The sequence below is a fragment of the Artibeus jamaicensis genome, unplaced genomic scaffold (genome assembly GCF_021234435.1).
Source record: "Artibeus jamaicensis isolate MK-2021 breed Jamaican fruit bat unplaced genomic scaffold, CSHL_Jam_final contig_482, whole genome shotgun sequence".
Classification (NCBI taxonomy): Eukaryota; Metazoa; Chordata; class Mammalia; order Chiroptera; family Phyllostomidae; genus Artibeus; species Artibeus jamaicensis.
Genome location: NW_026521857.1, coordinates 6,839,205 through 6,956,525, shown reverse-complemented (window position 1 = coordinate 6,956,525; position 117,321 = coordinate 6,839,205). Strand labels below are relative to the sequence as shown.

At 38.1% G+C, this 117,321-nt stretch overlaps 2 protein-coding genes across 5 annotated transcripts; one reads left to right on the top strand and one right to left on the bottom strand.

Annotated features, from left to right (window-relative positions):
- The first annotated feature begins 26,680 nt into the window (after positions 1-26,680).
- On the top strand, positions 26,681-100,624 carry NUP153 (nucleoporin 153). 4 transcript variants are annotated; one of them, XM_037147937.2, is made up of 22 exons: positions 26,681-26,797; positions 40,258-40,483; positions 55,121-55,369; positions 55,527-55,666; positions 55,752-55,880; positions 58,603-58,719; positions 58,811-58,855; positions 58,964-59,020; positions 61,204-61,350; positions 68,421-68,473; positions 68,715-68,841; positions 76,596-76,727; positions 77,520-77,618; positions 78,651-78,738; positions 81,177-81,299; positions 83,546-84,163; positions 87,007-87,201; positions 88,929-89,807; positions 92,312-92,671; positions 93,327-93,599; positions 98,747-98,915; positions 99,255-100,624. In XM_037147937.2, the coding sequence occupies exons 1-22, from the start codon at positions 26,681-26,683 to the stop codon at positions 99,334-99,336; spliced, it is 4,425 nt and encodes a 1,474-aa protein (XP_037003832.2). In that variant the 3' UTR covers positions 99,337-100,624. The 4 variants fall into 4 exon arrangements, with proteins under 4 accessions (XP_037003832.2, XP_037003829.2, XP_037003830.2 ...); XM_037147934.2 differs by lacking the exon at positions 26,681-26,797 and adding an exon at positions 29,569-29,763; XM_037147935.2 differs by lacking the exons at positions 26,681-26,797; positions 58,964-59,020 and adding an exon at positions 29,569-29,763.
- A 3,232-nt stretch (positions 100,625-103,856) lies between these two features.
- On the bottom strand, positions 103,857-113,298 carry FAM8A1 (family with sequence similarity 8 member A1). Its single transcript, XM_037147948.2, has 5 exons — positions 112,485-113,298; positions 111,295-111,415; positions 109,596-109,719; positions 108,706-108,845; positions 103,857-107,197 (listed from the first exon to the last, which is right to left on the bottom strand). Exons 1-5 carry the CDS (start codon positions 113,176-113,178, stop codon positions 107,053-107,055), a joined length of 1,224 nt encoding a protein of 407 aa, XP_037003843.2. The 5' UTR covers positions 113,179-113,298; the 3' UTR covers positions 103,857-107,052.
- Between the last annotated feature and the right edge of the window lie 4,023 nt (positions 113,299-117,321).

Below are 117,321 nucleotides of genomic sequence, written 5' to 3'. Positions count from 1 at the left end.
TTCTCCCCACATTTTGGCTTATAACAAAATTACCTTCAAGCTATGCTGTGAAGGTATCTGCACAAATATCTCCATTGCCTTGCTCTTTATTGGGTATAAAGGGCTCTGTATTCTTTGTCTCCCGAAATGATTTCAACAACCCTATTAGGTAGATACTAACGTTACACCCACTTTGTAATTGGGGAAACCGAGTCTTAGCGAGGTTATGGCTTTGTCAGGATCACAAAGACCAGAAAAGTAATGGGGCTGAGCTTCAAATCCAGGAGCACTGTCTAATCAGAGCCCGCAGTCTCCAGAAGAATTACACGGTGGTTGCCACTGATTATGCTGGACTCTTAGTGTTCTAGATTTGCAGCAGAAAAGGCTGTCCACCTTTGTCCTAGGTGGTGCAGGCATTCTTCTATCTGCGCCTCCCTTATTTGCTGATGTCCAGCCTTTAAGGAGGTGAAAGATAGCTCTTACTGCAGGTTGGGGTATCCCTGAAACAGATCCTGTAAAGAGGTAAGTTAGATCATTCTTTTAAAAAAGAGAACTTGAAATAGTGTGCTATTGTAGTGGTAAGTGGTGAAATGTGGTAAGAATAAGGGGCTCCCTAGGTCCCCCTCATTATGTGTGAGCTGCACGGTAACCTTGTATGAGTATGAAAATGAGGAGAAAAGAGAAACTCTAGAGGAGAGACCTGACAGGTACTGCATCCCAGCGATGGAGTAGGTCCCCTTGACACGATGTGATGAAAATGGCACTTCACTGCTGTGCCTGCCCTCCCGTCAACCCAGAACTCCAGTCCAACCATGAGAGAATCTTCAGACAAATTCCAGCACAGGGGCGCCCTGTAGTATACCTTACCACACTCCTCAAAACAGTCAGACATCAAAAATAAGATTCAGATGCTATCATAACCAAGAGGAGCCTAGGAAAATGTGACAAGCAAATGTAACAACATGGGATGTCTTGGATGTAATCCTGGGGCAGAAAAGGAAGTTAACTTAAAAATTATATGTATTATACATACACATATTCCATTTTACATGTACATTCCTATATATATATATATATATACACACACACACACATATATATATGCCATTTAGCAAGTAACTTGTGAGAGCCTACATGTCTTGGGCACTGCAGTAAGCAAGGGGAGCATAGTGTCGTGAAACATGGACACTGGTCCTGGTGGAATGAAGTAGACAGTTCAGTGGGAGAGAGAACAAACAAGTACATATTACATATATATATGTATATGTATATATATAATGTATTTATACATCCACACACAATTATTCAATTATACCACTTACAAGTGGTCCAGAGGAGAAGGACAGTAGTATATTATGATCACACACTGAGTTGGAACCCAATTTAGTCTGAGGCATTGCCACAGGCTTTCTGTAAGGAATTTGAACTAAGGCCTGATGTATATTTATTTAGGAGTTGGCTTGGTGAAGAGGGGCACATTGGACTCCAAACAGCAAGACCACTTGAGAGCTCTCAGAACAGCTAAGAAAATCATAGGATTTGAATTGGTTCAGTTGAAGGCAGAATGAAAGAAGATATACTGTTAGATGACTATTAGAATGTGGGGGTGAATACGAGCTTAAAGGGTCAGATTGAATGGCTACTGCTTTTAGTACTGAGAGGAGGAGTGCAAAGGAAAGAACACCTTTGAGGGAGAAGAGGGCCTGTGGATTGTTTCAGACAGCTGCTCCATAAAGGTGGACTTCTTCTTCTCTCAGACACTTTCCGCTTCTACATTGATTCAATGTAACTGTTCTTTTCTTCCTCCATTTCTTCCTTCTTCTTTTACTATGCAGTTAAAAAAATGTACCACTTAAATGTATTTTTATAACTTATTTTCCTTACTAGCCAACTTTATTATCATAGCCTCAAAGCTGATATCCTTAAAGAGGTAAAAGATGTGGACACTGAAAACTCGGACATTGATGAAAGAAACCGAAGCAGACACAAATCAATGGAATAGTATCTTGTGTTCATGGAAGAATTAATATTGTTAAAATGTTCATACTACTCAAAGCCATCTAAGATTCAATGCAATCTCTACCAAGATTCCAGTGGTATGTCTTATAGAAATTTTTTTTAAATCCTAAAATTCATGTAGAACCACAAAAGACACCGAATAGCCTAAGCAATTCTGAGAAAGAAGAACAAATCTGAAGGCATCACACATTTTTATCTAAAACTATATTTCATAGTTTTAGACTCAAAGTATATTTGAGTCCATATTTCAGAAACAGACTCATAGATAGAGAACAGATTGGCAAGCTGTTGGAGGGACGAGGTTGGCAGGGCTGGGTTGGAAAGATAAGCGTGTTAAGAAAAAAAAATGTCTCATAGACACAAACAATGGTATGCTGATTACCAGGAAAGAAGTGGGAGAGGTAGAAGAAATTATTGGGGGATAAGTAGTGATGGAAGGAGATTTTACTTGGGGTGGCGAACACACAATATAATACACAGATGATGTCTTTAAAATTGTGCACCTGAATCTTATGTAACTTTATTAATGTTACCCTAATAAATTCTATTAAAAAATAATTAAAACAATAAAATTACATTTCAAAGCTATAGTAGTCAAAACAGTATCATACTGGAATAAAAACAGATGCAGAAACCAATGGAACAGAATCAAGAGTCCAGAGATAAACCCAAGCATAAGCTCTCAGCTAATATTTGACTAGAGAGTCAAGAATATTGAATGCAGAAAAAAGATTCCCTTTAATAAGTGCTGCTGTTAAAATTGAATATTCACATGCAAGAATGAAAGTAGGCCCCTATTCTATACCACTCACCAAAACTGTTCTTGAAATTGATTAAACACTTTAACAAGACCTGAAAACTAAAAGAAGCTCCTAGAAGAAAACATCGGAAAAATACTTCCTGATGTTGGTCTTAGCAGTGATTTATTTTAAGTTTTGTTTTATTGAAGAGAGAGAGAGAGAGATTTGTTGTTCCAATTATTGATGCATTCATATTCATTGGCTACTTTTTGTACGCGCCCTGACTGGAGAGCTCACCTGCAACCTTGACATATGAGGACAACACTCTAACCAGGTGAGCCACCCAGCCAGGGCCAGCAATGATTTTTTTATATAACTCCTAAAGCACAAGCAACAAAAGCAAAAACAAACAAGTAAGATTACATCAAGGTAAACAGCTTCTGCACAGCAAAAGGAGTGACCATCAAAATGAAAAGGCAACCTATGGAATAAGAGGAAGTATTTGCAAAACACATATCTGATAAGAGGTTAATATCCAAAATACATAAGCAACTCCCACAACTCAATAGCAAAAATCTCCCAAACCATCTGATTTTAATATGGGCAAAAGATCTGAACTGACATTTTTTCCAAAGAAAATACTCAGGTGGCCAACAGATACAGGAAAAGGTGCTCAACATCACTAATCATCAAGGAAATGTGAACTGAAACCACAGTGAGATATCAACTCACATCTATTCAAATGGCTACTGTCAAAAAGACAAGAAATAATAAGTGCTGGGGAGGATATGGAGAAAGGAAACCACGGTATACTGCTGGTAAAATTGTAAATTGGTACAGAATTGCACTTAATAAATTTGTACTCAAAATTTACTTGAATCCATTGAAAGTTACTAAAAAAATTAAGAGAGAACTACTTGAGGAGACTGAAGACTAATGAGTTTGGATTAGCAGACAAGACTAAATTCATTCAGTTTTTGGAAGTTTAGGGTACATTGGGCTCTTTGAAATACAATGACAATGAGTGATTTTTATACATAGCAAAACCAAAAAAACTTAAAATAAAAATGGAGCTACCATATGTCTCAGCAATCTTCTAGGTACATATCTGAAAAAAAGTGAAATCACTACCAAAAAGATATTTGCACCACCATGCTCATTGCACCCTTATTTACAATAGCTAAGACTTGGAAGCAAACTAGTGTCCATTAGCAGATGAATGGATAAAGAAATTGAGGGAAATGTATACAAATACATACGGTGGGATTTTAGTATCCAGTATCTTTAATATCCATGCTGATCCATGTATCTCTAAGGCTCATTCTTTTCCATCAGTCCGAATGCTTCACCCCTTCCTGAGCTAAGATCCTCCTCATTCTTGAAGGGCTAATTCAAATTCAATGACTCAGAAAAGCTTTTTCTGATCTCCTCTTCGAGCTTCTTTGGTATTTAGGTATTCTCTCAAAAGTTTTTCATTTATTTTGCATTGTAATTGTGTTCCCATGTTTAGCTTGGCAATTAAACTTTTGGTTTCTCTTGCACACTTGCACATCACTGCCCCGCCTTTGCTCCAAATTTAGTACAGGGCTTTGTTCATGAAAAGCTTTTAGATATATGTTAAATTTTAATATTTTTAATTAAAAAATAGCTGATGTGGGTTCTACTTATATTTCAAGTAATGATATGTTCTTTAATGTCCATAGAAGGAAAGTTTTAAATATGCAATAATAGAATGCCTTCTCATTTATTCAGTCCATAAAGGCATAAAGTCAGGATAGAAATGAGTATAGGCACTCTCACGTTAATCAGACATTGTTCCAAAACAGTTATAAATCAATTGACAGAAACTGAAACAAGATCCCCCCCTAAAATGACACTCCTGGTAGCGTGAGTGTAAAGGGAAGTGTGGACGTTGTGGCATTCCAGGCACAGAGCCCAGAAAGCAGCCCGGCCCAATCCCATGCTCAGTTAGAGGCTCACTTAGATCTGTACCTGTATTCATTGTGCCGTGTTTGAGGCCTCACTGGTTCCATTTCTCCAGAGAACAAACCTCTGGACTCTAAGGAGATGTGGGTAGAGAGAGTTCCCTGGCTGCCCAGGATGGGGTAAGAGAAGTGGGGATCAATTGTGTGCACCTAGGTGAATCCACCTCCTGAGTTCAGCCACAGCCACTTTCCATCAACAGTACTGGGAACTCCCAAGAGGTTCTTTTCATGTTTTGTCAGAAATATCCTCTTTGGCACTTTGGCTATAATTTTCCCTGCCTTAAGAAAGAAATTGGTTTTTCTTTATTTTTTACATTTTAAATTTTTTATTTTATTGATTATGCCATTACATTTGCTCTATTTCCCCCCTTCATTCCCCTCCACCCTGCACACCTCCTCCCCCACCATTCCCCCCTTTAGTTTAGGACCACGTGTCTCAAGTTCTTTAGATTCTATATTTCCCCTACTATTCTTACTCTCCCCCCTATCTATTTTCTACTGTCTATGCTACTTATTTTCTGTACCTTCTCCCCCCTTCTCCTTCTTCCACTCCCCTGTTGCTAACCCTCCATGAGATCTTCATTTCTATGGTTCACTCCTTATCTAGCTGTCCTCTTAATTTGCTTTTGTTTTAGGTGTGGTTGTTAATAACTGTGAGTTTGCTGTTCTTTCACTGTTCATCTTTTTTATCTTCTTTTTATTAGGTAAGTCCCTTTAACATTTCATATAGTAAGGGCTTGGTGATGATGAACTCCTTGAATTTGATCTTATCTGAGAAGCACTTTAACTGTCCTTCCATTTTAAATGAAAGCTTTGCTGGATAGAGCAATCTTGGATGTAGGTCTTTGGTTTTCATGACTTGGAATACTTCTTTCCTGTAATGTCTCTTTTGAGAAATCTGCTGACAGTCTGATGGGAACTCCTTTGTAGGTGACTGTCTCCTTATCTCTTGTTGCTTCTAGGATTCTCTCCTTCATTTTAATCTTGGCTAATGTAATGATGATGTGCCTTGGTGTGTTTCTTCTTGGGTCCAACTTCTTTGGGACTCTCTGAGCTTCCTGGATTTCCTGGAAGTCTATTTCCTTTGCCAGATTGGGGAAGTTGTCTTTTATTATTTGTTCAAATAAGGTTTTCACTGCTGACTGTTCCTCTTCCCCTTCTGGTACCCCTATAATTCGGATGTTGGAAAGTTTAAAGATGTCCTGGAGGTTCCTAAGCCTCTCCTCCTTTTTTTGAATTCTTGTTTCTTCATCCTTTTCTGTTTGGTCATTTTTTTCCTCTTTCTGGTCCACTCCTTTGATTTGAGTCCCAGTTTCCTTTCCATCACTATTGGTTTCCTGTGCATGTCCATTCATTTCAATTAGTTTAGCCTTCATATGTTCCTCTAATTTGTGACTAAAATCAACCAGTTCTGTGAGCATCCTGATCACCAGTGTTTTGAACTGTGCATCTGAAAGTTTGGCTATTTCTTCATCGCTTAGATTTATCAGCTATGGGGCTCTGAGTTGTTCTTGAGCTATGTTTTGATCTGTTCCCACCCGTTAAGCATGAGGGGAAGAGCCTTTGGTGTTCACCAGGGCGGGGCCACCCAGGTAACTGGTTCGTGACACTGTATATGGGGGCGGGGTCAAAGAGGGAGCAATGGCGGTCCTCTCTGCTCGTCTGGTCTGCCTCACCACTTGCCTCCTCCTATTTATCTGAGCACAAATGTGCGAGCCCGCAGCCCAGTGCCGGGGCCAGTGTGGTTGTCTCAATGTACGTCTCTTCACTGGTTATCTGCGCGCAAATGCTCAACCTCTGACAGCCAGCTGTGCCGCGCCTTCCCGTAGCTACCCGGCACCTGAGATCTGGGGCCCTCGGCTGCTTGTGCACCGCTGGCCTGGGTCGGGGGATCGTTGTTGCCCAACCCGCTCCACTGCTGGCTTTGCCCCTCTTGCCGGTTTAGTTGAGCAGCTCGTTTTTTTCGGACTCCATATTTTTTTATTTTCTGTGGTTTGGTTGCATTTATTGTTGTTAAAACTTTGTTGTTTTTAGATTTGGTTGTGCCAGGAAGCAAAGTGTTTCCACCTATGCCTCCATCTTGGCGGAAGTCAGGAATTGATTTTTCCATTTGCTTTTCCTCTCGCCACACTGTGATAAACTCTTCTGTCCAAAGTTGTCTTCCTTTCCTATCTTTTTCCTTCTGGTTCAATACCTTTATTAATCATTGCTGTCACAAATGAGGGGGGACCTCCTCAGAAACAATGCAATTATCTTCTGGAGGATGGGCCTCTTGTAGCACAGGCTTCCCCGCTTAATGAGTTGTTCTAGGAACCCATCTGCATCAGTGTACCAGCTGGTGGTGTGTGAGAGGCTGTGTTCAGCTTCAGTGATTTTTTTTGAAGGCTCTTTCAATGCGTTTGCCCACTTCACGATGGGTAATTTATGAACACACCTGCCCACACTGTGTTGATGTCCAGCAGTTTTTGACCAAAAATGGCATGATCCCTGTGCCCTACCTTCCCTATTCACTGGATCTTGCCCTGAGAGACTTTATTTTTTGTTTCCTCAGATGAAAAAAGTCCTCCAAAAGAAACATGTTGCTGCTGATGAAGCAATGTAACAACAACAAAAAAGGCAGAAGCACTAAAAGGCACCAAAATTACTGAGTTCAAAAACTGTTTTGAACAGAGGAAAAAACATCTCGAATGGTATATTGCATCCAATGGAGAGTTCTTTGAAGGTGACTGAAGTTTAAACATCTAAGAATAAAAACACATTTTTAATAAATAAATTGTATGTTGGGGGGTCCCCTCTTCTACGTTGGGTTTGGGGAGGGAGAGGATACAAAAGTGTCTGATCAGTCGGCTTTGTTTAACCAGAGCCCTTGGCTCAGCCTTCTGTGCCACACTTTCATGACACACCCTCGGAGAACTCAGGAGCCAAAGCCAAATAATCTGAAGTGTTGTTAAATAGAAGGAATTTGATTTGTATGTGATTCTCAGTGCACATATCAATGAACGGAAAACTTAAATTTTGGAATGAAAAACTTTGGAAAAACTTAAATTTCCACAACAAATATTTTGAAGTAATCAGGGCTATCCCAGGAGGTCAGAGAACATTAGTATCTGTTCTCTATCACTGATTCTTAAAGCAACATAACACCTTCATTCCAGTAACTCCTCCTTTCAGTTGTCTTTGGAGCTTGATATTCTGAGTTACTTGAATGAGTAACATTTTTACATGGGATTATCAGTGACTTCTGATCATTTAAACTCAGGATCAAGAGGCAAAATAAAGGCTTTTTGTTAAAGTACATGAAAAAATCTGGGCAGAACTACCTGAAGTTAAATGGCCACTTAGACATCAAATTTATTCTGCTTTGGGCATAGGAGGCAGTATAATTTAATGGCGTCTGGAGTTAGAAAGAACTGAGTTCATAAACCTGGCTCTAGTACTTGACACCTTGTCAAGTGGTTTAGGCAAGTTATTTAATGTCTCTAAGCCTCGATTTCATTATTTGTAAAATGGGAACAATCCTTGGCTGGGAAAATTAAATTATTTGGCTGGGAAAATTAAATGGGACACCACTGGCGGGACTGGCGAACCTGGTCTGTCGATATTGTAAGATTTCAATGCGTGTTAGTGCTCTTCTGTTGTCTCTACACTGCTGTCGGCCCTTTGTTGCCACTGATGAGAGAGAAATAAGCCATGAACATTAAGAAGGAGGAGTTAGATTTTTAAAAGCTACTCAATGGAAACAAAGAAAACACACCCCACAGTGTAAAACCATGGAATTTGAGTTAGGAGATATCCATTCTATCACTAAGTCACAAAATTGTGATTTTGAGTATGTAGCCTAAGCTCTCTGAGCCTCAGTTTCCTAAAATGAAACATAATAGTAACTCAATAAAAATGTATTTGGCAAGTGAATTAATAAAATGGAAAAAGTGATTCCCGATTGGACCAACCACCACAAAGAGCAAGGTTTTGTCTCTAAAGTAAAAATACTGAAAACAAACCCAAGCATTGAGGGGAAAGTCAGACTTTCAGCCAAGAAGATACTTGGCAGGACCTGCTGATCAGGTACGTCAGGGCTGAGTCCCTGGGGCAGGGCCCACGGTTCACCAGGGAGCACCAGCAGCCAAAGGCAGGCCACGCCCTTGCTGCCCTCCTCCTTGAGCCTCCCTCTTGGAGAAAACAGCTGACCCCACCTCTGGAGGCAGGGATGCTCATTTCTGGAGACGATAAAGCCCCTATAGAAGGGGCACTTATGGGACTCAGCCCTTCCTTAGCTGTGGGGCTGGCCTAGTGGAATTTTATAGTTCCTTCCAGTCTGTGAATCTGATTTCTTCAGTCCCTAATTCCATCTCTATATCAGCCTTTCAGGAAAAAAGGGACATCCTGTGAGGGAAAACTGCTTTCCTGCTGTATTTACAGCACCTAACAGAGTGCTCTGTGGACCATTGGCCACTGTTATACTTCTGGATCAGTCAGTTTTGAAGAGCTGCGGGGGTGACTTTGCCCTCAAGTCCCCCCAACCACCACGGATGAAAGTAAACACTACCAAGACATGATCTGCTTGGGGGGGAGAAGTGGCCAGTTTTTCAGATGGAAAAGGCCAGGAGCCCCTTCCTCTAGGGCCTTTTATTGGGTTGTAATACACAGGAATACAGGCAGCAAAGATCAAACAGTAGATAACATTTCAAAGAAATCTGAGGTCTTAGTCTGAGTCAGTGTCTGTTAGGAAAGGGGGATGCAGAAACTTTGGGAGGCATACTCATTTCCTGCTTGGACCCTTATCATATGAATGAAAGCACTCTTAGCAAAGCAGGTTTCACAGGATTTTTAGGAATTCTTTCTTATCCAGACTTCTCCCTGGATACTGCTCTAGCAAGGCAAGGAGCTGAACCGCCTCCCCATCAGAGGTTTTCAGGCTTAAGTGAATTAGAGCCAGGAAGCACTTCTCCCAGAGGACATGGGGACTCGGGCTTTGTCACATAGCTGGGGGCAAGGGTCCATTGCTCCCTCTTTGTCCCAGCCCTCCGAGTCCTTCCATTATGGCCTTCCAAGTGATTGTGTCTGGCTTAGGTTGCCCCTCACTGTGAGGAGTCTTACCCGTCATGGACATGGACCAGGGACAGGGGAGTTAGCTGAGGCAGCATTCGCTACCAGAGACAAGCTCTGTCTCCTTTTTGGCTTGCATTCCGGAGGTCCCTCACTCATCCTTAGCCATGGGGGGTAGTTACAATTTCTGAAACCAGGTAGCATGGTCCCCGACAAAGAACTGCTGATGCTTAATCAACTTCAAGGGAAAAATATGTTTCTCAATTACTTTAACCTGGAGTGAGGTACATTATAAATGAACTTTCATGAAATAAAGGAATTATTGGAGGAATAAACAGTTTAGATATTCACTTCTCTATCTCCCATTTACCCTGCCCACCTCCCTCATTTTTCAGGCCTTTGCTTTGTCATGTGATAGACTAGTATTCTGATGTCATAATAACAAAACATGACTTTTTGCTGAGTCAAGTCAATAAACAGAGCTGACTTTATAAATACCAACTACCATTTCAAGGGGTGAGTCTTTCTCATCATTACTTGTGAATGATTCTCAGTTAGCATGTCCATTACACTCCCTAGGACATATTCCTTTAAGAGCTCCAATTTAGCTCAACACTCCTAACCCCATTTTGAAATAAAATAGGCCAATGATATTGCCAGCCTGACATGTCCTACCTAGCCATATTCACTTTAAAAAAAATAGGTAAACTGTTCTCTCCAAATAAATTAAGAGAGTGTTCAACAATTTCAATAAATCAATGCAAGCAATTAAAATATCTTACACTGTAATTTATCTTCTTCAGAAATATATCCTAATTGCTTAGGCTTCGCCCTGTAGAAATATCCCAGAGCCTCAAAGAAACTGAGATGCTTAAATATGCTAATGAGTCTTCATTAAGAGCTGAGCAGCATTTAGGTCTCTGGGAAATAGTTTTGCATTTGACATTGGATGGACATGTGGTGTTGGAATGGTCCTGTTTAGTAGGTTACACTCAGAGTTTCTTCTTAGAAACTGGGCAGGGCTCCAAAGGATGAGAAAAATGGGAGAGGAGCCCTTGGGGTGTGGCTCAGTTGGTTGGAATGTCATCCTACACACTAAAAGGTTGGGAGTCTGATTCTGGGTCAGGGCACACACCTAGGGTGCAGGTTTGATCCCCAATCAAGGCATGTATGAGAGGCACCCAATCTCTCTCTCTCTCTTTCTCCACCACTCTCTCTAAAATCAATAAATATTTAAAAAATAAGAGAGGAGATAAATAAGAGGAGACAAGACATGAGAACATCCTCTTAGTCTCCAGGTTCTCTTTAAGGTGGATACAGGACTCCACACTAGATTTGGTTCTATGCAAGGAATCTTTAACTGGATGTTGCCACTCCAGGAGAAAAAAAGAAGAGGAAGAAGGCAGAAGATGCAGGAAGAACAGGGAGCTATTCCCAAATGCAGGTCAGAGAATGAGTCTAAATGAGAGTACGAAAACTGTTGAGAGTTTAAAATACTTATTTCTAGGTTCAACTATAGAGAGTCCACAGGTCTGGGGTGAGGCCTGACAATCCATGTTTTAAAATGTTTCCCATCTGAGGCTTATGCAAGAATTTTGTGGACTACAGTTTGTGCTTAAACATTCGGGATCTAATGTTTACATCTGCCTTGGGTGGGGGGGCAGTGCCTGAGGATACTTAAACTTATTTGGTTGGAATACTTTCCTTTTTTTGTCTTTTTATCCTCTCTCTTGTATTCATTGCCCAGGGAAAGGATAAGCTAGGGTGAAAAAAAATAACCTGCTATTGTCTTCCAAAAGTCTAATATCCTTAGGAACTAGATACCCAGGAGAAAGGTTTGAGAGCTGGAAGGTGGGGTACTGAGGAGGGTGTTCTATCCCTAGAAAAATATGGGGACAAAAGATTGAAAAATGAAAAAAGAAGAAAGAAAAAGATTGAGAAAGATTGTCTTGGCATAGAGCATGGGGGGTGGGGTGGGCAGGGAACCAAGAGGACAGAGATAGTTTTGTGTCCTCTGGAGGAACTGTGTGTCCTTCCCTGGGGGAAGAGCCTGAGATAGTTTTTTTTAATGACAAAGAGCATCACGCTTCACTCCCCAAGGGCAGACGACCAGCAGGGTAATAAGAACCTAGAGAGGGAATGACTGTACTGTGAATCCAGGCAGGCAGAGCTTTAAAGGCCTTCAGAAAGGGTTCAGACAGAGCCTTAGAGTGTTACTGAAGTTGCAGGATACCTGTGCCTCAGTAGAACAATGAAGGAACAGAAACATCTGGACTGAAAGGACCAGAAGGTCAGGAATGAAGAGGGGACTTGGAAATGATTTGCCTAAAAAGAGGACATCAAGGAACAAATGGTCCCCCACAGCACTGTGTAAACCCTTTGACACAACTCTGGGAGACTGAGTTTACATTTCTGCTTCCTCTGAAAAGACGGGGTTTTGAACAGAAATTCTGTGCGTTTAAGAAATATAAAATTACATTTCTTGCATACTTGAGTTGTGGACAAAAGATTGGTGTCTGCTGCACTATAAACTCATAAATTGAGTTGTGGTGGCAACCCTTAATAAACCATTTAACAGATTGGAGTAGGTGGGAGGGTGATGAACTTGCAGATGAGTTTCTCACAATTCCAGTCAATAGCCATTGTATGCATGTATCTCTCGAATTCTAATCTAAGACATTTTGAGCTAGGGCAAAAGAGTAGAGTTGCCAGATTTACCTAATAAGTTATTCCATACAATATTTGTAATACTGGAGACATACTAATAATTATTGTTTATCTGAAATTCAAATTTTACTGAGCATTATCTGGCAACTTTGCAAAGAAGGGAACTCACTTTTAGATATCTGGGGTCCAATAAGGCATCCCTCAGCGGGTGCTGATTGGGTTTGCAGGGTCCCTCTGCTACCCCAGAAATCCTGCCAAGGCCCTTGCTGAGAGGCACCTGGACAAACCTTGGTGAGAGGAGGCAGGAATGTCAGTGGGCTCAGCAGTTTCTGCAGACATCTCAGGCTCCACTCCCTCTGCCCATTGGCTGTGGGAAGTTCTAGAATGCTTTCTGGTGTAACAAAAGAAGCACACGTTTTGAAATCAGTCAGACCTGAGTTCAAAACCCACCCTTGTCAACTACCAGGTATATGATTTTGAATGAACTACTTACCCGTCTCTTTTACAAGGTTAATGAACACATGTGAACACCCAGTGAGGCATATGGCACACTGTGGGTGCCACATGTTGCTATCCCTGCATGCATTTGGTTACTAAGTAAGAGTGTAGGATACTTTAAATCATATTCCTTGGTCTCTGCCCTGCATCTGGAAGATCCCACTTAGATACTGCAATTATTTGGGAACACAATTTGTCCCATTATAATCTTAGGTCTATGTATCTCTGTCCAGAGAACATATTAAAAACAATTTTATTTATTGATTTTAGACAGAGAAGAAGGGAGAGAGAGGAACATTGATTTGTTTTCCACATATTGATGTTTTCATTGGTTTATTCTTTTATGTGCTGTGATCAGGGATTGAATCTGAAATCTTGGTGTATCAGGACAATGCTCCAACAAACTGAGCCGCCCGTCCAGGTAGAATACACATTTTTATAGTCACCTCTTTGAACCTGGTCTTTCATACAGAAGAGCTTATTTACGTATAAAAAAGGAATGACCTCCTGAGCTTGTACCGATGTTCCCTAATTGAGTGTCCTGATTACAAGTTCCCTGATCTGGGGAGCAAGAACAATGCTGGTTTATGTGAAGCTTTTATTCTCTCTGCCTAATCAATTGTTTAAGTGGGAAAATGTAAACCTAAAACTATTATGCAATACTGACTTCCCAAAGGAAATTTATCTGCATAACTATTTACTCAAAATACTTAAAAATAAAGTAACACCCTGGCCGGTGTGGCTCAGTGGATTGAGTGCCAGCCTGTGAACCAAAGGTTCGATCTTTGGTTCGATTCCCAGCCAGGGCACGTGCCTGGGTTGCAGGCCAGGTCCCGAGTTGGGGGTACACGAGATGCAACCACACATTGATATTTCTCTCCCTCTCTTCCTCCTTCCCTTTCTCTGAAAATAAATAAATAAAAAAATAAAAAAAGTAACAGTACAAACCATTTCAACATATATGTCCCTAAATGGCAGGACCTATGTCATCATAATTCTGCTGCAGAACATACGGCCCAGGGTTAGTAAATATGTGTTGAATAATATTCCAAAGGTCTGGTTTTAATCCCTGAGGAAAAGCACTATCTTCCTTTGATTACATAAAAGTGATTTTTTTTCTGTTTATCTCTGACACTCCAATTAGTACATGGTCTCAGGTAAATTGAGTTTAAAAGGAATGAGGAGAATAAAGGTGTTTTAACAATAAAATATTATTTTGGCAAATTTTATTTTAAGGTAGTTTTTAAATACACAGAAAAAAATCTGTAACATAAAAGTTGTCCAGGGAAATAATGGATTGCAAAACCTTCTATGAGTACACATTCACCCACTCCATACATATTCATCCAATTTGTACTTATGCTCTGGATACAAATTGTTAGGAATCCATGAAGTGGCAATAAGGAGGGTCTTTTCTTTCTAATGTTTTATTTATTAGTCCTTCATTATTTATGACCTTAGTAAGTGATACTCTGCACTTCTGCAGCACCATTCCTGCAAAGTATCACTCATCGTCCTTGCCTTTATTTTACAGCTTTTGAATTTGAGTCAATAAGGAGCCAATCTGGACGCAGAAGATTTACTCATGGAGGGTGACTACACCAAAGGTGAGTTTCAGATAGGCCATGATTCTGGTGCAAGTTTTGAGAGTTCTCAGAAATGGCTAGTCGTGACTATTGGTCAAGATGTAAAAGTTTCTCTCTCCTTTCTCATCTCAGCCCTCCCTTCATCTCTCTTATAACGCTCCTTAAACATTTCCCCCTTTTCTATATTGCTCGCATAGTTAGGACGTTTTCAGTGAAAGTTGCTACAAAAAAAAAGTGTAACAAACGACTGACCTGTGTTATTTAGGTGTGATGTAGAAGCGACCGCCGTAGTTTTCTTTTCCTTAGACTGAAAAGGGGACAGAAACCTTCTAAGAACTGTTGCATTTTTTTCTTCCATCTCAGTTTTTAATGTTATTCAAGAGATTCTGTTCTAAAGTTAGTAATGAAGCAAATGAAAGGGAAACTCAGCTGCTTTTGCCGGCAAACCCAGCCCAAACCATGGCAGAAGGAACATGCTGGTATCTGCCAGAGAACAGCTGCAAAGGGTAGACCCATGTGGATGAGCCAAAGGGACAGGTTTATGCACAATGGCTGACAGAGAAAACAGAAAAATGGCCTTTCATTCCCAGCTGCCTACTCCCAGTGCCCTTATGTGGTTCTCTCTCCTCACCACCCCACAAGCAGCTGTCTGCTACCTGTCTGCAGAGTGACTGCAGTTTGGCATAGGACTGTCTACTCTAAGAGAGACAAGGAATTATACCTCTGTCAGCAAGCATAAAGGTAGGATCAACCACTGATCTCAGCTCTTCAGCTGAAAGAAATGGGTGTAAAAGCAGGCGCTTCTTGAAGGATGCGCTTATGACAACGCTCACAGTGGACACAAGATTTTATGACCAAGCAAATTTTTTAAAAAGCTGGTGTAACTATTACCAATTTAAAGCATCCAAGTTATGGCTTTGGTTTAATTGTGGCTGGTGGAAGTAGATTGCTTCTTGGTTAGGGCCTCTGTAGAGACTGATGCATGGTCTTCTTTGATGTGTTAATTCTATTCGTGGTGAATGTGGTGGAACCTCCCTGTGTCCGCATGGTCTTCCCTAATTGGGGGTGGTGGTGTGTTTCAGTAGGATTTGCTCAAGGTTTGCAGAGTTGCCTTTTGTTTGTGTGGCAATACTGCCTATCTAATATTGAATATCGATTAGTATAACTTCACTCATCTTTGCTTTGGAGAATTTTTAGAGTTGGTTTTGGTTTTGGTTTTGGTTTTGAAGAGCCACATTTTTGAGTGCTCACAAGGTCCTATGGTTCTTACAGAGAAGACAAGATGAGATATACTGAGGACATGAGATAATGAGATATATCTATTGAGATATATAATATATCTCAATAATGAGATATATCTATCTATGGGTTATAGATACTGGCTTAAAATAGCTTGTTAACTAATCATCATTTTTGGTTCATTGCTCTGTAAAATCAACTTGGCTACTTATGGTAATAGAGAATAAGAATATACCATATATAGAATTTCACTTTGAGTAATGGTCTAACTTTGGAAAAAGAAGCTAATGCAAATAAAAAGAAAAAAAGAAATTTCTTTTTTTTCTTAATTTTTTATTGATTATGCTGTTACAGTTGTTCTATTCCCCCCTTCATTCCCCTCCACTCTACCCCCCGTCCCCACCATTACCCCTCCTTTAGTTTATGACCATGTGTCTCAAGTCCTTTAGATTCTATATTTCCCATGCTATTCTTGCCCCCCCATCTATTTTCTATCTGCTGTCTATGCTACTTATTTTCTGTACCTTCTCCCCCCTTCTCCTCCTCCCACTCCCCTGTTGCTAACCCTCCTTGAGATCTTCATTTCTATGTTTCCACTCCTGATCTAACTGTCCTCTTAGTTTGCTTTTGTTTTTGGTGTGGTTGTTAATCACTGTGAGTTTGTTGTTCATTCACTGTTCATGTTTCTTTAACTTCTTTTTCTTAGATAAGTCCCTTTAACACTTCATATAATAAAGGCTTGGTGATGATGAACTCCTTCAATTTGATCTTATCTGAGAAGCACTTTATCTGTCCTTCCATTCTAAATGAAAGTTTTGCTGGATAGAGCAATCTTGGTTGTAGGTCTTTGGATTTCATGACTTGGAATACCTCTTTCCAGCCCCTTCTTGCCTGTAAGGTCTCTTTTGAGAAATCCGCTGACAGTCTGATGGGAACTCCTTTGTAGGTGATTGTCCCCTTAGCTCTTGCTGCTTCTAGGATTCTCTACTTCATTTTAATTTTGGCTGATGTAATGATGATGTGCCTTGGTGTGTTCCTTCTTGGGTCCAACTTCTTTGGGACTCTCTGAGCTTCCTGGATTTCCTAGAAGTCTATTTCCTGTGCCAGATTGGGGAAATTCTCCTTTATTATTTGTTCAAATAAGTTTTCCACTGGTGGCTGTGCCTTTCCCCCTTCTGGTACCCCTATAATTCGAATGTTGGAGCGTTTAAAGATGTCCTGGAGGTTCCTAAGACTCTCCTCATTTCTTTGAATTTTTGCTTCCTGACTCTTTTTTGTTTGGCCATTATTTGCTTTCTTCTGGTCCACTCCATTGATTTGAGTCCCAGTTTCCTTTTCATTGCTATTGGTGTCCTGTGCAATTCCATTCATTTCAATTAGTTTCGCCTTCATATATTTGTCTAATTTGTGGGTATATTCAACCAGTTCTGTGAGGATCCTGATCACCAGTGTTTTAAACTGTGCGTCTGAGAGTTTTGCTATTTCTTCATCGCTTAGATTTATGGGCTCTGGGGCTTTGAGATCTTCTTGAGCCATTTTTCGTTTGTTCGCGCCCGTTAAGTGGGGGCGTGGTCAGAGCGGGGAAATGGCGACCCCCTCTGCTGTTTCTCACAGCTGGGTGAGGAGCAGCGTCTTAGGTGGTTCCCCTGGGCCGGGCCACTCAGAGTCGCTGGGTTATGACGCTGCATATGGAGGTGGGGTCAGAGCAGGGAAATGGAGGCGCCCTCCCTGTCGCTTGCTGTGGGTTCCGGTCCAATCGCCCACTCCCTGGCTTGTCTATCCTCGCACAAATGCTCGACCACAGTCAACCCTCAGCCCTGCTCTCTCGCTGTTTCCCCCGTGGTCGCTCGCTCGGTCGCTCACTAGGTCCAACCCTGTGCCTGGATTTTGTGCGCCTGAGTCCATCCGACCGAGTCCTGTGCAACCCTGCTCTGCCAGCTGCTTATTTCACCCCTCTTACCGGTCAGGCTGAAGAATTTGTTGTTAACAGACTTCCGAAAAGTTCAATTATCTGTGTTCTGGCTATGTTTTCTGTTGCTAATATTTAGTTGTCTCTAAACTTGGTTGTGTGAGAAGGCACGGCACATCCACCTATGCCTCCATCTTGGCGGAAGTCCCCCAAGAAATTTCATTTCTACTCATTTTGTCTCTGGTAAAGTTGAAATGTACCAAATACTAATAAGAGAGAAAAAAGCTACATATTCTGTAAGCTGTTGGTTCATCAACTCTTACTTAAATTGTTGGTTCTTGTTGATAAATGAGGAACAGGAATTCCTAAGCTTACTCTTCATAGAAACTTTGGCTAACTCATTACCTCGATGCTTTCATCCATAAGCATTCACATAAGCAAATGTGCATCTGTAGGAAGGGAGGTGTATGTGAGCCCTTGAAAAAGACTTTTCATTTATTGGATAATGTTTTAGGCCTTCTTTGTTGCAGGAATCAATTAAAAAAACTCACTCTGAGTGTGTTGTGGAAAGAATACCTTTTATCACCAACTTCAGAGAATCTTTAGACTAAATCCATTATCGTATTTTTCCAGAAGTAATTTTGGGAAAAAATACTACATCCGAATATTATCTTGACTTCATATTACCTATTTAAAAGAGTAAGCTATTAAAAGTAGGTAACGTATTTGCTTGTTTTCATGATTTGCCAAGCAGAAAGCTGCTCTCATGCCTGTTCTTACAGTTTAGGGAAGCGAAGTCCTATAGATGTCATTCCAAGTTGCCTAACTTCTCATCTAGCATTTTAGATTCTGGATACTAACCCACTACTATGAACATTCCTTCTTAGAGTCTCTGCTTGCTTTTCTGCCTTACAAATAATTTTGTGACTGCTTTGAAAAGGGAAAAGTCATAGCAATTCTAAGGCAGTAGTCTGATACTTCTTTTCAAAATCTCTCTCTGCTCATAGCTTTTGGATTATAAGATAATTTATTTTACCTCCACGTTTTTTTCTTTGTCACGAGTTAATTCTAAAAATTTATGCAAACAAAAAAGGATATTTGGGGATTAACAGAGCATTCTTCAAATATCTTCACTTATGTATGTATTTCATAACTACTGTTTAGTTTCAGACTTTTAACATTTTTGAATATGCCTTATAAAATATGGTGGCATGGTTAATTTTTAAAACACTGCTTCTCAAATGTCATGTGCATGAGGTGGCACCTGGTGATATTGTTAAAATACACATTCTGGTTGAATAGTCTTGGGATGGGAAGAGATCCTCTATTCTAACAAACTCCCAGAGACTGTATTGCTAGTCTGTGAGAAGCAAGGGGCCAAAAGACACCATTGAAACTGGGTTAGTTGTACCTTTCTGGGGGTGTCATGGTGTGTACTTTAGTGTTGTTAACATATTAGTTAGCAGAATGCTCTTGAAGGCCTTAATAAGGTAGGGTCTGATAAATTTGAGCATTCTCTACAAATGCTTTTTAAAATTAAAAAAGCTTCATACTCAGTGTAGTGTAAGCAAATCAAATGTTTCAAATGTTATAGTTTCACATATCATTCAACCTTAATAATGAGTCTAGTTTTCTAAAATAACTAGTGAGTTATATTAAAAAACTAAACTAAGCCAATAGATTTATTATATGGAATGAATTCAATAGCATTGTAGAATAGGGGTGGTGAATTATTAGTGTTAAGTGGTTAATAGAGCAGAGCACAGTAGAGTAAGCTTCAGGTGAATTCAGTAAAATGATAAAATATACTTCTGGCCAAGATGGAGGCATAAGTGGAAATATTGTGCCTCCTCGCACAACCAAAATTAAGGACAACAAAGATTTAGAAACAAAAACACAACCAGAACAGACAGAAAATTGAATTGCACACAAGTCCGACAACCATTCATCCAGACTGGTAAGAGGGGTGGTGTCCGTGGCTGGTGGAAAGGCATTGCAGCAGGAAAAGGCAGTGGCTGTCAGACCTGGGCATGAGGAGGAAACGAACAGAGCACGAGAGGCGGTTGGCTGACTACGGTCACACATTTGGGCTCAGATAAGCCAGGCAAAAACAGGCAGCAAGACAGACCGTGCAACCCAGGGCCCCAGCGATGGGAAATAAAGCCTAAAAGCACTGATTGATAAGGTGCTGGGAGAGACTCCCAGCCTCACAGGAGAGTTTGTTGGAGAAACCCACAGGGTCCTAGAAGGTACACAAGCCCACCCATCCAGGAACCAGCACCAGAAGGGCCCAATTTGCTTGTGAGGAGCAGCAGAGAGGTTGAAATCCAAGAGAGAGCTGAACAAGCACCATTGTTCCCTCTCTGACCCTGCCCCCACATACAGCATCACAACCCAGCAACTGGATTACTCTGCCCTGGTGAACACCTAAGGCTCCACCCCTCATAAGTAACAGTCTTGAACAGACCAAAACATATGGTTCAAAGAGAAGAACAAATCAAAGCCCCAGAGCCAATACTTTTAAGTGACCAACAGATAGCCAGCCTATCAGATGCACAGGTCAAAACACTGCCAATCAGGATGCTCACAGAACTGGTTGGTTTTGGTCACAAATTAGATGAAAAATGAAGGCTACACTAAGTGAAATGAAGGAAAATGCACAAGGAACCAATAGTGATGGAAAGGAAACTGGGACTCAAATCAATGGAGTGGACCAGAAGGAAGAAAGAAACAACCAAACAGAAAAGAATGAAGAAACAAGAACTCAGAAACATAAGGAAAGGCTTAGGAACCTCCAGGACATCTTTAAACATTCCAACATCTCAGTTATAGGGGTACCAGAAGGGGAAGAGGAAGAGCAACAAGTAGAAAACTTATTCGAACAAATAATAAAGGAGGACTTCCCCAATCTGGGAAAGGAAATAGACTTCCAGGAAGTCCAGGAAGCTCAGAGAGTCCCAAAGAAGTTGGACCCAAGAAGGAACACATCAAGGCACATCATAATTATATTACCCAAGATTAAAGATAAGGACGAAATCATAAAAGCAGCAAGAGAAAAGGAGATAGTTACCTACAAAGGAGTTCCCATCAGACTGTCAGCTGATTTCTCAAAAGAGACCTTACAGGCAAGAAGGGGCTGGAAAGAAATATTCCAAGTCATGAACCTACAAGGACCTACATCCAAGATTGCTCTATCCAGCAAAGCTTTCATTTAGAACCAAAGGACAGATAAAGTGCTTCTCAGATAAGGTCAAGTTCAAGGAGTTCACTATCACCAAGCCCTTATTATATGAAATGTCAAAGGGACTTATCTAAGAAAAAGAAGATAAAAAATATGTTTTTAAGCAATCACACCTAAAACAAAAACAGAAACAAACCAAGCAAACAACTAGAACAGGGACAGAACTACAGAAATGGAGATTACATAAGAGGGTTAGCAACAGGGAAGTTGGAGGAGAAGAGAGGGGGAAAGGGTACAGAGAATAAGTAGCATAGACGGTAGGTAGAAAATAGACGGGAGGGCAAGAGTAGTATGGGAAATATAGAATCTAAAGAACTTGTGACACATGGACATGAACCAAAGGGGGGAATGTGGGTGGGAGAGGGCATGCAGGGTGGAGGGGAATGAGGGGGGAAATGGGACAACTGTAATGGCATAATCAGTAAAACATATTATTAAAATGATAAAATATAGTATGTGGACAGAGATTGTTTTATTGTGTTATACACCAACATATACTAGTATATGCTCAGATTAGAAACCAACCCGTAGTAGATTCTCAAGATTAAAAAATAATCTTTTTTAATGTTTAGATTGTGTTTACAAATTGTTTATAAATATCCATATCTTTTTTTAGCCTTGATCTCAATTGTTTGTGTTTATTCTATTTCATATTTGGCCTACAGGCCAAAATGTTTAATCCTAGTTGATTCATTAACTATCGTAATGCTAGGCTGAGTCTGGTGTTCCTGAATTTGGATATTATTTCATCCAATAAAACTGAATTTCCACTTAGAATTGATGAGTTTAAAATACAGCTTGAACTGTGGTGGAATGTACATAAACGTACATGTGCCAAGGCAAATATGCACTGATATGTATAGTCAGGAAGAGGAAACATCTTATATGGCATGTTGGAGTTATGTGATATATGTAGATGACCAAAATTTGATTACATTAGTTAATTCATTTAGCCTTAAGTATTACTCTATTCCCAAAAGACAGAGAACACAGTAAGTTAATGAGAGTATAATAATATACATCTTTAAATATCTTCCCAAAACTACGGCTCCACTTCCTCTAAAATACAGACAAAAACCCAGTAACTTTCTGGAATCCCAACCCCAATATGTGTTCCTCCAGTTAAGATTGGAATGTTATGATAATTTTTTTAAAAAAACAACAAATTTCCCCCCATTTTTAAAAAAGATTTTATTCATTCACTTTTAGAGAGAGGGGAAGGAAGGGAGAAAGAGAGGGAGAGAAACATCAGTGTGTGAGAGATACAAGGATAATTACCTCCTACTTACCCTCAACTGGGGACCCAGGCACATGCCCTGACAGGGAACTGAACTGGCCTTTCAGTTTGCAGGCTGGTGCTCAGTCCACTGAGCTCCCCTTATTTTTCTATCTAATTAAAAGCTTGGTAATAATTGTCACATGAAAGATGTGTGTGGAAGAGCATGGAAACCCTTATAAAACTACTCTCAATCAAATAATAATTTGCTTCAATAGATATCCTAGCAGATACCTCATTTTATGTTGGTAGGGTAAAATACATAATATTTGAACTTCTTGTAATTGTCATCTCTAAACACTCCTTTGGTCAGAATTGTCTTATCTTTGAAGATATACAAAAGCTGTTAGTGATTATTCCTTAATTCTTAGAGAAGGGTTAGCAGCCTCTGTATTTGCTAATTTATAATAGGCAAATGGTTAGCATATTTTATGGGAGAAAAATAAGTTTCATGGAGGTCAGGGACCCTAGCAGTTGAGATGTCTTCTGAAACCACCTGTTTTGGCTGAAAAAACAAAACAAAACTGGGTCCTGAAGAAAAGTGAGGTTGGGTCAATCTTTTTCAGGTTGGTTATCAGTAAGAATTCCTGTCCTATGTTTTGTGTCATGTTCTGCCCTTTGGTCTGAATACGAATAGCTGATTTTCCCCCTCTTTATCCTTCACAGTATTCTTTTCTTTCTATGATATACATAGAATTCTGTTAATACTGTTAGCATGGCTTCTCTCTGGGACTTGGAGGTCTAACGTACAATATCCCTTCTACCCAAACACCCCAGCTGATGTACTCTTCACTTCCCCCTGACACCATAACCTCATATTCACGCGCCGGGACGGGGGCCTTGCACTCCCGGGTGATCTGAAGGCACCTGTTTGAGTCTGGTCCTTCTAGTGGCTGTCACACCATCCAGTTGACAAGTGTTCCTTTTCACTATGCAATAAGACAGATCTGATTTGAAACATTTTAGTCAACGTGAAGGCCGTCAAAAAGACGTTTCTACAGTAAGGAGTTCTTCACTGAACTGAAAACAAACAAACAAACACATTTTCGAATAAAAAATGTTTTGAGTGGTAGGGAGGTTCCTAAATTGGCTACAAATATAACAGAATAATGACAAAGGCAAGAGTATGGGCTTTGGAGTAAGGAGGGGGGAAGTCATTTCAAATATTTAATCTTATATTATTTTAAAAATAATTCTTAATATTTATTTATTTATTTGAGAAGGGGAAGAAAGGGAGAAAGAGAGAAACATGGATTGGTTGCCTCTTGTATGTGCCTTAAGAGGGGGATCAAACCTCAACCCAGGCAGGTGCCCTGACTAGAAATCTGACCTGTGACCTTTTGCTTTGGGGGATGACACCCAACCAACTGAGCCACGCTGGAAATGGCTTAAAATAATTTTTTAAAATAACTTTTTATTTCCTTGGTGCCCTCAAATGTGGAGTTTCCATGTTTGTAGAACAAGGATAATAATTCCTCCCAGAATTGTGAGGATTATATGACAATCTCTATGCTCCTGCATATTTATGAATAAATGAATTCAGGAAATATTAATTCATTATGCAGTATAGAAAACAAATACATGCAAGGTAGGAAAGGTTATGTAAAGAAATTTAGCTGTATTCTTCTTTGTAGTATTTATCACAGTAAAATGGAAACAGTTAACATTGGTAGCAATTGAATATTGGAGGAATGAACTACAGTATATACAGAGCAACTCCTATGTGTCAACAGTGTGTTCCTATGTGTTCCAGATACAGCAGTGAGAAAAATTCCTTATCCTCTTCAAGTTTAAAAACTAGTAGGAAGGAAATGAGTTTCTCATAACATAAGATCCCAAAACATAAGATCACTTCTCAAAGCCATTTCAATTTTTTCTGGCCTGAAGACTAATGGGAATAGAAGCAAATAATGAAGAGGAAAGGATGAGTAAGAAGATAGCCAGTTCAGCCCTGGTTGATGTGGCTCAGTGGATTGAGTGCCAGCCTGGGAACCAAAGGGTCGCTGGACCAATTCCCAGTCAGGGCAACATGTCTGGGTTGCCAGGCCAGGTCCTCAGGGGCATATGAAAAGCAACCACACATTGATGTTTCCCTTCCATTCTTTGTCCCCCCAACCCTCTCTCTAAAAATAAACAAATAAAATCTTGTTTTAAACATAGCTAGTTCATAATACAAAATTTACAAGTCGTAGCTTCCAATTCTGTGAACCACAGAATCTTGCAGAGATTTTAGGGATTAAATTTCATCATTTATAGAAATCACTTAATTTTAAGTAGTAAATAATTACACCCCCCCAAAAAACCCAATTCCCTCTTAATATGGCTGGATTTCAAGAATCCTTATTATTGTTCCATGTCATTTGATATTTTTCCAATTTATATATAGTATCTCAGAGAAATGTTTAATAATTACTTGCATGTTTGACTACAGGGAGATACTTTAAGTATTATACTCATGATAATTCATTATAACCCATTCTACTGCTAGTAATTCCTCATTGAAGAATGAGTTTTGTACCAAAATATGTGTGAGGAACTCTAGGTTTGATGGTTTGTAACTCCAAATTGAATTTCAGCACAGAAACATTGTTAGTTTAGATTCCCAAACTATGCACAAGAAGTTACCTCATCTCATAGTGAGGTGAAATACTATTTAAGGGTTAAGTTAAGCAGTGGGAAGTTTTGAATGCAAATTTCTTCTTGCCTTTTGTTCCTTCTCTGCCATGAAGTCTGATAGTTTCCAATAACTTAATCACATGACAGTGGGACCTGATATATTATTGTTCCCTCAAAAATTATTTTACTTTAAAGAAATAACTGTAAAGTGGGGTAAACAACTGAGATCGAGGCTAAAGGTGAATGTAGATACTTCCACATTTCTGAAAATCCTACCAATTTTCTATTCTGAAATTTTGTTGTTTGGCCCAGCTCTTTTGCAAGTCCCTTCCATTCAAAGTTTGGATGTGAAGTCTGTCCCATATAGTCTCCAAGAAAGAGACGATTTTTTTTTCCCCAGCGCCAGCCTGTCTACTATGCTGTGCTGGAAATTCTGAGTCTGGTAAGGTGAAAGGAAAAATGGGATGTGGCTACAGTTTATTCCCCTATATGTAGCCCAGTTCAAGATTCAGGTGACGCTCAAACGGTCAACTGCTACAATCTGTTGTGTGGATTCATGATTAGAGCCTAGGTCATTCACGTTCCTATATATAATGTCTTCTATTTGTTGTTAATATATGTATACTTTTATTACGGGTAACATACCACTTACCTCTAACATGAGTTGACTGTGTAAGTAGTAATATTTTTTTACCGTTATTGCATTTTTTGTTTACCAGGAAATATACTAAGCGCGGTACACAAATAATCCCAACAGCTCCACAAAGTGGATTTTGAGTTCCCATTTCATGGAGGAGGAAGCCGAGGCTCAGGTTTTGAATTATCGAAGGTCAAGCTACAGAGTGGCAGAGCCTGAATTCCAGTCTTGTGTGTTGGACAGTAAAGCTCTTGGATGCTTAATGGAACATTAATGAAACTGTATACAGATTTTCTAATCTGGATTAGGTTTAAAGATCATGGATATTGTTTTTTCAGTTTTTATAAGATTTTATTAGTTGCTGTCTTTGATTTTATTAAGTGCTTGCTTATTTCTTTCTGCCCTCTTCACCAACGAACGGGGAGAAGCAGAGTGGGAAGGAGGTCACTGCCTTCGTTGAACGCTTTTTTCAAAGTCATTTATAGCCATTACAGCCATTTATAGCAAAAAGAACGGAGACCCTAGCTTTGTGCCTCTGAAGAGGTCTGCAGGTCTCCTTCCGCATCATTTTTTTCTGAGGTCGGTTTTTCCACTGAACTACGTTTCCCAGCATGCAGCGCGACCGAGAGCGCGGGCTGGGTCGAGCCTTCGCTCCCGCCCATCCGGTCGCAGCGTTATGATGCAAACGCGTCCGGCGCTGACGAGTGACGGCATTCTGGCTCGCGACCGCGGCGGCGTGGTTAGCCCCGGCAATAGGCGCAACGGCGGAGGGGACTGCAGGGACGACGACGCCGGGGCGGGCGCTGTGCGCAGAGGGGAGTGGTAGGCGGGCGGCGCCGGCGGCTTCAACTGCGGCAGCTACGGCTAGGGCGACGGAAGAAGGAACCCCGTCAGCCGGCGGTCGAGTTAGGCCTAAGCTGCGACTGAAGCCGCTAGCTCTGTCTTTTGCGGGGGATCTCCATAGAGACTGTGACATACACAGAGGAGGGGGTCCGCGAGTGGCTACCGGACCGGAGCCAGCTACTCGGCCTCTGTCGCCGCCGCCGCCTTCCCTGCTGCCTTCGCGCATTTTCTCTCCACTCTGTTCGCAACCTCGCGGTTCCTGTAGTGCCTGTACCCTACGGTGTGGGCAGTCGGACGGGCTTTTGGGCTGGGGGTGGGCGGCGGGTGCTCTAAGGCGCCCGCCTCTGCCTCTCCCACCCCCTTACCCGCCCAGGAGCGGGAAGAAGTGGAGGCTCGGCCATGGCCTCGGGAGCCGGAGGAATAGGAGGGGGCGGTGGCGGTGGCGGCAAGATCCGGACGCGGCGTTGCCACCAGGGGCCAATTAAGCCTTACCAGCAGGGGCGACAGAAGCACCAGGTACGCGACCCCGACTCCTTAGTGGTTTTGCGGATCGGGAACTTGGCGGGAGGGAACAAGCAGGCGGTGAGGGATCCTGGAACCCCACGTGGAGCGGACGAGAGGGCCTGAGGAGGGACCCGATCGGGGAAGGGGGAGCTCAGGCCGCTAGGGTGGCGACGGGAAGTGGGCTGAGACAGGCCGACCCTAGCCGCACACGTGTTGTTCGGGCCGCCTCTCGCCAACCCTGCGGGGCTGGGGCTTCCCCAGCCGGCGCAGCGCGGGAACAGAAATTCTAGGCCCACGGTGCGCGCGTTTCTTTCGTTTTTGGCGGGGATTCGGGGTTAGAGGGTATTACTCACGTCCTCTCCAGGGAGAATGGAAGATGTGGCAGGGTGCCCTTAACGCTTGTTGTTTTCTAGTCTCCCGCGGCTCAGTGTGTTGTGGGGAGGGGGCTGCCCTGGGAAATAATGTCTCCGGGGCCGGGCGAATTGGTGAGGGAATTTCTGAGTTACCCAGAAAAGTGAATAACCTAGTCTGAACTTAGTAGTTAGTTCTCTCTCTCTCTTGCCCACATCCCCTCCCGAATCTGACTGAGAGCGATGGCTTGGATTTTTTTTTTTTTTTCCACCCTCAACCGGCTTATAGTTAACCGAGGCATTGGGGCATTTTGAAAGTCCCTCCGAGCCCTTCGTGTCTTTTCTCTCCTGTGCTACTCTTCGCTACCACCCCCCACCGCAGGTGTCCCCCAACCCTCTTTTATTTTGAAGGTTAGAAAGGCTATTATGCACAGCTGACCAGGACGCCACTTCTGATCTCATACACAAAATATTTTAACATTATGGGGCGTATTCCAGAAGTTTAGGTACTTTTGACCCTCCAGGAATCTTGGAGGTCTTACCATTTAACCACCTTGGGTACTCATGAGCGTTTGAAATTATGAAAAGGAATTTATCCTAAGTGTAAAAGAGACATTGGTTCTGAGAAAATTACACTTTTAAATGTTACTTGTTTGTTATGAGGATTGAGTAGGAAATGTTTATTTTAATAAAAATGACATAAAACTCGATACCGAGGTGGGAAGTAAGTATGTGTCTTAAACTTATTAAAAAACAAAAATATGTCAGAACGGTCTGATAACTTGTTGCATGCTTTTAAGGTAGACTTCCTAGATTCTTTATGCTGGGTGATGATGAATATTGAACACTTTAACATGTTTGCTGGTGGTGTTAAATTGTATCATTAAAAAACTTTTTAAAGTAAAGATTTGGGCTAAATTTTTAATAGCAAGAATTGTGGTTTATAGTGTTACCTAGCTTTCTACTAGCAGGTACGTTCAGCTGCCACATGTGGCCCAGGATGGCTGTGAATGTGGCACAACACAAAACCATAAATTTACTAAAGCGTTATGAGGTTTTTTGGTGACTATGTGTCTCAGTGTATTTAATGTGTGACTCAAGACAACTCTTCTTCCAGTGTGGTGCAGAGACACCAAAAGTTTGGACACCCCTCTATGTTTAGCCGCGTTGGCATTACTATTACTCCCACCAGTTCCCCCCCCCCCCAAATATATAAAGAAAGTGCTTAGTTTTCAGCTTTCTTTGTGAGGGCCAGGGGTACTTGCAGGCAGATTTAAGATTAGAATTCAGGTCACAAGCCTGGCCATTTAACCTAATCCTTTTGTAGAATGGAAGTTAGACACATGCTTTCTGTTTCTCCTGAAGAGTAAATGTCTGAGTGCTTCCTTAGGTCTCCTTAAAACATAGTACATAAAAAATGAAATGTGTTAAATACAGATCATTGTCTGGACAGAGTTTAGAAAGGAGCCAATATATTCCAGGTGGCAAAAGATAAAATCACAGTTTATTTTTAAATGTACTTAAATAAAAATCTAAATTAAGGTAAATGATTCTTTAACAATATAACACTTATGGTCCAACCTGTGTTAGAGCTGATATAATTTTAGGCTGTGTAGTTTTGTTTTAGAGTTTGATAATTTATCATTTCCCCCATCTAAAATGCTTTCAGCTTCTTGCCTTAGCCATTTCATTGGAAAAGAAAAAAATTAGCTTTTGAATTGGTATTAAATGTGTTTGGGAGTTTCTTGATCAACACTGTAGGTGTTACTTAATATTGTCAGAAACTACCAAAAAAAAGTATCCAGGAGGATACAAAAGAATATTCTTTAATATTATAATTTTTTTAAAAAAATCTTTAAAATAAGGACTCTTCTCTATTCCTTACTGGAACTCTTGGGACTTGCTGTCACCTCTCTGTTTTGCAGCAGTTGCTGAGTCATCATGAATAGCAGGCAACCTCATGACATGGCATGTTTTATACTAATGTTATTTGATTAAGTGTCCTAGGGTTTCTGGGCAAAAATGACGTTTTGGGTTGTGTAGTAGAGGGTTGGAATAAGAATGAGAGGTCTGGCACTGTTAGTTAATGGATGTTTGCCATTGCCTGTCAGGCCAACTGGCTTGTGCAGTCACGCAGTACCTGTGACTTTTGCATGTGTTTAACTGACTTGTAATTTCCTGTTTTGACTTCTGGTTTAGCTCCGCTGAAATATATATGAAGTTTGTATTTTTACTTTTACTTTCTGATCTTTAAAATGCCATCTTGCTCGACTTTGTGGAGACAGAAATGTATTAACTGACTGAAGGGGAATAACTTAAGAATCATAGAACTATGCATGAAGAACATCATTTTCACTTGCCTTTTCTCCTTCCCCCTAATTCTTAGCTCACATGCATTTAGGAAATGGTGTCATTTTTCTAGTTGGAAGTGAGCAGGTCATTAAGAGGATGTGGTTAGTTCTTGTCACCTGTTTAGTCTCCTTTCCGATTTCCTTTTTGTGCAGATTGTCAGGCCCAGAAAGTCAGCTCTGGAAGGTCAAGCTGCTTTTCTTAATAGCCACCACAAAACACTTGAGCCCATGGGCAAACCAGAACCTTGCCTCTGGAAGAGTCTACTGCCACCTCCTGGTGAGAGGGAACTACTTATTTTTGCCCTTTTTTTGGTGGGGGGGTGTGCTTCAGAGGTTTTGTCTTCTGGTTTGGAGCTAAGGGAATCCACTCATTTTATCTTTCTAGATGTAGTTTGTCTTACAAGTCACTTCTAGCATTTAACAATTTCAGAAAGAGGGGAAATGAACCCCTTTATTCAGCAGTTTAGATAAGGTGCTGCACACTTTTTCTGTAAAGGACTAGGTAGTAAATATTTTAGGTTGTTGATGCAAGCTCTTTGTTTTGTTTTTACAACCCTTTAAGAATATAAATACCATTCTTAGCCTGAGGCCTGTATAAAAACATGCCAAGGGCTGAATTTGGTTTATAGACCTTGGTTTGCCAAACCCTGTTTTATATAATGTGGTGTTTTGTTGTTGTTGTTTGTTTTGATACATGATACGTTCTTCCCAAATAAGTATGTCCTGCTTGGTATAAAAAGCCTAAGCATGTTTTCAGTTTTGAAAAGGAGGAATATTTAGAGGTTGAATATTTAACTCATTCTTGAAGTCACTAAGTATTTTTGATTTTTATTTTATCTTTATCTTAGATATTTAATTATTTCCATGGAAATAGAAATGAAAATAGTTGATAAGAAAAAGTACTATAATGGAGTCAGAGCATTTGGGTTTGGGTTTGGGTTCTGCCAGGACTTGTAATAAACTTGTAAATGAAGGACTTACTTGAAATTGCTGTGATTAGCTGTGGCTGTAGCTGTAGCTGTGGCCAGGAAGCAGTGCAGTTAGTTGGAGTGTTGCCCCATACACCAAAAGGTTGTGGATTTGATCCTGGTTGGGGTGTGAATGGGAGGCAACCTATTGATGTTTCTTTCTCACAACAATGTCTGTCTCTCCCTCGTCTTCCTCTCTCTCTAGAATCAGTAAACATATCTTCAGGTGCAGATTAAAAAAAATGAAATTGTTGTGATTAAGTCAAACGTTTTGATTTAAATGTTTTAATTCTCTCCAAACTTTGCTGCTTTTTTGTAGAAGTTTTTTTTCCTTTATGTACCCAAACTGAACCTTTTATAGATTCATACTGGATTAAAGGACTCATTTGTTGAACAATGAGGCCAAACCTTAAACTATTATTACCCTTTTAAATACTTTTACAGTGTTTTTCTAATAGAAATGCTGGTCATTTAAGCATATAGGAAAATAAGTTTAAATAGTAAGCTATTTCAAAAAATTTAGTTTTTTTTGTTTGCAATGGGAGGCTCTTGTGTGTGATAGTTGATCAATTTACTTACTAATCTTTCTAATAAGATAAATGACAAAAATGTCCATGTGTCATCTCCATTTCCTGGAAAGTCCCCTGATGGGGTAGTTAGTTATCTATTTATTAGTTTGAAGTAAAATGAAGCCTTTGGTCTGATGTCACTAATTAAAACATTTTAGTAGCAGCAACATGTTATTGGAAAGAGGTAATGACCATGTATTTTCAAAAATGTTTTATTTGTAGCTACTTAGCTAATAGTCATGGTTGTAATACACTTGTAAAAGATTCTTCTGTTTGGGGATGTGCATATACACTTAAAGTCTCACCACCAGATACAACACAATTTACTATGTTTACTGTCAGAAACAGGATAGTACAATGGCTTTTCTGTCTAGACATAGTTCAGTTTGCTTATCAGCGTGCTTGATTTCACTCTGTTTTTCATAGTGTGACTTAGGAAATAAACTCTTACATTTAGTTTTCAGATTGTAGGAAAAGTGGGCAATATTTTATAGGTAACTTTGAGTGGGTTAAGCTCCTTTAGCTTTTTATTGGATCTCCTATTGCTAGCTTGAAGGCCCTTTTAGGGATCCTTTTTCTTGTCCTTGTTTGATTACTGCTAATTTTCAATACCACTTCTATAACATGGCTAACTAAAAATAAGATTAAGCCAGGTCCTGTGTCATCTCCCTAGTGCAGCAGTGATAGAGAGTTTCGAAGGAGTTGGAAATATGTGGCCAATTGTAGTTTTTAATTTTTTAGCCAGGATAATTTTTGTGCTCATTTTCTGGCTTGATCTCTTGAGGTTGAGAAGAGAGATGAAAAGTTTGGATTTTAGATGACCAGACGGATTTGGACTAACTGGATAGAGAAAGCTTGGCTGCTGCCTATTTGTTGGTTGTAAAATATGACAACCAATAGTTTAGATATGTAGGTTAAATTCAGATTACTGAAACTAGATCCATTATAACTGTATTAGAATTTGAACTCTTCATTACTTTTTTACCTCTTGGAGATAAATGAGTGTTAAAGTTAGACTAGAGATATGTTGTTTAAAAAATAGTGGAAATAACTGAAAGATTAGAATGGCATCTTTGTTTTTCCTTGTGTTTTAATAATTACATATTCTTTAAGTCTCATGCGAGGTCTTGATCATGTCAGGTCTTGAGTTCTAAGCTCTTATTTTCACTTAGGCTTGAAGGGAGCAAGGGGGAATACTGATTAGACAGATTATATGAAATAAAACTTTAAAAAAATTTGGAAGGGAGAGTCTGATGACATGGGAGTTGAGTGAGTAAGGAGAGTGTGCCCAGAACCCTGGAAGAGAATTAAGGGTCAGTGACAGACCTCAAAGAAATAGAGGCACCTGAAAGAGCAGATAGAAGTCAAAACTGTGTTTTCTGGTAGAATAAGGCTCCAGAACCTTAAAGTGGAACATGATTTATTTGATAGTTACAGTTAGAGAACCAGTGAAGTTACTTGAGAAAGATTTTTGTAATCTAAATAGTGCTACTTAATAGAGGATAATGTGAAGAGTTGAACAGAACTGAAGTCAAGAAAGTTAATAGGAAGAGAGAACACTATATAAGGGGAAGGAGGGCTATGTAGCATTGAATTTTTTCAACCTTTTCCATCTCATAGCACACACAAACCAATTACTAAAATTCTGTGGCATAGGAAACAACATTTTTTGCCAACCTGACAAAAAATAGGTATAATTTTTATTCGTTCATATCGGATGGCATGTGTTGGCTGTTGTCATTTTTCTATTTGGCAGTCTGAGGGAAGAGAAGTCAGTTCCCGGACTAAATAGTCAGGTATCACGTGTTTTAAAACTTCAGTGTGCTACAGCACAGCGGTTGAAAATCGCTGCTGTATGGTAATGATAAGGGGTTGCCCACATAGGAGAGATGTCTCTGGCTATTCTGACGTTAACCAATTGATTAAAAGGTATGTGGGAAAAATATCTTTTTCATTATAAATGAGTTCCAAGTTGGGATTGTAGAAGAGCCTTGTCCCACCTCTGCTGCCTTGCATTAATTTTTGAGCTCAGGTTAAATGTATTTTGGAAAGGTAATATATTCACAGTGCCTTATACACTGATGTGCTTAATATGTGTGTGGTATTGAACTGAATTCACTTCTGCCTCCAAAATTGAGTATTTATTATAAATCTCAGTGGAATTTTTGATGTGTTTTGCCAAATGCAGAATCCTTAGTCCTTGGGGAGAAAAGACCCAGTAAGTTTAGCCAATCTAAGCTTAAAGACTCACTAATTTATCCTTGAATTCAACCTCATAACTTACGATTTCCTAGAATAGACTTTGCTTTAGGATTACAAGGAGTATTTTTAAGATTGCTTTTTAATAATCACCTGAGGATATGTTTATTGATTTTTAGAGAGAGAGGAAGACCAGTGGTGGTGGTGGTGGTGGTGGTGGTGGTGGTGGAAGGAGGAAAGAGGGAATAAGAAACTTCAGTGTGAGAGAGAAACATCCATTGGTTGCCCCCTATATGTGCCCCAACTAGGAATTATATCCACAACCTAAGTCTGTTCTCTAATCTGGAATCAAACCCCCATGGCCTTTTGATTTTCAAGATGACAGTGTTGCAAACAACTGAGCCAACCAGGGCATGGCAAAATTTAAGTGCACCACTTGTTTTGTTAATTTTTTAAAAAAGACCATTAATTTTGCTTTCTTAAGCTACTTTTCTGCTTCTTTTTATTTAGTTGGCTTTGTGCTGTTTAACATTCTAGAGGATGGTTCCATTTTCCTGGGCTCTTGGATAGCTTCACGTGGTTTTTATTTGGAGGTAGGGTTGTTAGTATAGCAACAAAAACAATATTTACTTAAGGTGAAACTATTACAGCAAGCAAATATATTATTTATTTTTAAATTCTAGAATTACTGATGTTCTTTTTAGAAACATCTCATGGAATATTAATATGTGGGAATAAGAGGTTGGTTGAGCACTACAGTTGTAGATAAATTAAAACCATGCATCAACTAATCTCTGCATTGTATAGGCTGTAATTGCCATCCTGTTTGACAAAAATTGCCATCATGTAGAACGTACCAGCCACTGTTGGCACATATAAGGGAGTAAGTGTCCCAGACCCTGAAGATCAGAGTAGGTTTCCTGTAGGAAATGTACATGAAGTTATAAGTGTGTTGGTTAGTCTTATGCTGAAGCCTCTGAAAGTAGGGAGTAAGCTAATCTGGTAAAATGGGACTTGGGTATTCACTTCTTAGGAGACCTTTACTAGTATACGTCTATATTCCCCTCATGTTTATGTTTGTTTGTTTTAAATGTCATAAAGCATTCTTTGTTTAGGTTCACATAGGAAACTGATTTACCCCATTTCTGTTAAAGACCTGAAACGTCTTCTCTCAAGAACTCCTGAAAGGAACCCTGACTAGTGTAGCTCAGTGGATTGAGTGCAGGCTGCAAACCAAAGGGTCGCCAGTTCAATTTCCAGTCAGGGCATGTGCCTGGGTTATGGGCCAGGTCCTTGGTATGGGGCACGTAAGAGGCAACCACACAGTGATATTTCTCTCCCTGACTTTCTCCTTTTCTGCTTTCTCTAAAAATAATAAATAAAATCTTAAAAGAAAAAAAAAACTACTGAAAAGAGAGACCTTTTTTGGTAATAGAATCAAAGTTTTCTAATAAGAAAACTACCAGTAGTTTTCTTTCTACCATAAGAAAGCTATTTTTCCCCTTTCCTAGCTCTCATCAACTCTTCTCAGTTTTTCATTAGTGGTTGAAGTCTATCTTTAGTACTTCTGAACTCTTAAAAAATTGCCAAGCAGGGAAGCAGTTCTCCAAATTTAGTTGAGACACATGGTTCCTTTTAACTCTTTATACTCTCCTACCCCGTTCTGTGTGTGGTCAGATTTCTTTTACTTAGCAGCTTAAAAAAACTCTTACATCTGGCAGTTGGTTAGAAGTGTCAAGTCTTTAACATTAGAACCTATAGTTTCAAAGGAAGACTTTTATGTGTATGTCTGGTGTGATTTTCAGAGTTGATATTATAAAGAAGGTATTTATAAAAATTGGTGTAGTGTAATTTGATAAATAATGAGATAATCATGGAAATAGGGTGATCTGTTATATAAAACTTTGGTGTAGTTAAGCTTATATTCAGGGTTATGTTTACTATAGCCTTAATTAGAATAACAGTCACTAAGTGTTTAGAGAATTTCAGTGCATTGGTTCTTAAACTATGATTCGCAGAAGAATTGCCTCAGGAGCTTTAAACAAACTTCCATTTCCAGCATGCTCAAGGGTGACACCAAAGCTGCTGGTCCAAAGACTTCAGTTTGAAGACCACTGTTTGAGTCCTATTATAGTGACTAGATATTTAAGCTGCAGAACAAAAGATTGCACATAGATTCTCACATATATACACATAATCACATATATAATTAAAGGGGGATTTTAAAAACCTCACTTGGGATATATTCATTGATTTTAGAGAGGAGGGTGAGAGAGAGACAGAGAAACATCCATGTGAGAGAAAAACATCCATTGGTTGCCTCTCAAACACACTCCTACCAGGGGTTGAACCCTCAATGTAGGTGTGTTCCCTGACTGCAGATTGAACTGCAACCTGCTGATGCTCCTGACAATGCTCCAACCAAGTCTCTTGGCCAGGGCTGAAGGGGAATTTTGATGGACAGTTATTTAAGGTCATCATATTTTGCACGTATTAAAAGATTACCAGAAGCTTGGTCAGCATGTACCAAGGACACTGCTAATTTTGAGTCTTTGCACTTCTTATTCTTTGAGTTTATAATACTTCTCCACTGGAAATTGCATGGCTCATTCCTCACTTTTGTTTTCTGTCTTGGCTTATATAAAATACCTATTCCATTTTCCTTCCCAGCTTTATTTTTGCTTATAGCACCGAAATCATCATATTATGTGTTACGTATTATGTTTACTAGTTTTTTCATTTGTCTCCCTAATTCAGACTATAAATTCTGAGAAGGCAGGAACTTGTTCCTTGCTGTTTTCTGGTGTTTCATGCCTGACATGTAGTGTGTGACCAATAAGTATTGACAATAAGTTAAGTGAAGAAAAGCTGTGTCTGCTTTTATATCTGTGAGTTAGATAAGATTTTGAAATATTCACCAAAATAAAGCTGCTATTCTGGCCTATTTGTATACTTTTTAAACAGAGATAAAGGTTGGATGGTATAACTTTTGGGAGTGCTTCCCCGTGTGGTACATATGTTCCATTGTTGTTAGAGAAGCTGAATCTAACTGACAACATGGACTTTTTAGTTTTCATGTTAATTAGATAAAAAAAATTAACAGGTAGCCCCACTGTATCAATACCTTAGGGACCAGGCAAGAAACAATTCACTCCGGGTGGTTCAACTGAAGTATTGAATATCTTCAAGAGAGTTTGCTTACAGATATGCTGGTGATTAAAGGCATACATACAGAATAGCAAGAGACCCAAACCCAAAGACTAGCAGTAGCAGAAGCTGCTACCATCCCTAGGACTGGAAAGGATAAAGTTGTACCTGGAGTAGAGAAGGAGCCACCTGGCTGGAAACTAGTTTTAGAGAGGAAGGGAGCACAGGAAAAAAGGCTTTTTTCTTCCTATTCTCTGGTATTTGGTATTCTGTAGTATCACTTGTAGGCCCATTCTTCTAGAAGCCAGCTTTGTGGGATAGCCTATCAAGAATGCAGTAAGGACCCATAGCTCAGTTGGTCAGAGCATCGTCCCGATATGCCAAGGTTGCAGGTTTGATCCCCTGACTGGACACACATGAGAATCAACCAATGAAGTGCATGAATGACTAGAACAACAAATCAGCGTTTCTCCTCTTTCTCTCTGTCCTCCCCCTTCCTCCTATCCTCTCTCATCTCTCTCTCTCCCCCTCCCCCTTCTGTTTCTGAAATCAGTAATAAAATTTTTTTAAAAAGAATGAGGGAAGAGCAAGTAAAGACCAGCATAACATGAAATCTGTGAACTGATAGATTTTATTATGTAGGCAAAGCTAGATTTAATAAGAGAAATGAGTGGATAGAATGACAATCATTAAATAATAGTACAGGTAAAACTCATGGCCATAGTTGGGAAACACTGGGGAACTAGTTCTCTAAGCTGCATTGTACTCTGCACAGTCCATTGTACAATTGGTTTTTCTCATTCATTTTAGAATATTTTACTGTGATATACAGGGTGGAGAAAAAGGTTTACAGTTGTAAGTACACAAAACAGTTTATTGTCATATTATTGTTTATTATTGTATTATTTTCCACATGAACAAACTGTACGGCTACATTTCCCCCATCCTGTATTTTAATTGTTTCACCAGTATTTCACATTATATGTTTTTCAGATAACTGAATTTTAAGACTTTTAAGTACACATAATTTTATTAACTTCTTGTAAAGGGACTTTTCCCTTAAAAATGTGCTGTAATGTCATTAAATATATCTAATTTCCTAATCTCTTCAACTAGAATGGTGGTTCACAAACTTACAAACTTTAGCATACATCAAAATCACTTGTTTGTTAAAACAGGTGAGCCCTTCTTCCTGAGTTTTATAGGGCAGGGGTAGGACCTGGGGTGATGCCAGTATTTCTGATAAAGGGACTCCTAGTACTAGAGTGTACTGAGTTTAATTTAACTTTGTTTTACATCTTCATCTAAGGATATGTGTATTGAGTGTTTTTTTAAGAGAGAGAGAGAGAGAGATTGGGGGGGAACATGATGTGAGAGAAAAACATGGATAGGTTGCCTCCTGTACATATCCCGGCTGGGGATCAAACCCACAGCCTAGATATATGCGCTAACCTGGAATTCTGGAATCGAACTCACAACCTTTTGGTGTATGGATGACACTCCAACCAACTGGGATATCCAGCCAGGGCTTATTTAACTTTCCTTGATTACTTAGGTTCACTTACCCTACTACAGAAGTACACTGAAGTATAGGCATGTTTGTTTTCTTGTAATGGTTCCAGATTAGTTTTATTTACTGTCAAGGTTTTGTGCCATCATTCATTGTGCCATTAGTAACCTCTCTCTCTCATTGTAATTTTCTTTTTTAAAAAAAAAATTTATTTATTTATTTTTAGAGAGGGGAAGGGAAGGAGGAAGAAAGGGAGAGAAACATCAGTATTTGGTTGCCCCTTGTGTATCCCCCACTGGGGGACCTGGCCCACAACCCAGGCATGTGCTGTGACTGGGAATTGAGCTGGCAACCCTTTGGTTTGCACGCCCACACTCAGTCCAATGAGGTATACCAGCCAGGGTCACTGTTAATTTTTCTTGTACTAAGCTACTGTGGCCTGAGATAGATAAATTGGTTAGATTTTAGTTTAGAAAAAAGAAGATCTCCAAGCAAAGTTTATGAGCTTTAGTGAAGGAGTTTTATTGTATCCATTTTGACTGTCTAATTTTGATTACTGATTATTTTCCACAATATCAAATGTTGCCACAGAAGTGACCTTTGGTTAAGTATGGTATTCATTTAAGTTCTGTACATGCCACAGGTGAGTAGAGATCACAGGAATCTTTGATACTGTTAGTAGCTTAACATCTTAGAAGAAGTCCACAAAAAGCTTAATTTCCACTAAGTTCTTGCTTTAGCACTTTGGTTAATTTATCATTTCATATCAGCTATGAGTCTTATATTTTTCAAGTCTTATTTAAGCTGTATTATAGCTTGTAAGCACTTTCTTGAAATATGAGGGAAGGTAAATACTAAGTATAAGTAATAAGTAAAAGTAAATTTTTTTCATACATTTAAAGTTTGATGTATGTCTTTATAAATGTTAAATTCGGATGTAGATTTACAACATTTGTTTCCAAAGTCACTAATACTATGTAACATTAGTGTAAAAAAGGGAAATAGTGAAGTTGTGTTTTTCAGTAGTGAGTATTCTAGGGTTGTTGGCCTCATGTGTTGTGAGAGAGCTTACATTATAGATCTGTTTGGAGATACATGGAAAAATAACTATATATTTCCCAGTTGTTACCTACACCTTTTTTAACAATAAGGAAAATACTATTCAAGTTCCTGTATCAGAGGTGCTTCTGTCTTTTTGGTTGACGGATCTTTCAAGGCCTCTTTGTCTTAGGTTTGCTTTCATGGTTGATTTATATATTCTGCCTTGACTTTACTGTTCTTCTGTACCTGCCAATTCATTTTTTTCCTTTCTGTGACTTTTTCTCTGAAATTCTACTAATGCTACTTATAGAAGGTTATTGTTGCCTAAAATTGGTTGCCTCACTCCATTTTGTTTCACATGTGACCTTTTTTCCTAATTAATAAAATTATCAGTATATGTTTGTTAACTTTTTAAATTGCAAAGTACATTCACATATTTCATTGGATCTTCATTATAATAGTTACCAGGTAATAGCAGGAGGGGGTGTAATTCTAATTTTACCTAGTTACTCAAAGTACAAGGAGGTTGTACTTTGAGTAACTAGGCCCTGCCAATCCCACCTATGCTTTTACTCTATCCTAATAAATACGTTTGTATCCAGAGTGAATTATTTAATTTCATTGTGCCTCCATCCATAAAGTGGCACCATTAATACCAACTTCATAATAGTACTGTGAGGATTAAATTGAATAATATCTATAAACTGCTATGTAGAATAGTGCCTGGCACATAACAAAATTACAATACATGTTAATACTAATAGTTGTTATACTACATTTTTTTCCCATCGAAAGACAGCTTAGATTATTTCTTGAATTTATTATGCTTGATAAGTTGTCTTATTACCTGTCTTTAAAAAAAAAGTCCTCTAGTTTTATATGTCCAAAATTTTCTCTTTAAAAGAATATGCAATAAAATAATTGCTTGAGGAAGATGTTGGAAGTATTTATATTGCTTCTTTTAATATGCTGAAATAAAAATGTATGCCTTTTCTCAGATTATAACATTTTAGTGCATATTTTATTACTAAATATAAAGTTTATAGTCTTTATTTGATGCCCTGTTGGGTTTTTTTAAAGATTAGAATAATAGGGCCATTTGGGATAATGATTGATTCATGGATATATATATATATATATATATATATGTCTATATACATATATATAAAGAAAAAGAATGTATTTGTAGCATTTGTAAAATACTACTATGTCAGCATTTGCTCGAGGAACTGAATTTTAGGAAACTTTGTTGGAAACAGTTGGTATGGCTTTCTGTAAGTTGGTACTTAAAAAGATAAATTCCTAAAATTGCTTTACATGTTTTTTTCCCCCAACAGGGCATTCTTAGCAGGGTCACAGAATCAGTTAAGAATATTGTGCCAGGATGGCTACAGAGATACTTCAACAAGAATGAAGAAGTATGCAGCTGCTCCACAGACACGAGAGAGATACCACAGTGGCCAGAAAGTAGAGAAGATGATCATCTGATATATGCTGATGAGGAGAGCACTAATATTCATGATGGGAGAATCACTCCTGATCCAACAGTAAGAAATACAGAAGGTAAATGGAATGTGAATATTTTGTTACAAACTACAGGTTTTCATGCCTTAATTTGAAGTATTTTTATATTATCTGTCTGTGGTAAATCTAACTGGGTAGTACATAAAAACAAGTAGAAGGGTAATGATCAGGTTCAAATTAGGTACCTTCCTTATTTTTTAGCTTTTTGTTTATTAAGGGTGGCTTATAGACTAATCAGCTAAGAGTTTAAGCTTGGATTTTATTTTAGACTTGCCTCAGAAAGTCTAAAAATGATTTCAAGCCATCATTTATCAGATGTGTGGCTTTGGGCAAGATAATCTGTATTCTCATAAATTCTTATGAAAATAAATGTGAAGCCCTTAGAATAAGTCTTGGCACTAAGACTTATGAATTTGGATATGGTATAACTTCAGTTGACTCCTGTGCTCTTTGCAGCAGCTCAGTTGCATCATTTCATTAATCTTATAATTAATTTTATTTTAAATATTTTAAAATTTTATTGCATTGTATTTTAAATTTTTTAAAATTATATTTTCATTGTTTATGCTATTATAGTTGTCCCACTTTTTCCCCCTTTGCCCCTCTCCCCAGCACCCCACTGCTCCCTCAGGAAGTCCCCATAACTTACCCATGTCCATGGGTCATGCATATATATATATAATCTTTGGCTACTCTATTCCCTGTGCTGTATATTACATCCTGATGGCTATTCTGTAGCAACCAATTTGTACTTAATCCCCTCCCCTTTTTCACTTATCTTCCTGACCTTTCATCTGGCAACTATCAAAATGTTGTCTGTATCTATGCACCTATTTTTGTTTTGCTTGTTGTTTATTTTGGTTTTTAGAATTAATTATTGATAGATAAGAATTTATTGCCATTTTATTGTTCATATTTTTAATCTTATTTTTAAGGAAGACCCTTTAACATTTTATATAATACCGGTTTCCTGGTGATGAATTATATTAGCTTTTTCTTGTCTGTAAAGAATCAAAGCTCTTTTTCCTTTGATTCTAAATGATAGCTTTGCTGGGTAGAGTAATCTTGGTTGTAGGTCCTTCGTTTCATCACTTTGAATATTTCTTGCCAGTTTCTTCTAGCCTGCAAAGTTTATTGTGAGAAATCAGTAGACAATCTTATGGGGGTACCCTTGTAGGTAATTAACTACTTTTCTCTTGCGGCTTTTAAGATTCTGTTTTTGTCTCTAACCTTTGGCATTTTAATAATGATGTGCCTTGGTGTTGGACTCTTTGGGGTCATCTTATTTGAGACTCTCTGTGTTTCCTGGACTTGCATGTCTATTTCCGTCACCAAGCTGGGTAAGTTTTCTATCATTTCTAACATTTTCTTCTATCAAATGGGTTTCCAGTTTCTTGTTATTTATCTTCTACTTCCAGGGCACCCTTATGATGCAAATGTTGATATGCTTGAATATATTCCTGAGGCTTCTGACCCTGTCCTCATAGGTTTTGGATTCTTTTTTCTTCATGATGTTCTGGTTATTTATTTTTTCCTTCCTTATATTCCAAACTGCTGATTTGATTCTTGGTTTCACCATCTCAACTGTTGGTGCCCTGAAAACTGTCTTTATTTGAATTTGTTTATCTTTCATTTCTGACTGCATCTTTTTCAAATCTATTGAGGTGCTCACAAAGTTCCTTGAGCATCCTTGCAACCAGTGTTTTGAACTCAGCATCTAGTAGATTGCTTATCTGTATTTTGTTTAGTTATTTTTCTGGAGTTTTGTTCTGTTCTTTCATTTGGCTCATATTTCTTTGTCTACTCATTTTGGCAGCCTCCCTGTGTTTGTTTTGGTGAATTAAGTAGAGCTGCTGCGTCTCTCAGACTTGGTACAGTGACCTAATGTAGTAGGTGTCTCATAGGGTCTAGTAGCACAGCCTTCCCTGTTGTTATTCAAGCTGGGTACTCAAGGTATACCTACTTTGTGGGCTGTATACACACTCCTGTTGTTTTTGAGGCTTGATTACTGTTGACATGCCAGAGGTCAGCCACCAACTGTTTTCTGTCTGGAGTTGCATAGCATAAACTACAAGGTGATCTTCAGACGTCTAATTGCTTGAGTGGGCCTGGAGGTGCCCAAGTGAGGCCAAGCTGTGAATCATGGTTGGCTGCTGGTAGTGCCAACCACGTACAGGTAGTGCTAAGTACAGATAGTGCTGCTGTACTTAGCAAGAGATACGGGGTTCATCTGAAGTCAGATGCTGCTTGTTTCATAAAATTTAGGAAAATTGGAAGCACTGGACAAGACAAACCATTCCTATGGAAAAGTCACTGGAAATAGCTCAGGTGGGCCTGAAAGTTGCTGGGGAAGGATCTCAGGGAATCACCAGGGTGGGACAAACAGAGTGAGCCAAGTAAATAGAATAATCTCAGATATGGGCACCTGCCTGCCAGCTCTATGGCTTTGTGGGGGAAGGGTTCAGAAAAGGAACAATGTCTCTGCCAGCCCTTTCTGGAAGAAAGCTCACCCTTGCTCTTGCCCTGATGGTGGACAATTCATTTCTTCCCCATATGTCTCTGATGCTTTTCAAGCTGCTGCCCCCAGGCTGGAGTTCAGAGGGAGCAAGTCAGATTTAACTCTGTTTGAGGGTCCTTTAAGAGGAACTGCATGAGATTCCAGCAGTTTCTGTCTTCCACAGCCTTAATCCCACTGGTTTTAGTCAGAAGTTATGGGAACTTACCTTCTTGTCACTGAAACCTTGGTCTGGGGAGTGTGGTATGGGGCTGGGATCCCTTACTTCTGAGACACGCTCCTGATTTTTATCTGCCACAGGGTGTGGGACCAGTCTGTTCCATGTCTCCACACCTCCTACCAGTCTCAGTGTGGTTTCTCTTTTAATTTCATGGTTTCTTCTTTAGTTCTGTAGTTGTAGGACTTCCATTCACCTGTATTTCTGCTGGTTCTGAATGATGGTTGTTCTGTATAGCTTAGTTGTAATTTTGATGTAGTTGTGTGAGGAGGTGAGTTGTATTTACCTAGGCCGTGATCTTGACCAGAAGTCTCAAGTGACTGCATTTTAAAAATATATATATTTTGTTGATTATGCTATTACAGTTGTCCCATTTCCCCCCCTTTGCACCCCTCTGCTTGGTGACCTCCTTCCTGCCAGCATTCCCCACTTAGTTAATGTCTGTGGGTCATGCGTGTAAGATCTTTGGCTTCTCCATTTCCTGTATTATTCTTAACATCCCCCTGTCTATTTTGTTCCTACTAATTCTGCTGCCTTATTCCTGCACCATTTCCCCCCTTTCCCATCCCAGCTGATAACCCTCCAAATGATATACCTATGTTCTGGTTATTTGCTTACTTTTTTTTTTTAACAGTCACTTGTTCATACTTGTGAATTTGTAGCCTTTTTAATGTTCATGGTTTTGATCTTCTCTTAAATAAGTCCTTTTAACTTTCATATAATATCGGCTTCGTGATGATGAACTACTTTAGCTTTAAAGTCTGGGAAGCACTTTATCTGCCCTTCATTTTAAATGATAATTTTGCTGGGTAGAGTAATCTAGGCTGTAGGTCCTTGCTTTTCATCACTTTGAATATTTACTGCCACAGTCTCTTCCTGCCTGCAGAGTTTCTTTTGAGAAATCAGCCAATAGTCTTATGGGAACTCCTTTGTAGGTAACTCTTTACTTTTCTTGTACTGCTTTTAAAATCCTCTCTTTATCTTTAACCTTTGGCATTTTAATTCTGATGTGTCTTGGTGTGGTCCTCTTTGGGTCCACCTTGTTTGGGACTCTCTCTTCTTGGATTTGTATATCTCTTTTGCTAAATTGGGGAAGTTTTCTTTCATTATTTTTTCAAGTTTTCAATTTCTTGGTCTTCCTCTTCTTCTGGTACCCCTATGATTTGGATGTTCAAATATTTAAAGTTGTCCCAGAGGTTCATAAGCCTATCCTCGTTTTTAAAAATTCATTTTTCTTCCTACTGTTCTAATTGAATGCTTTTTTCTTCCTTGTGTTTTAAGTCTTTGATTTGACTCCAGGCTTCATTCTTTCTACTGTTGGTTCCCTATAGATTTTTTTTTTTTTTGCCACTTAGTGTAACCTTCATTTCTGCTCAGATTTTTTTGCCATACTCAATCAGTTCTTTGAGCATCCTTATCACCAGTGTTTTGAACTCTGCATCTGACAGGTTGGTTATCTCTGTTTCATTTAGTTCTTTTTCTGGAGTTTTGTTCTGTTATTTCATTTGGGTCATATTTCTTTGTCTTCTCAATTTAGCAGCCTCCCTGTGTTTGTTTCTGTGTGTTAGGTAGAGCTGCTTTTACTCCCTGTTTTAGTAGCATGGCCTATGTAGAAAAGGCACCTGTAAATTGTGTGGGGTGGAGACTTAGGTAATTACCAGGGCAGGGCTGCCCACTCACTGCTGTGTGGTTCTGTGTGGGCAAGGGCTCAGAGAGGGGATAGTGCCACTGCCTGGCTTCTGGAGGTTTGTCTGGTTCCTGCCCTGGTGGTGAAACCCAGAGTGGGTGGGTTTGTGTACATTCTGAGTCTATGCGGACCCTGTAAGGTATGGAAATATGGCGGTTTTTTCTGCTGCCCTGACCCCCACTGGTTTTTCAGCCAGGGATAATGGGGATTTATCTTCCTGATGTTGGAACCCTGGGTTGGGCCATCGGCCTGAGGCTGGGACTGCTTGTTCCCAAAGTATCCCTGTTGATTTTTATCCACCACATGTAAATATGGTACCATCTGTTCCACCTCTGCTGCTTCTCTGTGCCACATCGCCTCTCCGCCCTTCTCTGCAACTCTGCCCCTCCTACCCATCTGGATGACTGTAGCCACAGCTTTAAATCCTTGGTTGTCGGACTTCCATATATCTCTATTTTCTGATGGTTCTGGGTACTAATTTCTTTTGAGATCTGGTTGTACTTCTTTCTATGGTTGCACGAGGAGGCAAAGCTTGTCTACCTATGCCTCCATCTTGACCAGAAGTCCCTCAAGTGACTGCATTTTAAAGCCTTAAACTTTTTTCCCTCCACTTACATTATTATGATGGGGTTTACAAGTATCAAATACCAATATAGATTTAAAATAACCCATGAATATGGCATATTTGGAAATAATATGCTGTCATTTCTCTTTAGCTATTTTTTACAGGTTTATTGACATATATGTCCCTTATAAATTTAAACCATACAGTTCTGTGGTTTTTATATATTCAGTCATCACTTTAGTCAGAGAATATCTATGATGGTGAGCTGTTGGGTATCTAGATTTTTTCCTGTTAGATGAGTGGATGGATTGATGAGAAATCGTACAGCATTTTTCCTTTTGTGACTGGCTTATTTCATTTACCTTAATGTTTGTTTTTAAGGTTCATCCATGTTGTAGCACATACCAGAATTTCTTTCTTTTTAAAGGCTAATTAATACTCATTGTATGTCTGTGCCACATTTGTTCATCAGTCACTGACACTTGGGTTATTTCTGTCTTTTGGCTGTTGTGAATAATGCTGTTAGGAACATGGTTGAACAAATCTCTTTGAGATCCTGCTGTCAGTTCTTTAAGTAAGTGTTTATCCAGAAGTAGAATTGCTAGGTCCTATGATAATTCTGTTCTTAAATTTTTGCACTGCCATATTGTTTTACACAGTGTCTACACCATTTCACCTTTACTTTCAAAGGTGCACAAGAGTTCGTGTTTCTTCACATCCTTGCCAAACTTTATTTTCTGCTTTTGTGGTAGTAGCTATGCTAATGGGTATGAAGTGGTGTCTGTTTTAGGTTTTGATTTGCATTTCTCTGATGATTAGTGATGTTGAGCATCTTTTCATATGTTTATTGGCCATTATATCAGCTATGGACTGTTGTCTGTTCAAATTTTTTGCCCAATTTTTAATCACATTTGATTTTTTTGTTTTGTAGTTCTTTATATATTTTGGATATTAATACCTTATTAGATATGTGATTTACCAATATTTTCAACTATTTTTTGAGTTGCCTTTTCACTCTATTGCTTACATTTTTAGTACGTAAAAGATTTCGAGTTTGAAAGAGTCCCATGTCTTTTTTTCCCCATAGATCCTTGTCATGTCCAACAAGTCATTGTCAGGACCAGTGTCATGAAGCTTTTCTTCTCTTGTTTTCTTCTAAGAGTTTTTTTTTTTTTTTTTTAAGATTTTATTTATTTATCTTTAGAGGGGAAGGGAAGGAGAGGGTTGTCTTCTAAGAGTTTTATAAAAGTTTTGGTTGTTATGTTTAGGTTTTTAATTCATTTTGAGTTATTTTTTGTATATATTGTATAAGATAAGGGTCCAATTTTATTCTTTTGTATATGGATATTCATTTTTCCCAATACCATTTGTTGAAGAGACTGTCCTTGTCCCACTGAGTGGGGTCTTGGTATCCCTGTTGAAAATTGTTTGTCCGTATATGCGAGGGTTTGTTTTGGGGCTCTATATTCAATTTACTCTATTAACATGCTAAATTATATAACCGGTTCTTAAAGATGAATGATTTCTTGCATTCCTCAATAACTCTCCCCAGTGAGTGTGATTATAGTCAAATAATTTTAACAGGTCTGTTAGGAATTTTGTACTGAATTGCCTATTTTAAATCTTTTCTTAAGTACAAAACCTTGGTTATCTTGGGGTCGATTTCTGTTGACTACTTTTTGTACTCTAGATTACAGTTTTCTTTTTTTTTATGTATATCAACAGATTTTTTTTTCACCACATATTGACATTTTGAATAATACATGGAGAGATTCCGCATTCTATTGTCTTCTGAAGAGTAATTGATTCTTGTTTTAGCAGGCAGTTGTCACTTAATGATCATTTTGAACTTTTTAGGGTTAGTTTTATGCTTCAGTAATGTATATCTGTTGAAAGTCCAGGGTGTTTCCAAGTCCCCTAAAGTGGGGAGACTTAGCTTCCCAACTCTGTCTCTCTTGTGGCCTTTTAGGATGAATGTACAGTAGGTCTTACTTATTCTAGGACCTGATCCATAGTCCCAAGGGGAAGCTTCTTTGCTATCTCAGCTGAGTGCCAGGGATTTAAGGAGGGATCTCTAAATTCTGGCAGCCCGGGGACTTCATTGTTCTCAGCACTGCTTCGTTCCCAAGCACTGCTCACCTGTGTTCTCAACTCTGTAGCAGTTGCTATTTGCTTAGGTGGTCTTATTCTGTGTGTGTAGCTCATCCACTCTCTGGATACTCCCATGTGATCTTCTAGAGGCCTGCTTAGTTTTCGGTTAACCAGTGCCCTTAATTTTCATTTCTGCCTGATGTGTTTTGCTTGGACTTCAGTTCTCTGTGTCAGGTCTGAAAATTTTCCCAGATAGTGTGCTAAGTAGTAATAGGGTTCAGTTTGGGAGGGTTTTATGTGTGTGTGAGTGTGCACATGCTATTTTCTATTGTTTGAAAGCTGTTGTTTCATGTATTTTGTCCATTTATTTATTTACCCAGTTTTATAGTTACAGTAAAAGAGCTAATCTGGAAGTCTTGTTATTTCAGCCTAACTGGAAGAATTTTTTTAAAACTTGACAAAGGATTCTAAAAATTTTGAACACACACCTGACGATGAATAGAGAAATTCTAAAAAAGAATGGGAATGTGGGGTAGTTTGTAGTAACTTTTACAGCCATTGAATGTGTTCTAAAGTTACAGTATTATAAAAAACTGTGGCACTAGAACAGAATTATATAGATATATTATTGGGGAAAGTGGGGAAGTCTCTTGGAATTTAGTGCAGATAGTCCCCTACTTGACTAAAATCATTCAGCTTAAAAATTTTGAGCCTGTGATGGTGAGAAAGCTGGATACATTAAGTAGATATTTTTTATGAGCTAGCAGGTGTGGTAATACACTCTTGTGATGTGACTCCCAGTCAAGCATGACATCACAAAGGTAAACAACTAATACTGAACTCTACAGTGTACTGTGTAGCCAGCTTTTTTGGATATTGCATTCAGAGAATCTTTAAGGTAGGCTTGGCTAAGCCATCACTGTTTGCTCTGCCCTAGTGATTCCCTGAGAACCCTACCCCCCCCCCCCCCCCCCAACTTTGGAGAGCACACCCAAGCTGTTTACCATGGCTTTGCCATGGGAATGGCCTATCTTGGTTCTTGCTTTTTGCTTCAGACTTCCCCCAAAATGTCTTTAAGAAAGCAGTATTGGGCCTCAGCATGCCTTGTACCTTTTGCTGAGTTGACAAAGCCCTGACATTTACAGCAGCCAGCCTTGGTTTGCAGTGTGGCCTCTCTTGGGCACCTCCAAGTCCAGCACAAGTTAGCAGCCATCTACAGATTGCTTTGAAGCTGATGCTGGGTGGCCCTGGGCAGAGCACACAGAGATGGTATCTCCCATGAGGCCCCAGAGCCAGTGCACCTAGTGAACAGCTTCAGACCATTTCGAAGCACCGACTAACCACCTCCACAAGTGACACACTCAAGGGGTGGACTCCTTGAGCACCAGAGCCCCGCTGAAGTAAGTCCTGCTCTGTGGGGTAGGCCCCTGCACAGCTGATAGTTCAAGTTGGTTGGTGGTTGCAGCCAATCCTTACAGCTAATAGACTTAGGGGTAAATAAACCTTTAAATCTAAGCACACACGATGTGCTAACATCAGTCAAGGTTCAACAGAAGGGTGTACAGATCCCATATGGGAGCAGAGGTGGAACCTAGGGTGTCCAGCTTCGGTGTTCAGGGAACCTTTGCCACTGGATCCTACAGGTCACCTGCTATGTAAGGCCACTTTACCAAGCCTGGGACACATAGCAGGTGAACCTAATGCACAGAAACAAACAAGGAGGCTGCCAAAATGAGGAGGCAAATAAACATGTACCAAATGAAAGAATAAAACAAAACTTCAGAAAAAAGAACTAAACAAAATAGAGATAAGCAATCTAGTAGATGCAGTTCAAAACACTGGTTATAAGGATGCTCAATGAACTTAGAATTTTAGTAGCATAAAAAAAATATGGAACTTCCGCCAAGATGGAGGCATAGGTGGAGATACTGTGCTTCCTCACACAACCAAGTTTAGAGACAACTAAATAATAGCAACAGAAAACACAGCCAGAACACAGAAAATTGAACTTTTTGGAAGTCTGATAACAACAAATTCTTTAGCCTGACCGGTAAGAGGGGCGAAATCAGCAGCTGGCAGAGCGGGGTAGCACAGGAAAACTCGGTCAGACGGACTCAGGCACGCGAATCCAGGCGCAGGGTTGGACCTGGTGGGCATCTCAGCAAACAATCACGGGGAAACAGCGAGGAAGCAGGGCTGCGGGTTAACTGTGGTCGTGCATTGGTGTGTGGATAGACAAGCGAGGGAGTGGGTGATTGAACGAGAGCCAGCAGCCCCAGCGGCAAGCGGCTGCGGAGGGTGCTGCCATTTCCCTGCTCTAACCCCGCCTCCACATACAGGGTCATAACCCAGTGGCCTAAGTGGCCCTGCCCCGGTGAACAACCTAAGGCTCTGCTCGTCACCCAGCTGCGAGAGACAGCAGAGGGGGCCGCCATTTCCCCGCTCTGACCCTGCCTCCACATACAGAGTCAGAGCCCAGCGACCTGGGAGTCCAAGGCTCCGCTCCTCAGACTTAACGGGCGCAAACAGACCAAAAATAGCTCAAGAAGATCTCAAAGCCCCAGAACCTATAAATCTAAGTGATGAAGAAATAGCACAACTCTCAGACGCACAGTTTAAAACACTGGTGATCAAGATCCTCACAGAACTGGTTGATTATAGCCACAAATTAGACAAACATATGAAGGCGAAACTAATTGAAATGAATGGAATTGCACAGGAAACCAATAGCGATGAAAAGGAAACTGGGACTCAAATCAATGGAGTGGACCAGAAGAAAGCAAATAATGGCCAAACAGAAAAGAGTGAAGAAGCAAGAATTCAAAAAAATGAGAAGAGACTTAGGAACCTCCAGGACATCTTTAAACACTCCAACATCTGAATTATAGGGGTACCAGAAGGGGGAAAGGCACAGCCACCAGTGGAAAACTTATTTGAACAAATAATAAAGGAGAATTTCCCCAATCTGGCAAAGGAAATAGACTTCCAGGAAATCCAGGAAGCTCAGAGAGTCCCAAAGAAGTTGGACCCAAGAAGAAACACACCAAGGCACATCATCATTACGTTAGCCAAGATTAAAATGAAGGAGAGAATCCTAGAAGCAGCAAGAGCTAAGGGGACAGTCACCTACAAAGGAGTTCCCATCAGACTGTCAGCTGATTTCTCCAAAGAGACCTTACAGGCAAGAAGGGGCTGGAAAGAGGTATTCCAAGTCATGAAATCCAAAGACCTACAAACCAAGATTGCTCTATCCAGCAAAACTTTCATTTAGAATGGAAGGACAGATAAAGTGCTTCTCAGATAGGATCAAATTCAAGAAGTTCATCATCACCAAGCCCTTATTATATGAAATGTTAAAGGGACTTATCTAAGAAAAAGAAGTTTAAAAAACATGAACAGTGAAAGGACAACAAACTCACAGTGATTAACAACCACACCGAAAACAAAAGCAAACTAAGAGGACAGCTAGATCAGGAGTGGAAACATAGAAATGAAGATCTCAAGGAGGGTTAGCAACAGGGGAGTGGGAGGAGGAGAAGGGGGGAGAAGGTACAGAAAATAAGTAGCATAGACAGTAGATAAAAAATAGATGGGGGGGGCAAGAATAGTATGGGAAATATAGAATCTAAAGAACTTGACACATGGTCATAAACTAAAGGGGGGGTAATGGTGGGGACGGGGGGTGGGGTGGAGGGGAATGAAGGGGGGAATAGAACAACTGTAACGGCATAATCAATAAAAAAATTTTAAAAAATATGGAAACCATACCAAAAACAAAGAACTAGTCAGAAATGAAGTATACACTAACTGAAGTGAAGAATAATTCATAGGGAATCAGTAGTGGAGTAGGTGAAGCTGAAAATCAGATTAGCAATCTGGAATATAAGGAAGCAAAAAACACCCAATCAGAACTGCAAGAAGGACAAAAGAATCCAAAACCAATGAAGTTGGTGTAAGGAGCCTCCAGAACAACTTCAAGCATAAGCATCAGTTTGCAGGTCCTTTAAGAGGAACTGTCTGGGACTCCCAGAGCCCTCCATCTCACCCAGCAGGAAGAAGAGAGCAAGAAATCGAAAACCTAGTTGAAAGAATCATGACAGATAACTTCCCAAGCTTGGTGAAGGAAATAGACACAGAAGTCCAGAGGTACAGAGAGTCCCAAACAAGATGAACCCAAAGAGGCTGACTCCAAGACACATCTTAATTAAAATGCATAATGTTAAAGGCAGAGAGAGTCTTAAAAGCAGAAGAAAGCAGTTAGCTACCTAAGGGCCAGTGGGATCCTGCTGTCTGCTGCCACCCTCTCGGCAAAATTCTGGGGGCAGTGGTTTGGTGATAAAGGGAAGGAGTCTTGATTCGAAAGCTACACAATTTTGGAATAACATCTTTCTACATGCATTAGTCACTTGAACCTGTCAACTAAGGCTAAAATCTTGAACTCTTAAGTTCCAGCTTTAATCACTTAAGCCTGTCAATTAAGGATGAAATCTTTAACTCTTGAGTTCTATCATTCTCTTTTTTACTTTTTAATTACTCTGTTTCTATAAGATTAGTTTACATACTAAAATAACATAAGATACAAAAGTTACATAATTTTGGAAGAATGACAGGCATCTGCGTCAGAGCCCGTCTGTTCTAGAACACACAAAGAAAAATAATCCTGACATCCTCTGCCAGGCCAGTCCAGTCCTAAGATGCACTTGAGTTCCTTCTCGCATTTAACATACTGCCCTTTGGGAAAAGGAGGCAGCTATAGCACATTCATGCAGACATCCTCGAGGAAGAGAAGAGACAGCCCCAGTCTTTGCCCTTCAGTTTAAATCTTCTGGCCCATAATTCCATGCATACTGGAGGCATTCGGCTTCATAGCCAGTCCCATCCTAGACTGTTTACCATGGCCTCTGGCAACCTCCTTCTAAGGGTCCTTCCCTTCTACTCCCCAGTGAACAAGGGAGCTCCCATAAATAAGACTATCAGCTGATTTCTCGGCAGAAACTTTGTAGGCTGGAAGGGATTGGCAAGAAATATTCAAAGTGATGGAAAGCAAGGACCTGCAACCAAGATTACTCTACACAGCAAAGCTATCATTTAGAATCAAGGGACAGATATAGAGCTTCCCAGACAAGAAAAAGCTAAAGGAATTCATCGCTGCCAAACTGCTATTACATGAAATGTTAAAGGACCCTCTTTAAGAAGAAGAAGAAGAGGAAGGAAAAAAAGATAAAAAATAACACTAAAGTGGCAGTGAATACGTATTTATGAACAATCGAATCTAAAAAACTATAGAAACGAATAAGTAGAACAAATGGGCTCATAAATACTGAGAACATTTTGAGAGCTGCCAGATGTGAGAGGGGTCAGATGAAAAAGGTGAGGGGATTAAGAAGTACAAATTGGTTGTTTCCGAATAGTCATAGGGTTGTGAAGTACAGAATGAGGAATATAGTCAATAATATTCTAAGAACTCAATGGTGTGAGGTATGAGTTTTATCAGGATGATCACTTGGTACCTTATACAGTGTACAGTCACTGGTATGTACACCTGGAAGTAATATATTGTATGTTAGTTATAATTGAAAATTAAGATTAAAAAATCAGGGATGTGAATGGGTTCCACCAACAGTGAAAATTATTTATAATATTTAAGATATACTGATCTTACTGATCAAAAAAAAATTAGGTCTTATTAGTAAGAGAGACCATATCAGTAAGCAATTAATAAAAGAAGAAATATAAATTACCAATGAATGGAGAGGATGTTCTGTATCTCTTAAACAAATGTAAATCAAATAATAATGTCATTTGATATATTAAGTTGATAGAAATCAGAAACAGTTAATATCCATTGACAATATGGGGGAAATGTACCTTGTTATTTGCTTTTTGTGGGAGTATAACTTGACATGAAGTCTTTGGAAGAAAAAATGAGTGTGCACTCTGATTTAGTATGACAGCAGTTTCACACAAAATTTTGTATCCTGCTGATTCCCAGGATATGTCCAACTACTTGAGGTGTTTTATGAGCCTATCTTTAGACTTACAGAATCAGACTTTTAAATGGATTGCTTAGAAATATTTGTTTAATAATTTATCTCTTACATACTTAAGGAATCATAGATTTATCCAAAAGAATACTCTTAAAAGTGTGCAGATATAAGTGCATACATGTTTGATGGGGTATTGGGAAAATAGTCACAAATAATTAAAACAGTATGATATAATACAGTGGGTCTTTAAGGGGAATGCTCTGTATATAGAGACAAAATTACACTGGTAAATGAAAAAGGTCACGGAACTGGATGCATGAGCATGATCATGGGTTTAGGCAAAACTTATTTGTGTATTCATTCACATACAATGGTCCTGTCTTCCCTTATCCAGTGTTCGGTTTCTGTGCTTTCAGTTACCTGTAGTCATGTGCAGTCCTAAAATACTAATTAGAAAATTCCAGAAATAAACAATTCCTAACTTTTGAAATTGTGCCGTTCTGTGTAGCATGGTGAAATTTCATGCTGTCCTGCATTGTCCTCTCTGGGATGTGAATCATCCTTTTGTCAAACAGCTACATGCTCCCCACCCTTTAGTCCCTGGTTATCATATTGACCGTGTAGCGGTTCTTATGTTCAAGTAACCCTTATTTTACTGAGTCAGTGGCCCCAAACTGTAGCAGTGTTTATAATGCCAAAGAGAAGCCGGAAATTGCTTCTTTAAGTGAAAAAGAGAAAGCTCTCAACTTAATAGGGAAAGAAAGATACCATGCTGAGGTTCCTAGGGTTTATGGTAAGAATGAATCTTTTATCTAAGAAACTGAAGAAAAAAATTTTTTGCTATTTTTGCTATCACATCTTTTGTTTAACTTTTGTGGTTCCAAAAGTCACAGCCACAGTGCTCAGTTAAGATGGAAGTTATGGATGAAAGACATGAACAGAGTACATGAACAGACAGCATGTTGTGCCAGAAAGCTCTGAGCCTGTACTAAGACTTGAGCAAGGTGTTCCCTTGAAACGAATGACCTCATTCACATAACTTTTATTATAATATGTTGTTATAATTGTTGTATCTTATTATTGTTGTTAATTTTTTACTGTGCCTAATTTATGAAATAAACTTGGTTAAAAGTATCTATGTAGAAAATACAAGTATATACAGGGTTTAATGCTGTTTGCCCTTTGAAGCATCCACAGTGGTCTTAGATAAAGGGGGACTACTGTGAATTATCTGGGAGCATATACAGATTTAATAGTGGTTATATCAAGAGGGATAGTCTTACCCTTTTTATCCGTCTTGTTTTGTGATTTTATTATGCAGCTGTGATTTTATTTTATGACTTTTTATACTGATACCACTTCAAGGAAAATCAAGAACCGTGCACTTTTGGAATTGGTATGTGAAGAGTGAAATATATTTTGACACTATATTAGGTAAATTAAGTTAGTTGAAACCTTGTTTGGCTAAAGAATATTTCAATTGGGAGGCCTCAGTGATTTGAATTGAACTATATTATATAGTATGTTTTCTCAAAGTATAAACAGCATTTTGTTGTGATAGTGTTTTGCTTTTTCTAAGTTATATATTGATAATGTTAATGCTTCCCTTTTAAGAACCCTCAACAACTAGCACTGCTTCAAATTATCCAGATGTATTAACAAGGCCTTCTCTTCATCGGAGCCATCTGAATTTCTCCACGTTGGAATCCCCTCCTCTACACTGTCAGCCCTCCACATCCTCGGCATTCCCGATTAGCAGTTCTGGGTTTTCCCTTGTGAAGGAAATTAAAGATTCTACCTCTCAGCATGATGACGATAACATCTCAACTACCAGTGGATTTTCTTCAAGAGCTTCTGATAAAGGTGTTTTTGGCATTTGGTAGTAAATAATTTTGGTAGTAAAATTAAATTTCAAGGGATAGTTTTTTTCTGGCTTAGATTTTATTTTTATTTACTATTTATAAAAATTTAGGGTTTTGTAATTAATTCCTTTATTATCCATTATGTATTTTTGCTTCAGATATAACTGTTTCAAAGAATACGTCGGTGCCCCCTCTGTGGTCCCCAGAGGCTGAACGCTCCCATTCACTCTCACAGCACACTGCCACCACCTCAAAGAAACCAGCATTCAATTTGTCTGCCTTTGGAACACTTTCCCCTGTGAGTACTAATTGGAGTTGATTTAATCACATTAGGTTTGAATGTTTATTGCTTACAACCAACCTATCATTGTATTTCTGTGCAGTCACTTGGGAGTTCTTCAGTCCTTAAAACAAGTCAGCTTGGAGATTCTCCTTTTTACCCTGGAAAAACAACGTATGGTGGGGCAGCAGGTGCGGCGAGACAGCCTAAACTACAAAACACACCGTATCAGGTTGGTTTGCATAAGAGAAGGTTTTTTAACTTGAGATTCTTTTTGTTTGTTTTGTTAAAGAACTTGACATTCAAATAGGATTTTGATTCAGTTATTCTTTGATAAAATGATAGATGTATATAATATAATCTTTTCATTTAGGAACTATATTAATATTTTAAACCTAAGCAAACATTTTGTTAGCTTTGTGTTTGCGTGTTTATACAAAGGATGATGATTAATTCCTTTTTTAAAAAAATTGAGATGTAAATTATATATAGTAAAATTTTAAACAATATTTTATTTACTTATCTTTAGAGGAGAAGGGAAGGAGAGAGGGAGAGAAATATCAGTGTATGGTTGCTTCTCATGCATCCCCCACTGGGAACTGGTCTGCAACTCACGCATGTGCTCTGGCTGGGAATTGAACCGCGATCCTTTGGTTTGCAGGCCTGCGCTCATTCCACTGAGCTACACCAGCCAGGGCTATAGTAAAGTTTTTTATTTGAATTTTAACAAAATACATGTAGTTTTATAACCTTCTGTAATCAAAATATTGAGTAAACATTTTTATCACCCTAAACTTTTACCTTGTGCATCTCTATAGTCAACCGTTCTTCCTACTTCCACCCTCTGGCAACCACTGATCTGTTTTATTTCTCTGTAGTTTTGGTTTTCCCAGAATGTCATATAAATTTAATTATGTAGTATAGTCTGAGTCTGTTGATTTTAGTTAGCATAATGCACGAGATCAACCTGTATTTTTACATATATCAGTAGTTACTTTTTTTAATTGGCTAAGGTATAATGTAGTCTGTTTATCCATTTACCAGTGGGAGGACACCTGGGTTATTTCTAATTTTTGGCAACTGTGAATAAAGCTGCTATGAACATTTTGTATGAACATTAATTTTCATTTCTCTTGGGTAAATGTCCAGAGGTCTGACTGCTGGCTCATATGATCATATGATAAGTAAACATTAAACTTTATAATAAATTGCCAAACTGTTTTTGCAGAGTGGCTGGTACCACTTCGCATTTTCCCCAATAGTGGAAGGGCATTCTGGCCAGCACTTGTTGGTCATCGGGTTTTTTTTCTGTTTTTTGTTTGTTTTTTTTTAATTTTAGCCATTCTGTAATAGTCAATAGTGGCAACTCCAACTTGCTGTGGGTTTGTTTGTTGTTGTTGTTTTTTTCCATTTCTAATGACATTGAGAATCTTTTCATGTGCTTATTTGCCCTCAGTATATCTTTGGTGAAATACCTGCTCAGATCTTTTGTCTTTTTAAAAATATAGTTGTTTTCATATTAATGAGCTTTAAGAGTTCATTATTCAGTGTATAAGTCCTTTATTAGATGGGTGTTTTATAAATATTTTTATCCTTTTCTCTTGGTTGTCTTAATGTCTTTTGAAGAGAATTTTTCTTTTTTCTTCTTTTAAGATTTTATTTATGTATTTTGAAAGAGAGGGGAAGGGAAGGAGAAAGAGAGGGAGAAAAACATCAGTGTGTGGCTGCCCCTCACAAGCCCCCCACTGGGGACTTGGTCCACAATGCAGGCACATGCCCTGACTGGGAATCAAACCGGCTTGCAGGCCTGCACTCAATCCACTGAACTACACCAGCTTGGGCGAGAATTTTTTTTTATAATATTCAATATATTGGGGTCTTTTTTACTTTAATGGTTCATGCTTTTGTTGTAGTATGGAAGACATTCTTGCCTTGACCCAAAGTCATGGAGATTTTCTTTTATGTTTTCTTGTAAAAGCTTTGTAGTTTTAGCTTTGAATTTAGGCCTGTGAATCATTTGAGTTAATTTTTGTATGTGACATGAAGTATGGCTCAGGATTCATTTTTTTAACATATGAATGTCCGATTTCTTTAGTTCGTACCATTTGTTGTGAAAAAACTGTACTTTTCTCATTGAATTGTCTTTACAGCTTTGTCAAAAATAGTTGACCATATTGTGGTCCCTTTCTAGACTTTATATTCTCCATCTATCTATGTGTTGCACCTTTTGCCAACACTAAACTGTCTTTTTTTCTTTTTAACATTTTATTTATTTATCTTTAGAGGGGAAGGGGAGAGAGGGAGAGAAACATCAATGTTTTGTTGCCTCTCATGTGTCCCCTGCTGGGAACTGGCCTTCCTTTGGTTCGCAGGCCCACCACTCAATCCACTGAGCTACACCAGCCAGGGCTTTAATTTAATTTTTTTTTTAATTGATTTGAGGGAGGGAGTGAGAAACATCGATTTGTTGTCCTGCTTCTTTATGCATTCATTGGTTGCTTCTGGTATTTGCCCTGACTGGAGATCTAACCCACAACCTTGGTATGTGGGGCTGACCTCTTAACCAACTGAGCTACCCAGTCAGGGCTAATTAAATAGTCATTAATTTAGTGTTCTTTGATTTAAATATTAGGGATAAATAGATTAAGGTAGTGCTGGAATGTCTTACCATATCTTATTTTTTATCTTTAACAAAGCTGGAAGAGCTTTAGAGTGGTGCATACCATTTATTTTTCCATTGTAAAAGTAATTTATCAGGCAGAGAATTGGATTTTCAATAAAGGTATAAAGAAGAAAAGTTAAATATAGAGCCAATGACACTACCCAGAGATAAGTGGTTAGATTAATACTGTTTTGCTTTGGCTAGCCATTCTATTTTGTAAATATTTTTATTTTCTGAGATATGTGCTTTAGTGCTTACCATTCCGACAAATAATACAAATTTTACTTTGTAGGCTCCATTCAGAAGACAGATGAAAGCTAAGCAACTCAATGCAGAATGCTATGGTGTGACTAGTTCAACAGCTCGGCGAATATTGCAGTCTTTAGAGAAGATGTCAAGTCCTCTAGCGGTAAATTTTTAAAATCACAATTCAAAGCAGAAGTGTAACAAAATTTGAGTTCAGTAAAAATCTTAATTTGTTGTTATTTCAACACTAACAGGATGCAAAAAGAATTCCATCTGTTGTTTCTTCTCCACTGAATTCTGTAAGTTGAGTTTTTAACCTTTAAAGGGGATATATTTTTATATATTGGTGGTAAAAATCTTATTTTTCAAAATTTGCCATCAATTCTAATATTATTTTATTTTTTTAGCCTCTTGATAGGAGTGGAATAGATTCCACCACAGATTTTCGGCCTAAAAGGGAAAAGGTAATACTTTTTTAGAATTGATTATGGCCAAGTATGAGTAATTTTGTTTTATTTTTAATTGACAAATACACAAATTGAATTTAGTTGGTAGTTGCAGGGAACATGTTTGAAAAAATGAGATTTTTTTACATTGCACATGGTTGCCTGTTGTGACGGAGGGCCTTACTTAGTACAACATCCTGTCTGTAGTGAGAGCTCAGTCACTGTTTTTTGGTTATTTGGCATTTTCAGCTTCCACATCTTGGCATTCATTTATGAGTAACTCTTACCCTTTGATAAATAGAATTAGGAGTAAACAGAGCTTGAAGTGTTTAGTGATTATAAATTCAGTGAACTGAAGTGCTCATTGAACGTAATTATCTTTGAAAACTTTCCTCACAAACATGTCAAATTTATAGTGTGTAATAGGATTTCAACTTGGCATATCTTTTTTTCATTTAGCTAAAAATGCTTTTCCAAGATTATCAGAGCTTTTAAAACAGTATAATATAGATTCTATATTGACAGCCCTTTTTAGTATATTCTATTTGTTACAAATTATCTTTGGAGATTACCATAAAAAATAGTGCTTGATAGGATTAAAAAGATATTTTTTGTTAGGTTTTTTTGTGGCTAGTGAAGTATCCCTCAGGGGAAGCAGATTCCCAGATCCTTACTTATGGAAGTATTTATTACAACGCCAAGTTCCCTCAGAAGTAATTGGTTAAAATTATCATAATTCTCTAAATTAATTTGGAGACTGTATTGGAGATATTGGAGATATTTGAGATATAAATAATTAAAATATAATTATGCTGAAATTCTTTTTTAAGTTGTTTATTCTGTTACAGTTATCCCATTGCCCCCCTTTTGCCCCCCCCATACAGCCTGAAATTGTAATGTAGAGAAGAAAGCTGAAACTGAGTTTTTTCCTTGAAATAGTGCTGCTCCTCAGTTTTTAGAATTATCTAGGTATTTTTAATTGGGCAAGGAGGATTCCATTATTAGCTACTCTGATGGGATTAATCCATTAGCTGCTTTTCTGATTCCCATTTTATATTAGATTGCATAAAATAAGTAAGTTCCAAAAATTATGCTATAATAGAAGTTCTCATCAATAAGTTTTTATTAATGATTGCGTATAATACCACTAAGTGACTGTTAAGAATTGTAAAGCCCAGGTAACAGTATTGTAGTGCATTTTTTCATGGATGTAGTGAGAACAGTCTACAAAGTAAACTGTTTCATTGAGTTGTAGGATCACACTTGTGAGGATTTAGGGAAGAGCTAGTGACCGTACTGGGGCTTTGCCTAGGAAATGAGTGCTGTTCACAGCTGCTGCTGAGTGGACTGTATTCATACTATTACAATCTTTGGACAGAGTAGGAGCTTAAATCAACAGGATTTTTACTAAGCAAAAGATTGTGGACAAAACACTTGTTGTAGTTAAAGCCAGCTCATTTTAAGATTTGGAATTCTTGACAGGGCCTTTACTAATTAGACTTGAATTGTAAAAGTTTTTATTTGGTTTTTAAATAATAATAGAGAAAAATTAACTTGGAGAGAAATTTGCTTACATTTTTAGCAATTAAAATATTTTCATTGGTGGTTTTAAAATATCTGTAGCTGAAGAAAATTTAGATAGTAATTAGGGGGAAAGTGGCAGAATCTATTTTAGTTCATATATTTGAAATTCATTTTTTAAAAGCTTAGACAGTTTTTTTCCCCCAGTTGATTTTATAGACAGCGAGAAAGAAGAATACTGATTTTTTGTTCCAATTAGTTAGGCATTCATTGGTTGCTTCTTGTATGTGCCCTGACCAGAGAGATCTAACCTGTATCCTCGTTATATTGGGATAATGCTGTAAACAACTTAGCTACTTGACCAGGGCTTGTGGAACAGTTTTAAATATAGTTTTCATTTTGTGTATGTGCACATCTGTGTGAAAAGTCATTAACTCGAATAAAATAGTCTATGAAACCATCTTGGAATTGGTGTGTGTGTGTGTAAATAAACATACATGCACACTTGATTCTGTTCCTATTAGTTTTCTTTTTGTATTTATTTGCATTTACTGGATATTTCTCTAGGAAGTACTTGTAATCTCTGGGTCACATTAGTTATTGTCAAATAATTTTTAGCTATGTATCACTGATAATATATGAAAATGAAAGTTTGTCCTTGATTTTTTTTTAACTATAAGGTGGTCTGTCAGTATCCCCCTGTTCAGAGACTCATGACCCCAAAGCCAGTATCCATAGCAGCAAATCGAACTGCTTATTTTAAACCATCTCTGACCCCATCTGGTGAATTAAGGAAGACTAATCAAAGAATAGATAAAAAACACAGTGTGAGTATGTGTTTATTTTCACTAGTCTTTGAATATTGATTAAAGTGATTAAGAATATATAATGTTACATAGAAGTACTTTACTATTACAGTCTACTAAGATAATGCTTACGGATTATGAATTAGTGATGATTATGAGATAGAATGTTTTAAAATGGCAAGGAATGTTAATCAAATCCCAAATTAGTGTTTGCTAGTAAATACTAGTATGTACTAATGGTTTTAGATTAAATAATTTTGCCAGATTTGCTTTATCTGTGTGTTTTGTTTGAGTTGTTGGACTATCTAAAGATAAATTTCAAACATCACATCTGTTCATCTCCAAGTACTTTGGCTTACATATTCTAAGTATTTTCTTTTGTTTGTTGGTTTGATTTTACATTTACAGTTTACATTCAGTATTATTTTAGTTTCAGGTGTATGATATACAAAGTGACCCTTTTGCTGCTATTTCCAGTACCCCTCTAGCACCATACATAGTTGTTCAGTATTACTGACTATATTCCCTATGTTGTACTTTACATCCCCATGGCTGTTTTGTAACTGCCAATTTGTACTTAATCCTTCACCTTTTTCATCCAGTTCCCCAACCACCCTTTTCTCTCTGGCAACTGTCTGTCTGTTCTCTGTATTTATGATTCTGTTTCTATTTTGTTCCTTGATTCTGTTCTTTGGATTCCACATGTAAGTGAAATTATATAGTGCTTACCTTTCTCTGACTTACTTCACTTAGCATAAAACCTCTAAGTTCATCCATGCTATTGCAAATGCTAAGATTACCCTCTTTTGTTAGTGGCCAGTAAATATTCCACTGTATATATGCATCACAACTGAACTTGTCTTTTGATGGACACATGGGTTGCTTTCCTATCTTGACTATCATAAAGAATGCTGCAATAGCCAAGGGGTGCATGTACCTTTTCAAGTGAATGTTTCTGGTTTCTTCAGATATATGAAGAAGTGGAATCACTGGGTCATAAGGCATTTACATTTTTAATGTTTTGAGATATCTCTACTGCTTTCCACAGTGGCTGCACCAGTCTGCATTTGCACCAGCAAGGCATGAGGGTTTCCTTTTCTCCACATTCTTGCCAAAACTTGTTAGTTGAGTTATTGACAGAAGCCATTCTGACAGGTGTGAGGTGGTATCATTTCATTGTTTTAATTTGCATTTTCTGATGATTAGTGACATTGAGCATCTTTTTTTTTTTTTTTAAAGATTTTATTTATTTACTTATAGACGGGAAGGAGAGAGGGAGAGAAACATCAATGTATGGTTGCCTTTCGTGCATCCCCTGCTGGAAACTGGCCTGCAGGGTAGCAGTCTGCAACCCAGGCATGTGCCCTGACTGGGAATCGAACCGCGATCCTTTGATTCACAGGCCCGTGCTCTATCCACTGAGCTACCAGCCAGGGCTTGAGCATCTTTTTATATGTCTATTGGCCATCTATATATCTTTGGAGAAGTGTCTGTTCAGGTCCTCTGCCCATTTTTTAATTGGATTATTTGGGGTTTTTTTTAATTAGGTTGTATGATTTCTTTACTAATTTTGGATATTAGCCCCAATGGGATGTAATTTTGATGAATATCTCTTTCCATCAGTAGGTTGTCTTTTCATTTTGTTGATGGTTTCCTTTTATGTGCAGAAAAGTTTTGGTTTGATCTAGCCCTATTTGTTTTATTTTTTTCTTTATTTCCCATGCCTGAGATGTGGAGATGTATCAGAAAAAATATTTCTAAGAGAAATGTCAGATGTTACTGCTTTTGTTTTCTTCTAGGATTTTTATTGTTTCGAGTCTTACATTTAAGATTTAATTCATCTTGATTTTATTCTTGTATATGATAAGATGGTATAGTTTCTTTCTTTTCTTTTTTTCTTTTTGCATGTATTTCTTCAATTTTTCCAATAGCATTTAATGAATAGACTGTGGAGCTTTTTTTCCCACATTTTTATTGTGTTTTTTCTGTTACTGTTTATTACCCCTCCCCTCTTCTACCTCTTCTCAGGCCCCTCCCCCTGCAGTTACCACACATGAATAGACTGTCTTTACCCCATTGTATGGTCTTGCCTTTTTTGTCATATATTAATGGATCATATAGGTGTTGGTTTATTTCTGGGCTCTCTGTTCTGTTTCATTGATCTGTGTGTTTTCTAATGTCAGTATCATGTTTTGATTACAATAGTCTTATAGTATAATTTGATATCAGGTAGTGTGATATACTTTCAACTTTGTCCTTTATTTCTTTTTTTTTTTTTTTGGTTACTTTTCAAGTACATTTTTTTTCTCCCCCCCCCCCCGGTCTCCCCCCCCCTCCCTCCCCCCCCCCCGAGTCCTCATCTCTGTGTCATTCATACTTGTTCCTCAAAATCCCTCCCCCTTTTTCCCCTTATGTTCCCTTCCCTCTCCCCTCTGGTCGCTGCCCACTTGTTCTCTATTTCAGCGTCTTTGTTTTTATTCTGCTTGCTTGTTTGTTTTATTCTTTAGCTTCCTGTCAAAGGTGAGATCATATGGTATTTGTCCTTCAATGCCTGGCCTATTTCACTCAGCATAATGCTTTCCAGTTCCATCCATGTTGTTGCAAAAGGTAGTAGCTCCTTCTTTCTCTCTGCTGCATAAAATTCCATGGTGTATATGTACCACAATTTTTGTATCCATTCATTTACTGATGGGCACCTAGGTTGCTTCCAACTCTTGGCTATTGTAAATTGTGCTGCTATGAACATTGTGGTGCATAGGTTCTTTGAAATTGATGTTTTAGGATTCTTGGGGTATAATCCTAGCAGTGGAATTGCTGGGTCAAAAGGCAGGTCCATTTTTATTTTTCTGAGAAAATTCCATACTGTTTTCCATAATGGTTGTACCAGTCTACAATCCCACCAACAGTGAACTAAGGTCCCCTTTTCCCCACACCCTCTCCAACATTTGTTGTTTGTTGCTTTGTCTATTATAGCCATCCTGACTGGTGTAAAGTGGTATCTCATTGTGGTTTTAATTTGCATCTCTCTGATAGCTAACGATATTGAGCATCTCTTCATGTGTCTCTGGATGTTCTGTATGTCCTCTTTAGAGAAGTGTCTGTTCAAGTCCTTTTCCCATTTTTTAATTGGGTTCGATGTCTTCCTAGAGTGGAGTCGTGTAAGTTCTTTGTATATTGTGGAGATTAAACCTTTGTCTGAGGTATCATTGGCAAATATGTTTTCCCATACAGTTGGTTGTCTTTTTAATTTAATACTGTTTTCTTTAGCCATGCAGAAGCTTTTTATTTTGATAAGATCCCATTTGTTTATTCTTTCCTTTATATTCCTTGCTCTAGGGCACATATCCGTAAAAATGTTGCTGCGTGGAATAAATTCAAGGTGGATAAAAGACTTAAATATAAGCCATGACACCATTAAAGTCCTAGAGGAGAACATTGGCAAGAAAATCTCAGATATTCCACGCAGCAACTTTGTCCTTTATTTCTTAAGATTGCTGTGGCTACTCTGGGTCTTTGGTGGTTCCATGTAAGTTTTTTGTTTGTTTGTTCTAGTTCTGTGAAAAACACCATTGGTATTTTGATAGCTATTTCATTGAATCTGTAGATTGCTTTGGATAGTATGGACATTTTAACAATGTTAATTCTTCCTGTCCATGAGCACCGGTATATGGATCTATTAATTTGTATCTTCACTGTCATATTTTTATAGTATACGTCTTGTACCTCCTTGGTTAAATTTATTCATACCTCTTGTTTTGATGTAATTATAAATGGGATTGTTTACTTAGTTCCTTTTTCTGATAGATCATTATTGTATAGAAATGAAACCTATTTCTGAATATGTATCTTGCATTCTGCTACTTTGAGTTCATTTATCAGTTCTAATAGTTTTTTAAAAAATTATATTTTATTATGCTGACAGCTGTGCGAATTTTATACCCTGGGCCCCCTGAACACAGCACCCCCCACTCCCTCAGGCAATCCCCACACCATTGTTCATGTCCATGCATCATACAGATAGGTTCTTCGGCTGCTCCATTTCCTCTGTTGTACATCCCTGTGCCTATTCTGTAACCACCTATATGTACTTCTTAAACCCCTCGTCTTCACCCATTTTCCCACAATCCCCTTGCATCTGGCAGCCATGAAAACCCAATCTATATCTATGATTTTGTCTCTGTTCTTATTAGCTTAGTTTGTTTTTTAGGTTAAATTGTTAATAGATAGGTATTTATTGGCATTTTATTGTTCATCGTTTTGATTTTTTTTCTTAAATCAGTCCCTTTAATATTTCATACAATAGTGGTTTGGTGGTGATGAACTTTAGTTTCTTCTTGTCTGGCAAGCTTTTATCTGCACTTCAATTCTAAATGATAGCTTTGCTTGGCAGGGCAATCTTATAGGTAGGTCCCCACTTTTCATGACTTCGAATATTTCTTGCCCAGTCCCTTCTAGTTTGCAAAGTTTCTTTTGAGAAATCAGCTGACGGTCTTATGGGAACTCCCTTGTAGGTATCTAACTTCTTTTCTCTTGCTGCTTTTAAGATTCTCTCTTTACCTTTAACCTTTGGCATTTTCATGATGATGTGTCTTGGAGTGGGCCTCTTTCCATCCATCTTGTTTGGGACTCTCTGTGCTTCCTGGACTTGCTATATGTCAATATCCTTCACCAGTTTAGGAAAGTTTTCTCTCATTATTTTTTCAAGTAGATTGCCCATTTCTTGCTCTTTGTCATCTTCTGGCACTCCTGTTAAGAGAATGTTGGAATGCTTGAAGTTGTCCCATAGGTTGCTTCATGTCCTCATTTTTTTTGGATTCTTTTTTCTTCTTCTTATTCTGATTGTTTGTTTTTTGCTTTGTTATGTTCCAAATCATTGATTTAATTCTCAGCTTCATCCCCTCTACTGTTGTCCCTGTGAGTTGTTCTTTATTTCAATTAGTGTAGCCTTCATTGCTGACCAAGTCTTTTTTATGCTGTTGAGGTCCAGACTAAGTTCCTTGGGCATATAACCAGTGTTTGGAAACACTTCATCTGATAGATTGCTTATCTCCATTTTGTTGAGCTCTTTTTCTGGAGTTCTGATTTGTTCTTTCCTTTGGCCGTGTTTCTTTGTCTCTTCATTTTGGCCACCTCCCTGTGTTTCTATGTAGGTAGAGCAGCTTTGACTCTGTGTCTTGGTAGTGTGGACTAATGTAGTAGGTGTCCTGGAGAGTCCAGTGGCACAGCCTCCTCATTTGCCCAGGCTGGGTACTTGAGGTGCGCCCTTTGTGTGGGCTGAGTACACCCTCCTGTGTAGTTGAGCCTTGATTGCTGTTGGCAGATTAATGGGAGGGATTTACCCAGGCCAGTCAGCTGCAAGGACTGGCTATGACCACTGACCTCCAACCTGCACATCTGTGAAGGATCTGCTGTTCAGGGGCAGGGTAATGGTGATCCGATGTAGTCTGTAGCTGTCCACTGGGTGCACAGTCTCTCAGGTTTCGTGGGTGGTTCAGGTCAAGGTAAGCTCCCACCTGTGTTTTGCCTGGGACCATCTTTCCTGAGCTTTAAAGCATCTGAGATGTCTGCTACTTCTGCTGGGTTTGGAGATTCCCAGGTGAAGCCAAGCTATGAATCTAGGCTGGCTGCTACTAGTACTAGGCCTGGGGCCACTTAGCAAGAGTTATGGTGGTTGGATGCTCTCTGTGGCTGGTTGTTGCTTGTTTGAGATGATTTAGGAAGTTGTCATGCATGAGCCAAGACCAGCCATTCATAGGGAAAAGTCTTTGTTAACAATTTGGGTGGGCCTATAAATGGAGGGAAGTAGAGTCGGTATCTCCAGGGCAGGGCAAACAGTGTTAGCAAGGTTGATGGAGTCTCAGATATGGTATCTGCCTGCTGGCTCTGTGGCTCTTTTGTGGGGAGGGTTCACAAAAGGGACCGTGTCCTCTGCCTGCCTTTTGTCTGGGAGAAAGCTGTCCCCCAGCTCTTGCCTTGATGCCAGGCACTTAATTTCTCTGTCTATGCCACTGGTACCTTTCAATCTAATACCTTGGTGCAGGAGCTCAGAAGAAGTGAGTCTGAGTAAGCCCTTGTGTGAGTTAAGAGGAACTGCTTACTGACTCAGCAGTTTTTTTTTTCCCACTGACTCAATCCCTGCTGGTTTTTGCAGCCAGAAGTTATGAGAACTTATCTTCCTGATACTGGAACCTTGGGCTGGGGCACCTGGTGTGGAGCTGGGACTCCTTGCTTCTGGGGTACTCCTCTTGAATTTTTATCCACCACATGTGGGTGAGGGAGGGACCAGCCTGTTGCACCTCTCCTCCCCTCCTACCAGTCTGAATGGATCTGGTTTATTTAATTTCATAGTTGTCCAACTTCCCTTCAGCTTGATTTCTGATGTTTCTGAGTGATGGTGGTTCTACATTTTAATTGTAATTTTGATGTGGCTGTGTGAGGAGATGAGCCAAGTTAACCTGTGCTGCCACTTTCACCCAAAGTCCTCCAATTCTAGTGGTTTTTTTGGTGGACTCTTTAGGGTTCTCTGTGTACAGTTTCATATCATCTACAGATGACAGTTTACTTCTTCCTTACCAATTTAGATGCCTTTTATTTTTTATTAGATTGCTGTGGCTAGGACTTACAGTACAATTTTGAATAAGAGTGGTGAAATGGACATACCTGTCTTATTGTCATCTTCAGATGGTTACCTAGGTTGGTCTGTAATTTATTTTTAATTTTGATGTGGTGAGAGGTAAGTTTCAGAGAATCATTTCAAAAGGAATATCCTTATAAATTTGCTTGCATATTTAATGTGTCAAAACAAGAGATAAGTAAAAGTGGTAAGTGTATTACCTTGTGTAGTAACCATTTTGTTTGAAGCACAGTTGTGCGTAGTGACATTTTGTGTGCATGTATAATCGCACTAATACTTGTCGTAGGCTCTACCACTACTCAATAGGCTCTACTCAGAAGGTAGCCTCTGAGTTGCAAATTTTAGGATTCATTAACTTTACCATTAAATTCCTGATTCCAATATTAAAATTCATAGAGAGAAGGGTAGTATTAAGAAAAGTAAGTTAACTTTTAAATATGGTTTCATATTTTTCTAGACTGGATATGAAAAAAATATGACACCAGGACAAAATAGAGAACAACGAGAAAGGTAATGCTATCTTTATAGCTAAACTTCTTTACACTTAAATTTTAAGTTCTGTATGTAATGTGCTTATGCCTTTTTGAATATTAAGAAGGTTAAAGAATAGAAACTATGCAGAAAAATATGTTAGGTTTTAAAATAACATTCAGCTATACATTAATTTTTTTCTGTAGCAGTTCTGATTTTTAGGTATTCAATTAACAAGTGATGGACCAGAATAAAATATTACTTAATTTTTTTTTCTTAGTGGTTTTTCGTACCCAAATTTTAGTATGTCTGCAGCCAATGGTGTATCTTCTGGAGTAGGTAGTGGAGGTGGCAAGATGAGAAGAGAAAGAACACGCTTTGCAGCATGTAAACCTCCAGAAGAGGAGGTAGGTTTACATACTTAAATACTCTTGATGTTTACTAAAAGCTTTAGTGTGTCGCGGTGGTGAGGGGAGATCTTGGAGGGGTGGGGTTTAGGGAGACGCAACACAACAGTAATGTGCCACTGAAATGGTTCCTTCAGAATGTTTGTGTGCGTGCACACGTGTGTGTGCGCGCGTGTGCGTGTGTTAGTTTTAAACTACCAGGTTTTTTTAAACCACCTTCACTGTGACAACTCAGAAAACCTAACTTAGTACTGCAAAATTTCATGGGTGTCATTAAAAAGCCATAATTGTTTCAATAAAAGAATTGCAATGGAAATTATTTGACCCTTAGAATATTATATAATTTGGTTTTGCAAATTTTTTTTTTTGAAATGTACAAAAATGGATGAATGTGCTTTGTATTCATCTCACCTGCCCTTCATATTATTTGTGACTTTATCAGTGTTGTGAAGGGTGACTCTAGGTTATTTAATTTCAGTATGAAGATTTGCCACAGTCCATTCTGCGGGGTATATTTGAGTTGATTCCTAATATATGCTAAGGTGAATATTTATGCACTTCTTCCTTGGCACACGTGCAGTATTTGCTCTAGGCTATTTATTTAGGAATGGTATTGTAAGATACACAAATTCGTGTATTAGATGTTACCTCATTACTGTTCAAAGTAGTTTTACAATTTAACACTTCCACCTGACAGTAGGTAGATATGCTTTTTCTTTATTCTTATTAGTACTTGATTTTGTTGATTTAAAAATGTTGACCAGTGTGATGGCTGTGAAGTGGCATGTCATAGGAGTTTTATTTTGCATTTTGTTCTTTACTAGGGAGACGAGACATCTTTTGTGAGTTTCTTTACCATTGGGGAATTCTCTATTATCAGTTTTTTCTGTTGGGTTATTTCTTTTATTAGGAAAAGTTTTTTAGTATAAAGGTTTGAAAAAGATATGGACTAATGGAAGATTAGTTAAATTAACTTTTCTTTCCCTGTATGTTGCTCTATTTGATTTCTGTCTGCGTTGCGTTGAAGGCAGGTCTCATTTCAGTCTTTTTTTAAATGAATTTCAGCCTAGCTGGATTATTAAAGTTTTCATTTGTCATGTGTTTAATTAAATTTTCATTTGTAACTTTCTCATTGACCCATATTTTTCAGGAGTATTTATTTAGGTTTTTAAACAGGAGATCTTTTCTAGCAGTCTTTCTTGACTGTGAAGTCATGTTTTGATTGAAGAAGTTGTATGTATAAGTATTTTTTATGTCTGTTGCAAAGCCTGCTTTGCAGGCTTATTTAGAATGGGAAATCTTTCTCATTTTTTCCTTATCTATCTCCTCTTTTCTTACTTGTTTACTTGTGCCTCTCTCCAGAGGCACAGCTCACCGAAGTCATGACTTCTTTGGCAGCTGGGACCTTCTGCTGTGTAGCCTGTCTTGTGATAGTTATGCTAGGGGCCTTGGCACAGTGACTGGCCTTGAGGCTCTGTGTTTTCCCTTAGATTCTACTTATTGCTGAGCCGGAGTGTTGTGGAGGGAGGGGATGTATTAATATATTCTATCTTGAAAGAGAAAGTCTCAAATGTCATTAATTACATAGTGTATAAAACTTGGTAGTTTTCTTAGCAAGCCAGTTTTCTTGTGTGATTAAAGCTCTTTATGTAGATTTAGTTACAGTTATGAAGTGGGGTATCTTGCCTTATATACATAAGGAAATTAATATCTGATACAGCGTGAACTCATTCTTTAGATGGGTTTTTATATTTCTCAGTAAAATGCGTGGTCCTACCTTTTTAAAGTTTATCCCTGCATGAGAACAATTACTAGTTTGGTCTGGTGTTTGCCACATGACAGATTGTGAATTTTGCTTATTTCCCTTCAGTTTCAATCTCCAGTTGGTACCTGTAGCTTAATTTTCGCTGTCTTGTAGATTTGTGTTTAGTTTGACTTTGCTGTGTTGAGACATTTTGTGGGGTTAAAATTAATTTATTTACTTTGGCTTTTAGTACTTGGTATATTAACTTAACTATAAGGAACTTTATGAAACTCTCAACTCCCCAGACCTCTTTATTCACCTCCTCCCTTATGTGGGCACCTCTCTCCATTCCGGTCAACTGCCAACTGCCAGTTTCACATCCCAGGATGCTTCACCCAACTCCTTCTGCCTCTAACTCTGTTCCACACTGGAGTTAGAGTCTCTACATTTCTGAGGAAGGTACTGATGGGTGGCTGCCCCAAATTTTCTGCCTACCCTGTTTTTTAAAAAATTTATGTTTAATAGTTTTGGATAGATGCTTCCTTATTTAATGTGTCAGGTGCCGTTTTTTGTTTGTTTCAGATGGCAAATATGTTTACACCATGCTGCTTCTTAAATTAATTGTACTTAATGGGAATTTTTGGTAAAAGATCAAAGATTAATTTTTGTGGGTTTTAAAATTTTTTTATATATCTTTAGAGGGGAAGGGAAGGAGAGAGGGAGAGAAATATCAATGTGTGGTACCTCTCATGTGTCCCCTGCTGGGAACTAGCCTGCGACCCAGGAATGTGCCCTGGCTGGAAATCGAACCACAATCCTCTGGTTTGTGGGTTTTTTTAAATAGGCTTTTTGGAAGGTCAAGTGGAAGAAATTTTATTTTTAATGGAATTAAACAAATTATGCTAATAACAGATACATTTCTACTTAATAGAGACTGGTGTATTTCATTTACTGAACATTCAGTTTAATAGAATTCTATATTAGAAATAATTTGCAATATGAGGTAGTAAAAGGGTATTTTAGCTTTTGCCTTATCTCAGATTCCAACATTTGTGAGGATTGTGTGCTAGTCCCTAAACATTGGCAGTTTGCCTTTCCTGTGATCCTCTGTTTTTATAATGGAAAAGTTCATTGATATAGAACAGACAAGTAGTTTATAATAAGACTGAGTTTGGGGAGATTTAAGTGCTTTATGTTGTCATGTCAGATACAGTTCTGCCACTCATTGGTGTGCGTGACTTTGATTAACTTAACTTCTTGTACATCAGTTTCCTTCTCTTTAAAATGAGGATAAGCCCTGAGCAGTATGGCTCAGTGGGTTAGGTGTCATCTTGCAAAGCTGAATGTCACCAGCTTGGTTCCTGGGTTAGGGAACATGCCTGAGTTTGGGCCAGTTCCCTAGTTGGGGGCATGCGAGAGGAAACCAATCCATGTTTCTTTCACACTTCAAGGTACCTCTCACTCCCTTTTTCCTCCCTTCCCCTCTCTCTATAAATAAATAAATCCTTTTTTGGAGTTGCTGTCTCATTATAAAAATTTTAAAAATAGTGTTAAAAATGTATTTAGCTTGTGTCTATAGGATGTCTGTCATTTAATACCTGTCTGATATTAGGTCATATATCTGTGTGCCCCAGTTTCATCATCTCAGTAGTACTAAGTGTCTACCTCATGTGAGATAACCCATGTAAAGGTATTATAAAGGTCATATACATAGTAAGTCACAGATTTGATGGTGGTTGTGTTCTACTTGAGGCATTTGTAAGCATCCAGTTACAATTTTTGACTTAGTTTCACCCAGATTTGTGGGACCCACTTCTGATCAATCAAGTCAAAATATTGGTGACTAAGAATCCAATTTAAAATTGGTTTAAAGTCAATAATAAAAAGAACCAGTAAGGGTAAGCATATGGCTTAATGAGTTGGCATGAGGTACAGGTTATGTTTAGTTGATGTGTCTAGGTGTTGTAAAGGGTGTAAAGGGAAAAAAATCAGGCTAACGTTGGAGATGGAAAGAAACATCACTACAGAAATACCCAAATGTGTCTATTGTGTCCTTCCTTCCTCCTCTTCCATATTTGATTATACGTTTCACACAAGAAATTTTGAAAGATTGGGCAGTGAGCATACATAATACTAGGAACTAGATTCTAATATTTTGTCATATTTGCCTTAGTAAATAAATATTCATATTTTGGGGGTACATTTCAAAGTAAATTTAAAACTTAACTCAGTATACTTCACCCCCAAAATACTTCAGCATGCATTGCATGAACTAGAGTTAAATATTTGTTGTTTTTTAATATAGCAAGAATTTACAGGTAGTGAAATGTAAAATTCTTAGGTGCATTATTTAATGAATTTGATAGATGTTTACATCTCTGTAATTCAAAATCCTGTTGAGGTGTCGAACATTTTCAGTCCTTTTATTCGTGTTCCTTCCCAGTTCATACTCATTGCCTCCACTCCTGGAATAATCACTATTTTCATTTTTCCCCCACTGTGTATTAGGTTTTGCTTGTTCCAAAACTTAATATTAGTACAGTTCAGTGGGTATTTTGGGGGAGGGTCTGGCTGTTATGAATAAAGCTGCTGTGAACATTCTTGTTGTACCTTAATTGTAGGCATGTTTATTTCTCTTGGGGTAAATACAGTGCCAAACAGGGGAGGCAGGAGTAACATTTTGTACTCCCACCAGTGTGTGGGCATTTCTGTTACTCTGTATTCTTACCAGTAGCTGATTGTCATTTTTTAAATTACAGCCTTTCTGCTTTGTGTATGGTGGTATATCATTGTAATTGTAATTTACATTTCCCTAATGACTAGTAATGTTGTATTCTTGTTTATGTCCTTCTTGGCAGTTAGTATTATCATCCTTTGTGTGATCTCTGTTCAGATCTTTTGCCCTTTGAAGATTGGGTTGTCTTACTGACTTGTACAAACTATGAATTCTGGACCTAGATACTGGATTTTGCCATATATGATACGCTCCCATGTGTAATATGTGGATTTTTGTTCCAAACTTTCAGGAAAAAATATCTTCCTTTTTAGCTTTTTATTTATTTATATTTAGATACTTGATTTCTCTAATTATAAAGGAATTTTAGTGTTTTTTTTAGCATTTATTTTTGAACATAATATGGTCCAACAAATTTTATGTAACAAATAATTACAAAACACAAGAACCAGATACAAGGTATTTCAGGTACTACCCATGTATAATGTGCATCCTTATTTTCCCTTAAAAATTTGGGCGAGAAAAGTGCACATGATACATAGCAAAATATAGTACTTTGAATAATACATGTCTTACAAGAAGTCTGAATTTACTTATTTTCCCCCATTATTTCTACTGTTCTCTGTACCTAAATAACTTTTTTGTCTCCCTGGGTTGCAGAGTTCTAGGTTATTACCTTCTGAAGATAATTAGTAGTGCTTTTATGTTTTTTTCTAATTTCTTTTTTTACTTCTTATGCAACCCATGGGTTATTTAGAAGTGTGTTTAATCACAATTTTAATGTTTTGAAATGCATTAAGACTTCTTTTATAGCCCAACATAAGGTCTGCTTGATGAATCTTTTTTTTTTTTTAAGATTTTATTTATTTATCTTTAGAGATGAAGGGAAGGAGAGAAGGAGAGAAACATCAATGTATGGTTGCCTCTTATAAGTCCCCTGCTGGGAACTGGCTTGCAACCTAGGCTTGTGCCCTGACTGGGAATCGAACCGCGATCGTGTGGTTCACAGGCCCGCGCTCAATCCACTGAGCTACACCAGCCAGGGCTGCTTGATGAATCTTAAAAGAATATATATTCTGTAGTTGTTGGCTATAGTGTTCTATAGAAGTCAGATCAGATGACTGATAGTATCTCCTACATCTTATTTGTTCATGCTGAATTTTGTGGGGGTTTTCTGGGGAGTCTGTCTGGGTAGTCTATTAAAAATTGTTGAGAAGTAGGAGTTATAATTGTCAACTTACATTGTATATATTTTTCTCCTTAATACATAATACATAAATATTTGCTTCATAATATTCTGAGGTCCTCATTAGAACATACACCTTACATCTATTACGGTTTTTCAGTGATGTGCCTCTTTTAATATTAATACATGCCCTTAAAAATGTTTTTTTGAAATATTCTTTGTCTTGAAATCTACCTTATCTGCTATAAATGTAGCCAGCCACTCTTGTTAAAATAAGCTTTCTTAGGCTTATTGCAAGTTACATCTTTTTTCAGCCATTTACTTTCAACCCACGTCTTTATATTTTAGTCTCTTGTAGATAGCATATAGTTGATTCTTGCCTTTTAATTGGAATGTTTACTTACAATGTAATTATTGATATTGTTGGATTAAGGCCTACCAGTGTTCTAATTTTCCCATTTGTTTTTTTCTTGTTTTTTCGCAAGCTGCCTTTTTGGGGGTTAATTGAATATCTGTTTGAATTCCATTTTAATTACTTGTTGGCTTTTTATCTGTCTCTTCATGTTATTTAGTGGTTCCTCTTGGGATTACTGTGTATTTTACTTTGTGTTAATATTGTACCACTTCTTTTGAAAATTTAAGAATCTTGTATCCTTATAATTTGATTTATCACCACTCCTTTGGTATGTTATTCTGTCATTGTCATTTGTATTACATTTAGATAGATAGGCTGTAAACCTATCATATGTGATAGGTTTATAGGTTTTTGCTTTACACAGTTAAAGAAATTAATAGAAAAAAATTTGCTCCCAAACTTTACATTTCTTCCAGAAATCTGAGTTTCCATATAGTGTCATTTTCGTTCACCCTGAAGAACTTGTAGAGCGGGTTTTATAGCAACAGATTCTCTTAGTTTTCTTTTACCTGAAAGTGTCATTATTTTTCCTTTGGTGGGGAGCTTAACTCTACTAAGGTGTGATTTATGTATAATAAACCTCATTCATTGGAAGTATTCAGATTGTTTTAGCTGGCAGTGAACTTACAAAACTCAAACTCTGTCTCCTCTGTGGTGTGTAGCAGCTGAAACTCTTTAGTCCTAATTGGCTATTCAATGTCTGCCTTACACACATGTCACTTACAGGTCTGCTGGAGATTCAGACAGTTTATATGCAGACTTAGGGCTCCCCTGCTGTGGCTCTTCACTCATGCATCTCCACTCATTTTCTAGCTGCTCTGGTCACCTTGTCTGCCCTGTGATTGCTCCTCTAGCACATCTGCAGTTTTCTCTGAATTTTATCTGTCCAGTGACACCAACTCAAAAAGAGGATACGAAGCTCACTCTGTGTTCTCTTCTCCCAAGTGTCTTACTTCCTCCAGTTTCTGCTTGTTTTTGTTTGCTCTCCAGTGTTTTCAGATAATGTTTTTTTTAATCCTCATCCAACAACATCTTTTGGTTGCCTTCTCATACACACCCCACCCAGAAATTGAACCCACAACCTGGGTATGTGCCCTGACCTGGAATCAAACCTGCGACCTATTGGTCCATGGGAATATGCTCTGATCAACTGAGGCCAGGGCTCAGAGAGTTGTTTTTAATATTTTGTTCGGAGTTTGTAATTATCTGTCAGAGCATTGGTAGGATATGAACTACACCACCTTTCGCAGAAGCAGAACTCTTTGTTCTAAATGTGTGTCATTTGAGACTTTGGGTGGCCTTTGCTCTATTGAGTTAAAAACCAAGGCAGTTCACCAAACTCATTAATATTGATATTTATTGAATGATACATAACTTTGTTTCATGTTAATACCACAACTACAGTGTATTATTTTCTTTCCTCATTTTTCACCATTTGGAAATTGGTATTGAGGGGTAGTTCACAAAGTCATATGGCTGGCTGGAGGCTGGGTTTCAAATTTTGTTTAGATTTTTTTTTCCATTCAAGAGGTTACATTTTTAAAACTGCATGCTGCTGCCTTCTTCCTATTTTAAATTTACCCACAACTATATAAAATCTTTTTTAAAGCAAGAACAGATAAAAGAATGACATAAAAGATGAACCATATCATTATAAAACTTAATTGTGTTTCAGGAAATGGAAGTACCAGTATTGCCAAAAATCTCTCTACCCATCACCAGTTCTTCACTGCCTACCTTTAATTTTAGTTCCTCTGTGATCACAACTTCATCACCAGTTAGTCCTGCACAGTCATCAACAAACAAGGTACAAAACCTTTGTACAAGTAGAGGTGATTTGTGATCTTTCTTACTGTTTATTTTAAAACATGTACTATATTTCACCATGCATAGTGCTCTCCCATGTATAATGCGCACCCGTGGCTTAACACTGCCCATGTATAATACACATCCTTATTTTTCTCTCAAAAATTTGCACATACAAGTGTGCATTATACACTGCAAAATACAGTAATTCAGTTTTAAGACAATGATTAATTTTCACTGTGGAAATCAACTCAGTAAGAAGAGAAAAATGGAAGTGGTGTTATACTTCCATTTTAACTATGTTATAATGGGGGTGCTCTTCACTTCTTACTCAGTGGTGCCCTGAAGAAGCGATTGTGTTTGTTTCCAAACTGTTTTCAAATGAGGTACTTTTTTTTCCCTGTAAGGATAGATTTATGTTTCTATTTTTCAAGTAGGATTAATCTTTAATTTGCTCCTTAAATTTTTGTACTTTTGTTTTGGCTTTTACTTTTTCTGAACTTTTACTTTAAAAAAAATCTTCTAAATGTTTGCTGATGGATATTATTTTTCTTCTTTAGACAAATATCCATGTTTAAGAACTGTGTATGCTCCTCTTCTAAGAGGAAGGCAGATTTTATAGCAGTTACTGTTAAGTATTTTTGAGAAATTAAAAAGTGATTTTTAAATCTAAAAGGGGTGGATTTTGCTTTTGGCGTCTTTGGAATAATTTGTTTAAGGTCTGTTTTATTCAGTCAGTTTCTTTTTCTAAAGAGTTCACTTTTGTATTTTGTTTAATAATTTGGAAAACCAGGTACAAATGACCTCTCCAAACAACACAAACAGTCCCATGTTCAGGTTTTCAACTCCGATTGTAAAATCTACTGAGGCAGATGTACTACCTCCACCATCTGTAAGTAGCAACTAAAAATATTTCATATTAATTGATTTCAGGTGCACACTGTCTTTTTATCTCAAATCCAACATGCCATCAGTGGTAACAAATAAACTATTTTTCTTCGGAGTTAAAAAAATTACAATGTACAGAAAGGAGAAATGAGTGAAAACTTATATTTTTGACTTCACACATGTGCACACACGTGTGTACATGAGGCATATTTATTTTCTCATGTACCATTTGTAAGTTAAGTTCAGACATCTTAATACCCTTAATACTGTCCATGTTTCCTCAATACAGTATATCCACAGTATAATTTTCATACCTACAAAATTTAACATGATATAATAATAACAATGTAATCCATATTCACATTTCCCCATTGATCCCAGACTGTCCTTTAATTGCTGCTTTGTTTTCTCTTGGTCCGATTAGGACCTAATTAATTAAGTCATAATGCATTTAGTTAATACGTTTCTTGAATTATCTTTAACCTAGATAAGTTTTAGGTATTTATGTTCCACTATGTGTATTTGTTTTTCTTTGTAATATAAATAAATATTTGAGGTAAGAATTGGAAGTTCAGTGTTTAAGTTGCATCATTCTTATTTGGTATGTGTGTCATTTTAACACGTTGCTCTTTAATGTTTTTTACTGTGTCATTGTATTCTGTCAGCCAGATGCTCTAGATAATTGTAGTTTCCCTGATGCATGCCTGAAACCTGTTTGTTGTCCAGAAAGTCTCAAACATTTTGTTAGAAAATAACATTTAGTAACCCATACTTAGGTATTCAGAACACATTATTTGTGTACTGCTGTGAAAGAAAAAGGTGCCTTAGAAATTAAAAACTCCACTGTTAAACTATGACACTCCATTTGTTATAAGAAGCATCACAGTTTTTACAGAGATTGTAAAACAGGAAAAACTGTGAATCTTAGAATAAATGAAATTCAATGTATATTTTCCACTTGGAATTAAAAAAAACTCTATTTTGATACTTATTTAAAACTAATTTGAGGCTTAAAGGATGACTTTTCTCTTTACAGATTGGTTTTACATTTAGTGTGCCTGTTGCAAAAACAGCAGAACTTTCTGGCTCTAGTAATGTTTCAGAACCAATCACAAGTAGTTCTGGTAAGTAAAAATTTCTCACAAATTTTTATGTAGTTGCATATATTAATATTTCTAATTCTTTCACCTTTGGAAATTCTTATAAATGCTTTTATTTGCATGGAATTGGCTCTGAAAAGCAGACAAGGAGCAATATCAACCTCTTGACAATAATACTTTTTAGTAATTATCTTCAGATATTTAGCCTCCTAAATGTAAATATTACACTTTGATTGTGAGGAGGAGAGTCACAAAAGTGGATTTATACATTGTCTTTGTTCAGTCAAAGTAAGTATGTTATAAAAGAAGTCTTTTAAGAAATCAAGGGTTGTCTGCATCATAATTGCAGTGGGTTCCCTCTCTAAGTTTACTGTTCAGTTCACAAGCATTTTTATGTGCCATGGTTATGACACACAAATTAATGTGCCATAACCTCTGCAATTAATAATACATAGTATCTGAATTCAAGAAATTAGCATAAGTGAAGGGGAGATGAATAATCAAATAATTATTTTTTTAAAATATGTTTTTTTTTAAGATTATTTGTTTTAGAGAGAGGGGAAGGGAGGGAGAGAAACATCAGTGTATGAGAGAAATGCTGATTGGTTGCCTCCTCCCATACATGCTATTAGTTAAGCTGTATAACATAGTGATTCAACATTTATATAATTTATGAAGTGATCACCTTGATAAATCTGTTACCCATTTGACATTATATGTAGTTACTATAATGTTATTGACTATATTTCCTAGGCTGCACTTTACATCCCTGTGACTGTTTTGTTTCTCTCAATTTGCACTTAATCTCCCTTTTTTTCAACCATACCCTAGTCCTTGTCGCATCTGGCAGCCATCAACATGTTCTCTTATCTATGAGTTTATTTCTGTTTTATTTGTTCATTTGTCTTTCTGTCTCTTGATGGACATCAGGGCTCTTCCCACCTTTTAGCTGTTGTGGATAGTGCTGCTATGAATATGCATGCATGCATATGTATTTATTTGAATACTGGTTTCAGTGTTTTGGAGTATATACCAAGGAATGAAATTGCTGGGTCAGATGGTCTTTTGAGGAACCACAAAGTTGTTTTTCTCAGCAGCTAGCTCATTTCATTTTCCCACTAACAGTATGTGAGGGTTTAAATTTCTTCACATCTTTGTCATACTTCCTTTTCTTTCTCTTTTTCTAATTGGTTGGCATTTCTCTAGTGATAAATGGTCTTGACCCTCTTTGTGTACTTGTTGGCCCGTTAGATAACTTCTTGGAAGAAATGTCTGATTAAGTAAGTCTTTGCCCATTTTAAAATGGGTTTGTCTCTTTGCTAGGGTGTAACCACAGTTTTACCAGACATATGATTTTTAAATAATTTCTTCAGTTCAGTGGATTGTGTTTTCACACTGTCTTAATAATGTCTTTACATATGCAAAGGTTTTTAATTTTGGTGAAGGTTACATTTTTTTTTCTGCTTGTGCTTTTGGTGTTGTATCTAAGAGCACATTGCTGAATTCATGGTCATGAAGCTATTCATCCTTGCTTTTCTTCTAAAGGCATTATAGTTTACTTATATTCAGATCAGTGATCCATTTTGAATTAAGTTCTGTTTATGGTGTAAGGTATATGGGTAGGCAGGATTTTTTGAAACCCATTTTTAATTGGCAAACATTCAAGTGGAAAAACATTCAAGTGTGTTCTAGGACCCTGTGGGTCTCTCCAAGGAACTTCCTGTGAGGGTGGGAGTCTCTCCCTGTGCCTCAGCCCCCACAAGTGTTTTCAATGGGTGTTTTGAGGCTTTATTTCCTGGCGCTAGGACCCTGGGTTGTGTGATCTGTCTCATTCCCCAGTTATCTACGTGCGAATGTGGGACCGCTGCCTGGTCAGCCAGCCACCTTGTGCACGGTGGCCCGCTTCTCAATCTCCACCTCACTGGGTCTGCCCGTTGCCACCCCACACCTGGGATCTGCCAGCCGCCACCTGGGTGCCTAGGGTCTTCCCAGTGCCTCTGCGTGCCCAGAGTGCCTTGTGCGCCTGGTGTCCCTGCTTCCTGTGCCATGACCCCTCTCTGCGCATCCCCGGATTGTGCCCCGCCTACTGGTCTGGATGAATGTGTCTGTTTTAACTCCTTGGTTGTCGGACTTCCATATAGTTCAATTTTCTTTCAGTTTTGGTCGTTACTTTGTTTCTGACTTGTTGGTGTCCTTATTTTGGTTGTTCAAGGTGGCACAGTGTGTCTACCTACGCCTCCATCGTGGCTGGAAGGCCCTGGAAATAGTGTTTTTATTTCCTTGTAATGGCAGTTTAACTCTGCACTGTTAAATAAATTGTTCATGGTTTTTGAATTTCAGACTTTTTAATGATGTTTTAGAAGTTGATTCAAGTAGCTTCTGAATGATCTTTTCAATATATTTAAATCTAGTCCAGTGCTTTTCTTGGCATAATATCTTTTATAATTAAAAAAAAATTACAGCTCAAGATATCACTTCAGTGAACAGTACAAGCCGTAAGAAGCCAGACGAAGATTTCGAGGGCCCTTTTAGACCTGCAAAAATCCTGAGAGAAGGAAGTGTCCTAGATATTCTGAAGAACCCTGGTAAGATAACGGCCACCCTTGAGATGGTCTAAAATTTTAATTATAAACTCACGATTTTATTTTAATGTCATTTGTGGTGTACTTTAGGCTTTAAGAAAATTATGGCTCATTTGACAGGGGATTGACTTTAAGTGTAGATGTAGTAATCAGATATAATTCTTTTAGGGAAAAGGTCTTACAAACTCTACTTATTTCTTTAGGATTCAAGGACTTTATACCAAAGTGAAATTTTTAAAAGGCAAGTATAGAAGGAGAAAATGAACTGTTAATAGAGATAGTCCAATACTGAATAAAAGTTAAATGTACTTCATGATATACGTGAGCATGTCTTTCTCACCAGTGTTTTTGAACCTGCCTTGTTCTTCCCCAGCTGTGATGTATATATAACAAGGCCAGCAAACATTTGCTGATTCAAACGTATGTAAGAGACAATACTCACTTGAAACAAGATGCGAAAGCTAGTAGGATATAAAATGAAGGCAGTGACTAGAAATCTTCAAATAGGAATAAGTTTTCAGTTTGACCATCAAAGAAAATAGTCACAAGTTCAATTGTGATATGTACAATAAGAATGTAAAGATGTTTTTAAGATAAGCTAGTAGTTCAGAAAGAATTTAGACCCAGCAGAAGTGCTCATGTATAATTGAATGGGAATTTCAAAATAAGGTTGGCTTCTGCAAGATTTAGAAGGGTTGGGTTTTTTTGGTTGAGCTCTTTCAGTAATTTAGATGAGTTTATTCAGTTACGGCAGAACTCCAGAATTCCTGTACTAGAATTAACCAAGTAGTAGGTAACCAAGTAGTAGGTAAGCATCAAATTTACATAGTTTATTTTCATATAAGTTACATTTTACATTCAAAATGCCCATATCCCCCTCCTTTTAACTTCTTTTTTAATAGCAAAAATTTGGAGGAGATCATACATTCTTCTGAGGGAGAAATTGGGAAAATTTGAAATAGTGGAAGGAATAGTGGAAATCTGTGATACTTTTGTCAGTCTTAGTGACTTAACTTAATCATTAACAACATGTTGACCACTGGGAATAACTGAGCTATGTGGGATTGTTTGGCTCTTACACTAAAAATAGCTCTAGGCTGAGTTATTTCTTGGCAGCACTAGAAAAATCTAACAACTTTCTGTTACCTTCTTCCCTTCTGATTTTCTTTTCCCGTGATGCCTAAGGCTAGAGAAACAGGTCACTGAGTTTGTTGGTATGAATAAAATAAAAATTAATTGGTCCAGAGTAAAGGATTGAAACAACATTTCCATAAATGAAGTGCACTTTCAGTGAATTGTTTCCATGGCAGCGGTTTGGGTAGCACATGGACTTTTTCTTCCTGTAGTACTCTGCTTCTACTTGAAAACCTCAGTATACCCTCAGTGGTTACAAAAAGGTATACTTACAATGTGAAAGGCTCTGAGATTACATTTGAGAGGTATTTGAAGCAATTTTGTTTGAATTTGTGTTTGGTGACCGCACGGGCCTGTATTTGAGTAGCATGAACCTTGTACACCATTAGGATTGACTGAGCTAGTAATTTTTGTACTTCTAGGCCTTACCAGATAGATTTTTTGTATCTCTGTTGTAGATTATCATATTTGTCATTGAACTGTTGCTGAACTATTTTAAAGCCCTGTATGAGTTTAGTGTAATTAAAAATAATTCTTACCATTCTGTTGTACTTTGGAGGAACATCTGCCCAATGACCATACCTGTACAGTTCAGCTGGTTTTCACTGAAAGTGCAGGATATCACAGTAGTGGGTTATGACTGGACAGAATTTAAAAATTATAGATATTGAAGTCATTTGGTATAGCCAAGAGCACACCTGAAAGGAGAGACAGATGGGGGAAGAAGGCTATGAATATACTATCGGTCGTTGTCACAGGAATGTGGAGTGTAGCAAGACATTGATGGCAGTAGTGTAAGTCAGTGGATGTCTGTAACTAAAGCCTTAAGTTAGGTATCAGTTGAATTATAATAAATATAAAGTCTTAGAGGAAGAAGGTGATATATTCTAAATAAAGCCTCTTTTGTAGAATGTTAACTAGGTGTCATTTATTTATGCAATTAATAAATAGTACTTTGGCGAAAATCACCTCTGAAGTACTCCATCTTAGATTGTAGTAACTCAGCAATAAGGTAAATATTGCTGTATCTCCCAGTAATGATATTTCGGTTAGTGTTGTGATTAGAAAACCTTCCCTAACTTTTTATTTTTCAACCCCCACCCCAACCCCTATAGGTTTCACATCACTGAAGTCAGATTCTCTTGCTGCTGATCCTACCACCACAAGCCCAGTAGTTTATACAAGACCGGCAATAAGTAGCTTTTCTTCTAGTGGAATTGGGTTGGGGGAAAGTTTAAAAGCTGGATCATCATGGCAGTGTGATAGCTGTCTACTTGAGAACAAAGTAACAGACAGCAAGTGTGCAGCCTGTCAAGCAACAAAATCGCCACCCAGAGATACTGCTAAACAGACTGGAATTGGGACACCAAGTAAAAGTGGCAAAACAGCTCTTCCTGCATCAGGGACAGGTTTTGGAGACAAATTTAAACCAGCAGTAGGAACTTGGGATTGTGATACCTGTTTAGTGCAAAATAAACCAGAAGCGATAAAATGTGTAGCTTGTGAAACACCGAAACCTGGAACTGGTATTAAGCGAGTCCTTACATTGCCAGTGACTTCAGAATGTGCTGTCACTGTGGCTGCTTCATCTTCCAGCTGCACTGTGACCACTGGTACCTTAGGATTTGCAGATAAATTCAAAAAGCCCAAGGGATCTTGGGAGTGTCCAGTATGCTGTGTTCCTAATAATCCAGAAGACAATAAATGTGTGTCCTGTATGTCTGAGAAACCAGGTACGTTCATGGCTGTTTGGAATAATTTTGCTCATTATGTTAGTAGAACATTTTAATTTATTCTTTGTAAAACCTCTAAGAACAACCTGAATGTTTTAAATCTTTCACGATGAGCATTTTCTCAATACATCTTAACTTTTAAAGCTATATTGAGATTAAAAGTACTTCCTTGGGGCTCGATTTGTATATTTTCTTGGGATAGGCTGTGAGTTAATACTTTGACCTCTTTGTATGCATTTTTATCAGAAACTTCCTGCTCCATAAGATCATTTTCAAGTTTACTGTGATAGATGCTGAATGGTAGTGGGGCAGTCTTAAATCTCTACACAGAATAAAATATTGCTTTGTCTCTTTCTCTGAGTAGAAGGTGAGGATGGCTAGTGGTCATTTCCAGGGAATGTTTCATTAAAGGGTGGACAACATTGCTTTATTGAAAAGGCTGTCGCTTGGATGTTCATGGCGATACCTGTACTTGTATGCTGTCTGCCAGAGATGCTGCAATGGTAGTGAATTACAGAAGCATCAGTGAAAATTCTGACTTTGACAGCTAGAAAAATGGAGTTAGGTTTGGGTTTTTTCTGTTTCTCTGTTCAAATTTTAAAGAGTTAATAAAGATTCACATCTGGAAATGACTCTGCTGTTTTTGTAATACTGTTATATAATTATTGGTACAGATAATATGGTGACATGAATACTAAATAAAATGTGTGACTATCTTGGGAATTACTTGCATAGTTTTATGTCTGCAGTGAAAAACTTGAGTTACAGCGTAAACCCCTGTGTTGATCACAAGGGGTGAGCCATATTTCTAATCCCTACTGGGCATCTCCATGAGAATAAGGTTTCAAGATCTTCATTTCTTTCCCTTCCCACTTATGCCACTCCTCCCCTAAGAAAAGGAAACAAGACCTGGATGCAGGAAGTGAGAGTTAATTCTGCGTTAATGGGAGAGTAAAGAGTAAAGCGTTGAGTCCAGCAGTGAATTTTTACAGATAAACAAAGGAAGTGTGCATATGAATTAAAGAACTTTGCATCCTGTAAATGAGCCATTATTTCAAGCAGAGGAGTGATGCAGTCAAATTTGTATTTTGATAAATCACTTGCTGGCTTTTTTGAAGCATAGATTTGAAGGTGACAAAATTTGGAGACCACAGGATAGGTTAGGGACGTTGTATCAGTAATATAAACAAACATAATGGTGATGCCTACTAATGAAATCAAGTAAGGATGGGAAGGATGTAGAATAATGTATTGTTGAATACATGATAATTTCACCGTGCTGAAGTTGACTTGTGGATATATGTGAAGCTAATAAGTCACAGGTGTGGAAGTGACAGAAAATGAGTGGAGTGAATAGAGAAGATGGTCTAAAAATGAGCTGTGCTAACTTTAAGAGAGTGGCAGGAATAATACTTTGGAAGTTAATTTTTTTAAAGGAATACCCAGAGGGGAAAAACATGGCACTGGTTTCTTCTTGGAAGGATGGATTTAAGGGAACAAGTCTCATTAAGAAAGCTGTTATTCAGGCAGTAGAAGGGTCAGAAAAGAGAATGAAAAAGATTTGAGAACTATGTAAGGGAGGAGGAGCCATCCATTCAAGCTAATCAGGTGGGTAGTGGAAGCACCAACTAAGAAAGAATCCACAGGGATGAGGCTCAGAAGTGTGGATCGTAGGTACACATCAGGAAACTGTTTTGTTGGTGAGTAAAACTATCAGAGTAGATGAAAATTGTGAGCAGGGCAACAGCCCAATGGTGGAACCTCGGGGTGCAGTTTTATTGGCAAGGTGGAAAAATACAGGCCAGTAAAACACAGACATCAAGGTAACTGGGAGCAGTGATGATGAATGGAGAATATTTAGAGATGTAAGGGTATCAGTAAATAAATGGCTTCACTCTTAACACTATACAGGGTGAGGCAAAAGTAGGTTTACAGTACATAAAACAGTTTATTTTATTATCGTATTATGTTCCATATGAACAACTGTAAACGAGCTTGTGCCCCACCCTGTATTTCTTCATACACTGTGCTTTGGTGAGCCATTCTTCCTGTGCCACATCCTCTGCCCACAGAACTTGCTAGTTCTGTTTAAGAATTTAAATCTCTTGTCTGAGGATCTTTCTCCTGCCCCCTTAGTCATTTCCTCCTTCCTCGTACTCTTGTATTAGATCATTTAATCACTTTTCATCTTGTTGACGGTGCTACTGTGCATCTATTTTACTTTTCCCTTTTAAGATGATGAGCACCTTCAAGAAGTTAAGCAACATATATTCATCTTTGTGTGCCCAGAGTGGAAATGCATTATTGTGTTTAATAAGTGTCTGTCAGCTGGCTAGCTTATAACAAATGCCATGAACATAGCAGGTGATGTCGAGTAGAATTGCAAAGTGGATGATAGAACATCTCTGAAAAATTCATCATTTCAAAGGCAGAGAGACCTGTGCTTTGAAATTGTTAATTTAATATGGTCCATGGCTGTGTATTTTATTTGTTAGGATATTGCCTACAATTTATATCTTAAGTTTTATAATGCTGTACTGTTTTAAGTAATTGGACAAAGGTTTTTAAGGAAAATTTAGTTTTTTAAATCGTTACCAGCATGATTTTTAAAAAAATTGTGCCTACTTCAAACTTGGGCTTAAAGGGTGCTTATCACTGAGCAAGGTGAGTGTGGAACTGCTCATTTATAAGATAAACAGTGAAGGCGCAAATGCCATTTCTGGCATTTCCTCTGTCTTAATAGGAAACACTAAGAAAAATTGGACATTTAGACTTGGTTTCATTAAGAAAATGTCATATAAGTATAAATTAGAATTTCTGTGTGTTTCTGCATTGTTTTTTAGGAAGCTCAGTACCTGCTTCAAGTAGCAGCACCATCCCTATCTCTCTGTCTTCTGGAGGCTGCCTAGGATTTGACAAGTTCAAGAAACCTGAGGGAAGCTGGGACTGCGAAGTATGCCTAGTGCAAAATAAAGCTGATTCCACCAAATGTGTGGCATGTGAAAGTGCCAAGCCAGGCACAAAATCTGAGTTTAAAGGTAAGCCATTGGTAAAGTGCCTCCTTGTATTGCCATTTGAATGTGTGAAATATTTGCAAACAACTTTAGTTTAAAAAATTTTTCACTCTCCATTGAAAATGCACATAAAATGATGTATGGTCCTGGAGTTTTAGTTCCCATCTATCTCTGAATTAGTTGGATTGTTTACTGGTCAGCAGTGAAGTGTCTTTTCTGCAGCTGGAAAAGGAGCTATTCTATCTTAGAATATTGAGTCTGAGACAGTCTAGCTTTTTTTTTTTTAACTGTTAACAACTCTTTGGCATCTAGATGAATTTCCTGACTTTTATTTATTCGAGTAGAAATTTACACCCCTAGAAATTTATCACAAGTAATCTAGACTTGGACTTTGATTTCCCAGAGTATGTCCCAGAAAAATAACTTTGTTAACGTATAAATACACAAGAAGAACCTTTTGAGTAATTTATGCTAAACTCCTTGGAGGCCAGATTTCTCAAGTCTTTATGTTCCTATAGGAATTATTTCATGTTTCGTATGAGACATTCTAGTCAAATTTTTGATAAAAGCTTTTAGAAGATAACTGCTTTCCAGTCTACTTTAGTTTCTTCTGTGCTGATACTTCATGGTCCCTTTTCCATATTCTCTACCTGTAAAAATGTGTTCCTTCAAAGCAAAGGGGATAACTGATTACTATTTTGTGCACCTTTATTTTTAGCTTTCTGTGTAATATCACTTAAAGTTCTTAGAGACCATGCAGATAGCCATTTACTTTGGAGATTCTGATATAATATTTCAATTATGTTTCTTAGGGAAGGAAAGCAGGGTAGGTAATCATGAAAAGGGGGAATCTGAAGAGGAGGGCTTGCAAAGCCTGCCTGTCATTTGTCTTTATTTACAGATGGGCAAGCAGAGTAATGCATAAATGCCTTGGACCCTTTACTGGTTACTGCTTTGAGATGGTCAGCCAAGTGCTTCATTTCCAATTTATTTGCTATAGAAGCATTATGAAACCAAGACTTTGATCTTGTCAATACAGTATTGTTTATTTTTGAATACTGTTTCCACTGATGTAATTCTTCTGGTTCTTTGATGCTAAATTTAAAAAAAATCTTGGTAAATAACACATTCCTAAGACCTAAATATCAAATTATGACAAGATTCAGAGTGAAAAGTCTACCTCTTGTCCCCATTGGCTCATTTGCCGTCCTTCCTGCCTCTGCCTTGTTAGGTTATATACCATCTGCCTGCCTTTCTGCCTCCTTGATTTTATCACAGATTAGCTCAGACACACATTTGTTTTTCATTCATAGCTGCCCAGATTGCATATAGTGTTTTGTGTGTCTTTGAGTTTATCTTTAAAATAAAGACACAGCTATAGAATTGCTCAGTAGAGGATATATGTATTTGTAATTTTTTGGCAAATATTGACAAAATGCCTTTTATAATTTTGTGCTACTTTACATACCTACCTACAATGTATAAAGTATTTGTTACTCCTAGAAACACTGTTTGATCAAACCTGTTTGAGCTCTGCCAGTCTGATGAAGGTAGCTTGTCTGTATAGTTGTGAGGGTTGAGATATAGTTCTCATAGTAAATTTGGGCAATTTGGTGTATGTTTACTGTAGTTGCTGATACTCTTCACAGTAGGCCTTTTTTTCCAAGTTTGTGCCTTTGGTTTTCAAGGTTTACATTTGTTTGAGAGAATGACATTAATTCAGTGTCTCTTTGGTATCTTGTATTTTGAAGGCTTTGGTACGTCTTCCTCATCTTCAAATCCAGCAACCTCATCCTTCAAATTCGGTATCCCAGCCTCCTCCTCTGAGCCTTCACAGACTTCAACAAGCACTGGAAATTTTAAATTTGGGGATCAAGGAGGCTTTAAAATAGGTGTGTCATCAGATTCTGGGTCTTTAAATCCCATCACTGAAGGCTTTAAATTTTCTAAACCAGTAGGGGATTTTAAATTTGGAGTTTCATCTGATTCTAAACCTGAAGAAGTTAAAAAAGACAGTAAGGATGATGATTTTAAGATTGGACTTCCTTCTGGTTTAAACAATCCAACTTCTTTAGCTCCATTTCAGTTCGGGGTGTCTAGTCTTGGGCAGCAAGAAACGAAAGAGGAACTGCCTAAGTCTTCATCTGCAGGCTTTAGTTTTGGTACGGGTGTAATGAATCCTACTCCTGCTGCTGCTACTACCGTGGTGACTTGCGAGAACAAGAGCAGCTTCAGCTTTGGGACTATAGAAACCAAGTGTGTCTCAGTGGCTCCTTTTATATGTAAGACGTCAGAAGCGAAACAAGAGGAAATGCCTACCACCAAAGGAGGGTTCGCTTTTGGCACCGTGGAACCTGCCCCTCTGCCGTCTGCCTCGTTGTTTGCTTTGGGAAGGACAGAAGAGAAACAAGAGCCTGTCACTTCTACTTCTCTAGTGTTTGGGAAGAAAGCTGACAATGAAGAGCCAAAGTGTCAACCAGTGTTTTCCTTTGGGAATTCAGAGCAAACCAAAGAAGAGAGTTCTTCAAAGTCGACCTTTAGTTTCAGTGTGGCAAAACCATCTGAGAAGGATTCTGAACAGCCAACCAAGGCCACTTTTGCATTTGGATCTCAAACCAGTACTACAGCCGGTAAATATTAAACATTTTCTTTTACAAGGGTCTTTGATATCTAGACAAATACAGTAAGTCAAAGAACAGTTTACACTGAATATATGGGAAAGAGACCAGTGACATAACTCTCTAGAAAGGAGCCTAGGATTTTCAGTTGTAACTGCTTCAAACCCCCATGATTCTGATAAAAGTTATCTAGGGATCTAATTTTGAGTAATGTAGCTCTAATGGAAAGCCCACAATATTGCACAGTTGTTCATGTCTTTGTCCCTTCTGTTGTTTGGGCTTTATAATCAGAATTTGCATATGCTATTCAGGAAAATAGGCATTCTTTCTTAAGCTCATGAATGTCTTTTAACTAATGAAATCTTTATGCATAGGCCTTTATTACAAATAGAGATAACCAATCGTTGTCAGCCATGTAAGGAACGTAGACAAATATAATCCCTGAGAAATAGAAATGATTATGAAAACTAAAATCCTGAAGAAAAAAATGAAATAGCATCTTTAAAAGTTTCAACTTTTAAACCATGTTTTTAAACATGGTTGGTGAAATAAAATCATTTCTGTGGTCTGAATAGCAGAAAAAGCACAACTGATAATCAGATTTGTGAACTGAATTTTTCAGAACACAGTGCTGCAAAAGTATAGAGTGATCGATCCAAACTAGATTCACAAGTTGTACTGGAGTAAGAAGTGCTTAGAAATGAGAACAGGATGGAGGAACTATCAAAGAAGTGACAGAAGAAAATTTCCCGGATGTAAAGGAAGACATTGCTCTTAAAAATGGAAGTGGCCCACTCATTGACAAAGACCAGTGAAATTTTAGAACACTTAAGTCAAAATCCTGAGTGCTTTCAGAGAGAGAAAATCTGTTTGCCACAAGTAACTGTTAACAAATTAGCATTAGACTTCTAGTTTGTAACATCAGGTGCTAAAAACTGAGCAGTGTTCTCAAAGTGAAAATGGTGTTTGAACTTAGAATTCTATAACCAGCCAAATTTCATCAAACGTTAGGGCAAAATACAGATGTTTTCTGATCAGTAAAGAATTAAAAGTTGAGTGCCTATGAATGTTTTTGAATAATTTGGAAATAAAAATAGTATGAATAGAACAAGTAGATGTGAGTAGTTTCTGTGTATTAAATTTTTACCTGGAAATTTAAAAACATCCTTTAAAGAAAATAAAAACTGAGTTATGTACTCTTGGGAAAGGAATAAAAGTGAAATAGTTTCTAATCAGATTTAATCATGGCATCTCTATATGATAGTTTCTGTTGAAATGGTCACTCATACCTCTTATATACCGATTTGAAGGTGAGCGCAAATGGTCCATTTTCTGTAAACCATATTAATGCCCATGCCATAGTGTGGCCGGCCCTGTGTGGTAGACAGCATTGGAACTGTAACATTATTGGAAAAGTTTCAAAAAAAAGTCTTAAATAAGGTGATCGGATTCAAGATCATCATATGAAAATCAATAGCTTTAATCAAATATCAACTCTTCGACAACATATCTTATTTGTATTTTCTGACATTTCTAATATGTATTTTATAATAGCTATTGAACCTGTTACTTGGTAACATAATAAAAACATATTTAATACTTGTTCCTGAGTGATAATATTTCCCTCCCTTCTAATCCCCTCCCTGAATATAATTTCAGTTCTTAAAGGAATTTTTGTGGGTCTTTACAAGCTAAACTATTTCTAAAATTCATCTAGGAGGAAAATGCACAAAAATTTTGGCAAGGATGACAGGTACACAGCCAGGTTTGCCTTACTGAGTATCAGACCAGATTGTAAGTACAATAACTAGAACAGTCTACTAAGAATAACTGTAGAAGAAACAAATGCACATATCTTTGGAATTTAATATGTCAAAGATATAGTTATAAATTAGAGAGCAAAGGATATACTAGTCAGTAAATGCTGCAGAGAAAATTGACTATCATTTGGATAAATTGAAGTTCTAATCCTGCTAACATAAACTGCAAAATCAGATTTATAAAAGTACAGTTAGCTGCCTTGGCCATTGTGGCTCTGGATTGAGTGCTGGCCTGCGAACCAGAGGGTCACTGGTTTGATTCCCAGTCTAGGGCACATGCCTGGGTTTCCGGCCAGGTACTCAGCAGGCATTGCAGGAGAGGCAGCCGCACATTGATGTTTCTCTCCCTCTCTCCCTCCCTCCTCCCCCTCTCTGAAAAAAGGTACAGTTATCTTCACTGTCTGAATTTGTTATCCAAGCACAGCATCTCTTCAGTAAGATTGGGATTTAAGACATATTTTTAATTTTACTAATCTGAGATGAAGGTTTTTCTATGTAAGACAAGAAAATCCATAGAAGAAAAAATGAATATATTTGACTACATCAAAATTTAATATACCATATGCCCATTTGATGAATGAATGGCTTTGTATAAGAATTGTGTTTTCTAATGACTTCTTAGATTGTGGTATGGGGGAAATGCTTTCTGTTATTACTTGTTCAAAGATTTTTTTTGTTTCTGAATTTGTCATACAGATCAAGGTGGAACAAAGCCAGTTTTTAGTTTCTTGAACAACAATTCCTCTAATTCAAGTACCCCAGTCACTTCAACTGGTGGCAGCATATTTGGTAGTTCCACCTCTTCCTCCAGCGCACCGGTTGGTGCCTTTGTGTTTGGACAGGCCAGCAATCCTGTGAGCAGCTCTGCCTTCGGTAACCCTGCTGAATCCAGTACATCTCAGCCCTTGCTGTTTTCTCAAGAGAACAAACCAGCAACCACATCCAGCACGGGTACAGCTGTTACCCCATTTGTCTTTGGTCCAGGAGCCAGCAGTGGTAATAATACTGCAGTCTCTGGTTTTAACTTTGGAGCTACAACCACATCTAGTTCTTCAGGTACTTTTAAAAAAGAAAAAAAAAAACCATATATGAACTTGCATTGGCTTTAGTTAGGAGTATATCAACTCTTAGGAACTAATACAGCAGCTTATAAAAAAACAGCATGGGTGCTTTTATGTCATCTATACTTGGGATTTTGTGGTTATCACCCTGTGGTATAATGTATATCTTGTGTTTAAATTTAACACAATTAACTCTTGGAAGCAGTTTTTCTAATTTCAGCGGGAGTGTTATCTTTAGTTTTTCCATGCGTTCTTTTTGGAATGTAAGTTGTTAAGTAATGAGACACCAGGGATTATTTTATTAGACATTAGTCCTTATTGTGTAGTATATACATGATTATAGCATTAGCTGATTTTTGCAATGTGTTAAATTTCTGATGAGATCAATTTTCTTCTTGGATATATTCCCTTCACCTAAAACCTTTTTGCCTGTGAAGGTGAGGAGTCTTGTTAATAGAAGTTTTAGTTTTTATGGATTCTATATAGTTACTAAACAATGTATTCTTACAGTCATTTTCAAAACTTGGTGGAATTTTTTCAGCAAGCTAACAGTTTGAAAAGGAGCTTGAAGTTTGCATTGACTTCATAGAGATTTCTTGAGGATTATCTGTAGCCATCTTGGTGATTTAAGTAATTCTTTGGGCCTATAGGATGCTCCTTTGTGTTTGGCACGGGACCTTCAGCACCATCTGCCAGTCCAGCATTTGGTGCCAACCAGACCCCAACATTTGGACAGAGTCAAGGTGCCAGCCAGCCTAACCCCCCAGGCTTTGGATCTATATCATCTTCCGCAACATTATTTTCTGCTGGTTCTCAGCCCACACCACCTACTTTTGGAACAGTGTCAAGCAGTACCCAGCCCCCCGTGTTTGGACAACAGCCTGGTCAGTCTGCATTTGGCTCTGGAACGGCTCCAAATTCCAGTGAGTGTGTGCAGTGGTGATGTAGTTTGTATCTGTACTTAGAGTCTGTGTGTCTTAAATGTAATTGTTTTCTTTGAGCTTTGAAATATACATATCTTATATTTTTATTGTCTCTCATACACTCAGCAGAATAGAGAGGTGTGTTTAGTTTTACCTATAAACCACATTCTCAACTATGACACATTAGACATTTTTAATGTATTAAAGCTTTAAGGCAGTGATTTTCAACCTTTTTCACCTCATAGCACAAACAAACTACTAAAATTCTGTGGCACACCAAAATATATAATATATATATATATATATATATTTGCTAGTCTGACAAAAAATAGGTGTAATTTAGATTTCATTCACACCAAAGTGCTATTGTTGGGTTGGCTGTTGCCATTTTTCTATTTGACAGTCTAAGGGAAAAGAGGTCAGTGCCCCTGACTAAATAGTCCAGTATTACACGTTTCAAAAATCATTACTGCACACCGATTGAAAATTGGTGCTTTAAGGTATTAAAGCATTTTATTAAAATATAGTTGTTTCTTAACTCTTTGATTCAGGTGTTGAATTCATTCCGTGTCTCTTCTCCCCGTCTGTATTTTAGGGCTCTCTAGCCTAGATTTCAGGTGTAGTGTTTTCTGACCTTCTTTGTGGTTAGATTTACTTCAGAAAGTTCTACCCCAGCTCTGGTACTCTTTCCTGGGACACTGCAGCTGGTTGTCTCGTGGTACTTCTTTTCACTTGTCTTGCATATTTCAACAAATGTTTCTGTGGTTTTTTAAAATATGGTTGATTACATGGTATTATGCAGGGTGGGGCAGAGTGGGTTTATATGGAAAATATAAGTTGTTCATATGAAAAACAATACAGTAATTAAATAATACAAAAGTAAACTTTGATGTATTCACAACTGCAAACATACTTTTGCCCCACCTTGTAATTGATGTATTTTCTCAAAATAGCACTGTATTTTTCTAACTGTGAAATACAACCTCATATGGGAAACATGAAATATAAGTGAATAGTATAATGTTGAAGCAGATTCTTATGTAACCACATCCCTGGAGCCTTTTCTGTGTCCCTTTTTGAACACATTTCTCTCTTCCTGCATTTGTTCTAATGGTGTTTTGACTTTCAGGGTAATCACTTTTCTTGGGTTTTATTTAAAATTAACTACTAATACATCTCTAGAAATAGTTTTTACCTGATTTTTAAGTATGTACCGTATTTTTCAGACTATAAGACAACCCCCCCTCCCAATTTGGGAGGAATAATGGTGGTTAATGCTGCTGTTGAGTTCTGTTTACATTTACATTGGTGGAATAGTATGTTATTTATGTTATTAAATATTTTACCACATTTTTTGCTTCAAAGATTTTTTCCCTATTTTTCTCTAAAACCTAGGCGTGTCTTATGGTTCGAAAAATACGGGTAAGTGGAGTACTGCTGTAGCTCGTCTTTTGATTCTTGCTTCTTTCACTCTATCTTTTTTTTTTTTTGTAGTTTTACCCATGTTACTACATATATTTTATTTTTTCATTGCTGTAGAATAAAGGGATACACCACAGTTTTAACTATTGATGAGTGTTTGAGTTGTTTTTAGCTATTAGGAAATACAGCTCTATTGCACATTCTCGTGTATGTGTCTAGGGCATGTATGTATCTTTTTTCCACAGTCTGTGTACCTGCGAGAGAAATCACCAAGTTAAAGGGTGTGTGCATATCTTATACTTCAGTCGATAATACAAACTTTTCCTGGTGGATTGTGCCAATCACATTCTGCACCAGCATTGTATATAAATGTTCTCGTATTTGGATCTACATGATTTTATTTTTTGTGAATTCTTTTTGTAAATGCTTTGGAGCATTTTTTGGTTTGGTTTATTTGTTTTTATTTATTGATTTGTAAGAGTTCTTTATGTATTCTCAATATTTCTTGATATTATTCCCTTGTCAGTACATGCAGCACAGTTTGATTTATGGTAACCATTTTAATTGGGATTTGCTGATTAGTATTTTTTATCACAATATATGAAATTGGAGAGCTCAGCTGTCTTTTCACACAGGTAACATTTCCCTCAATCTTCCTAGCACAGTGGTATTGTATATTTAGATTAGTATTCTCAGTTTGCAGAATGTGCTAATGTGGTTTTTCCTACACAAAATTTTGTTTCCTCTGGCATTAGTAATTCCCTCTTTGCTCACATTTTCTTTGTACTTATCATTAGTTATAACTAACTTTTCTCCCATTTGCATAGATCTCTTCTCAATATTTTCAAATACATTGACCGTTGCAGTATCTAAGAGAAGTTTCTCACAGAATTTTCTAAACCGTTCCTCCCACCAGGCTTTCTGTAGAGGCTTGCTGTTTAAATGGGCAATCCTTTTCACCAGTTATCTTGGAGATTCCCTTTAGCTTCCTTTTAAAGGCAGTTCTCTTTCCTGGATGTTGTGTCTTTTTCCCTCTTCCTTGTTTTGATAGAGCAAACCTTCCCATGATTTATTAAGGACTTAGGGAAGAATATTTCAAGACTTTACATTTTCAGAAGGATCTTTTTTTGCCCCCATTTGGTAAGATTTTGTTTGAATATATATTTAGATTGGAAATCATTTTGATAATTTCGAAGGCATTTCTCCATTGCGGACTTGGTGGCTTTCAAAGTTGCTCTAGAAGTCCTCCTTGATCTTTGCTTTTTGACCTATTTCTTCTTCATGGAATCTCATTAGCACCTTTTTGCCTCCAGTGTTCTGGCTTAGCAGAAGAATGTTCCTATATCTAGTTCCATTTTTATCCACTGATTGTGTAAGGAATTTAATGGGTCCTTTCATTCTTGGGAATTATACTGAATTATTTCCTTAAAGATTTTGTGCCTCATTCTTTTTAAACTTTGTTGTCTCCCCGCCGCCCCCCCCCCCTTTTTGACTTCATTATACTTTCTGAGAATATTTCTTCAGCTAATTGCTTACCATTTGTTCTTTTGCGATTTTATTTCCACTGGTGTTATATGTTGATTCCTTAGCATTCCTTTTTATTTTATGGATGCTTCTTTTTTATATCCTTCTGTTTTTATTTCAGAAAAGGCATCTATTATCTCTTGAGGACGTTATCCATTAGTTGTGTGGTTTTTTTCTTTACAGCTTTTGCTTAGTTTTCTTCAAAATTGATTTTCTCTATTGTTTTGGTTTATGTATTTCCTATGAAATATTTTGTTCATATGTTGGGTGCTTTTCAACTGTCTACTCATAGTTTTGGTTTTTGATTTTTGTAAATTGTGGTAAGAATATTTAACATGAGACTTACTCTCTTAAAAAATGAAGTGTGTGCAGTATTAACTACAGGCACAGTGTTGTATAACAGATCTGTAGAACTTGCACATATGTATGAAACTTTGTACCCATGGGGTAGCAGCCCACCCCACCCCATCCTGCTGCCTCAACTCCTGGTGCCGCTGCCACCGTTCTTCTCCCTACTTCTGTGAGTTTGACTATTTTAGATAATTAGGATACATGAATCATGAAGTGTTTGTGCTTCTTTCCCTTAGCATAATGTCCTCCTGATTCAACCATTTTTCTTTGATTATTGCAAGATTTCCTTTCTTATGGATGCATATTATTTCATAGTATGTATATACATCATTTTTGTAAATCTGTTCATCTGCCAATGGACATTTAGGTTGTTCCCATCTTTTAGCTATTGTGAATAATGCTGAAGTGAACACAAGAGTCCAAATATTTTTTGAGATACGGATTTCAAAAAATTCGAAATCAGTAATTTTAATTTTGGTATATACCCAGAAAAGGATTACTGGATCATATGATACTTCTATTTTTAATATTTTGAGGAACCTTTGTACTGTTGTTATGCATAGTGACTACCAATTTACATTCCCACCAACAGTGCACCAGGGTTCCCTTTTCTCCATATTCTTGCCAAAACTTATAATTTCTTGTCTTTTTGACAGTAGTCATGCTAACGGGTAAGGTGATATCTCACAGTGGTTTTGAGTTTCATTACCCTGTTCATTAGTGATGTTGAGCATCTTTTCATATAACTGTTCGCCATCTGTATTTTATCTTTGGAGAAATGTCTGTTCAAGCTCTTGCTCATTTTTTAAATAGGGTTATTTAGATTTTTGTGACTATTGAGTTGTAGGAGTTCCTTAAGTATTTTGGATATCAGCCCCTTATCAGATATTAGTTTGGCAAATACTTTCTCCCATTCTGTTGATCATTTTGGACATCTAAATAACATTTGATAATTCTTTGGACATGGATAGGGCATGTAGGTCTTGAATTTCATTGTAGTTTTATCTGACTGTCCTGTGTACTTGGGAAGACCTGGCCTTTAGTATGTTTAGGTCTTTCAGATTCCCCAGAGCAGATCCTTCCCAGTCTCCTGCTTGGAGGGTAAGTCTGTCCTGATTTGCCAGTGTTCCAGGAGCTGAGTCAGAGGAAGGCCGTTCCTCTGACTATTCATGAGGCTGTTCTCCATACTCGTGATATCAACCCACTCTTAATCCTGGTGTTTTCAATATGATGTTGTTGCCTTAAACAGTGCAGAATGACCCTGCCCCCTCTCCAGAGAATAAAGCTTTGTTTTTCTGCTCAGGTAGAAAATGAGAATGAGCATCCATCTCGTTTGGTGTTGGGGAGGGGTTGAACCGGGGCATCTGGTTCTTATTCTTTTTTTTTTTTTAAGTTGCACCTTTATTCTTACTTTTAGAGTTACCTGAAACCTACACCTTCTGGGTATGTGTAGGGTACGGGAATTGCGTCTATTTTCCTTGCTGCTGGGTTACTATTCAACTCCAGTCAGCCTGTTGTCTCCTCTCCCCAATCTTTGTAAAAAGCCCTTTACTATTATTTTAACATAATTTTTGAAGAAGGCGGGCTGAATCGTTTATTAATTCTGCTGTCTTTAACTGGAAGTCCATTCTGCCCTTTTTTCTTTGGTCATGGGTAAGCGGGGTCACTTGTGGGATGTTGTCAAGTATGTTCTGTCAAGTATTTTCAATAGAGAAAATACTCAGTTTTCTTTTAAATGACTATAAGAGAGCTTAGCCGTTTACTATATTTTGTACTAAAGGGTCAGGGTCATTTACAGAAAACTCATTTTTACTTTAATGTTTTTTTTTTTTTTGCTTCAACTATTGTAGGTTCAGTTTTCCAATTTGGCAGCAGCACTACAAATTTCAATTTCACAAACAACAATCCATCAGGAGTCTTCACGTTTGGCGCGAATCTGAGCACACCTGCAGCCTCAGCCCAGCCTTCTGGCTCAGGGGGCTTTCCCTTTACTCAGCTGTCAGCTTCCTTTACCGTGGGGTAAGAGAACTTTTTGTTGAAATGGAGAATTTCACACGGTAAGGGTGCGTGCCAGTGCGTGACTGAGTGTATGTGTTTGTTTTTAAAATCACCAAAGTGCAATATAGTTCAGGTAAAATCAAGTATGTTTTCTAGTATCAATTTACCATATTACAGTTTTGGAGAATCACAGCCTGAAAAAAAAGAGTATGGGGGTTATGTGTGTGGGGGTGCAACAGAAAGTATGGGGACTTGAACCATGTTTCTTCTCTCCCCTTGTCACTGGTCACATTTAGAGTTATATTATGATTCTAAAATTTTGAGCATCATGTCACATTTTGAAGTTTTTATTTTTCACAGGTCAAATGGGAAAAGCGTGTTCTCTTCTGGGACATCAGTTTCTGGTCGCAAGATAAAGACTGCTGTTAGACGCAGGAAATAAAGGTCACAGTGGTGTTTCGCACAAGTTTTAACGGAAGCTGGTGTCTTGCTTTTAGATACTGGATTGTATACTACATGCTGGGGTTATCTGAAGTCAAACCTGCCTAAGGACCTCTTTAATTTTGGAATTTTCCTCTTTACAACAACCCCACCATCACCTCTCGCCATGCCCTTTTAAAAACAATTAATAGCTAGACTGGTGACTGATTCTTCAGCAGAAATATTTTATGATCCAGCAGATTATTCACTGATTTGGCTTAGGCTGGCTGAATTCAGGAGTAGAGCCCGCTCAGTGAATGGCTTTGTATAGAACCTCTTCGTCTGCACCATTATGTGCGTTGATACGCGTTTATGGAACGCATTTAATAATTGTAATTATATCTGAGGAATTCTGTATAGGTTAGAGAATATTGAAATGAATGATTTCTATGCTGAGTTTGTGCTGGTGTATGTGTGAAGTGAGTGAGTTGGGTGTGTTGTGCACTAAAATTTTCTGATAGAGGAAGCCTGATTAAAGAATGGTCCGTGCTAAGGACTTGTTAGATCTAGTTCCTTCTCCACTTAATAATTATATGCTATTTCTATATTTTCATTCTTCTATCACCTGTCTTGCCTTTTTCATTATTTTATTATGAAACTTGTGTAAATACAATTTTGTTTCTGTACTTTTTTTGGCATAACATAAATCTGTGAACTTGAAGTTTTAATTTTGTGTTAGAATTTTTGTTGTTTGTTTAGTCTTGTCTCAGATTTTATTATGTAAATCCCATTATTCAAAGTTGCCTAAATCCATTTGGAAATCTTTAAAAAAATTGGGGATTCTTAAAGTGAATTTATTGGCTTTTCTGATCCAGTTTTGTTTGGACCAAAAACCAGTATTGTACAAAGTATTAAGCATATATTTTTATATTTACTGAAATGGACTGTGGTGACTTTGGATAATAAGGAAAAGTTTAATATTAAAGCCATGTTTATTACAGTATAATTAACATGTTAAACCATGGGATAAATGCCATCAATAAAAAATTGTGAAATCCTTTTTGTTCTGTTAACTCTGGAAGGGGACCTTTTTTATAAAGGTTAAAGATGGTCAGCTAGAAGAGAAGTTTCAGAGAATGCTTTTAAGTGATTTGGATAGCTCCTAAGTGAGGGGGAAAATGTCTGAACTTACATCAAATTGAAAGTTCCTGTGCTTTTTGTCTGGTGCTAGGAATCATGCCTCCTTTGCATATACATAAATTTGGCTTACCTTTTTAAAAATTGGAAATAAACACACAACCATTTCTGTCTATACTTGTATCTTCCTTGATAGATGACTAGATACTGGTTTTCCTTTTTCCCTTTAATTTTTATTTGACTTGAGAGAGAGAGAGAGAGAAATACTGATTTGTTGTTTCACTTATCCATGCATTCATTGGTTGCTTCTTGATTCCCTGACCGGGGATTGAACCCTCAATCTTGGCGTATCAAGATGACACTCCAACCAACTTAGCTATCTGGCCAGGGCTAGACACTGGTTTTTGATTGAGTTCTTGGAGATCTATGGCCTGAGCAGCCCATAAAAACTTCAGTGTTTCTTTTATGTATTTTTTAAAAAATTATTTTACCAAATTTTTTAACTGCATTCTTTTCTGTGGTCCATAAAAGATCTCTTGTGGGACAGCATTTGGTAATTTTATTCTTCAATTTGAATGCACAGTTGTGTTGTGCTGACTTGTGTTTTGCTGAGCTTCCGGTTGGAGTATAGATTCAGAACTCTAAAAGTGTTTAGCTTTTTGGTGTGTGTTTACAATGAAAAAGATATTTTTTAAAATTAAAATATATCTTAAAATATTTTAAGCCATCATCCAGTGCTGGCTTGGGGGTAGAAATTTTGTATTTGTAATGCACATTTGACATGGACCTGTTTGTTTGTGGGCAAACAGTGATGGTGAATGTTGGAAGACGTAAACTGGAAATTTGTGGCTTTATTGCGGAGAAGTTAGTGCCTAACTAAACCACAGGTGCATTCGTTCTTCGCCATTCTCTAGGCCAGTCTGGATGGGAGCATCAGGCTTTTTATTCCAGGAAGGACTTTTCCTAAGAAATTTGCTGGGAAGGTTTTCTTTTACTTAGCAGCTTTTTAAGAAGCAAGTGACTGAGAACCCTAAAGTGGCTTTTCTTAAAAATGAACTTTTGCGGCCCCCTAAACTGAAATATACAGGGCTGTATTCAGGATTCCACACGTGTTTTTTCCATCTCAGTGGCTGTAATTCTCAGGCTACACATGGCAGCTCTGGAGTCTGTGGATGGTAGCTGCTCTAACTTCCAGCCTGTCCCTGTTCAAGCTCAGCAGAGGTATCTCCTTATCGGACTGGCTTAGGCTGTAGACCCCACTTCTGACCCAGTCCTTGTGGTTGTGATAGCAGCCTTGGGCCGGCTAAGGTTATATATGCTCCAACTGAAAATTGAGGGCTGTTTGTGGAAGGAGGGGTAAACATGGAAAGAAAACAGTATTAGCCCAGTTTTCATGCTGCACCAATGGGGAATTGAAAATGATCTCTGAACAGAGCAATGCTTTATGTGGAGTGAATAATTAGGTATGTTTACATAACTTGGTCGACAGACGAGAGGGTCAGTAGTACTCAGTGTACATCAGTATAACTGTCAAATATACATTCTAGGACCTTCTCATTATAGTTTCATTCACTGAGTCTGGGTAGGGTCCAAAAGTCCACATCATTAAATAAGCATTTGGACGACTTGCCACTTCAAGGGTTATGTTGTTTTGAGCAACTTATGATTTCAGGCACTAAGCAAGCAAAAGTATAATTCAGACCATGGAAAAACTTGTCTTTAAACTTCTTAGTAATTTTCCCCAGAAATCATGTTATTAAGATTTCATTTGAAATAAAAGTGGTAGACTAATTTTAACAAATAATCAAGCCTTAAATGGTTTAGCTTGGGAAGAGTTTATAGTTGCTTGCATTGTATTAGTATAGTCACGTGTTGCCTGACCAGGGATATCTTGAGAAATATGGTTAGGTTACTTCGTCGCTGAGCAAACACCATGTAGTGCACTTACATGAACCTAGGTGGGATTGTCTCCTGCACACCTAGGCTGTATGGTGTAGTCTGATGCTCCTGGGCTACAAACCTGTATAACATATTATTGTATTGCACTCCATAGGCACTTACAATGCATTGTGTACTATGATAGTATGACATAGCTATGACAGCACTAGGCAGTGGACTTTTTCCAGTTGTGTATGTGACCCATTGTTGACCAAAGTATTATGCAAGCTGTAACATTTCCTGGGCCCACTAACTTACGTAATTTGAAACGCAATGCAAATTTTACAAAGCTTAGCCTGTGTGTTTAATGAAAACTGACAAATTTGGTATAGTAAAATTGAAGAAATGGGTGTGTTGGGTCTAGCTACATACACCAACTGTATGACCATGTCAGTGCCTTTATTTCCTTATGTATGAGCAATGTTTATAAACTTAAAAGTCCACTCTAGGGCCCTGGCTGGTGTGGCTCAGTGGATTGACTTCCAGCCTGTGAACCAAAGGGTCGCCAGTTTGATTCCCAGTCAGGGCACATGCCTAGGTTGCAGGCCAGGTCCCCAATAGGGGGTGTGCACAAGCAACCACAGATTAATGTTTCCCTCTTTTTCTCCCTCCCTTCTCTAAAAGTATCTTTAAAAATAAAAGTTACTTAAAAAATAAGTCCACTCTAGATCCACAAACTAGATCCAATCAGCTCATAACAGCATTATTGTGTACATGACTCAGACCAGGCTAGTTTAGCAGCATTTAAGTTTATCCTTCCATTATCTTTGTCCTTGAAGAACCTGTTTTGTACCCTGTCCCCTAGATTTGTAAAGGTTACATTAGGAAATTCTTGTAAGACCAGAAGTAAAGTTAAACTGTCCAGCTGTCATTTATTAGCTATGAGACTTGAATTTCTGGTTCCTCATGTGTAATGTATCCTTAACATCTTGCATGATAGGTGGATGGTTAACAGCTTTAAGGAAAGACAGGGTTAGTTTGATATTAAGCTTAATCATCTATGGGTAACTTGAATGACTGGCTAAAAGAATATATCCCAAAAAGTGGATGATTGTTCTCCCATGTACAATGTGCACCTGCGTTTTTGGCCCAGACTTTCAGGGAAAAGGTGTTTTAATTTTTTAATTCAAAGTTATTTGTATTTAGATCCTATTTTTCTATTATGAAGGAATTTTGGCATTTATTTTCGAACATACGGTACCAGAAATTTTATGTAACAAAAACACGGGAAAAGTATTTCAGGTACTACCCCATGTATAAATGCACATGTTTAGTTTTCCCTAAAAAACTTGGGCAAAAAGTACACATTATAAACAGCAAAATATGGTGTTTGGGTAGACCTGTATTTCTGAAAATTCCAGTTTACTGCTATAGACACTCTCCTGAAGGCAGAAAGCTGTATATGAAAGAAAAGTCTCCCTTAGGAGATTCTAAAGCAAACATCAAAGACACAGGCAAAACACACAGTTCATTGGTGACCAAGTGTTTATTGAGACAAAAGAATACAAATTGGTGGCATACAAATTATTGAAAACGATGCCTTATTTAGAGGCAGGGCATTAGATATTTGTGGGTCAAACCCTATATAAGGATGGCAAGGAAATACACATTTAGTTTGAAATGAGGAACTTCACCCAGCGAAGTACATATTTATTGTAAAAGATTCTGACCGCTGGTTATGGGGGAACGGGGAATGGTAAATAATTGAAATGCTTGTCAGATTTTAGGAATACTGTTGTTATTTAGACATATTATTCAAAAGAAAAGCCTGGGATGGGTATAGAATGAAAATATTTAATGCCCTTATTCCCTTCAAAAAGCCCTTTTTTCCCAAATAGCAAATTAATTTTCAACTACCCTCCTTTTGCTGGAAATACATAAGCATCAGTGAAACACAGGGAACATTTTTAGAGTTAAAACAATTTTTACCACCATTTGAAATAAAAAAACACTGAAGATTTATTTTTATAAGACAAAGTGGCCCTCATATATAATACAATTTTTTCCAATTCTAAATACTTGGGTATAATGGGAAGGTAAATGTTTAAATAGAAAGAAGTAACTTCTGAACCAGTCCTACATAAATACCAGTTGGGCAATACTTTATAAAGGCTTAATGTCTAGAAAGGTGTTGGCGTGATCTGTATATCCATACAGACTAGTCTAAAAGCAAAGCTTGCCATCACTCACATTTAACCTCCGCTAGCCGCACCATGAATTAGTGACTTTCTCAGTGTGAACTAGCCACTCGGGTTTCCTTTGGTAATGGGTACTGAGATTTCCTAGATCCCTTAAAGTTAACCATTAGAGCACATTTAATGAAATTGTATTCTCACTCATCTTGACTCCTAATTTTTGTTTCATTATTTGCTTACATTGTAAAAGTCATGAATGTTGTACTGTGAAGACAACTTTCTGGCTTTACCCCTAGAGCTTCAGTATGAGAATTACACTTGATACCGAAAATCATCGTTTCTATAAATTACATATACTAAACAGAAAGGTATTGAGGGATTCTCCACTCTTCCACAACCCCAAGAAAAAAAGGGGCTCCTCTTTTCCCCATTGTTTTGTCATTTCCCTGTCTCCCAATTATTCAGGAGTCAAAATCTCTTTTCCTAAGGGATGAATTCATAAATAGAAGCAGACTTGGGTTTGTTGTTTTGTGTTTTTTTGGTTGTAAAAGCAGACAATATTTCTTTTATAGGGCTATATAGTATAACTTGAATACTGAGATGGATCTAAATGAATCTACATAGGTGTGCACTGTTTTAGGTGTAACAAGGTAAACAGGACTATTAGTTTGCTTTGTTTTACTATATAAATAAAAATAGCCTATATGGCAAAAGCTCCAATATCTGAGAAGAAATAATTCCATTGTTAATGACTGAAGGACATTTCAACTTGGAATTCCCAATCAATGGCAAAAATAGTGTATGTGTATACTAAATGGTACATTTATGTAACATTCCCTAATTTCTAGTTTAACAAATTGAAGGCCCAAAACATTTCCCACAGGCTACAAGTGAGTGATCTGTTTAATACTCTGACACACTGACAGGCTTTCTGTGATGTTGGACTTCATATAAAGTTATTTTGAAAAACATAGTTTATGAAGCTTTACAATAAAAAGGATATTGTTAATGTTTCTATAGCCATAAAATGCAGTTATTTTCAGTTTTAAATATCAAAGAAAACCCTCCTTGAAAAACTGATATAGTGATAATAGATGTGTCTTACATTTGCTAATAAACTTACCATCAAAAATAAAGCCTAGACTGACCCTTTTAAACAATCTAACTATGAACTACCCAACATAATTTAGTGTTTTGTTTTTACTTTTTTTGGGGAAATAATATCCAAGTTGGAGAAAACACCTAAGAAACACAGTTCAGGTAGCTCTCAACACAGCTAACTGGGCCATCTAACAAAAAGCACAAACACACCTGCAACTCCTTAACTTTGTTTCAATAGAAAAATAAATTAAAATGGCAATACAGTGTTACTTTGCTTAACATTTCCCTCAAACCACCAACCCTGGCAGGCCCAAAATAGAAGATTTTGGCTCACAGAACCAAAGAACTTAATACCTTGAAATACCCCTCTTTCTTGTTTCAGAACATCTGTAATGGTAAAACTGCTAGTATTTCACAGGCTACCAGTAGTCAATCATGAAACATTCAGATTGTGTAACTCAATGTTTCAAAAGTTATGAGGCTAATAAAATGTAAAAAGAAAGTAGTGTGTAAATATATCCTGTGTTTAAAGAGAAGTTATATTCAGAACACTGAAAAGCACTAATACTTTCTTCATGCTGCACACATACTGGGAATATGGTTTTACAGTGAATATGCAATGGTTTGATGGAAGTAATTTTTCTTCACTTACAGTTTGGTTTAGGGCACTAAAAATACCTGCACATGAATTTTAAGTTTATAGTACCCCCCCCCATTAAAAGTAATCACTAACTTTTCTTTAAAAAGTCCATGTTAATATAACAATATGACAATACTTTTTCATCATCATGCAACTTGCCCCAAAATACATGTTGAAGCATTAAGAGTAGCTGTATACTGCAGTACAGACTTTAAAACTTCAGGTAAGGGAACTGCTAGGCCTGCCTCACTTGTCCCTTTCTCGCCACTAACTCACCACCTCCAGCAATAGGAGATTAAGTGGCTTATCAAATTTGTGTCCTCACTTCCTGCCCCTCCCCCCAAAAGCAAAGACAATTTCCCCAAGAAGTGATCACTAACAGATGAATAATGTGTTTACAAAACACAACTGGATGTCTTCCATCATTTTGGGATAAACCAAAATAAATTTTTAAAGTTTCATTTGGAGATTTCAAAGCTGAAAATGCTTTCAGCAAATTCTAATGCCTTAGATCTTAGTATGCACTGTCCACTGTTGATTAGGAAACCACTTGCTTTCTTTTTGATCTAAAATTTTAATACTTGAATTCAACAGGTTTTTCTTCTGGAAAAGTGCTTGGCATTGAAGTAAAATCAATACTTTCAAAATAGCCACCGGTATCACACTGGAGCGACTGCTTTAATTTCTAAATTACCAATTAATGTTAACTCGGATACTGGTGGCCTTGATACATAATTTAGTCTTGTCATTATTCCAGACAGTACGGAATTCAGGGCTTTGGGGGGCATCATCTGACCCCATTTCTTTTTACCACAATGGTTCCTGCTACAATGTCATAGGCTGTTCGATTATGCTGGAAAAAGAGCAGTGTGATGAAAGCAGGGAAAAAAGAAGCTATAGAAAAATTCTTGATCAAAGCTCGTATAGTGGACCTAAGAATAAAAAATAAAGCAAAAAATCAGATAAATGGTATACCCATCACATATAGATGACTATTCTATCAAGTTCAAAATATGTATTTAAAACACAAAGTATAGTTGAGAATTTTTACCTTTGATATCTGAGTTACTGTCAAATATATGCTCAAACTATCTCAGCCAGTTCTAAAGATTTCATCAACATAGAAGACTGGAGCTTTCACATGAAAAGCAGTGATATGTCTAACAATGCAAACCAAAGTTTATAGTGTTTTGCCAGAAGAAAACCATTCCCTTTAGTTACCTTTTCTATAGTCACTCGTTCCTGTGTGTTTTCAGTATTTAAATTGAGTACACTTAACTGCAGTCTCATTTTTTATCTTTCATGAGGCACTAGCCTTTTTTTCACCCTCACCCAAGGACATGCTGACTGATTTTAGAGGGGAAAGGAGCAAGGGAGGGAGGAAAACATAAATGTGAGAAATAGAAGGCGTCTCTTGTATGCTTCCTTACCAGGGATTGAACCTGCAACCTAGGCAAGTGCCCCGACCAGAAATCAAACTCGAGACCTCTAGGTTTATGGGAGGATACTCCAATCCACTGAGCCACACTGCTCAGGGCAGCACTGGCACTTTAAATTACCGTGTTAAAACTTTTATCAGCTCTCTTTCTTTGTGAGATCTTGTGATTTAAAAACTTAAAAAAAGAGAAAACTTTCAATAGCAGAGAATGGAGAATTATCCTACAAATATTAAGATTTTTGTATTTTAGTATACTCAAAGGCTATAGAAAAGCACAAGGGCTAAGAGTGGGCTCTGGAGCCAGACAGTTGGTTTCAGACCTACTTCCTAGAAATCACAAGTTGTGTTCTACATCCATAAAAAAGGGGTAATGGTACCTGTGTTATAAGGTACCATTATCCCTTTTTACAGGGGTAATGTTAGTTACAATCCAACTCTGAATCATTCGGGCAGCAATTCCAGCCAGTATCTTATTTTGCTCAAACAATTACACCTATTCACCTTCACCATTATCCCCCTTTGTACTTTCCCCCAGAAGCAGATGCCAACAGCTAACCTTGAGTACTGGGAGTATTACAAGCAGGATGCATGCACTGTTACTAAAACTCTTACTACCTATTTAAGATGGTAGGATGACAGGTATTACCAAGTGGAGGCTCAAGGCAGATCAGTACCTGGACCCAATATCCACAGGGCTAGAGAATAAAAAAGCTAGGCAAGGCAAGAAGCACTGACATAGCATTGACATCCAAATCATCCTTTCATTACAGTGACTTGTATTTCATCAAATGATTCTCCTGAAAATGTCTACTGAAGAAGGATCTACGATTATTTAATTGAAAAAACTCAAACTTTGTTTTAATGTAAGCCTATTATAATATGCCACGGAGAAAAAATACCAACATCCTAAAAATACTATATTAAATGGTATCTTATGAATGATATTGACAACTAAAAGTTTGTAATTTTCAGAATACATAGTAGAATAAGATAAGAACTTACGTTGTAATGCTAACATTTGAGGAAGGAATCACTAAAACCCGACTTGGTGCAATAAGCACTGATGTATCACATGTCACAACTCGAAGCCCCAGCAGGAACTTCCCTGGGGTAGCTCCACCTGCTCCCCAAATGCAAATGATCTAAGGAAAGAAGGATAATTCAGAAATTTACTAGCTCAAACACCAATTTTATTTTTTTATTGATTTTTAGAGAGGGAGGAAGGGAGAGACAAACATGGATTAGTTGTTCCACTTATCCATGCGTTCACTGGTGGTTTCTTGTATGTGCCCCAACTGGGGATTGAGCCCCCAACCTTGGCATGTCAGGAGGATGCACTAACCAATCTAACTACCCAGCCACGACTCAACCATACCAACTTTAAGAGTAAGTTTTTCTGCCATATTATTGATGTTTTAAAAATTTCAACTTGAAAGAATTTCACAGAATACTCAAAAGGCAGACCTTTCAATATCTATTCTTAAGCTGTTAAGAGAACATCTTCAATACCACCAGCTGTTTACTGTAATGTTTTTTAATATCTATTCTTAAGCTGTTAAGAGAACATTCTTCAGTACCACCAGTTGATTACTGTAATGTTTTTTAATGATCCGCTTGTTTCTATGGAAAAATACATTTCAAGTTCCACAACTAATTTACAAATACATTTAGATGATGGGACAGAAATACAGTACAGAGAAATTATAGAATGTCTCTACTCAGAGAGTTCTTTTTTTTTTAATTTGAAAAGTTTTATGTTAAAAATATTTGGAAAAATGGAGACATTTGACAAATACATAAGTAATTGTAAATTTCCATTATTTTTTTCCTTGCACTGATAATCTAAAATTAGATAGTTAAGTATCTAATATTTGCTGAAGTCAGTAGCTTACCTCATAGAAACAAACTAATAATCTGTATATAAGAGCCACAACCATCATTTTCTGCAAGTCTTCCATTGATGTGTCTTCATCTATTTCTTCTATTATATAATGCATAGCAAACTTAGAGATATCCCTACACAAAATAATAGTTTTGGGTTATAAAGAATTAGTTATCAGATGAGTTACATTGACTTTTGTTTTCTATTAGTGTTAGTCATAAACTTTAATTGAAATTCTAAACTAATCGTTAGGTTTCCAGCCATCTAGTTTCATAAAACGTTAGCTTATTCAAGAAACAGCACTATCATGAGCAGGCACTGTCCAAACCCTGGGGATATAATGGTGAGTGAATTCAACATGGTGTCTGCCTTCATGGAGATTCTAACCAAGCAGGAAGGCAGAACGGTGAGTAATAATAAAGTGAGATGAGAGGTGTGATAGAAAACCATAGTGTACTATTGAAACACATACCAGGTACATTTAACTTGTGAAGCTTCCCAGAAATGGCATTTAAGCTTAGATCTGAAGGATGACAGAAATTAGCCAGACTAGTAAGGGAGAAGTTTCAGAGAGAGGGACTAACAAGGGAGAAGGCCTTGCAGCAAGACAGTGATGGAAGGTATATACAGTTTGGGATGGCTCAAATATTAAGTATAAGAGGTAACGGTGATTATGAAAGAAGGGTATCTTAAAATTAAACCATACAAAGACAAGACTTTATCCTGGTGACAATGAGAAAGCACTGAAGGAAGTGCTTTAAGGCAGGAAAGGAGCAGAATCACTTTATCATCTCTTTGCGTGTACATCAGAGACCACATTGAATTACAACAGGAGACTGAAACATCAGTTAGAAAACTTTTGCTATGATCCAGGCAACAGATGAGTCACTGAACTAGAAGGAATTATTAAAAAATGGTCTGGGTTGAAGGTTATTCAGGAGACTCAACAGGAAGGAGTTGGTACTTGGACATGTAAGAGAGTAATCAATGAAGAGACAGAAAGGAAACACAGTATCACTCAGGTTCCTGGCAAGAGCCCTGAAATTTGACTACAAGGGTTTGTGTCTGTCACTTATCATCTTCACAACTTTGTAAATTCTGGGCTTCTTGTAAACCCAAATTTCGATCTCTTCAAAAATGGAGGCATTAACCTCTACAGCTCATAATGGTGTAAGATTGAGAATCCATATAAAGAGGTGAGCTCAACGCCTAGCACATAGAAGATAATTAGCAAGTGATAATTACTACTATGATTATTAATACGAAAGGTGGGTTATTCAAATAGCACACTCCGCAGTTCACTTGGGACTTCCCTGATAACATAAGCAATCCCATTTGGAAATGCCATCTAGCTGATTAACACAGTTCATCCTCCAAAAGCTCTTAATAGTAGCAAAAGGGAAATGAGTTCTGCCTCCTGAGAAAATAGTTGAATAAAATCAAACCAGGCTTGGGAGCTCCTTTTACCTATTTTTTGATGGGTGAGATTCCCACAGCTTTCCCAGAATTTATTAAGTGTTACTCTCTTTTTTATAGTTATTTCTTAAAACTAAGAGGAAAGAAAACAAATCTCTAACAGCTCCTATAAAAAAAGTCACAACACTGGCAAGCTGATTGTCCATATGGTCACTTGCATGCATAAACAGAATTCAACAAGATTCCTAGACAGCAGGTTTTAATAAGCCTTTCTGCACGTATTCTTAACTTACTTTATTCCACTGAGGTGCATAATGCTTAAGACAATGGTTGCTTTTATAAAAAAGAGAATAAGGAAATCCACCATCTCTGCCATAAATCTGTGGGCCAAGGATGGAATAACATACTCTCTTCCTGTAAATTAAAAAAGAAAAGTTAGGAAAACGAATCATTTCACATAGGCCTTGGAACCCCAAGCTAGCTAAACAAATGGAGAATGTAAAGTCAAGGTACAACTTGCTAATAACACACACACACACAACCTTGCAACAGTCATTGGCATTGACTCCACCCATAGTACATGTTATTAAAATACAGCAACACCATTCCACTATTTATGAAGAGTTTCACTTCAATGTTTAAAAAATGACTTCACAGGTAAATTTACTTATTCAAGGTACTCTCATTTCACTAGGCACTCAGAAGAACTGAGGTGATCACAAGCCTGTGACACTATATATTTTTAGTAAAAATTAGGGTTCAGTGTAGACAATCAGCACAAAATAAATCCCTGTGTTCATTTTACCTCTTAACTGTTTGTCTTGCTTTCTTTGTAGTAATACATCAATGTGTCATAATGAATTCTGAATGGGATCAAATTTAGAACCTTGTCCCGTACATCTGTGGCTGAATAAAGTAAACTAAACGATAAACTAAAAGGAGTAACTAAGGCAAATTATTCTAATTCTTCTACAGAAGTAAACACAATATAAAGGTCATTCAGCTAGGACCAGTCAAAGGTTCATAACTCCATTTTTATACACGTAAACCTCCTTTTATGTCCATCAGTTCCACTGTCCTTAACAGAAAGGCAATACAGAACTATTAATTCTGTATTACCATATATTCTATAATATAGAGATAATATGCAATAAATCTACGTCTGGATTATTTCCAGCGTTACCCGTCAATCCCCCGACACCCACCCCCACCCCCACGCCTGTTTGCGATCCGAGAATTAAGTTTTCAATCTCGTTCTCCCGAGTGTGGAAATGAAGAGGATGGTCTAAGGAGCAGAGATTTCTTGAACGACTAGTCCCAGGTCTAAATGAAGAAGAAACTGTACAGCCTCTGTGTACAGTTTGGGAATTTAAGGCCCGGGCAAACTACAGCTGAAGCGCACGAAAAGCGAGCCCAGTCCACCTTCCCTGCAGTCCCCTCAGGACCCTTCCGCTCTGCCCCACCGCTCGCGGGCACTTCTCACCTGCCTGGCGCCCGGTCTCGCTGGGTGCTCGCGAAGGGCCGGCGGATCCCACCCTCGTTGCCGGGGTTGTCCGGACGGGCCCCTGAACGTGAGGGGCACGGGATCCCGGGCCCGCGACTGGAGCAGGAGTGCCAGTGCCGGGAGCCGCCCCCGGGTCAGGCCCCGCAGTCGCCGCGCTCAGGAAGTAGAAGGGGTTGTAATAGCCCAGGTGCAGGGGCGGCGGCGCCGTGGCCTGGGGGGCGGCCCCGCCGCCCGAGGGGTAGCTGGGCGGGGGCGGCTGCGAGCTGCAGTAGGCTGGGAAGGCGGCCAGGCAGCTGTGCCAGGTGAGGTAGCCGCAGTAAGACTGCCACAGCCATTCGTGCACCTGCCGGGAGTACTCGCGAGCGCTCAGCCGCGCCGGCTTCTCCCGCAGCGACCCGGACTCGGGTGTCTCGCAGCCCGCCGGCTCCTGAAGCCCTGCGTGGCAGTCGGGCGCCGCCTCCGCGCGATTCCCGGGCTCGGGCTCGTGATCCGGCTCCTCCGCGGCCGCGGAGAGCGCGAGGCCCGGGGCCCGAGGTTCGGCCTGTGGTGCGTCCTGGGGGCGTGGGGAGGCGGCGGCAAGAGGGCCTCTCAGGGATGGGACCGGTTCATGGTCTCCTCCGCCGTCGTCCTGCCCAGGAGGGCGGCCTTCGGCCTCCTCGGGCCCCTCTGCCATCTTCGCCTCAGCAGCACCCTCCGCTGTCTGGTCACTGCGCCTTCTCCCCTCTCTACTGTCCCTCCCCAACGGTCCAGTAGCCACCGCAGCAGCCACAGGCGTCAACAATCCGCCACCGGAAGCGGAAACCCCGCCCCTGTGCAGCGCAGCCAGCCGCAGGGCGGAGCGCAGTTTCTGGGGGAGAGTGCAGGGGTGGTGGGGCAGAGGTCCTCAGCAGGCATGGAGGTGGGCGGCTTCTACGCCCACAGTCCTTGATTTATAGGTTGCTGTGCCGAGACAATTACTAACCGATCAAACCCCCAACCCCTAAAGTCTTAATGAAGTCCAAGGCAGGGATGGCTTCAGATAATCTAATCCCACAGGAGCCTGACTCAGGAGAGGCTTCTAGTGCTGGAGGAGAATTTCCTAGAAAGCTCTCTGAAATTGGCGTCGCTTTCTCTTCGCTTTTTCTATTACCGAGCCTCGTTTGTTTTGCTCTCTGGGCACAGAAGTTGTTGCTTATTTCCTCCTTGCAGTCATTCTAATTAACTAGTGCTCGGCCATTTGTACTCAAGGTGTTACAGATATATGCCTTTAAGAGGTTAAGAAATTAATAAACGAAACTGGGACATATGTCAAGAGAGTGGCTCAGCTGCAGAGATTTTGATTGTAGGAGAAGGGAAGAGGGATTATTTCAGACAGTCAGATTCAGGAAAATACCACAGGGCAGCTGATGATATTGGGAGAACTGTGTGAAGTCCTAAGGAGCCTACTTTGAGGGGGACTGAGCCATCATTGTCCTATGTACAATGTTTCTTGTTTCTCGTATCTTCTTCAATAAATGTCTCTGTTTTTTTGTATTATATGGCTGGATACCTTCTGGACAGATCTATATATAGTACCTTAGATCTGTATATTTGTATTTTAATATACTTTTCTATGTCTTAAGTTGATCGATAGCAGCATATATGTACTATACAGAAGACTTACAAGGGCCAAGTATTGTGTGTATACTTGTTAATAAGGATGTAATAAGGTCGCATTCCTATTGACTTTTCTCTGGGAGATGTAAAAGGTGTAATCTTTTGCCCTTAAAAAACTAATGATTTAGAGCTGGGGGGGCAGTGGACTGGGATGGGAGTAAAAGGCAAAAAACTACTTGAACAACAATTAAAATTAAAAAAAACCTAATGATTTGGTTAAAGGGAAGGACTTTGATGAACCATCTGAATACCTGTTGAAGACAATATGAGTATAATATGAATCCGAAGTAAGGGAAAGATCATGGTAGTCTTTAGCTAGAAAGTTTACCCTTACAAGTATGTTTTTAAAGTCAACTGTGAGGCAGATGTAATGTTTAAACAAAAAACATTCCAAGTTTGGGTGGCAGAGACAGGAGGAGCAGGAACAGAGAAATGAAGATGGCATGGAACAAGGGTGAAATACTGTGATTGTTGAAGACATGGACTTTGTTTTGAATAACACTGATTGTATAATAGCTGGTACAGTGCCACCCACGTAGCAGAGAGTTAATCAGGGTTATTGGTTGCAATCATCACAAATTTAATTGCAACTGATTTAATGGAGAAAATTGTAAGTGAATTTTTTTTACTGACTTGGATAACTAAAAAGAGCAGGAGTAGTTTAGGTTTAAAGGATATCTAGATACAGATAATCAAATGATAACCTCAGGGGTCACTTCCTTTTTCTCTCACTGACTTTGCTTCTGAGAAAAGTAAGAGTGTTTCTCTTTTTGTAATAAGAAAACTTCATTTTAACTGGCTTCAGCAAAAAAGAATTTTGCCTTCCCTTACCTAACCAACAATTTCAGAGCTTCTACATTTAATAGACATTTCAAAAGAGAGAAGAGAGGCAGAGTTCAAAGAAATACTGGCCAATGATTTTCTTGAATTAAAGAAAAAGATTACTCTTTAGATTGAAGAAATATCAAATCTTGAGAAAATAACATAGATCATAATGAATTTAAAGAAAAATTTAATGATCTTAAGAACAGCATTTAAAATATATCCTACCTAAAGAAATGACATTTAGACAGGAAGCCAAACTTGCGAAAGTAAAAATATATGCTGAAGATAGTGAAAAATAGATATATTACAGAGGGGAAATTATTGACAACCTTGGATGCTCTAACCAAGTGAATCATCACTCAGGAATGAGGATGCAGTGTAATGGACTACCACAAATCTGAACAACATCCTGATCAACCTTGACCCCTCTGATCACACTCAGCTAAGGATTAAAGTCTCAGAGATATAGAAAGAGAATATTCATGAGTCAAAATATAAATGGATTCTAGAAATGTAGTGGTATGTGAGTTGGAATATGCATGAATTCCCACGTAGAAACAGTATATAGTAAAGCCAAAAATACATGGAAGAACATTTGCCACAAAAGTATTGTGGATGACAGATAACTCCACAAACCCCCAAATTGCATTCACAAATGCAAAACTTTCACAGGGACAGTACTAAAAAAGTCACTTAAAAGCTATAAACATATTAAAATCATATAGGACATGAAGGAGTAAAAACAGAATGAGGAAAAACTTAGAAATGAAGCAACAGAAGTTGAGAAAGAAATAGAAATAAAATAAAAAATGATTTCAGAAAAGAATACTATTCTAGAAGGAACACAGGAGTAAACAAACACAATAGACGTGCCCAAGAGAACTAAAATTTAAATATGAGATTTTCTTGAGTGTAAAAGAAATACAGAAAGACACTAAATGATTTGAGAGAAATGATAGATATTGGAAATAGGCAAAAAGATCCAACACAGGGATAAAGTGTGTCTGATAAATAAAACCAATCTAGCTAACAGAACAAATACAACACATTATAATTCAAGAACACTTTTTTCTGTAATATATATTATATTTACATATACTCACATTTTATATACACGTGTATATACATATTTGAAACGTACTGAAAGAGCATACCGTGTATCTGAGAACACTGAGAATGAACAACAATATGTATTCTCGTAAAATTACTGGATTTCACATTTTGAAAAGTGGTTACCAGGCCAAAAAAGTAACTTATGAGCAGAAGAAAATTGGTTAATCAAGACTTCAACATTAACACTTCATGTGAGAGGAAAATGATGAGACATTTAAAATGTTCAAAGAAAGAAAATAAGAACCAAGGTTTTTGTATTCAGCAAAACCAACTTTCAAGTTTAAAAGCATAGACTTACTTTGTTATCAACTGAGGTAACTGAGAGAACATTATTTATTCACTTGAGTCCTTCTTGAGCACTTCACTACAAATGAAGCACAGCCACCCAAATGACTGACTGACAGACAATGCCAAGAGAATGGGTGAACATTAAATATTTCATTATATCTAGAACTAAGACTAAAGGAAGGTTTGTTTCAGACAGGGTCTGGTCAGGAGGGAAAAAAAAATCACACAGTAATTTGAACAGAAAATTTTTATTATAAAGACTTAGTGGAATTGGAATGAAGGGGAGTTAGCTGCTAAGAGGCAGAGGTAACCCCTACAATACAGGAACGGTAGGTACAGGGAGCAGCCACCACTTCTAGGACTGCAATAGACTGGCCGAGGAAGAGCTCCCCTGCTCTCCACCCTACCAACACCTCCGCCCCGCCCCCACCTGCATTTCGCTGCTAGAGAGGGCACGGCTGTGGCTCACTAGTCAAAGTTCATTGAGGTGTGACCTCAGTGGGACTCATTAGAAATTCTCTCTCTGGAATTCTGGGAGAAGCAATTGACAAGGAGGCGACTTCATCTCAGAGTTCACTGCAAAGTGCCCACAGAACCCACTTACAGAAAGGTGCTTTGCCAGCAGCATATTATAAAGCCATCTAGGGAGCAGTGTACTGGGGGAAGCTGCCCTGGGAAGTTTCTGCTTGTTGCTGGCCATTGGGCACTGCCGAAAGGACCCCTGAACTCTGCAGAAGCCCAAGGAGATAAGCACAGGAGAATCAAAAAAAGAAGCCTTTTCCTTCAGTGGCCGCCAGTGGTCTTTACCAACCAAGCATAATGCCAAACCAACTGTCACAGGGGAAGTATTTACAGAGTTCATTTCCATTATTGCAGAGCAAGTAAAGATTCGGAGCTGAGAGGTAATAAATTGACGTCTGAAACAGGATTAAAAGAGAGTATACTCTGAGCTGGA

What these genes read in the sequence shown, in the direction of transcription:
- NUP153 (XM_037147934.2), top strand. Translation starts at nt 29,584, where the DNA reads ATGTGGTTAGTTCTTGTCACCTGTTTAGTCTCCTTTCCGATTTCCTTT. An exon ending in AATAGAGAACAACGAGAAAG is followed by an intron (nt 68,474 to 68,714) that starts GTAATGCTATCT and finishes TTTTTTTCTTAG; the next exon opens with TGGTTTTTCGTACCCAAATT. An exon ending in TGGAACGGCTCCAAATTCCA is followed by an intron (nt 93,600 to 98,746) that starts GTGAGTGTGTGC and finishes CAACTATTGTAG; the next exon opens with GTTCAGTTTTCCAATTTGGC.
- FAM8A1 (XM_037147948.2), bottom strand. Translation starts at nt 113,178, where the DNA reads ATGGCAGAGGGGCCCGAGGAGGCCGAAGGCCGCCCTCCTGGGCAGGAC. An exon ending in ATGCACCTCAGTGGAATAAA is followed by an intron (nt 109,720 to 111,294) that starts GTAAGTTAAGAA and finishes TATTTTGTGTAG; the next exon opens with GGATATCTCTAAGTTTGCTA. An exon ending in TATTAGTTTGTTTCTATGAG is followed by an intron (nt 108,846 to 109,595) that starts GTAAGCTACTGA and finishes TTCTTTCCTTAG; the next exon opens with ATCATTTGCATTTGGGGAGC.